Below are 129,134 nucleotides of genomic sequence, written 5' to 3' on the forward strand. Positions count from 1 at the left end.
TAATTATGTTTTTGAGTTATATTCTACCTTGCCACAAACATGTTGCAAGTTTCATGATGGGACACATATATAATTTCTATCATCTAAGTCATACTGTATCCTCAGCACCTAGCAAGTTAACTGATACGAAGTACTCAAACTTTTGTTGAGCCAATAAATAAGTTAATTAACTAAGTCATTACCCTGACCATTGGAATAATTCAATCTGTCATATTAATTTTTAATTTCACGCTAAACACCTGTTTCTTGACTGGCACATTGTTGTGAGTGGCCTCTGATAGCTGGTGAGACAGAAAATGATAGGTAGATGATCGTGGCAATGTCAGCACACTAGAATAACATCACAGACCCTAAAACAAATAAATATTCCATATGATCACCACCCATCATTAGCGTTTTCATTATTTAATTCATCTGTTCAAGCCATATTTATTGAGCATCTGTCTCTAGGCACTGGAGAGGTAGCAGTGGGCAAGACAGAAAAAATCCCTGAGCTTACAGTGCCTACATTTTAATGGAAACAAACAAACCATTAATATGTAAGCAATAAGTGAAAAGATGTGAATAATTGAAGAAAACAAAGCAAACAGACTGATAGGGTGAGGAGTACTAAATGGAGAAGAAGAGGAGAGGATATATCACAGAGAGTGTTTGAGAAGACCGCTCTGAGAAAGTGACAATTTGTCCTAATTCAGGAGAAGTCAGTCATAAATTGGTTTTATCTGAAAAAGCCCACTTTTTCCCTAAGGTCTTAATAAAATGATTAACTGCATGAAGCATACCTGAATGATATACTTTAATTATTCATTCATTTAGTCCCCAGTTTATGTTTTTCAAATAGAACCTGAGAGTAATACATATAAATTAAAAAGTATAAATTAACTTACAAATTAAATTAGGCAAATAATTTCTTTTTTTTTTCAGGATCTTAGCAGGGAATTTGAGAAATCTTCTTGGCATTACTTCAAAATTTGATACAGACACAATGTAAAGTCTATAAACCATAGTAGATTTTAGGAGATAGAGAAAGAGATTTAAACCCCCTCTCACATAAAGCATAGATACTATTATTAGGCTTCTTGACTGATTTTGTGTTGATATTCCCTTGACAACCATATTATTAACCATAGGAAAATATTTTTCCTTAAATGCAGTTGGGAATAAGGATGCTGTCCTGGAATTTGCTTTGTGTTATGGTCATGTGCAAAAGATAGAAGATGAAGGGATAATTTGATTCAGTTTAGTAATTGCTAAAAGTGAGAAATTTTAATACGGAGTATGTAGAATTAATGGTATCAAAGGAACTTCTTAGAATGCCTAACTTACAAAACTGGATGGGGTAGTGTGCACAATATTGGTTTGTCTGATATTTGAACGTCATTGCAATTTTCAGTAAAAAATCCAATATTAGCACTTTTTTTTTTTTAAGAATTTTATTTATCTCTTCATTTGACAGAGAGATAGAGAGAGACCACAAGTAGGCAGAGCAGCAGGCAGGGGGAGACTCAGAAGCAGGCTCTCCGCTGAGCAGGGAGCCCTATGCGGGACTCAAACCCAGGACCCTGGGATCATGACCAGAGCCAAAGGCAGAGGCTTAAGCAACTGAGCCACACAGGCGCCCCTATTAGCATGTTTCAATTCTGTCAGTCTATATTTAGCAGAAATGGTTTTTATAAGAATAGTATCACTTTTTAAAGTTCTTATTTATACTCAAGAAAAACTGCAATTCAAAAATTGTGTCATTGCAACACAAGGAAGAAAGCAGCATTATTTGATGAAGTTAAGAGTTAAGCATAAAACCACATCTCTTACCTTCACAATGAGAAAAAAGCTCCTGGAATGACTTTATGTGGTTATTTATTTCATTGATATCTGTATTTTCGAGAACTAAATTCTTCAGACTGCGTCAAGGAACAAAAGGGCATCTTCCTCTTTTCCTCTTCCGCTTGTCTTAATATTTAGTTACATTCACCCTTTGAATGTCTAAATTAGACATTCTCACAGTCTTCTTGGCATTTCAGTGCTAGATATGAAAATATCAACAGGAGTTATCTGTGTTCTTAGTTTATCTGCTCTCTGTTTTGATATTTGTGAAATCTCTTTTCTCCCATTATTTAAAAATTCATAAAATATAAACATGAATGTATTTAAGTTGTTTCTGTGTTATGCTGTGTATTTTGTTTTGCTCTGTTGTCAGGGATTGGATTGCAGTCAGAAATACGGCTTCTTATCCTGTTTTTATTTTCTGGTGTGTGTGTGTGTGTGTTTTAATGGTAAACATTTTTTTTTTTTCTGCTGCAGACCTCTGCAGGCTTCTGGAACCACAGTAGGGGCACGGAGTGTCCCTTGTTACGTGGCATAGTCGGTACTGTGTATCAGCTAGTGGCACACGCTGCAGAGGCCGGGACCTCCATCCAAATCCTGGATCTCTTTATCTCTGAAAACTTCTAGAAACTACTTAACAACCCTGCACCTTCTTTCACTCATCGATGAGAGGAAGGCCGTAATGTGCTCACTTCAGAATGCCGTTGTGAGGACCCGCATTAATGCACGCAAAGTGCTTTGAAGAGTGCAGGTAGATGGAAGCAGTACACAGAGCGTTAGCTGCTCCCACCTTCACTCCCACTTCCTCCATCTGCGGGAAGACGAGGACGTAGACTGCGTCACCTACTTGTGCTGTTGAGACCCTAGGTACTGTAAGAACAAGTGAAGAAATGAAATTTTAAGAACAGAGAAATCGTGAAGAAAATACTGTAGGGTGTTTGGAAGCACCTGACAGAACACAGTCAGTAAATGTGTTCACTTAACTTTATCTTTTCCTTCATCCATAAGATTCATGGATTACTTTTTTTAATTGAGGTATACTTGTCATTACAGTCGTTTCAGGAGTGTAACATAATGATATAATGCCTGTATATGTTGCAACGTGATCACCGACAATAAGTCTAGATAATATCTGTCATCATACATTGTTAAAGTCTTTTATAACTAAAACAGTATATAGATTAATTTGATTAATTTACTTTTTAATTTAAAAGCACATGCTGAATGGCAAATGGGGGCAGGAAGATTGATCTTTTGTCTGTCTTCCAGAAAGGTCCCGCAGCTCTTATGGATCCGAGATTTTTTTTTTTTTTTTAAGATTTTATTTATTTGACAGACAGAGATCACAAGCAGGCAGAGAGAGAGAGAGAGGAGGAAGCAGGCTCCCTGCTGAGCAGAGAGCCCGATGTGGGGCTCGATTCCAGGATCCTAGGATCATGTCCTGAGCCAAAGACAGAGGCTTTAACCCACTGAGCCACCCGGTGCCCCTGCTGACCCAAGATTTTTTAATATTGAATGTTTGTAACCAGTCACATCTGGGGTGAATGCTAGTTCTGTCGTTTCCTAATTATGTGATCTTGGGCAAGTTACAAAAGTTCTGTGAATCTCAGTTTCCTCATCTGCAAAATGGAGCCACAATGACTGTGTGAAAATTTGTTGTGGAGGTTGAAATAACTGATTTTGGAAAACTTAGCACCCTGTCAAGCAGATAGGGTAGCATTAAATAAATGGCATTAGGTTGTCTAATCTTCCCTAAGTAGAATTACGTTTGATTGACTTTGGCCAGGTTCTTGTTTTGACGTGCCGCTCCTCGTATCTGTGAAGTCAAGTGAGGTAACACGCACAGGAAAACACTGTGGCACAAAAACGCACGATACACGTTATAATTTTGAAATTTGCATTAATAGCTTCTCTACTATGGTTATTATCATGGTTGACCTTAGATCCATCTCGTTTTCCTTTAAATGTTCTCTCACTATTCCTTCTCTTGAATGACTTCAACCATCATCTTTCCAGGCCCTTGGGCACAATTTTCAGGCTTCCCCATCTCCTCCTCCTCTCACTCTTCATAATCAAAATCTTGCAAAATATTCTTCTGTATTCCTCTGAGAAAAATATTTACTTCATTTGTCCTCTTTTATCTACCCTAGTAGGATAATCCCTAGTGAAAGTTTTAGTCACATCATGTCGTTTTCTTTCACATCAATGCTCCTCTGTTTTTGATAAAACTCCTCCACCTAACGTCAGATTCTTAGTCTTCTAGAACCTCCGAGTTCATGACTGAGGACCTCGAGGGCCTCAGATTCTTCTGACCCATGTGCCTTTTCTCTTTCTCTCTACCTCAGCACATACTCACCCTTTCCTTCAATTTCTGTTAATAAATTGAATAATTTTAAGAATCATTGGGATTATTGACCATTCTGTACAGTAACAATGATTTAATATGACTTTTAATTTGTATTATTGAACTAATAATATGTTTGGAAAATTGAGCCATATAAAGATCATCAATTTTTATTTGTTCAAATCTAATAAATTCTTAAAAAATTCTTACTCTTTATATGAGACATAATCATGATACCATCATTTAAATATGCCCTAGAGATTGCCACCTACTATAAATATACGTAGATGTATTTATAAAGATATAATCATCATCATTTTAAGCAGAAAATTATTATATTATTTTAATACACATAAGAAGCCACACATACAAAAGGAGAGATTTTTTCTGGCTACGTATGTGTTTGCTTCGCTCACTGGACGGACAGTGGCTGGGAAAGTACAGCTCAGTCTGTGAGCTCTTCAGAATTGGCAGTGGTTCAGTTTGGATGAAACAAGAAGGGGGAGTGGAGGAAAGGAAAGGTCTCAGGGAAGTTAATCCAGTGGCATTTGTTATCTTTGCTAACCTTAATTTTTCGCTATAACAGATGCATAAACTTATGACATTCTGAGTTGGATAGAATTCAGCTATTTTAGAGGAAAGAAATGATGGTTATTGTCCTCGAGCCAAGATAACAACACACGACTCTGACTCGCCAAGCCTGAGTCCACGAAACTGCCTTATATTTATTTTCTTCATGTTGGCTGTTATCAGGAAGTGATTTCAGTAAAGAGTCTGTAATTCGTTTATTAAGAAAACTCTCAAACTCAGAAAAGATGGTACATATGCTGTATGCAAAAACTACTCATTTCAAAATCTGTATTGCAGACATCCACTGCATTTCATTTGACTGACATTTTTTCTTAATCATTTGGAGAAATAAGGTCATAGTGAAATGGGTGTATTTGCTTCTTAATCTCTTTGCTTTCATTTCTGAAACATCTTACTGATCTAGTACAATACCTAAGAGCAAAGGAGATATATATGTGTGTGTGCGTGTGTGTGTTTATATATGAATTTTTTTAGTCTTATTTATTCGAGAGAGAGAGAGAGCAGGGGGAGGACAGAGGAAGAGAGAGAAGCTGATCCCTCCTGAGCCAGAAGCTCAGTCCGAGGATCCTGAGATCATGACGTGTAACCAGCTGAACCACCCACATGCCCCGATATGTGTATTTTTAAAAACAATTTTTCTTCAGGGTAAATCAAATGACAATATAGAATACAGACCACAGTGCCAGGCATCCTTAAGAACAGAATCCAATATAAAGTTTATATGAATAAACCAAAGGCAAATCTTGACTGAGAGGATTTTGAGAGTTGTAGATCCGAAATTACTCTCCCAAAAGTTGTTGTAACAAACACTAAAACCTCTGAACAACAGGGAAATGTTCTGTTTCCTTTGTCCCTTTATCTCCATTCCAAATACTAAGCAAAATAGCCAAATTTTGAGAGGTAATTAAGTCCTTAACTTATCCTGTTTTATTTTAGAATTCTTTCAACTTTTTTTTTTTTTTTTTTAATTTGGGGCCTCAAAAGTACTCTTAATTATTGCCTTGGAATTATTTCATTTCTGATCTCATTTTCTCCCTCTTTTTCTCCCTCCTGCGCTTTGGGTTCTTAAACTTTTGGATAATTATAGGTCCCTCGGAGGATCTGATGAATATTATAAACTCTGTCTCCATTCAAATAGACTACGAATCCTTTCACGTACGGAAGCTCACCCGTGGCGGCCCGGTAAGGACACTTGCAGTGTCACTCTCCTTCCTCATCCGCACACCTAGATGCACATTAGTAGACGAAGTAATGTCAACTTCATGGTGAAAGGGCAGATGGTCCTGTTCTTTGGAACTGACCTGACATCCATGCTTTTTTGAAGGTGTTCTGTAGTGCGGCTCTGGGCTGCGTTTACATATATATTCATGCTGTCATGAAATACGGCTTTGGGGCAAAGACTAGGATAAAGTCCTTTCCTTTTTCCATATATCTTTTTTCTTTTCTTTTCTCTTCTTCTTTTTTTTTTTTTTAATTTATTTGAGACAGGGAGAGAGAGCATACACTGGGAGAAGGGTCAGAAAGGGGGAGAAGCAGACTCCCTGTGAGACTCCATCCTGGGACCTGAGCCGAAGGCAGACACTTAACTGACTGAGCCACCCAGGCACCCCTCTTTTTCCATATTTCTAATGCAGTTTACTGAATTTGTGAAACTGGCACTTTAAGTTAGACAATCTGGCAGTGTACTACCTAAATAGTATTCTCCCAATCTCTCCTATATACCCTTTAAAACTTCCATATTCACTTATTTATTAGCTATTTTAGCTACTGAATTCTCTAATGTCTTTTTTTTTTTCATTATACATAGCATGCTGAATTCTCATCTACAATTTATTATAGGGATTTTTCATGATGTGTTTTTAGTAACACATAGTTTATTTAGAAACCTCTTGGACATTAGAGACCTAATAATGGAAAACTCTAAGTGCCATGACGCACGTGTGGTGTCTCTGCTTACTCCCTACGAGCTGCATCTCTGCCACACTACAGACTTGGATAAATATTTACTGAATGAATGAGTGAATTTTAAAAAATCATAGTTATAATTATACAGAATATTACAATTGCCATTGAATAGAAGTTGATTACACGAGTCCCTAGTAAACTTCAGTGTCCCCGAATATACCCTTTACCCTTGCAAGGAAGTCAAACAGATGATTGAAATGCCCACAATATCTTGCACAAAATTTCATCACTAAAGCCATAGATGTTATTCTCTCAGGCCAATACATTCCTCTTGGGGGATATTTATTCCTTGTAGCACAATTGTAACATGCTTATAGTCTTGAAGCCAAGTCACATTTATGTTTTGGTTCATTTCAGAGATAGAGTTTGGTGATTCATCAGTTGCAAGGAACACCCCGTGCTCATCACATCACGTGCCCTTCCTGATGCCCGTCACCCAGTTACTCTCCCCGCCGACCTCCCCTCCAGCAACCCTCAGTTTGTTTCCCAGAGTTCAGTGTCTCTTATGGTTTGCCTCCCTCTTCAGTTTCATCTTACTTTATTTTTCCTTCCCAAAGAATATTTTTAAAATTTATTTATTTGGGAGAGAGAGAGTGTGCATGCTCTGGGGGGCGGGGGCAGAAGGAGAAAGGGAATCCCAAGCATACGCCCCACTAATTGCGGAGCTCAACATGGGGCTCCATCTCATGACCCTGATCAGGACCTGAGCTCAAGTCAAGAGGTGGTCACTTAACCAGCTGGGCCACCCAGACGCTCCAAGCCAAATCACATTTTAAAAAATTATGTAAGGATTGACTGTAATTTGTAAAATTGGGAAAAGCTAGAGAAACCATAACCATGAAGGCCTAAAGCCCTGAGACTAAGGAGCCGACCTAGAGCAAGAGACGGATTTGTACTGAGGGAGTCACCCACGCCGGTGAGGTGGCGTACAGATTGTATTCAGGATTGTCATCTTTAGAAATATGAAGGTGTTTTGGGGCATCTTGCTGGCTCAGTGGGACAAATGTCCAACTCTTGATTTCCGCTCAGTTCATGAGCTCAGGGTTGTGAGATCAAGCCCCAAGCCAGGCTCTGTGCTGGGCATGGAGCCTGGTTGAGATTTCCTCTCTCCAGCCCCCGCTCCCTTTGCCCTCCTCCCGCCCACACTCACTTGCTGCTTAAAAAAAAAAAAAAAAAGTGTGTTTAAATAAATGATTTCTTTTAAATAGTTAAAAATTACATTAGAGTTTACCAAAATTTCAAACTAGTGTAAATTATTATTACAATGACTACTATAACCTTAAGCTAAAAGGAGATATGAAATAAATTTAAAAGGATATTTGAATGAAATTTTGGCATGTAAATATGAATGCATAAATTTAGATTATTGTAAATTTATTATATTAGGGATGGAGTCTCAGATGAATAAAACAGTATAGTGAAGAAGACAGATACCAAACTCAGTTACTACACTAGTGTGACCACTGATATAATCACTATGTGAGCTTGAGTCCTTTGGGAGAAGAAAAGAGAACAATGACTTGCCTGAGGGAGTGAGGAAAAGCCATGGATGAGATACATTTGAACTAGAACTCAAAGATGGGTGGAAGTTTGCCAAGAGAAGGAGGTGGGGTAGGGCATTCAGGGCACAATGTTCTGAAAGCATGCCATGTATTCAGAGAACAAGAAGGCCAGCGTGCTTGGCTCCAAACCCCGGAGAAGGGAGGAAAAGCTGAGGAGAGAAATGAGTTGCACCTTGGTTACAAGAGACGTAATGCTCTGAGTGAAAGATTTTCAGCTTTATAGCATAGGTAATGGTAAGGCAAGGTCTCAGGAGGGAAAATGAAATGGTCTAATTTGTTCCAGGTAAAAAATATTAACAGTTGGGAGCAACATGTAGATAATTGCCCAAAGCAAGGAGAGATCAACAGAAGGAAGCCAGATAGGAGAAAGAAAGGACGCTCCGACTGGACAATTTTAAGGAACTGAACTAAGGCAATGGAAGAGGGAAACAGAAATGACATTCCTGCGACATTGGTGAAAACAAATTAACAGGTCCTGGAGATTGATTGAGCATAGATGGCCAGTAAAAGGGAGTTCAAGGACTTTTAAAATTTGAGCTTCAGGAAAGATAGAACGTGACAATGGTCATTAAATCTAGAATGCTGGGAAAGGAATTAACAAGATAAGTGAGTAGCTCTACTTTGGACACATTGGTATGAGATGATCCTGGATTATTAGCTTGATATTTCCAAAGCCAATTTCCCTCCCTCTCTCCCTTCCTTCCCTTCTTTCTTTTTCAACTCCCCCCCCCTTCTCTTTCTGTTTCTTCAATATAAACATGATAGTTGAAGACATAACATTGACTGAGATCACCCGGAGAGAGTATGATTGGAGAAGACAATCAAGGGCACCCAGTACATTAATTGCATTTGAGAGATGGTTAGAAGAAGACAGTAAAGGTGACAGAGAAAAAAAACTGATCATAAAAGTAGGTAGGGAAACAAAAAAAAGTCGTCTTAGAAGATAAAGAGGAGAGTACAGCAAATTCTGCAGAGGCTGAGGAATAACAACATATTGGTGCTTTGATAAGAGCAGTTAAGTGTGAAAAATTTTAATTATTCACTTATTCAATAAGAGCTTCCAAAGGTCTTCCATGTGCTTGGGCTTGGGACACAAATGTCAACAATATATATCACAATGTATGTACATCGCAGTGAAATAAGGAGATTTTTACACTATCAATAATTTTGCCCAAAAGTATTCCATTAAGAGTAGACCGTCATGGTTATTAGGCTTTCCATTGCAGCCTTGTCCCTAACAATAGTAATTCTATCAAAGAGGCATTTCATTATATGGCATCTATCACCAATTGGTGTGTAACCTCTTTTTCGTGAATCAAAGACATGAAGCTGATGGGGATTTCTATCAAAACGGTTACTAAGTACAGTTTACCTGAAATGACAATTCAATAAAAATTCTCCCAGTCATCCCCACCACACACCCATGACCAAGGCCAGCCACACGTCATTATCTAATATTATGGATAAAATGAAGAGCATGTAAGTGAAATTTTTTATTTCTCAATTAGAAACACAAACATTCCCTGCATTTCCAACTATTAACCTTTTTTGGGGGGGCGGGGAGAGAGAGAGAGCGCGCATGCAAGTATGCGCACACATGTGAGCAGCGGGGGAAAGGCCAAGGGGAGAGAGAACCTTAAGCAGACTCCATGCCCACGGCAGAGCCCAGCCGGGGACTTGACCTCATGACACTGAGATTATGACCTGACCCGAAATCCAGAGTCAGAGGCTAGCTGACTGAACCACCCAGGCACCCAGGCACCCCTCATTATTAATCTTTAAAAATGAATGACACATCCAGTTGTGAGCAGTATGAAAGTCTGGACCCAGATATGATCCTTCACTTTTCCACTTATAGCCACAAGGCTCTTGGACAAATGCATTAATTGCTTTCAAATCCATCGTAGGCAAACCAGGAATTACAATACCTGCCTTGTGGAGTTATGAATTAAGAAGAAACAAGCAAATATGAAAGAAATAAGAGTTTGGCAGATGGAATTTTGATAAATAGCAATTATTAATCTAGTAAGGTGTCTAGCAAAATACGTAATACATAGTAGCTAATGTCATGGACACATTGTGTTCATGGACTTTGATGTCATTGACAATCAAAGCATCAGTTAGTAATATAAGTTTCGGAGCTATGTCATCTTTTTGTTTTACTTTTGACATGATAGAGAACAAAATCTAATTAATCAAATGATTGGCTGTTATCATTTACTACTTAATAAGTGTCCTTTCCTTGTACACTTGAATAAGTTAGAGACAATAATAATTCTACTAACATTTTCTTAGCTGCTGCTTCTCTGAACTACAATAAATCTTGGAATGTCTTAGAGATCTTGGATACTTATGAAAGTTTTCATTTATTTTGATAAAAAAGAAACCAAGAAATCTTTTCCTTTTATGGGTTAACATCTGTATTTCAATCATTCTCCTTGCTGCTCTTTGGTCAGTAAAAAAAGAAACTAATAATAATCTTATTTAACAGTGAAATGATCCAGGTCTTATCCTCTAGAAATCTAACTGCCTTTTTACTCGGGATTCTCAAATTCTAAATGCCTGCAGCCATATTTGGCCGACTTACTTAAATGTCCTAAGCCTGTTTGGCTGCTGATTTCCCCATTTATTTAAGAACGTAGCTCCACGGCAAGCCTGGGCAGCTGCCCACCGACCCGGGAGTGTGGTTTGCATGTGTGCGTTTCCTGGTACCTAATGAACGTTAATGCCGGTCCACCATACTTTGTCATGTTGGCTCCCTCCATGCTCAAATATTACCTCTTCTTTTATTATGTAAGCTAAGCTTGACTGGAATGGTTGTATAAGCAAGGAGCGTGTGTGTCCTGACGGGTTCCGGAGAACGGAATGATACCAGAATTCTGAGCTGGACGTCATTTCTGGAACACAGTGTGTCGAGAACACCACGTGTGTTGATGCACAGTCACGTTATCTTTGTTCCTCTCAGCTGTTGTCTGTGCATCTGTCTCTGCCTTCGGCTGGGAAGGTTTGCTGCATGTACAACCGCACGACTCCGGAGCTCCTGTTAGCTGAAGACGCACCGTCACGGGGGCGAGGCTGTCACCGCACGCCCTATCTAATGCTTTTGCCTGAGAAGAAATAGACGTGCGCGAGAGGAAATTAAACACTCCAGCGACAAGTGTTCTGATTTGGATCAGAAATGCAAAGTCGACCTTCAGAGCTTGAACCGATTGCATGCAGATGGGAAGACCCCTTTGCTGTTCATCAGCTCCTATCAGCGTCTACACAATTAGATTCGAAAGTGTCCTGTCTTGGACCAGCTTCTGACAGTGACCTGAGGAGGAATAAAAGAAACAGAATGAGTTGTTTTTCTTTTTACAGTGAATGTTTCGTCACATGCACGGCACACTTAGAGACACTGAGTTTTAAGGATTGTATGTTTGAAAATATCAAAACTAGACACATTTACTCTGGTTTGGTTTCTTGAATACAGCAGCCTGACTAGCAAATTTCCTTCCTTAAGGTAAAAATGTGTGCTTCTTTGACAACGATGTTGATTTTTCTGTTGACTTATATCGTTATCGTAATGAGCGGAGACCATAACGTACATAAGGTACAAATCTTCACACAGTGCATTTGCCGTGCTCTGATGGCAGAAAGTCATCTGATCATTTTCTTTTTTTTTTTTTTTAATTTATTTATTTGAGAGACAGAGAGAGAGCATGAGAGGGGAGGTCAGAGGGAGAAGCAGACTCCCCATAGAGCTGGGAGCCCGATGTGGGACTCGATCCCAGGACTCCGGGATCATGACCTGAGCCGAAGGCAGTTGCTTAACCAACTGAGCCACCCAGGCGTCCCTGAGCATTTCTTTTTAATGTGTGTGCACTTCAAGTTCTTCTGAACTGTCATTTGCCAGCATCTATCTGATTTTTTAAAACAAGTCTAAGCTTTGATTTTAGGAGCTCCCCACTCTTTCTTCCAAGCAACGCTGTTGCAGTCCTTTCCGAAGTGCGGTCCCTGGACGCATTGCCTCAGCTTTACCGGGAACTATTCTAAATGCAAGTTCTCAGCCCCGGACTGGCTGGATCGAAAGCTCTGGGGCGGCCTCTGTGGACAGCGTGTTAACAAGCTCTGCAGGGATTCCGACCCACACTCAGCTTTGAGAAGCCCCACTCTGCTTGTCACTGCTTTGGACGTGTTTCACCGCTTCCCCAATAATGGCGAAGCTTGCGGATCTTCTTATCAGGATATTTTTAAATATCCAAGACAAAATACACAGATTACTAACAAAGTAGGTTATGTTGAAATTCCATTATCCAAATATTAAAAACAAATTTGTGACACAATAATACATGTGCTTCTACTAACACATTGACCTAACAAGATTCATGGGTGCATCTGATAATCATCATAGTTTTAAAATATTACTGATCAAAATGTTATTTCCAGATATCTGCAATAATTACATGTGGTACGACTGTATCTATGATTTATAGCAGGGGACAAAGTCATAGGTGTTGCTAAGACTATGCAGTTTATTCCTATAGCCGTAATTGAAGCAGACACTGCATGTCAGCTAACAGGTAATGAAAAGACAAGTTTTCTGTGCATCTAAATTCATGGGTTCCCCTGAATTCTATCCACAATCCCTCCCCCAAGAGAAAAGAAGCCTTACAAGATGTGTGATTTGCAACCCACCTAACAAATGATAAATGTGATACATTGTAAAACAACCTAGGAGACAGGATGTGAATCAAATGTGTTCTGGAAGCCATAGAATAAATTGTTCTCCCCCGGGGCACCTCATGGTCTGACACCGGTGACAGTGAAAGGCATAGCTGATCTAATAGTTTACTGGAAATTGCCAACAGTGTTACATATTTTCCTGCTTAATCATACAAAATCTTTGTATTCATTACAATTGAAAATTTTTTTCCACAGGCTCTTTGCAGATCTTTACCTGTCATTTTATGTATTAATTGACACCTCCTGCAATTCCTTGGAAACTCTTAGAAACAGTGAATTTGCAACTCTTCATGTTGTCACTGCCAGCCCCCTTTGACGAAATGCGTATTCAAAGGGCACACAAACAAGTCAAGGTCCTGGAGCACAGTTCGGGGCCCCTGACTTCTGCTGAGTTCCACATCTCTGGTCCTGCATTCTGGCCTCGCTGGCGTGGCTACAGAGGGGCAGGGAACCATGAGACCTGGCCTGGTCACCATTTGAGACAGCCGAGCTGTGGTGTCACTTGAATATAAAGAACAGAAAGGGTCCTTTCTGTTCCAGCCACTGATGACAAACGACTCAAACAGGAAATAATCAGAGGAAGAAAGGACAAATCTACTTTCATCAGGAGATAGAAGAGACAATAGACTTCCAGGAAAGCCTCTGCTTTGTAGATGGGCCATTGAACGGAAGACTTTTTGCCAATTCTTTGTTTGAGAAGCTGTTATTTGAAAGTCTCGTCTTTGCCTTCCAGCTCATTTTATTTGACAGATTCTTCCCCCACACCCTGATTTTTAAGGACATTTTAAGGTCTTCTGAAGGGCTTTCTTACGTCTTCTCTTCTACGTTCTTTCTTATTGGTTTGAATAATTTGATCTTGTTTCTAGTATCAATTATTGACACTGATTTCTAGTCTTAGCTTTATAATTTGGAAACTGAGTGACATTAACACAAATTTTCAAAGGCTCGGTTTTATTCATTATCTGAAGATTACATTTTCCCTACTGATTCAAATATAGCTTTTAATAGGTAAAACAAAAAGAAGGAATATTTATTGAGTGGCTGCTGTGTAATATAGAAGAAGCCATATAATACAGAGAAGGGATCAAGATATCCAGTTGGGCAGGTGCAGAAAAGGAAAAGACAGAGAAAGAAGGAAAGAAACATTTGCAGATGTTACAGCTACTCAGGAAGCCAGAGAGAAGTGAGGAGGCAGAGAACAGAGGACGGTATAGGGTGAACCCATGAGCATCTTAATGAGGTAGAAGGGTCTGCAAAAAATCAGTAGTAGCGGGAACCAACCAACATGATTTAGTTATGTCGAGTGCTGAGTTTTCTCCTTCAGCTTTTGCTATGGGTATAGATACATCCATAGGCAGCTGCAGATAGAAAGTTAAGAAAGCTGGAAGACAGGACGAATCCATCTAATATGGAACAGCACAGACTGCATTTTTAAAGGAGAAAAAGGAAGGACACCAGTGTTTTCTGTTAGTTTCTATTTATCATACATAATATCTGCATTTGGAGAGTTGAATAAAAGCAGAGAGGAGAAAAAGTGAAGCTTACGACTTTCCAGGGAACCCAAGGCAACTCCACTTCGCAAGTCAGAGGAAATGTTAGTCCCTTTCAGGATTGGCCTGTTCCTGACAGGACCTGGAGACCTAATATTTGATCAGTAGAGTTTTAGAATAGCAGTCATAAAACCAGCTATTTTCATGGTTATCGCCAAGAATTATTGAATTGTGGGGCGCCTGGGTGGCTCAGTGGGTTAAAGCCTCTGCCTTCGGCTCAGGTCATGGTCTCAGGGTCCTGGGATCGAGCCCCACATCGGGCTCTCTGCTCAGCCGGGAGCCTGCTTCCCTCTCTCTCTCTGCCTGCCTCTCTGCCTACTTGTGATCTCTCTCTCTCTCTGTGAAATAAATAAAATCTTAAAAAAAAAAAAAAGAATTATTGAATTGTGACTAATTGAAAATAGCAGATAAACATGGGGTTGTAAAAGCATGAAATAGGGGCACCTGGGTGGCTCAGTGGGTTAAGCCTCTGCCTTTGGCTCAGGTCATGATCTCAGGGTCCTGGGATTGAGCCCCACATCGGGCTCTCTGCTCAGCGGGGAATGTGCTTCCTCCTCTCTCTCTGCCTGCCTCTCTGCCTACTTGTGATCTCTTGTCTGTCAAATAAATAAATAAAATCTTAAAAAAAAAAAAAAAGCATGAAATAGCTCTCTGTGAAAAACAAAAACAGTCTTAACCATTTAATAAGTACTTTTCGCTGGGGGCCAGGGAAGGGTTAGAGTAGAAGTGACTTAGGAAACATATAATTCATTATCCAGACCAAGAAATGTTTATCTAAGAAAACAGCTCAGGCTCTTCCCTAGTATCTGTGGAGCCTGAAGGAAGAGCATAAGTTGAAGCCCATATATCTGAATTACCTCAAGGATTTAAGGAAACCAGAGAAATATTAAGTAGCTTTCTCTTCTATCTTGACAAACAAATATTCAAAATAACCAAAAATATTAGTTTCAAATTTAGATTTCTCAGGATTCTTAGAGTTTTGTGCAGGGACATGCTGGTATTGGGTGAACCGGCCCCCGGCTGCAGAAAGCCTTTTCTGTCTGTCCTCAGCTTCTCCTTGCACTGGGGGGGCCTCCCATACAGATCTGAGTGCACCCTTCAGCCTGCATATATGAATTTATCCACTTCTCAGTATAAACAATGAATCTACAGCGACTCCTTGAGACTGGGGTGGACATGGAAGAGGCAAGGTCCATCATCAAAGAGAAATACAGCCAAAAGGCTTGTGTAGTTCCTGGGTATGAGCATACGTGGTTGGGGCTGGAAGCCCTGGGGTTGCAAGGTACCCAGGGCATGGTTAGAGGGGAGGATTAAGCTGTAGGTAGACCTGTCTTCTTGGCTCAGATAACTCCTAATCTCTTAGAAAGAGGTCAAACCAGAATAAGGCCAGAGTTGGGGTCACTAAAGTGCCAGGACAAGAGCACAGTCCCTTTCTCATGGATCTGAACCCAGTACTGCAAGTGCCAACCTGAAATGGACACCAGAACGACAAGCAATAAACCTAGATTCTTGAGGAAATTGGAATGTATTGTTAGCTTAAATTTATGGAGCACATGTTGGAGTGTGAACTGCAGTCTGGAAAAGCGTCCTGGGTATGTGGACCTGGATCAGGTGCTTTATAAGAAGAGCACTTTGTATATCATGGGAGAGGAAGAGCATTCTTTCGCAGACTTTGTATGAGTAAGTTACACTGACGGTAGGAGAGAGACAGCTGGACAAGCTTTCTGGACACAAAGTCAGAAGGAGAAAAGTTGACTCTGGCTGCATCTGTTGCAAGAGTGTGAAGAAAGGAAAGGGTTAAGTGACCTAAATGAACTCTAAGAAGAGAGAATCTTGACGTTTGTGAGGAAACTGGATGTCCTCTGAAGAGAGAAGGTCAAGACAGCCATCACCAGCTGGACACAGACTTAGCAACAAGATAACATTTGCATGACTCCTATTTCAGGAAAGGAAGCATTATCTGATTTGCAGGAAGAGTGGACATTCTAGTTTTGTTGTTGTGCTTTGTTTGCTTTACTATGGGGTAATGAGCAGTACACAGAGAACTTCTGAGAAAGCAATGGGTGCTGTGAATTGAATGTTTGTGTCCACCCCACCGGGACAGCATTTGAAGACAGGGTCTCTAAGGAAGTAATTAAGGTTAAACAACGCCATAAAGGTGGGGCCCTGATCCAATGTGATTAGTGTCGTGATACGAAGAGGTCGCAGATTGTTCACTCATTATCTCTCCACTTGCCGAAGAAGTCACATGAGCACAGTGAGATGGCAGCCGTCTACCAGCCCGGAGAAGAGGCTTCAGAACGAAACTTTAGTCTTGGTACTTTGATGGCACCATGAGCTTGGACTTTCCAGCATCCAGAACTGTGAGAAATTAATTTCTGTTTATTAAGCCATTCAGTCTATAGTATCTTTGTTGTGGGGGCTGAGCAGACTACAATATGGAGTGAATAGTAAGACACTGGGGAGTAGGGATACAAATAGGTTTCCAGAAAATTTTGGAAAACAATGGGATGAAATATAACACAGAACCTGAGCTAAGATAAAGAGGTCACAGGAGGGGTGTCTGGCCGGCTTGCAGCTCTTGATGCAGCTGTCGATCCCAGGTTCATGAGTTCAAGCCCCACTTTGGGCATGGAGCCTTCTTGAAAAAAATTTTTAAAAGGTAAAAAAAAAAAAAAAAAAAAAGGTAAAAAAATTTTGAAGGACAAAGTGAAATAAAAATATTTAAGAAACTTCTTAAAATAAAATTACATGATAAAAATATTTGAGCTTTCAGGAAGCCAGAGAAATGCCTTCTAACTGGGGTCTGAGAGTAGAGAATTATAGAATTTGGAAACAACAGAATATCCATTCAACTTTGCTATAAATGTAGGCTCACGGGGGTTACTTGGGGTTTAGGTGCTCTGAGATCTTCCAAGGGTCTGTTTGGAATCCCTGAATCTATCAAATCAGTGAAATAATATGCAAAATCTTCTGTGCTTATATGTGTAACTTGAAACAGACAATTGGCATCCCCACTCCTTTCCCAGGCAAAAATTAATGAGGAGGATGGCCTTTTTCTGCAGACTTCGATGCTCAACAGATGATCATTTCAGCATATTTGCTTTTCTAAAGCCAAGACAGCAGCAATCGCTGTCACATGAGTGCAGGTAAGTCCGTCTCATACACCTGGTACTCCAGGGATGGTGTGTTTCTCAAAAAGAGAAAGTGAGAAAAGAAAAGAATGAATGATTCTCTGGGGATAATTACATTTCACTCCTATTTGGATTAACATTTCTGGCTCTGTCTCCAGCAAAATACTCAAAAGAGTGGTCTACACACTACTTCTCTTACATTCTCTCTGTCCTTTTCCCATGTGCTATTACACTGTTTCAACTGTTGGGTCACAAATATGTCAAACCTTATCTCCTCCCTTGTTTAGTGCTTTCATGACATTTTTTGAAATTTGGAATCATCACGTTTGGTTTCAAAATAATTACGTATAGTTATTTTTACTTGGATCATAGCTACTTCATAGTTTATTTAGGGGCAGACTGACATCTTTATGGTGATCTTCCGATTCAAGAACATGAGATCTTCCCATGACCTCATTGATGTCTTCTGTTGCAATTGTTCATAGTGTTAAAATGTATTTCACTCATTTCTTATTTAATTTGTTCCTATGTATTTTACCTCCTCTTGATGCTGCTATAAAATTGCTCCTTTTTACCTCACTGCAGCTTCTACCTGGTTGTTGTAGTTCTACGTGGGAAATACTGATCTGTGAACATTTACTCTGTGGTTGCTACATTGCTGAACCCTCCTCCTGCTCAGATTAGTGAGTCCACGTCTGTCGCCTGTGTGTGCGCACGTACAAGCATCTGTTGTCTGTGTGCGCGCACACGTACAAGCATCTGTCGTCTGTGTGTGCTCACGTACAAGCATCTGTCGTCTGTGCGCACACGTACAAGCATCTGTCGCCTGTGTGTGCTCACATACAAGCATCTGTCTTCTCCGTATGCGCACACGCACAAGCATCTGTCGTCTGCGCACACGTACAAGCATCTGTCATCTGTGCACACACGTACAAGCATCTGTCGCCTGTGTGTGCTCACGTACAAGCATCTGTCTTCTCCGTATGCGCATACGCACAAGCATCTGTCATCTGTGTGAGCACACATACAAACATCTGTGGCCTGTGTGTGCGCACGTACAAGCATCTGTCGTCTGTATGCGCGTACATGTACAAGCATCTGTCGCTTGTGTGCGCACACGTACAAGCATCTGTCGTCTGTGTGTGTGCACACGTACAAGCATCTGTCGCCTGTGTGTGCACATGTACAAGCATCTGTCGTCTGTGTGCGCGCACGTACAAGCATCTGTCGTCTGTGTGTGCGCACACGTACAAGCATCTGTCGCCTGTGTATGCGCATGTACAAGCATCTGTCGTCTGTGTGCGCACACGTACAAGCATCTGTCGCTTGTGTGCGCACACATACAAGCATCTGTCGCCTGTGTGTGCGCATGTACAAGCATTGTCGTCTGTGTGTGCGCACGTACAAGCATCTGTTGTCTGTGTGCGCGCACACATACAAGCATCTGTCGTCTCTGTGCGTGCACACGTACAAGCAACTGTCGTCTGTGTGTGCGCACGTACAAGCATCTGTCGTCTCTGTGCATGCACACGTACAAGCAACTGTCGTCTGTGTGTGTGCGCACGTACAAGCATCTGTCATCTGTGCGTGCGCACGTACAAGCATCTGTCGTCTCTGTGTGCGCACACGCACAAGCATCTGTCGTCTGTGTGTGTGCGCACGCACAAGCATCTGTCGTCTGTGTGTGTGCGCACGCACAAGCATCTGTCGTCTGTGTGTGCACACGTACAAGCATCTGTCGTCTGTGTGTGCGCCCACATACAAGCATCTGTCGTCTGTGTGTGCGCCCACATACAAGCATCTGTCTTCTCTGTGTGTGCACATGCACAAGCATCTGTCGTCTGCGTGTGTGCACACGTACAAGCATTTATTGCACATGCCGCATATGCATCTCTCAATGTATAGGCAAAATATATGTTAGCGTCATCAAAGTGTCCTTTCTAATGTTTTCTAGTATGTTCTTTGGGGTTATCTCTACCTTTCATTATTTTGAGCTATTTTACAGATTTATTAGTTGCAAAGAACTGATCATGATTCATGTTATTCTTGATCATAGAAATACACATTAGTTATTCAATAGAATGCAACTGTTTGTTGCCCTAAAAAGAGAGCATTTATTTATAAATTCATTTCAGCATTTCTTATATTTTTCTATATGTGTGATATTTTAAATTCTTCCATGAATTGTAGTAACATCTTGTCCCCCATCAATGAATGACCTAAACAAATTCTTTGACATATATTTTATATATGTGTCATCATTATGTTCTTTTTTAAAAAATTATCTTTAGGGACGCCTGGGTGGCTCAGTTGGTTAAGCAGCTGCCTTCGGCTCAGGTCATGATCCCAGCGTCCTGGGATCGAGTCCCACATCCGGCTCCTTGTTCTGTGGGGAGCCTGCTTCTCCCTCTGCCTCTGCCTGCCATTCTGTCTGCCTGTGCTCGCTCGCTCTCCCTCTCTCTCTGACAAATAAATAAAATCTTAAAAAAAAAATTATCTTTAAATACTTCCTTTCTTTCTTTTTCTTTCTGCTATTCAAAACAAAACTATATAATGGAATATAATGGAAAGAGGAGAAAAATCCCTGTATATTTTCCCATGTCTGGCCATCCTTTCCCTTCTTTCAGCCTAGAAAGGAATTTGAATATATTGCAGTTTATTTGGAGTTTTCTAGCTTGAAAAACACAGTCATAATCTTTTTTTCAAATTCATAGTTTTTAAAAATTGGTTTGTGGGAAGTTTTACTTGCTATTGAAGATTATGAAGAGAATAATAGAGATAGAGTTATTGATTTTAAGTAGTATTCCTTTGACTTCTGTAAAGAATTATGATTATAAATTATTCAGCACTTCAGCACACATGAGTGAAAATCAACTTTAACTCATACACTTTTAACATTTTCATACAATCAAAAAATAAAGATATACATTAAGTAGACATAACATGACTTACTTTAATTGATCAGAATATATTGTTTATGACTTACAGATAAAAGAAATGGTGCTTTCTATTAGCCGATTAAAACCAAAAGAAAATTAAAATAAGTTCACATTTAAAAAAATTATAAGCAATAATTACAGCACTACACCTACCACTAATTCTGTGTACACTGGACTACAGCTAAGCAAACGCAAGTTCCAGAATGGACATTTTACAAATAAATGCACTGGAAAATAACTTTGGAAAAGGACAGATTAGAATTCTTTTTAATTAAAATGTAACTTTCACAAGTACAGAAAAATAGCAGATCTACATTTTGAAGGTTAGAAATTCCCCCAATTAGTTTTTAGATACCAAAAAAGTTTCCTTTTAAAAAGTTTGATTTTATCTTTTTTTCATAAGTAAGACATAAAGGAGATCTTAATTAGCACTTCAGCTTTAGAAAAGCCTAGTATTTAAAAATATTACTCATAAAAAAATATGGGTACAAAAATTACACTGAGAAACTATTGGATGATTTCATTTGAAGATTACAGCAGTTGATTCTTGGCCAGAAAGGAAATCTGATCTGAACTTACTATGATAAAAGCACAATGAAAAATACTGGAAAATTACATATAACTTTAATAGAATGCTCGTGGAGAATCTGACATTTTCTGAGCCGTTTATGGTTGACACTTGACAGTTTGGAAGAATGAGGAAATATGTGAACAGTATTGTGCAAAGGATCTGAATCTGTGTCTTTGAATAGTAATAGCTAAAAAGTGAGCTTACTTAAAGGAATTTTTGTATAATTTAGATAATAGCAAGTCCAGAACAGCCTAATTCCTTCTTAAGACAGTTGTTATAAAATCCACAAATTTGAAACTAACAGTAAAACCTTTGCATGTATACAGATAAATTATAAATCTATTGACCAGACCATTTAATATGTTAATTCTTGCTGATTTAGGTGATTTTCCTGGACAATTTCAAATGACTTCTGAACTCACAATCCATTGACAGCTTAGGAAAGAAGCTATGATTACTCAGTCATTAGTTTAATCCATTGTAAACAAATTAACACACTAGGAAAACACGTACACATAGTGAATTCTCCTCAAATGGACTTTTACTAATTGAAGGCATTTTTGTTTTCCAGAAATTTGAGTGGAAAATAACATTAGGGAATATGAATCCCACTTAAATGTCACTTTAATTCATTAGCAAGGTTTTCTTCCATCTTAATCACTCCCTGAACGTTCTGACAAGTCTTCCTCACTTAGAGCTTCGAATCTTTCACTGACTTGTTAGTATCATATTATCACAGCAGCTCTATTAAAGCATCGTAGATGACATATACACATCCATCGTATTCCTCTAGTTGTGTTTTTAAAAAATAGTCTGGAACATTTCCAAAGCCATATATAAGATAAGAGTCAGAAAAGTAATATTTTTACTGGTGTAAAAACCGTAAGAGTGGCGCTTTGACATTGATTACTGTAGGAATCCTTTAAAGCTTCTGGATTAGAATGCAAGTTCATCGTCAAAATAAAAGGAGAAATATGTCAAACATACTTATTATTAAGTTATTAAAGAATCGCCTAAGCTAATGTAATAAAACTTGAGTTTTTTTTAATAAATATTTTATATCGTATCACAGATATTTCTATTCTCTTGGTTCTCAAACTTCTGATGCTGGCATCTGGTTGTCTTTAAAATATTTACCAAATATAGAATTCCAGACTCTGTTTTATTATAAAATCAGCCCAGACACAGTATCAGATATCAACAAGCATACATTGTTACATTATGTATTTGTTTTTTAAACTTATCTAGATTATATGCATGTGATTTAAGACTATAAAATAGAATAACAGAGTATTTACAAGCTTATTTTCACAACACTTTTTTTTTTTTACAAACTTCCAAGAAAATTAGAAATCCTTCACTGATTTCCTTCATGTAAAATAACTGCTAATTTGTCTACACGGTAGAAATGGAAGGGGCAAAGTTTCTATTTACAAATACAGGGAAACTGATTCCCTCCCATTTGTGTAGTAAGATAGGAAAGTAGCTGACAAGTTGTTTGTGACGTCAACCAAGATGTCTCCCTAGTGATAGCAAAGCAGGATTGCACATCCTACGTACTATTCATCGAATCTCAAAATCAGATGCCATCGGCTATAACTGCTACACCAGCCGGTGGATCGCCAACAGCAGTTATGTCCAGTCGCTTCTCTTGGAGAGAAAAGAGTAAGCCAACGGAAATAATTACTTCTCTCCAGTCCATTTGAAAGGGTAACTACAGAAAGGGCTAGAATACTTACTGGGGAGGAAAAAAAATCAACTGCATCAGTGAATATGGGATAAAGACTTTAAAAACAAACAAATGAAAAGCTAGTTTTCCCTTGGAGTCTGGAGGCCTTACCTAGCTCTCATTAGTCAGTAGGAGTAGAAGCATGTCCAATGTGTATATGAACTTTTATAGTCCTACTTATTTGTGAATTCATGCGTGGTATCCTAGAGCTGGTACATCCCAGCCTATAAGAGTTGATTGTACTCATATTTTCCCAGTTTCACATTCAGGAATGTCAGATTTGTGGCCTGAAATCAACCATGGTGGGAATACACCACAGAAACTGGAAAACATTACAAATCAGGGTGGTTTTGTTTTTGTTTTTTCTCCCAAAGAGCTAGCTGTTAAATATGTAACAACACACTACTGAATCAATATGTGGGTTTTCTTAGTGGCATTCGAGACATTCATTGAATAGTGAAGTCTTCTGGTTGTAAAGTCATGGATCCAAGTCCTTTAATTAGGAGTAGCACAAAACAGTTACACAGTACTCCCTCAATCATCAGTCATATAACTTTTCTGGTTTTAAGACAACATTTTCAATATCAGGGATGCTTTTTCCATTTAAGTGTTCACTAGGACAGTCATGACTGTACCCTGTACCATCACTGATAGTTGACACCGTGTAAGACGCGCTTCGGAGAGCATCTGTATGGGAAAAGCTGTTACCAAATTGGATTTTGTATTGATTCCAGTTTCTTTTCAGAATTGCTTGAACCTGTCAACCAAAAAGAAACAGAAAGGACAAGAGCAATCCATTATCTGAAATAAATATATTGTATTTAAAAGCATAATGAAATAATTTATGTAAAACTTAAAAGCATTGATGTTAATGAATAATACTGCTTTATTTTCTTAATTAAAAGAATTAAATTGGTAACATTAGGAAATTTACATTTAGGAAATTCATTGCATTATTCTTTGCTCTTAGATCCCATTAATATTTTGTATGCTTTATCTTTGAAGCTTTAATAATGCAGATGAATGTATTATTGTCAAATAAGTAGTTAATCCAGACCCCCATTTCCAAGGTTGCATGTGTAACATTTAGTTTTATATCAGTATCTTAATAATAGAATGAGAAGACAATTAGTGAAAGTACAAAAGGAAAGAGAAAAGAGATGTAAAAAAAAAGAAGTTAGGGATACAGGGACTATAAATCTTCTTCATCATCATTAAAACCAGCAACTACTTTTTATTGAGTGATTATCATGTGCTAAGTATTGTGTTACATTCTGGAAAAAAAAGGAGTTTTTTTAGGGTTTTTGTCCTCCTGAAGCTACTACCCAGAGGAAAGAAAGTGTTGAACAGGTAATTACAAATGGGACTGGCCTGTGAAAAAGTTTAGGAATGTCACCACTCCCCTTTCTGATGTTTGGATCCCCCTCTAACTGGGTGAATCTGATAATTAATGACTTCCTTCTTCTCTAGGGCTGGAGATCACGTCTGGTAGGCCGTGTGACTCTGGTTTTAATTGAGCACGAGACACTAAGGTGATTTTCTTCACATTGAGTCAGTAAGCAGAAATGAGAATATTCAAATACACCTCCTACTTGGTAACCTGGATATTTCCAGGTATCTGATGACTGAGAAGACCAATGCAGGTCTGTCTGCTCCTACTTTACCAGTATAATAGCCACATCCCTGTGACCTAAGCTAGGTTGGTCCAAAACATGTCTGGTTTTGAATTGTCTTCCCTAAGCTCTCTACAGCTCTTTGATGCTATGATTGCTTCCTCAGAGGCAATCTGAGCATCACTAATAGCAATTTTCTAGTAACCCATGCACTAGAAAGACACTCATGCAATAATTGTCTACCTTGCTACTAGTTATGTAGAATCCCTCAACTTTCCTTTCACTGTATTCATGTGTAAAAAATAGTATTAAACTCTAAAATAGGGCTGGTTTACTTGTCTACATTCTTTTGCCTAATAGATCTAGAAAACTCCAAATTATGAGCCATCTCTTAGTAATAGCTACTCCAGGAGCTCTTCTAGTGAGAGGACTCTGTGGGACACTCAAAAGCCCTTGTAGAGTCCCCTGTACTTCATCACTTAAAATGAACACAAAGTTTTACCGTGTCACTTTGTGTTTTAGCATATAGAAAAATGGGAGACAAAAATACAAAGTCAATGGGTTTCTTTAGTTAGAATTCAGAATTAGTTATTAGAATTTCAGGTATTAATTATGTAATTAGAAATGAAATAAATGTGTCTTAAAAGTTGTATTTTTATGAAATTCAGAACCTCAGGACTTTTAAGCTTATTTATATATAAACTGTATCTGAAGGAAATAATTTACATCCTTATAAATTTTCTTTGAAATAAAAGCATTTATAGGACAACAAATACATTTATGTTGCAAAAAAATTATATACCACTGCTTCCCTCATGGTTTAGTAATGTGTTTCTTAATTCTCCAATTAGCATGTTTAAACAACAGTAAATTTAAAATAATGTCTGCATATGTAACATCTTCGGAATCATAAGCAAATGACAAATGGAATGGCTTTAGAGTATGCTTTTTAAATAAATATTCAAAGGTTTACAACAAAAATTACCTTTGGTCAATTATCTAAATACTTCTGATGGAAATTGCTTTTGATGCTGATTTTCTGCTAAATTCATTTCTCTTCATTTTGTTACTAAATGACGGAGACTGACTGAATGCATTTACTATATGGTTTCCATTTGAAAGGAAATGGAGTGTAACTTTATACAAAATATTCTCCATCAGTGTTGGGAAGCAGCTGATAAGAAGAAATATCTTAGCTGTGAATGTAATAATTATGTTCTTTAAAATGAAATGAATTCAGTGAATTCAATTCCAACAGTCAAAATGACTTTTGAATATCTGACTTCTCTTGAAATCTCTGTTTTGATTGTAGTCATCACCCTATTTCTCCCTTACAACTGAATCATCAGAAAAACCATGGAAGTTCAGTTTCCTGAACTGTGGGGACTTATTTATTGAAGTTAAAAATGAACCTAATTAAAGCACGGGCCTTGTAGGCATTTGTTGGTGTTATTCTCTGTAAGGATTTGTTTTTCATTGGCTCCTCTAACGCAGCGTCATACCTGTCCAACAGAACACTGAAGTGGCCACTCAATACACTTTCAAAGAGAAACTGTAATGGGGAAGGAGAACAAGGAAATTGCCGTTGGAAGGGAAGGTGGCCTGACATTATTAAAGATATGAAAATATTTTTCATTGTTTTACACGCGTGTTATACAAATAGTGAGGCCGACTGTTTTTAGAATGTAACAACTTCATATGCCCATTTGATAAGGAATCAACTCTATACTCCTCATCCTAAGTTAATGAAAAAATAATAACTAGGGCTTCATATAAAAATGCTACCTGGTTCTCATTGTAGAATATGGGTTTGATTATTGTCAGTAAATCTTTTGTTCATTTTTTACACTTTATAAAGTACCTTCCTCAGGTGTCATTAGATTTACCTCTGAGGCCAGGAAGGACCCTTCCAATAATCTCTAGTTGATGCTAACAGTCCACATTTTTGGCTGTGTGGGCTGAAGGTGAGATGAATGTGGCCTGAGCATTTGTCGTGCCACAATTATTTAACTAGTGAGAATTGTAAATAGGAATATTTTGGCTAAAAAAATAAACACAATGTGAGAGTCAAAAAAATAAAAGAAGAAGAAGGAGGAGAAGAAAAGAGGTAGAAATTAAGGTAAATTAAGGTAAAATTTCCTCCCACAGAAAGCAAGGAGGAAACGTAAGCCTGAGCAGATGATTTTTAAGAACTACATGACGTAGTTGGAACCACACAAAATGAATCTGGCAGCTGTGTCTTCATGTTATGAGAGTGGGAAAAACTAAGAGGTGAAGAGACAAAAAAGGAGGGATTATAGAATTTCTTAAGATGAGAAATGAGTCATCCACACGTAGGAACTGTATCCTGAGAGATGAAGAAAAGGGGACGCATATTGGAGATGTTGTAAAAAAAACAAAGGATTTGGCAACAACGAGGCTCAAAAGATTTTGTATTATTGTAATTTTTTACTGCCAAAATTTTCTCAATTTTAGGACACAGCAGAAGATCATAGTCTATGTCTCTTTTGCTTGCACAGAGAGAGTGCAACCAGAGTGTCAGGCATTGGGTTAGATATTCCCTGGGCAACCTTCCCAAATAAAAAGTCCGACCTGAGGTTGACTCCAACATGATTAATGCTCCCATTCGTATTTGTATTCTTGAAAATGGATGATTTGACAGATCTAATAAGGAGTCTGTAAGGTCCTGGTGATCCACTCAGAGTGGGTACGGTGCTAAAAGCTCTAGATTCCTAACGTCCACTGATCTTTGTGAGACTTGCGTAAGGAACTTCCTTCATTTCCTTTTAATAAAAGTAGACCCTGAGGCTCCAAGAGGTTCAGAATATTGCCCAGAGTATTACAGCCAGGAACGCAGGGGCGTCTTCGGGTTCAAATGCATTGATCTGTACCTGTGCTCTTACTCTACACGGCTTCCTACTACAGAACATCTCACTAGTGATTAAGATTCGTACATTTAGAAATTACCCTTCATAAAAATGAAGTCTTTCTGCAAGTGGAGAGCTGTGTTGTTCATATTCTCTGTTGTCCATTTCTTCCTCGTCTATTTTTAACTGTAAAAGCCTACATAGGCAGCAAAGAGGATTGTGTAATCCAGCTCATGGAATCATACATTTACAGAGGAACATACTAAATGCTATTTGTATTTCATTATCGAAACGAATGATTCATCTATTCTTCCTCATTGAATTTTGCATTTGTGCTTCTCATTGACTTCAGAAAAAGTCACTCCTGTCCACTGTATGGCAGAGAATCATAGAAACACGACTTAAAGACATGAAATATAGCCTGCTATGTTTGACAGTTCTAGACTCTGTTATAAATAAATAAATAAATAAATGAAATAAAAATTTCTAAAATCAGTTTAATAAAATCAAACATGAAATTTCATTATATGTTAAGAGAAAGTAATAAATTATTATTGAGCAAAGGAAAGCAATTATTTTATAGTTTTTCATGACATGCACGTGATTTCTTTTTTTTTTTTTAAAGATTTTATTTATTTATTTGACAGACGGAGATCACAAGTAGGCAGAGAGGCAGGCAGAGAGAGAGGAGGAAGCAGGTTCCCTGCTGAGCAGAGAGCCCCATGTGGGGCTCGATCCCAGGACCCTGGGATCATGACCTGAGCCGAAGGCAGAGGCTTCAACACACTGAGCCACCCAGGCGCCCCTGCACGTGATTTCTAACGTTGATTTATTTTTTAGGACTAGTTCTCATAAAGTTACACCTACTGGTTCATATGTTTCCCATCTGAAGCTTTGTGATAAGCTTCACGGTTACCAAGTATTTGAGTCTCACTCAGTTGCTGTCTAGATTTTTAAACTTGGTTGAATTTTCCAATATCCTCCAACAGATTAAAATTTGTCAAATAGATTAAAAACAGATAAAGAGCTAAATCAGTACAGCTCAAACCACTGAGCATGAAAACCACAGCACCAGCTTCTAAAAACCTGAAACTTTCTAATTCGGAAAGCCTTGGATAAAAATCTTGAAATATCCAAGAGCACATTGCCATGTTACAAATTACAGCATTCTGTTCTCATAAGTTTTCTAACTGACTGCATGTCCTCCCTGTATAACTCAGAGTTTAATTTTTTACAATCTTTTTGTAACCACCATAAAACTGTTTTCCGAAACCACATTGTGAGCCAGGCAAAACAAAAAACAGAGAAAGAAGGAAAATGAAAATGAGCCAATTCTATTTCCTCTTAGAGTGTATGTTTTATGAGGTTAAGGACCGTCTAGCACACTGTACCTAGGACAGAGCCAGACTTAATGGGATTTTAGCGCAAAATGTAGGTCAGAGTCTCCATGACAAAATCACTGATGGAATATCTTATTTTAAAGATTTTATTACTTATTTGAGAGAGAGAGAGTGGGAGAGAGCAGGAGAGGAGAAAGGTCAGTGGGAGACTCCATCCTGGGACTCCAGGATCAGGACCCGAGCCAAAGGCAGTCACTTAACCCACTGAGCCACCCGGGCGCCCCTGGTGGACTATTTCAAAGTGAGGCTGGATTTGCCCTGCTTGAACTCCAGTATGACCCAAGCCTTTGGGAAATAGAGTTTCATCCATGAAAAGAGATTTTATATTTTTTTCATGATCAGAATTGAATTTGGAGTAATTATCCCTAGGGAATATAAAATTGTCTTTCTTTTTAAGAAAAAGATAGGTTGCAAATATAAAATGATAAAAGGAATAAAAATGATTACCATACCTCTCCATTAAAGAAACAGAAAATTGTAGAAACCAGAAGACCCTGTAAAAGAAAAATAGAATTTTCTGATTCCAAATGGAAAAGATACATTATTTGTAATCAACTTGCTACATACATAGTCAAAACTAAACCAAAGCTCTATGCAATTTAATACCAAGTTTCACAAGCCGCCTTCCTGATTCAAGAGTACCACACCTGGTAGTGCATAAGGATGTGCATGATGTAGTCGTATATCTCCTCCGCGATCCTCCCTTCAGGCCGCCACGGAATCAGCACAAACTCAATGCCCAGCAGCGGCACCAGGATGAGCGTAGCCCTCACGGCTTTCATGTAGAGACTGGATTCTGCCTGGTGAGTGACTTTTAGCTTGGTAATGAGCACACGTACAATATTCAATAGAAAAAAGAGATTCACCTGAAAGAAATAAAATGGCATATTGGAAACCACTTCATATTTAATATTAAGCATGTTTGAAGGGTTCTTTGATTTTATAAGTCATAGATTATCTTCAGTGTACACAAATATGTTCTACTGCGGAGATATACACCTAATATGTTAATTTGTGTTTCCAGAATTGTGATTTATTGATTTAACAAGCACATCAGTGTTAATGGACTTAGGTTTACAAAAATAGAATTTATGGTGGAATTATTGTGGGACACATTCAGTTAAGGAACACCTGAGTGTTTTTCTCAGTTCATTTTCTGATGCAGTTTTTTCAAATTTTGCAATGATCCAAAAACTAAGTCTTTTGAACATTTTCAGCTGAAACAAAGAATTGTTTACAACAAATGCTAATTTTCAAGTGTCTCCTCTGCATCATTTTCCATATTAGTACTTTCCACATATGTATCATACTGTAATAATCATTTTTGGTTTCTCCTTCCTATGTTTCTTTTTGCGACAGTAACCCTCACAACTACCCAAGATAGCTCCGTAAGCTGCTTTGTCATTCCAAGGAGGCCGAGCACACACCTGCCAGGTCATTTCAAACTAGATCATTCTTGAGTTAACAATTTTGGCCTCCCACGGGGCTTTCTGTGAGTTACGTTCTTTAATTACATTTACTGTGTGTTAAAAACTTTCCTTAAGAGAAATCATTCTCTTTGAAAGGGCGTTAGAAAACGTCAAAGTTAGAAGGTAGGTAACTAAGTTCCTCAGGAAACAGAGTCTGCTTTAATACATCTCATGCTCTCACCGTGAACACCGCTCGCTGTCCCACGTTTATCCAAGTCAATACCTTTCGCGCTGCTCTGTTTTCTCTGTGCCCGTATTTTGAACCTTCCATAAGACTGTGGATATCAACTCCAGAAGAGCCCCTCCAGGCTCTTTCGTTATTATACTGTATCCTATTGCTTTTTGTTCACCCTGACTTCTAGAATCTGTGCTTTAATAATCTAAAACTCTTGAACTACATGCTGTAGGTAATTTATGTCTGCTTACCTCAGTGAATTGGAATAATAATGATAGCACCTCATTTAATATACAAAACAATGAATAAATAGCAAATATTTGCTGATTTAAGGCACGTATTATGAAACTAACTGGGCATTAAAATATTCCACTACTATTCTTGGAGAATCTAATGGAACATATGCTCCCAAATTCACTACAATCCTGATGGAAACACATCTATGAAAAGTAACATGGTTGTAGGCACAGGAATGTCTCTGCTGAAGACAAAAGCAGAATAAGCCACTTCAACAGGTGTAAGAACGAGACATGAAAAAACAACACAGCAGCTGCTCCCCCGCCCACCCTATTGTATCCCTTCCTAAGCACTCGTGGCTGTCTTAAAGTTTTGACGAAATGGAAATTACTACCAGCCCAAGGAAGAAAGTATAATAACGCCCTTTTATCAGCTTATAAATTTAGAATATAAAATATTTTATAATCCTTACGTGCAAAAATCATAAATTATAAAATCAGTAGAAATGTTGCAATTTAGATGCTCATTCTTTGAAAATCTCTAAATGCAAAGTGCTTTTCCAAAATGACAAATCTGATGTTAAAATGTGAAACTAGGAAGTCATCCTCCTTTGTTGTATGCAAATACTTCCATTTATTTTGAATAGGAATGGAAGAAGAATTTTAAATTTCAGAAGAACTATATCTGAATTTCATCTATCCTAGAGCAAAACTAGTTAAGGGGAAGAAAAGAAACCTGTTTTTGCTCCAGTATCGTAAAGATCACGTAACTGGTAGGCACCACAGGACATTTTCATATCATGATACCACACTCAGGTCATGAAAGGAAGCGACATACCCCAGCACAGCGACTGCGGGACGGTTCCTAGAAGCCAGCCCGGACTGGAACAGCCAGCCACCACTTACCCATGCACCGAACTGACTTACAAATCCCTCACTGAACACAAATTAAACGTATCCTCTCTCAACTTCCCTTTGGCAAGAGCTCAAAAGTGCTGCAACCACTTGAATACCGTCCTGCTCAAGAGGAAATATGACAGGGAAGTCTGAGTGGAAAGAAACTGATTGAGCTTGAAATATTTTATTTATAAAAGTTGTACTTAAGCATGTGACCATATAAACAATTGCTAAGGCCCCTCCCAAGACCTTGGAATTGGCCAGAACCAGTGAAGAGCCCAAGAACCTAAACAAAGATGGAACAATTTATCCTGTTAGAAAAATAGGCTCCTGTTCTTTTTTTAAGCCAAGAAAATGGAAAATGTTTTATGCAAAGAATGTGGATTTTCACTTTCTTTCTTACAGAGCGGCTCGGTGGGCTGTATCTCCGTGTGCTGTTCCACTCTCAACTGTGCTGTCTACTCCGCCCTTTCAGAAGCGGCCTGGCGGGGCCTTTCCACGGACAGGGAGAGCGCGATTCCACTTGTCATTTGTCAGGTGCTTTTACTTAGTTCCCTGAACCTCTCTGGTTTGGGCATTCGGATTGCCCCTCTGAAGAGTCGCTCAGGTCTCCTGTAATAACATTTTGCCTCATATTTGTTCTGTAAGCTTCTGGGTGGCCCAAACAGTGTTTCTATTTCTTTGAACAGTCCTCAGAGCAGAATCGTAGTATCATGTAGAAATTACAAGAAACTTTTTAAAGCATTTTTGGGGAGAGTTTATTATATTCTAGGCACTGTGTTGATAAGATAGACCTCACTTAATCCTTACAATGCCCCATGTGGTATCTATTCTTATTATTCCCTAATGACAGAAGAGACAACAAAGGCACTGGGAGGTTAAATACAACAAGGTTAGGAGCACTGAGAGGTTTATACATGCCAGGCTAAGTCCTTTATAGTTATTAACTCCTTGGACTCCTTGTTAAAAATTTGAATTATGTAAGACTGATGAATCACAGACCTGTACCCCTGAAACAAATGATATATTATATGTTAATTTTTTAAAAAGATTAAAAATCACTATTATCATCTTCTTTATTTCACCAATGAGGCACTTGAAATGCAGAGTGATTAGTTTAATTGCCTAAAGTCAAGCCCAGGCCTTCAACCTCCAGAAGTTTCTAATTGAGACATGCTTTTGAGAATGGCTCGAACACGAGCCTACCATAATTGTATGCAAAACTGCAACTAGCAAATATAGTAAAATAACAGAAGAATCTTTGTCTAAAAAGGAATTTGAAAACAAGGATTAGGAAGTTCTGAACTTTAACTGAGAAACGTAACACCTTTATGTGTCTCTGTACAACTGAATATCAGCTGTAATTATAATGTTGGGCATTAATTGCATTCTGGTCTCTAAGGCTTTATGAAAAAAAAACATGTTAATGTGCATGAATTTGTTTCCCCACTGACACAACGTAATACAAGCGTTTCCCTGTAACCATAATTAAAAAGGTCCGATGCGTGTATTCATATTGAGTGATGATCATGATCATAATGAAACAATACCTTCTTTTTCCAAATTAAAGTCTTCTTTTAATTGGACTGTTACTCTTACTAACATAGGTGTGTGGCTTTTCCCATTTGCCGTTCCCTCTCACTAGATCCCTCCTCTGTCCTCCCCTGTTCTGCTCTGTGTCCCGGAGAACTCGGAGGCGCCTCAAAGGACTGCACCCCTGCCCAGGCTTCTTGCTCTCTGACAAGTGCTGTGTTGGCCAAAGGGAAGAACCGAGCAATCAGGGAAGAGAGAAGTCTGAGTCATTCCTCCTCCTCCTTCCCTGCCAGGCTGTGGTCTGAGCAGCAGCTGTGTTTCCCGACTCGGGCCAGACCTCCTGCTGGGCCACACCTCCCAGCACCAGCCCAAACCCCACAACGCTGTTGTGTCCTCTCTTTAGGTCTAGAGCCATTAACAGCTTCCTGCGGCCGTCCCCGGTGCCTGGCCCTTCCTGACGAATTAGCTCCTTTCCTCTTCCTGCCAACACTTCAAATTAACATCTTCATTAAACTCTCTCCAATTAAACACTGCGAGCATGTCATTTACGTCCACCAGGACCCTGAAGGATACCAAGGCCAGGTGGTTCAGGAAATAAAGTGGAAATGCGAGCAATGATGAAACAAGGGACATTTTCGTTACGTACCAGTAGCGCAGCGCAAATCGGACCATGGATAATGTAGAGGAGATGGGTGTCAGAACTGATCCAGCAGCTTGGGGGGAAACAGCAAGATTATGTTGAGATTTTCATTTCACTTAGTTCCAGTAGAAATCAGAAAGAGAGATTATCTTACTTGTCATTGTAGTATAAGCTTCTCGCAACAGCATGTATACAAGCAGGGATCAGTGGAAATCCTGTAAATATCAAACAAAAAGAAAATTAACAGGCGACTTTCTCTGTAGATGCAATTCCTATAATGTGGTCACAAAACACGGATCTCAGAGGACTCCGGGAGCAAAAGTAACTGGTCACTATACACTTAATGAGTAAATATTACCTGTACAGTCAAGCAGTAACTATGGCAAATATCAGGTATTTATATATCCAGGTATGTGTGTCTTATGTGTGTTTTCTTCTAATAGAAGTCATTTTGAATCAGTGCATTTCAGAACCTAAGTCCATAAATGTGCTGTTTAAGCCCCAAGACTTAGAAGAAGTCAGGTGTATTTTCTATGATATGGAATCGGCCAGCATTTGTTTGGTGGATGGTCTGATGTGGGAAGAAGGTCAGACTGACCAAGTGAGAGGGATGGTTTATGTATTAGGTTTTTTCATGTTTTTAGCGTTCTAAATCAGATCTTTCCAACATGAAATGAAGAAATGTTTTTTGTTTTTGTTTTTTAAGATTTTATTTATTTATTTGATAGACAGAGATCCCAAATAGGCAGAGAGGCAGGCAGAGGCAGAGGGGGAAGCAGGCTCCCCGCTGAGCAGAGAGCCCGATGCGGGACTCGATCCCAGGACCCTGAGACCATGACCTGAGCCGAAGGCAGAGGCTTAACCCACTGAGCCAGCCGGGCGCCCCTGAAGAAATGTTTATGAAGATGAGCTATACTAACTGCACTGCGTATGCTGAAGCGTGTGTGCACATCTTTATGTATCTGTGTCTGTTGTCCGGCTGGATAGATACGCAGACGGACATATGAGAGATGAGTGTAATTTCAATTATGTTTCTGGAAACTAGTCCAGCTGAATTCATTTTCAGCATTTCATATTTTGAATTATTCTGGTTGTTTTTAAAAATACACTAGAGGCACAAATCAAGGACAGTCTCTTAATTACAGAGAACAAACCGACGGTTCCCAGAGGAGAGGTCGAGGGGTGGGTAACACAGGTGCGGGACCTAGGAGTGCAGTTGCAGGGTGATGTACGGAGGTGCCGAACCGCTACGTCGTACACTGGAAACTAATAGAATACTGTGTGTTAACTAACTTGAATTAAAATTAAAACTGAAAAAACAGGGGAAAAATACATTAAAAGTGTATCATTTGCATCGCAAATAATATTATGTCAGGAGCTTGTGTGGAAAAATAGAACTTTTGTGCGCCTTTATTCAATTACTGCTCCCTCTGTTCTTAAGATAAAATGACACTTTTTAAAAAAACAAACTTTTTTTGACTGGAATTTCAAAGCTGGCTAAGCTAAATGCCCTCATTTTGCACAAAGGAAAAAGGAGAGTCAAACAGTATGAAGACCGGATCCCTAATTCGTGATTCCAGTTCGATCGTGTTAGCCACTGCATACATAGCCAAGATACACACTGAGAGACTAAATAGAAAAAACCCCAACAACATTGTATTATTGACCTGCGACTGTGAAAACAAATGAGTCAGTGGTTCTTTGTTTAAATATTTCAATTTACAGCAATAAGCAAAGGTTAATCACCTGATGTTGTTTAAGAATGATTAATAATAAGTATATTTTTGTTGCAAAGGAGTTCTGCAACCCCTACGAGCTTTCTTAAAAAGTGAGTCAGCGGACACCCATAATGGCACTTACCCCAGCCCAGAAAATAATACCACATCAAGTGTTGCTTCTCTGCAAACACAGCCACCACAATGAGTGTGTGTAGGTAAATGCCTTCACAGAGCATCCAAAAGTAGTTACAGCCCATTAGGTAAAGATGAATGAACTGAGACACTTTACAACTAACCTGTGAGAAAAAAAAAGAAAACCATCAATATTTAGTTGTTCATGAATTCACATGTAAAGCAATGGTCTAATTTAGGTGAGTTACATAGAAACTCTCTCCTCTATGCGAAATCTTATATACTAACGATTATGATTTGTAAAATGCCAGTCTTCATCCTGATCTGATGGGGCTTCTAAAGTTTTTAAACACTGACTCTAAAGATTTATAATGGTAAACCTCCCAGGAAATGTGTAAATTCCAAATTTATTACAGCTAGTGGACATGTATTTTCCAAATACATCTTTTCATGAAAAATGGTCAATAATTAAAAATCTTCCATATTACTGCTACCAATGCAATTACTTAGTCAATAATAACCTAATGGGCTCATATTTTATGTTATTCATATATGAGGTTGATGATTTCATGTAAGTAAAAAGAAGAAAAATTATGGCTTCCTTCCTCTTTTCCTGAGATATCCACCTTCTCTTCTCTATTCTTTAAGAGACCGGAAGAGGAAGCTTCAAATACAGGGTAAGATAAGCATGAAGGAGAAAGAGATATATCTTGCTTCCTCAGAGAGGAAACTAAACTTAAAACTCTCTCAGAAATACGTGGCCAGGTACTCCCAATGGTTCTAGTCTGGTCAATAAATATTTAGTGGCAATTATCATTATTTGTGAAATAAATATTTTTTTCACTAAAAAGAAAATTGGAAGGGAGATACGCTAGAAAATGAATATTGGGTTCTCACAGAACAGTAATCATGACATGTGCCTATTAGTTAGCTTAAAATATTTTTAGTATGTTATTTTATTTAATCTTGAATTCTGTGTGGCATAATTTATCGTCAAATATTTTACAGATAGAAAACTGAGAAGTTAAGGGATTTGCTAATATTCACACAACATCAATCAAAGCTATACCCTGAACACAAGTCTTGTAACTCCAATTTTGTTTTCATGATTACACACAATGCCTTCTGCCATAGGACATTTATAAAACCCATTCTTCCATTAAACACATTGGCAGAATGCATGACATTAGACTTTAAGTACCTTGATGTCAAATATCACGTTATATTAACAAAGTCTTTCTTCTCAAGGGTAAAAATGAGTTATTCAGCTATATTATATAGAAATAACAGACTTCCGTTTCAGATGTTTATCTAGAAACATTTTTATTTAGAAACAGTTTTTAGGCATGCATATCTAATTGGGCTTCTTACTCCTGATTTCATGTAAAAAATTTGTCTGTAAGCTACTATGATAAAAAGAACTTAAAACGTGCTTCAGAAAAGTGTTTTTATGAAGGGCCTTGTTGATATAAACAAACATAATAAATTTTCCAAGAATATATTAAAAATATGTTACAGTTTGCAATTTGTACATTAAACACAAGATCCTTTTATCTAAATGTGAGCCTTGGAATCTCTTGTCCTGCAGCTTCATGGCAAAACTTCTGATCTCGTTGCCCTAGAGAAAATCGCTCTAAAGCGGTAGGTCATCAGCCCATTTTTTTATGTTGCTAATTCTATCCCAGGGTGTTTCCTCCCCCAGTGACACTGGAGTGGAACATACAACGAGATTAAGCAATCCGGATACACATGTGCAAACAATGCAGGGAATTTTAGGATTTTGGAAATTACCCTAAAACACACGTAAAACACCTAGGAAAGTATTGTTTATTGACCCACTGAGTGAAAATTCCTTCCCTTCCATGATTTCATTAACTAGATAACTTAATCTTTAAAAAAAACTACTTTATGTACTCCATATATAAACACTCTTCCACAAATCCATATCCAAAACTGTAGTATGGATACTGTAAACATAACGAAAGCAGATAATTTTAAGTACTTGAAAATACGCTTGTTATTTATGCAGATACTTTAGATACAGCTCATATATGCATATAGTTTGCATAAAATACACTTATATAAGTAAATTTTAGCTTATGTTTTAAAATATGGCTTCTGTATTATTACAGTCTCTGTACTTATTTTTATGTATCTTTTGATACTCATCCTAAAAATCGTGCTTCCAGAAACAGACCCCAAAATACAGAGAACAAACTATGTAAGGTTAGCAGGGATGGAGGGTAGGGGAGCGGGAGATGGGCAAATTGGGTAAAGGGGAGTGGGAGATCCAGGCTTCCGGTAACGGAGTGAGTAAATCATGGGAATGGAGGGCACAGCACAGAGATTACAGTCAGGATACTGTGCCGGTGATGGATGACGGATGATGGATGAAGAGTAGCTACACCCGTGGTGAGCAAAGTGTCCAGTTGTTGAATCGCTAGGCTGTACACCTGAAACTCATGTAACATTGTGTGTGAACTATGCTTCAATAAAAAAAAAAAAAAAATTTAAAGAAAAACAAATTGTGCTTCCAAAGGGATTATAAGGAAATAATTTATAAATATCTGCTGAGATACCAGGACCTGGTATTAAACCAGGTCCTGGTATTTAAATATTTAAAGAGTCCTTTAAAATTTCATGTTAAGACACTTTAAAATTACATAGGGGATGTACAATTCATTTTCCCCTGGTTTTATTAACTATTTAAAGTCACTTGATCCCAAATATATAATTTAATTAAAATTTTTCTATTTTCATGCCTTGTGTTTTCTAACGACATCTGTAGCTAGTTGTTTTGACTGATTTTTTAAATTATATGGACTATATGTTACATGTTCATAAACCCTTATGGCCCACCAGCAGGAAGACTCTAGCCATAAAATGAGGTGAAGATGTGTATAACATGTATAAATAATTGAAGCAAGAAATGTTTTCCTCCTTTTCATATTCAACCTCTAGAGCTTGGAAAGGTTGAGATGTATTTACCTTTACAGACTAGAGCATAGGTACAGCACTCTCAGGTGCCTGACCTTCAGATGTATATGTGGGTGCTTACCCACATTTACGTATATCAGGACCCCTGCCCGCTACCCCGCCCTCCACCACCTTTCACGTTTCCTTCCCTCTAACCTCTTGAAGCTAAAGGCACAACCTTGTCATACTTACAGGGTTTGTGGCCACTAAAGCCTGGTTGTTGGCCACTGCGGTGAGGTGAATGATGGTTACAACAGAGTTACAAACGAAAGAGAAAAACAGGTTTTTGTGCAAGGTAATCCTTTGGCAACTTAAGCTCCTAAAAGGCAAGAGAAACCAAATATTTTATTTTTACTAATAATCATTCAAAGAAGATACATTCACAATTCATAGTAGGTGCTCAAAATCTGGAAGAATTATTTTATTCTCCCCAGACTGACTCATGATAAAATCTTGATTAGGGAAAACTTATAGTTCCTTAAAAGAGAGACAAACGAGTTGTTTCAGGACAGGTAGACATTCGTAAGAATAGAAAATTGCCCATACAAGTCTTCTACATAAACTTCTTCTGTGAATCTCTCAACATGATTAATATTTTGATTTATTCTGAAAATGTAGAAACCTCAGGCTCAGAAAAGTTAATTGAGCGAAAGATCCTGCCGGTAATCAGTTTGAAAACCTTGGATTTGTCTGTCAGAATCTTACACAGAAAATGCTGTTTTCATTATACCACATAGGTTGTTCTGTTTATAAAGCCTGTTTATGAATGTTTATGTAAGTAAAATGAGGGCGCCTGGGTGGCTCACTGAGTTAAAGCCTCTGCCTTCAGCTCAGGTCATGGTCTCAGGGTCCTGGGATCGAGCCCCGCATCGGGCTCTCTGCTCAGCCGGGGAGCCTGCTTCCTCCTCTCTCTCTGCCTGCTTCTCTGCCTGCTTGTCATCTCTCTCTGTCAAATAAATAAATAAAATATTAAGAAAATAAGTAAAGTGAAATGCTAACTGTAGTTCATTGAAAACAATTTTAATTTTTCGTGTACACTTAAGCTTCCTTTTCTCCTCTATGATAGTGTATATTTCTGTTCCTCTCAGAATTCCCACTTTTCTGATGACTCTCCTCCCACCTCAATCTGGTTTGAATGTTAAGGACTTAAAAAGGAGCTGCTGGCATCTATGCTCTTCTAAAGATGTAGTCATCATAGGTCCACTAGCAAAAAAAAAAAAAAAAAAAAAAAAAAAAATTGCTTTTTACCCTCTTACTCTGTGGTAAATGGATATACTGCATCTTCCCCTTTGAAGGCCAAAACAATGCCATATTATGGGCAAAGTTTTGAAAAAAAAAATGAAATCTTATTGTAAGTAAAATATTTAATATAAAACCCAAACAAATACTTAAGAGGATTCATGGAATCATTTCAGAATACAAAAATAAAGTTTATTTTGAGTGTTTTATAAAATCATCTACCTAATATGGTCAACATAGATAATCTAGCCTGTATAATGCAAACCAAACACTTCTGCTTTAGAAACCTTGGTATCCCCTTTAGCTGTTCATATGGTTGTGTCGAACTGAACCATTGCGAAACAGACGGACTTTGTGTTGTGTAAGTGTGTCCAACTATCTACAATATTAGCCTATGGCTATTGTTTTGGTTTCTTCCATCTTCCTCTAGGTTCTGTGCAACTTAAATGCAGACAGATGCTATCTGACATACGTTTTCTATCAATGTCTAATGGTAAAAATGCTCAGATTTTTCTAGTTACGCATGTTGTTTTTCTCTAAACATATTCATTAACACATGTAAGCTCATCAGTATGAATAAAATCAATTGGTAAATGGAAACCAAAATATGAACTTGGTAATAAACACATTGGTTTGTTTGGATAAAACCCTAAGAATATCCAGGTATTTTTTCAGATGTTAACCTGAAACCAGTTCATCTACTCTAAGTTTTAAAACGCACTTATTTTACTCAAAATATTAAAACAATTGTTTTATACACTTGGAGAATGTTTTACAAAAAGCTCTCTGCTTTCTTTATGAGTTAGAATACCTCTTTCTATCCGAGCATAACCACAGAATGGAAAATGTGGTTTGTGGGTTTGGATTGTTTCCATTTCATATTTTTACATACAATTATTTTAGAATACTGTTTCGGTATGCAGTTTGACAAGCAGAGCGGGAGAGGCAGCTAACGTAAGCGTGTCAGCAGTCCGTCACTCTCTGCGTGTAAGGCCTCCACTCATTTCTGTTCTCTTTCGGACCAGTTAGGCGTGGGTAGCATCCTGTCGAACACATACTTCAAAGAGGGTTTCAAAATAGGCCTGAGACTGCATATGAACTATGTTAACTCCTGACACTATGACTTCAGGAAAGTTATTTGAAAACTCTAATCCTTAGTTTCTGCATCTGTAAAATAGGGATAACAATGGTACTTCATAGGACTGGCCATAAGGTGAAGTGAGATTAACCATGTCTAGTGCTCAGCATAATATCTCAGCCATGTTAAGTGAGCTATTAATTTTTTTAACATAGTTATCGTATGGCTGATTTTTGTCAAGTTCTCTAAGGGTTTTCTCTCAGAAATTATAAAATAGCATCAAGGTTCACCTTTGTAATCTAAAACTGTCCATATTTTACGTAGCACAATGAAACAGTGAATTGCCATCTTTTTGTTACAAAGCAAAAGAATTTAGCACTGGAAAGACAGTTTCCTATGATGAAGGGTGATAGGTAAGCAAACTGACTTGTTTCCCAAGGAATTTCATCCTTTTCAGAGTTGTCTCCACATCAACGCTTTCATTCTCATAGGAGCCCCAGGTTTGAAAGACTGACTTACTTGAGAAGCACAGAGTAAGCACGTCGAGGGGAGGGGCAAAGAGACGAGAGAGGGACCATCCCAAGTGACTCCCCACTGAGCCCAGAGCCCAACGCAGAGCTCCGACGCGCCATCCTGAGGTCATGTCTCGAGCGAAATCAAGAGTAGGACCTTAGCCAACTGTGCCACCGGGTACCTCATACGGGCCGCAAGTATTTATGTGGCTCCATATTCAGACTTCTGCCACAACATGAACAAAATACTCGCCTTTGTTTCCCATTTGGATGTGAGGTAGAAATTTCCAGATTACTTTCACTCAGTACTAATCCTAAGCAAAGCCAATGACAAAAAGGGCAAATACAAGCAACGTAAAAACTGCCCAGGCTACCGCGTCCTGCTTTCTCCTGCGAGTGTAACTGACTGAGTTTCCTAACGATGAGCCGCGTTCCCAGGAACGCACTAACCACGAATCTGGGAGGAAAGCTCGGGCCGGTTGGAACACTGCCAAAAGAGCAGGCCCAAGGCAATCAGTGTGTTAGAAGGAAACACAGTGCAGCCATCTTCTGCCTGCTGAAGGGGACACTGAGTCGACGGGTTCACCTGGTTAGGTGTGACCTAAGGTACATACGAGCTCTACCAACGGCTCCTCCGAGGCTGCCGGTGACCCTCTTGATCAGGTTAGAGAGAGGACAAGAGTGTCAGCCAAGGAGGTCAGTGGAAGTCCTGGAGGGAAGTGGTTGCTCTTGCTCCGTCACACTCCCTCCTCCCCCACCCCTGCCTTTCGCGGCTCCTCCGTTAAGACAGCTGATGGGTTCGGGCTGCAGAAGGAGCAGACGGGCACCTTTCGTGGGGCCAAATGGCTTTCTCATGTGTGAGCTGCCCCACGCGAGAGCAGGGCAGGAAACCAAGGGAAGAAATGGGCTTTCTGAATACCTGTGACTCTCACACTCCCCCAAATTTCAGAGATAAAATTCATAATAATAGCTGCTACCATTTATTGAGCTTTTAGAATACCCCAGACACAGAGGTAAGTACTTCACATTCATGAGGCCATATAATAACCCCTTGAAGCATCATTATCCTTTAGTAAAATGTAAGTATGTTGCTCCAGATTACAACCCTATTAAGTCATCTGCTGGATTTGAATGTTGCATTTAAAGAAAATATAAGGTTTTTGTCTCTTTTAATATTAATTTGATCACTATAACTATTGATGCATAAGTAATATATTGTACACTATTTCTAGATTTTGAGGAAACACTTCTGAATATTATAGATGTCATTCATGTAGCAGTAGGGGATAAATATACAAGTTACATCATGTAATTTCTGATAGTGTTATATGCTTTTTAGTAATTAAAATAGGATTAAGAAATAAAGACTGTAGCCAGAGGGGAGACTCAAGATAGAACTGAAACAGGAGAAGATAGGGGAGAAAAGCATTGCAAGCAGATAAAGAAGTTACTCAAAGTCAAAGTTCAAAAAAAAAAAATTGAGCTTAGAGTTTTTACAGGGCACAAAGAACGATGTGAGTAAAGACATAGGCAAGACTCCACATTGTTTTTCTTTCCCTATTCTAAGATGAAGAAAATTGAAGAGCATAATTTACTAAAAGACTTTTTGATTATAAAGCTCCTACTCATTTGTGTTACATTTTAATGTTCTAGCAGCAAATGTTAGCAGCATACTATCCAGTCACCCCCGGGCTCTGTCTTCCCGAACTATTACACGGACGTGGCACGTCGGAGGACTGACTGTGGTTTCTCCTCTTCTGTAGCCATGTCTGTGCGCACAGTCTAGCAAAATAAACTATGCCCACAAGAGTAGAAAACCCAGTTGCAACATACATGATGACTTTGAGGAGGAATAGTATTTATGTCCTCTAGTTCAAATCATGAAGTTTTAATCCATTCCAGTGACTATCCTTTTAACCTCAAGCAATGGATCATTTGTTTTCTTAAAAGGATTTGTCATTCTGTTCCCATGAAAATGTAGTTATGCTTAAATAGCACTTATGTTTCAATTTGTTCAACAAAATAGATTACACTTATAAAGAAGTTGCATATTTATCAAAAAAGATTAACAGGAATATGTGACTTTTACCATTCAGTTATAGCTTTAAATAATAAATTTGCTTTTTAAAATAAGTCCAAAATCTTTAATTTAGTTATTTACTTTATATTTCCATACTTGGGACTCTTCACCGCAAACCAGTGACAGCAGTTACATTGAAGCGGAAGTGGTTTTTGTTAGAGTAAATCCGTTAGTTCTTCTGCTCTCTCGTCCTATTCAGCTCGGACACTAATGCGGAATTACAGTGCTTTATTACATAATCGCAGCGAGCGTTTCTGAAAAGCTTTCCAACTAAGACTTTTCAGTTCTCACCATGTTTAGTTTGAGGGGGATAGACATTTCAGCACATTGATCAAAATTCATTAATTTGGAAATAGACTGAGTATGATCTAATAAAATGTTCCATGAAAAATTATGGTGAATTAACCAATATTCAATGTTAGGTTGAAGGAAGCCCGGGATGCATAGAGCAGAATGAAAGGTGCTCAGAACGGCACTGCCTCAAAGGACTGACCCGTGCCAACGAGCTGAGAACGCCGAGATGACCTGAGCCGTGTGATTCAGGGCCACGTGCTGACTGTTTCTGAGCTCGGCCATTGTCGAACCTCTGATGGGCAGATTTGCCCGGTTTTCAACAGCTTACGGAAGTGAAAGTTCTAATTTGCCAAAACAAAAACATCAGGATATGGTTTATAGAGTTAAGACTTTTTGTTCTCTATGTTGCTATGCAGGATTTCTTTGACTAGTTAGCTTTGTTTAAAATTGATTTGAAGATTGAACCATGAACAGTTTTCAGGAGGAAAAGTGTCGCTTAAAGAAGAAAACCATAGTTGGTTCTAGTTCGAGGGAAATATGAAGAACTGGAATCGAGATAGGTGCTCACAGTATTGGCTGGGCATGTTCAGACATGATCTGAGAAAAAAAGGTGAGAGTGAGTCACTTGTCCTGAAAAGCAGAAATATAAGCATTAAAGGATTATTTTATTAAGGAAGTTTAGCCTATCAAGTGGATAGATTTTTGTTGAATTTTATTTAAAACTATCTCGACTACCTAAACATGACATCATTGTCTATATAGTTGCAAATATGCAACTTGGTTTTGAAATTACTTGGAATCAGTGTTTAAAAGATGACAACAATTAAGATGTCAAAAATAAAAAGAACCATTGTTTCTCCATACAAGTCAGATGTGGTATGTGCTCTTTTATGTGCGAGAAGATGGAGCCCTTTATCTGGGTTGAAAGTAAGGGTCAGATTTGCTATGCTCTCCAATTTTAAACAGTAATTAAAATATAATTTATAACTAATTCTGGTAAAGTTTATTTTTTTTTATCTGAAGGGTTGTGCTTTGTTTTTCTAACGATCATTATGAGTAAGAGTCATTGCCTCTCAGGGCTTGGCAAATCCCAAAGCTCTGTCTCTCTGTTCCCCTCCCTTTCAGTTCCTTTTCTTTTTATCTCCCACTCTGATTCTTTCCTTTAATTGGCTCTAATATAAAACTGAAGTATATCTGGTAAATAGTGCTTTGAGCTCTCTGTTTCTAATTTAAAGCATGGATGAGTAGGAGACTTTTCTCTGTCTAAATAAACATAACAAACAGCACCCTAAATCAACTGTTTTGTTTGGTTCTTGGTTTTTATTAGGATGGGTCAGTAACCCTGGATTAACAGACCCACAAAAAATGTCACCTCTACCAAAGATGAAGCAAGAGTGACTGCATTCTGGGGAATTGGGGCAAGCAGCAGAAAAGAGATACTGGTAGCTTTTCAGTACACAGTGATTTCATGTGAAACGTCAACTCCTACAGGATGTTTCCAGGTTGGTGGGAAGAAAGCTAAAATTTCTAGTGCTCTTGACTGTTTGAACATGCTTTATTAACCCTTCAATTCAGCATCTTCCGAGGCAATCTGTGTCTTCCTTTGGTCCAGCTACAGGGTATCCTATATCATTTTACACAGATCCTCCTCCTGATTGGAATTTTAAGGAGTCGTGCTCTAATTCCTTTCTTTGTTGATGGAGACAACAAAGGCCAAACTCAAGGGCCTTGTCCAAGGTCATAGATAAGTCATGGAAAAGTCAGTCTTAGAAATACACTTCCAAGTCGCTTCATGTCTTCCGTTCCTCAAAAATGTCTTAAGAGCCTACTGTGAGCAAAGCCGTAGGCTAAGCCCTGGAATGTGTTTAAAAAAAAGGAAGCAGAGATGATTTGTGCTGTCACGGGACTAACTTTGTGATGTTCTTTCCGGTTCTTTCCATTACTTGCTGGTCAGTGGACGGTAGTTTTCAGTAGACGGCAGCTTCGACTGTTGTGGTAGACGGTTTTGAGGAGTATATAGTAGAAGTGTCTTAAAGTCAAAGGTTACAAATTCATCACTATGGTTTCAAGTACTGAACAAGCCAGATGGTATCTTGTGGGAATAAAGAGCTTTATTATTTTTGACTAGTTTAATGAGGCATAATTTTCTGATATAATTATATTAATAACTTTAATAAAATTTTTCATTCACTGTTTATTCTCCTATGTGAAAATTATAACAATTTCTTTATAAATTGTGTTTTTTAATTTTGTTTTTTAAAGTGCCCACTGGTGGGGCACCTGGGTGGCTCAGTGGGTTAAGCCGCTGCCTTCAGCTCAGGTCATGATCTCGGGGTCCTGGGATCGAGTCCCGCATCGGGCTCTCTGCTCAGCAGGGAGCCTGCTTCCCTCTCTCTCTCTCTCTGCCTGCCTCTCCGTCTACTTGTGATCTCTGTCTGTCAAATAAATAAATAAAATCTTAAAGTGCCCACTGGTATAGTGCACCTAGCAGGGCTGAATGTTTATATAAAAATATTTTAATGGACTAATAAGGAAGAGTGATAACTATACCAATAATAGACATTTCCAAATTAGACATTCCACTTAACACTGAATATTTACTATGTTAGTCTTTATGCCGAATCTATGACATAAATACTGATAAATACAAAATAAGATGTGAGGGGCGCCTAGGTGGCTCAGTCATTAAGTGTCTGCCTTTGGCTCAGGTCATGATCTCAGGGTCCTGGGATCGAGCCCCGCATGGGGATCTCTGTTCAGCGGGGAGCCTGCTTCCCCTTTCCTCTCTGCCAACTTGTGATCTCTGTCTGTCAAATAAATAAATAAAAATCTTAAAAAAAAAAAGAAGTTAAAAAAAAAGAGTAAGATGTGAAATTCAAGATTACAGAAATGAAAGAACTTGCCGCACAGCAGGTGAATGACAGAGGTGGTATCTGTCAGGTACGTGTCCAGAAGGAACACTCTTAACACTCTGTAGTCAGGATGTCCAGACATATAAAAAGTATTTCAATTGTTATACGTAGGTCTTCACTTGAAGAGGGTTTTTCATGTTTTATATAAAGCCTGAGCATGTATAATAAAAATTAATTTGTAGTTTTACTTCTTTCTGTCCAAGTGTTCCATTTATAAAAGATAATTAAAGTCAAATAAAATTACTTACAAGCAGAAAAAAACAGAGATTGGGAGGAAGTATGGATAACTTAGTTAACTACTTAAAACACAAAGAAAATGGACTAGGTAATCTCTTCATTCTATATTTCTCAAGACTATAGTTTGTCTTTGAATAAGGAGTGAATTCTTTTTCCTGAGGTTAGAAATAGTTAAAACTTGTAATTTTTCCCCAAGATTTGTGAGATAGTGTTAAACAACTCTTATTATTTCTATTTTATGCTTTTAGGATAGAGGCTATCTTTATATTCAGTCATAGTTGTAAGAGCTTTCATATTTAAAAATCTTAGCTAATATTAGTTACATTTAAATTCATTCTCTCAGTGTGTTTGTATGGTATGGTATGGTGTGGTAGGTATGTAATTTTCATGAACTAAAAATCTGAGCTCTACGAGTATTGCATAAATTTAACAGCAATTAATTAATTATTTAGTTCTAAGAGCCAAGAGTGTCATATTTTCAAATTTAGACAGTTTGTATTTTTATTTTTTTAAGATTTATTTATTTATTTGACACAGAGAGAGAGACACTGCAAGCAGGCAGAGCAGCAGGCAAAGGAGGAGGGAGAAGCAGACTCCCCACTGAGTAGGGAGCCCGATGAGGGCTTGGTCCCAGGACCCCGGGATCATGACCTGGGCCAAAGGCAGCTGCTTAACCCACTGAGCCACCCTAGACAGTTTGTATTTTTAAATTGTAAAGATTCTGTCTTCATGAATGAGAAAAGAAATGAACTATATCTTTTTGAAACTGTTTATTTTATTATACTAAATAAGAATTTGAAATTTTAATTTCATTTTGGGTTTACAGAGTCACTATTAGCTGATTTTCATTGCCCTATTTTACCAATAAGTGTGCCAGCATCAGCAACATTGCTTCACTTTGTCAGTGGGCATGAGTTATAGCTCTACGGACCAGAGCGCTTCATCTAACAATTAATCCTCTGGGTGCCTGGGTGCCTAGTTTGGTTAAGCATCTGCCTTCAGCTGAGGTCATGATCCCAGAGTCCTGCCGGCTCCCTGCTCAGCGGGGAGCCTGCTTCTCCCTCTCCCTCTGCCCCTCCCCCTGCTCGTGCTCTCTCTCTCTCTCTCTCTCAAATAAATAATTGAAATCTTTTTTAAAAATTTTAAATATATAAAAAAATAAACAAAAATTATTACCTTGAAAAATGGTTACTTTTCTGTTTTTTAGAACAGACATTTTTAATTTATTATACAATCATAAAGTTTTCTTATTCCAAAGAGAGTGTTCATTAAAAAATCTTGTTTAAGGAGAAAATATATTGAAGAGTGAAGTCATGAAGTTGTATTAAGCTATATATAAGCAACTGATATGATGTAACAAATTTGTTTTGAGTAAGAACCTTTTGATAACTTGTTGCAAAATATGGTACAGTAAATTAAATTCCTTAAGAAATGTTTTCTATATTTTAGGATAAAAATTCTTTTCAACTGACTTTGATACATTTTTACATAATTTACTAAGAAAACATGTCAAATATAAAAGTGTACACAGATGCTTAATTAGCTTTATTCAGAGGGGAGTTTTTTAAAGTCATTTTCTAATGGTGCCTAGATAATGTTATAAATCAAAAGTGCCATTAAAAAGTATCATGGGAATTCCTCAAAGTAACTGATCTTGAAGACTTTTAAAAAGGCACAGGTTTCCAAAAACAGCAATTCTGATGCAATCTCCAGACCCGTGATTTTGAAGTCTTGAGAGACCATGGCTGGTCGGTTCATATATTATTCAATATACTCTAATATCTGATTGGCTGTGGGCCAAAGGCTGGTGTTCTGGTTACATTTGTATCTACCATCCAGCTGCCTGGTAATTGACGTGCTACTGCTCCAGCTGATTCTGAAGCTGCCAGTGTTGCAAGACGCCGCTGAAGAGGAAAAGTGTAGAAGAAGGAGGAGGACGTAGAGGAGGAAGACAATGACAGGGTCATGCAGATGCACTGGGATACAGCTACTCACTCGTCACACTGCATTCTGTAATCATCGGTGGCGATCAAAATTACGAAAACCGTGTTAATGCATAAAATATTGTATTCACATTTTGGAATTTCTTTCCCATCAATTTAAAACATAACTTGTTGATTGGTTAAATTAAGAAATGGGAGCTGACTCTCCCAAAAAAGGATGTAAATTTCAAATAAAATTCAAAATGCAAGCTAACTATACGAATGATGACGTCCCAAACAAGGAAAAGTAATCTAACCATAACATACTTAGATCATCAGATTTAATAATATATTTTAAATCCCATTGCCATTATTTGCACAAAATACCAGTTTCTGTAATGGACCGTGTATACTAACACAGAAATTGACCTAGAAGTTGAAAACTCAATTAAGAAGTCCTATAATATGCTATGGTGAGTGCTGTGAAGTGTGTAAACCTGGCGATTCGCAGACCTGTACCCCTGGGGATAAAAATATATGTTTATAAAAAATAAAATTAAAAAAAAAAGAAGTCCTATAATATTTGACAGTTACTAAAACTAATACAGATAGATTTACATACAAAATTTACATAATTTTGGCTCTCTTCTCACTACCTGACTTTATTCTTTTTTTTTTTTTTAAAGATTTTACTTATTTATTTGACAGAGAGAGAGATCACAAGTAGACAGAGAGGCAGGCAGAGAGAGAGAGAGAGAGAGGGAAGCAGGTTCCCCGCCGAGCAGAGAGCCCGATGCGGGACTCGATCCCAGGATCCTGAGATCATGACCTGAGCCGAAGGCAGCGGCTTAACACACTGAGCCACCCAGGCGCCCAACCTGACTTTATTCTTATCTGTCCACTAATTTTGTACAGTTAGACTTCAGATTTCATCAGTCTCTGCTCTATATATTTCACAAAGCCAAGTTCAATATATTTCAAATCATTTTAAACATTCAATTTATTTTAAATGTTATAAGTTCGCCTATATTTCATACATTTTATCAGAACATGATGGAAACATGCACATGGCACTGCATTCACCAATGACAACTGGTCAACTTGAAAGTGTTTTACATGTACTTACTTGAAATAAAAGAATATACCAAGCGAGATAAGCAGTGAGGCGATGGACAGTCCGTGTCCGATTATCGTCAGGTAGAACAGGTTCAGCGCGGTCTGTAAGTCGTACGAACAACAACACAAGTAAGGGCCGTGTCAGTACTATAACCTCCCTGTGTAACACTGAACTCAATAGAGTAACCTGTGTTTTTGAGAATATGTGCTCTGAGAGCCTTGCCCTCTAGCTTGTATTAGACATTTGAATACGTCTGGAATGAAGAATAGCTACGCAAATTTATCGAGTGACATCAAAATTTACAAATTGTGTGCCCTTTTTATTTAAGAAATTAGATGTCATAGGAGAGGAAGGAATAATTTTATTGATCTAGGGTTGTGTAATATAAGAAACTAGCATTTTATGTTTTGAAAGATATGGGCAATTTTCCACTCTATCACTTGTGCACATTGAATCAAATGCTCTGTAGTTATTTTTTTGTGTTTTGTTTAGATAGAGCTTTCTTTATTACTGGGTTTTTCTCTTTCCTTTGACTATTTGAGACTCCAAGACAAATCTCAATAGAGTAATTACAGGAGCCTCTGATATGAATGTACAAATATGTACTTTCACATGATTTTGACTTTTCCTCTGATTTTTTAATTTTTCTATATTCCATCTATTTGTAACTTATTATTGTATTGTGCATTTTTATAATTCTCTTTAAACCCTTCTCTGAGTTAACAAAGAATACACGATTTATAGCTATGCTGATAGCGGACAGTTATCAAATGCTCAGTCTATGCTGTAGTTTTTTAAGGTTTTTCCTTGTATTAAGTCAATCCATACCGAAACCTTGAGGGTGAGTTTACTGTTATCTTCATTGCATACTCCAGGGAGCAGAGGCTGAGAAAGGTCATAGTTCGCCTGAGGTCCTCGGGCTGGTCAAGGGCCGGAGCAGGAAGTCCGATTTCAGGACCGGGCCTCAGTCACTGACCAGCTCGTCTGTGTCCCCCACGAGCACATACGTGCAGGCACCTCTGCCAGAGCTTCATCGTGACAGACTGTGACTAGCCCTGACTTTGCGTGCGGTGCTGAGAGTGGGAACGTGGGAAGGCCCTGGAACCGGTCAGCAGGACAGCCTGCCATCGAGGGACAGAGAGGGCCGTTCAGGCCCTGCTGGGCTCCCTTGTCCACTCGAGCACAATTCCTGAACTTAACTCTCAAAATTCCCACCACTGAAACGGTCCCTTTTCTTATGCTTCCAAAGTATGCTTTCTTGGGGAAATTTGAAACTCTACTAGTGACACACGGACGTGTAGACACCCTGTCACCTAACGGGGTTACTTCCTCCGCATCATGACAGAATGAACGATTATTTCCACAAAGACTTTTCTCCATTGTTTTTCTCAAAGTATATTATGAACATCGAATGGAACGCAAAGTAAATTTCCTCCAATCTGTACCAGCAACTAACTTTTTAAACAGTGTGGACCGCGTGTCGGTTAATGCGCATTCTGTACCTTCACTTTCTCGTGTGTGTTCACGTTGCACTGGGTGTAATTGGTCCATGTCCGGTTGCTCAATGGGTGTCTAAACCAGTTTCCATCTTGGTCACAGATCTTTGTAACTTTTTCTTTATAATTAAAAAGAAAAGAAGTAGAGAGTAATTTAATTAACTTGGGGTTTATTTAATTTTCTTTAATTAATGTAAGCGAATCTGTATATAAATTTCTGCTTTTACCTGATGGGTCAAAGTCCTGAAAGTAATCGGGGCAGTGCTGTATAGACTCGGTTCCGGCGGCGACATCGTTCCAGCACAACCACCCGTCCCAGGTTCTGTTGCAGTAAATGCCTGAAGGGGGGAGGAAACATCAGCGGTTGCTAGAGCTTCTAGTTGCACCTGAAGACATCAAAATCTTACTGGTGGGTTAATACCGATGTGAAATACAGACCACTGACTGAACATGAAGATGACATATACAATCTGTAGCTATTACTTAAATTTTTCACTAAGTAACTATTGGAAAAAACTGCTAAATTCAACTCAGAAATATCTGAGTATATTTAAAAGTTTAACTTACATTCCAATTCTCAAAGGCAGCTCTTCACTCAATAAATCGAGTGGTCTTTGCTAGTTGTCCTTAACCATAAAGGTAGTAGTTACTTAGTGTCCCTACACTTAAATTTTTTTTAAAAAAATGGGAAATTGGAAAATGTGTTATCTTAGAAACTGTGTTCCTAGGGCAAGGTGTTAGTGTTTTCTAGGAAAAAAAAAAAAATGAATACTCCAACATTTCCCATTTCACTACATTGACCCTAACCTTTCCACCAAATTTTAGCTCTTACTTGCCTTCCTTTACTTTTCAAATGGAGTGGACTGTCTAACATTCTCACAATTTTCTTTTACCACCCTGTTACACGAAAAAATGTTTTGTTTTGTTTTTTTAAGGCATAAAGAGATGACTAGCGTTCCAAATTTATAACAGTCTATAATCAAAGAAAATAATTTTCCACCTCGTCAGGCAAGCACTCATAAATAGAAGCCTGAATGTTGTATGAGATGTTTATTATTTTTAACAGATTTGTGCCACAATCTCAGAAAAATTCTCTTGGCCTGAAAGTATAAATAATTCTGATTAAAACAAAACTCAGATTGTCTCCTTTTTTTCTCCTGTGATTTTTCAAACACTTATTCACATAGTCTGCATTCATATATTACTAAATAAAATACATTTGGGGGCCTATCAGAGAAGAACTCCCTGATAGAAAGCATCTCAAATAAGTCTTATCACTGATCCAAAAGATTCTACTTAATTAATGACAACACTGGCAGTATGACAGATTTCAAGGCCCAGAAACTTTCAAACTGTGTTGTATGGCATTTGAGCGAGACAGGAGTAGGTATTCCATTAAAAGAGTTTCTATGGTCAAAAAACTTGGTAAGCACAAAGTGAACATAACGACAGTTCTTCATTGCAAGACTTTCTAGAGTATTTAAAATTACAAAGTGTGTTACGAAGCTCCAACAGAAGGATTGATTACTGTTATTCTAAAATTATTGTATCACAAAATTGTCTCATAAAGATATCCCTGTTGTTCAACAATTAGATTTGAAGCTGCTTTAACATATATCTACATGATCTGGAAGGGGTCCATTCAATCATTTTGAACTTACAACACTTAGATTTTAATTGAATAAAGTGAGAAGCAAGAGGGATTAACACAGAATTTGTATACAGTTCATGTACTTGATAATTTAACCCCTATTGATATAATACCAGATATTTTGTCATTGTCTATATATTTCAAAGATATTTTTAACTGGATAAATTTCTCATAATAGGGCACCTGGGTGGCTCAGCTGGGTTAAACCTCTGCCTTCAGCTCAGGTCATGATCCCAGGATCCTGGGATCGAGCCCCACATCGGGCTCTCTGCTCAGCGGAGAGCCTGCTTCACCCACCCCTTTCTCTCTCTGCCTGTCTGTGATCTCTGTCAAATAAATAAATAAAATCTTTGAAAAAAAAAAATGTTTGGATAGATATATCTAAATAGTTCTCCAAAGATAAACTACATTGTTCATTAAGATTCTTCATCAAGAAGAATTGTTCATTAAGACTGTAAAAGTTGCCCAGTGTGGGAAAATCACCTTTTTCCTCACAAACAAGTTCATTTTGTCAATTACAAATATCAATAATAAACTACTTTTAACATTTTGTTTATATAAGAAACATTACATATTATACCATCAAATATTTTCCCCCAAATTTTAAGATCTTTGTTTCCACTGATAATTTAGAAATAGTGAAAGTCTTTACATTTTTGGTATGTTTCGTTGTGAGTTTTGCATTTTATATTTGGAAGATATATCCTGTTTTTATGGTTGCCAGATAAAATAGAGTGCCTGGTTTTAGTTTTGATATTTTAGTTTGTTTTTGTTAAATCTGGCAACTCTCTCTGTGCCACTCATCTGTGTATCTTAAGAAGCTAAGCAAACATCTGGCATTTTGCCGTCCCTCAGTAATGTTACAAAAATATCTAAAGAATATCTTAATAAAAACAGAAGCACTTAGAATTTATTAGCATTGCTACAAATATATTATGCAAAGCACATGTTATAAAAAAAGTTATAATTTTGTTGTGCCAACTCCTATCAAGCAGCTTGTGAAAAAAACAAATACAAATTACATAAACTGAAGATCGATGGCCACTGATTTAATTCAAGATGTACATTTGATATTTTAAATATCTCTGTACCATAAAAACTGTTACTAAAAATATTTCTGTTACACATATTTCTTAGTAGAATTTTTTAAAAGAAGCAAGATAAATTACGTCATAAAATGTTCATGTATTATTGAGAATGCACATATGCCAGGAAAGCTAACAACTAATCCATTTCTAGTAAGGGACCTAAAGAACCCACAAATGATGTCATGGAGTAGTTTTCCTTTAAGAATACATCAAGTACATTTAAAATTAAAAATTTTATCATGTTTACCTTCTGTTTGTTGAATCGGGTCTTGCATAATTTTTTGGTAACATTCGTACTGAGCTGTCATGATTTTATTTCTAGTATAGACACCGAACTGACTTAAGCCATCAGTGTTCTCTTCTGATTCTGCTATGTCAAGAATCTAAGGGATTAAAAAAAGACAAAAAACTTCAGAATTGTGAGAATGCCCATCAGAGGCAGTCTGTCCCATGGAAAACCGTCACTGCAGTGATGCGCTCCACGGTCATCTGGCTCTGGGGGGGACTCCCTGATCGCAAGTGTTTGCCAGTTTTCATGGTTTAAATATCCCCGCCGTGGTTAGTTCCAAGTGCCCCAAAGTGCTGCTAATGGCGGCTGTGGAAGTGTGGTCCACGCACGGCTGTCCGGAGCCTGCGGGAGCCGGCCCTGGGATGTGCTCTCGGGAATACGGACGGAGCTGTGGTCCAAGTCCTTCGTGCGTGTTCTCCGGCTCTGCAAACACAGGCAAGATCTTTAAGGCCCCCGAGCCCCTGAGCTTCCTTATTGTCCAGTGGAGTAAATCAGTACCAGGATAACAGAGGGCAGTGTCTGATGTGTAGCAAATATTCAAAATTTTCATTCTTATCATCCTTTTTTGACAATCACAATATTGAGAATATTCATCTATGGTGTGGGCAAACGGAATTTCATTGTCTGCAGATCAGCAAGTGTTTTTGGACAAAGCATAGATTTATGATATTCCGACTCAGAAGCACTATTTTAAGCTTCACTTCAGTCTTAGTATCTATATGACTTGTTTCTGTTTTATAATATGAAGCCTCTATAACCTGTCCTTGACCTTATTTCTTCTTTACTTTTCCATTATTTCTACCAATTTCCATAAGCAGTAATTTTCTACTTTTATTTTGTCACCTTTTTCTTTTATTCTATTTAAATTCAACTAGCCAACATATAGTACATCTTTAGTTTTTGATGTAGTGTTCATTGATTCATTAGTTGCATATAACACCCAGAGCTCATCATATCACGTGCCCCCCCCCTTAATGACCATCGCTCAGTTACACTGTCCCTCCACCCACCTCCCCTCCAGTAACCCTCAGTTTGTTTCCTGGACTCTTGTGGTTTGTCTTCCTCTGTGATTCTTCCCATTCAGTTACCCCTCTCTTCCCCTATGATCCTTTACCCTATTCTTTACATTCCACATAATAATAAAACCATATGATAATTTTCTGTCTCTGATTGACTTATTTCATTTAGCATAATACCCACGAGGTCCATCCACATTGATGTAAATAGTGGGTATTCATCCTTTTTGATGGCTGGGCAATATTTCATTGGATGCATGAACCATTTCTTCTTTATCCATTCATCTGTTGAAGGGCATCTTGGCTCCGTCCACAGTTTGGCGACCGTGTCCCTTGCTGCTATGAACATTGGGGTACAGATGGCCCTTCTTTTCACTCCATCTGTATCTTTGGGGTAAATACCCAGTAGTGCAATGGCAGGGTCATAGGGAAGCTCTATTTTTAATTTCTTGAGGAATCTCCACACTGTTCTCCAAACTGGCTGCACCAACGTGCATTCCCACCAACAGTGCAAGAGGGCTCCCCTTTCTCCGCATCCCCTCCAACACATGTTGTTTCCTGTCCTGTTCATTTTAGCCGTTCTGACTGTATAAGGTGGTATCTCGTTGTGGGTTTGATTTGTATTTTCCTTGTCCCCTTACTCTTGATTCTATGTTCCCTAGCCCAAATTTGTATTTAATAAAGTCTAAATAGAAATATTCTCCCAGCGTGTGGCACCACTTAATTTCACTATTGCCTGCCCACTATTTAACATGCGCACTCTCTGTGTCTGGTTCTGTGATTAGTTTAATTTCCTAATAAAGATTTATGCAGCAGTTAGCTGCACAAGCAATGAACATAAATTTACAGCATTAAGAAAATTAATATTTTTCTCCTGTTCTCAGGAAGTTTATGGAATTGCATAAAATCAGTATTTTTATTCTTAAAAACTCAGATTTGCACACTGTCTGAATTCAAGAAAAATGGTCACAATCCTTAAATTACCGTAATCAGACTGGTAATCTGCTCCAGATCCCCTGCAGGCAAGCCAAGTGGGCAGGCGCCGCACCCGCACCCGCACCCGCGGCGGAGGCAGCCGCGTCCCGCTCCTGGAATTCCGGTCTGTTTGCCCAAGACAGCACCGGAGGCGGCAGGGTCTGGACGCCCCCGGGACTGGAGGGGTTTTCAAATTCAAATGCTGACAGGGATGTAGTCTTGCTTTTTTCCGGTTTTCTATATTTTCCTTGAGTCTCTCGGTGTGCATGTTCTTATGCGGTTGCTTGAAAACACGGCGGGAGGAGTCTGCGGCCCCGAGTCACGGGCGACCGCATCCTGCCCCGGGCGACCGCATCCTGCCCCGGCCGCCCCGCGCGGGACCGACGGATGTAAACGAAACGCTCGTAACTGAAGACGCACCGTGTGTCGGAAGGACCGTGACCCTCCCGACGGCCGCTCGGTCGCGGGCCTGCCCGTCTAGCCCGTCCCGGCAGATGCCCGCGGGGCGCGCAGGGGCGCAGCCGCGCCGACACCCCGCCGCGAGCGCGCCTCAAGGCCCGTGGGGACCCGCACCGCGTCCCGCTTGAATGAAGCGACGGGAATCGAATTAGAAGCGGTGCGGGTCCCGCGGGCGCGAACGAGCCCGCGGGCGAAGAGCAGCAAAGCACCGGGTTGGAACCTGCTTCGGAACTAGATCTAACCGCGGCGCCGGGGCCCCGCGCTGCGCCGCCGCCTTCGGCTCAGGCCACGGTGTCGGGGTCCCGGACCGGCCGCGTCGGGCTCTGCTCGCGGTGAAGCCTGCCCCTCCCTGTCTGCCCGCTTGGGTCTCTGTCCGTCAGAGAAATGAGTAAAATCTTAAAGAAAGAAAGAAACAGATCAAATAGATCTAACTCGGAATCGACAGGTCTGGCTGAAAACCTTTGACCTACGACGTACGACTACACCCGGAGCCGCCTCTCTCTCCTACCGCCCTTCGCCACCTCCCCGCGCCTCCCACCCTGCCGCCGCGCCGTCCCGCGGTGGCCCCCCGGGCTTAAACCTGAACTTGCGTACAGGAACGAAACACAATATTGCTTTGTGGATCAAAATGTACTTGACTTGTGCATCAAATAACTGCATGTCATTCCGCTGTTATTAACCTTATTAATTAAAGGTAAAAGGGAAGTTAAAACAAATCATCGTAAATAGGGATTTACATCAGAGGAATCTATACCTACCATAAAAAAAGGCAAGACTAGCAGTAAATACGGGATACGCGTTTTCTCCATCACTGAAGCCAAAATGAAGTATGTTATACAATGTAAGTCAAACTGCAACTAAGATGAAAGAAATGTAATTAATCAGATTTGTAAAATACAGGTGGTACTCAACGATAAATTTTTTAAAACTATATAGTAATTTTGCTTTAAGGATTTGATTGATAGTTTTATATATTACAGATGTTAAGAGCATTGGGTGCTTGGGTGGCTCAGTCAGTTAAGCATCTGCTTTTGGGTTAGGTCATGATCCCAGGGTCTTCAGATCCTGCCCTCATCGGGCTCCCTCTGCCCCTCCCCCATTTATGCGTGCGTGCTCTCTCGCGCTCTCTCTCTTTCTCAAAGGAATAAACAAAAAGCATTATGGCTTAAAATACTGAAGGGCCTAAATACATTTTAGTTTCACAAACAGAAAAGCTTCTTACATACATATTTTTAAGTAATTAGAAAGCGTCTTGCTTTCTTTGCCTTTACCAAAATTGGAATAAAATGATTAAAGTATCAAAATAAAGAGCTTCACAAGAATATAGAAACACAAAATTTGATAACATATCTTACTATAAAGCTCACCTTGATTTTCTATAAATAATTAACCTCATTTTTAATTTTCCAACTCTTCCATAATTTAAGGAGAAAATTGTTAATCAGGCCAATTCCTTGAGAATTAACAACAATGTGTCATAAAAATGGCCTTATAACTTAATAGAAATCCATCTTTAATCAAGAAATAAAAGATTTCCCTATCTATGTTATTCCCCATCTATGTTATTAAAATAAAGTTACAGGAAATGGGCAATACTACATAAAGTATTTCTGTTAAATATTTCTGACAGTAGATACAATTCTGAAGTAATGAAAATGGCCTCTAAAACAATACCCCTAACTTATTAATTCTTAGAAACAAACGTTGCTGGCTTGCTTACTCACGATAAGGTCCGTGAGCAACCTACTTTGACAGTAGTTTTATAAGTTATCACGATGTAGTCATAATATAATATTTATTTAACTGAATGTGTAAGCAGTATTTTTCAAGGCAAGGGAGATTTAAGAAATCCAATCAATAGATATTTGCCAGAAAACCATGAACTTACACTTTATTGTTAAGAAACTTGTCATGATTTTTATTATAGGGCCAATGTTAGATTACGACTTATAAAAATCATTTCCATAATAGTATGTCCATAAAATAATTTCCAAAAATAATATTTATTATTTTCATTATCACTTGCACCAAGAGCACATCAGTTTCTAGAGCATAGACTCTATGTCATTGTTTACCCTCACCAAGGACTCACCTAGACAAAGCTTTTCTTCTTAATTGTAGCAATCTTCCAAATAATGTTTTCTCTTCTATCAGCTATGCTGGGTTTTTATTATTAGTTGATCTTAAAAAAAAAAAATCAGGAGGCATTGTATTAGTTTTAATATTAAAAAACATATTGTAACAGAAGGAAAACAATGAATCAAAGTTTTTGTAATTTAGTAATGAATGCGTTGATATTTTAGTTTTTATTACATTTTACCCTGAGAAAATCTAATTTTCTGATACTTACATACACAGTTGTCTCCAGACTCAAATTACATTTTCCCTCGGATCATATTGGACACTGTCCTAAAGAATCCCTTAAATCCAAGGGTCATGACCTGAAATATTGATTGATGTAATAATTTAATGTTATTTCAAGGCAACAATAAAATTTCCATGGTAAATTGAAATTTTCAAAGAAAATACCACTATTAAAATATTTTTATTAAGCTATTCCAATTTTTAAAAACCTCTTTTGCTTACAATACATTTGAATTTTTTCACAAATATTTGTTGTTTTCCATTATACAGAGAAAGTTAAATTAATTTCCATTCATCCAAGATAGCTAAGATCCTGAAATTTTAAGTTAAACTAATTTTCCTTTGAATGACTTTCTTTAATAACGTCTTAGGATGTGTTAATAGTCTTGGTGACATATACCCATTTCTTTTGCTGGTATGGTTTCTCAGGAGCCATAGCTGATCACTCCAAGTATCTTTGGTGACTGGCAGTTAATTTCCATTTGCTATACAAATAAATGAGTAAATGAATAAAAAAAGCAAACCAAAAAACTACTTTAGGATCTTTAAACTTAGAATCGAGAAAAATAATCATAAATTTAAATAAGTGCCATTACTTCTATTAGAAGGCTTTGATAATGTTGGAATCTACAAATTAGGGGAAATAACAATAAAAATTAGGGGGAAAAAAGGTCTTATATTAGCATTTTTACTTTCTTAAAAAGCAATGTGCTGAAAATTTTATTTTTCAAGATCTGTGACTGTTTGGGCATTGAATAAACAGTAGTTTGCTCTACTGACTTTGGAAGTCTTCATGAAGGTGAAGCCAAACTTAAGGCATTGGTAGTTCACATTCCTTTGTATATGGATGTATGTGATCCAGAAATACACCAATAAGAATGTAAAGAAGTATTATTCTATTTGGAAGTTTTTTAGTTTTTTATGAAACAATGCTTTGATGATTTACACATGAGTCAGGATTAAACTAACTATAATACAGACCTACGCTCAAAAAAGTGCTTCAGAACCATGTTTGGAGTTTTGCCAAACCCTGTATATTTGAAAAAACATTTCACCCGACACCTGTAGGTATGTGCATTGCTTATCTAATCAGAGGTTTCAAAACAGAGTTCCAAAAAGTATGTCAGTAAAAAACCTCCCTGTGTTTACTAGATTATTCTGGCCCGCAATTTAAGAAGATTTTATTCATTTCATGAAATATTTACCAATGTAGCTATTCTGCTTTCATAGCTTCCTTCTTTACCCCATTCCTTCATGATCTGGAGAATGTATTACCTGTAACAAGGTTGGTTTTTGCCGTGTGTGCACGTGCAGCACCCCGAGTCGGGGCCGTCTGCAGCCCCGGTGTCATCAAGGATGCAGCAGCAAGTTTAGAGGGCCGTCCCCAGACCCATGGTGGCACCTGCGCTCCTTGACATCCAAAGATGACCCTTTCACGTGGTCATCCAGCTCCTGTGAGTCACCCTCTGACAAAGGACCTACCAGCTTTCCTTGTGGCAGACCCACGTGGTGAGGGGCAGTGACAGAGCCATCACCACGTTCGCCAAAGGTTCTCAAGGTCAGTAATGGAGGGCTCGTGCCTGGGCGTGCAGCTAACACCACTGAAGACACACCTGAAGGCCGGTTTAGACCGCATGTCCGGCCGGCAGAAGCGATGGCCCCGCCGTTCCCAGAGTGTGTGTGACTGTACCTAACTGTGTCCTCACTTTAACTTTGTGGTTCTTTGCTTGCTACCTCTACTATGTTCCTTCAGCAAGGGCTTCTCTCTTCTCTATTTAGCTTATTCTGAATTTATCTTTGCTCAAATATATTTGATGCTAACTGACTAAAGCTGGTAGGCAAATCATGGTAAATGTCTTGTTAAATAATCTACTGACAACCGAGTCGCGTGTTGTCTCGTGAGACGCAGTAGTTCCCATTCAGTTCTAAAGAGAGATGAAGGAGGCCATGAAGGGTCATGTTAAATGACTAAATCTGCCAGTGGGTTTTTCCAAGTGTCCTCAGATTTGTTTAGTAGGAAAAGGGCTTGTTCAAAACTAAGAAAGCTCTAATTTAAACTCTTAAGTGAATTTGTAATCATAATGGTACTCACCGTCCTTACTGGCATTTTCTCTAACTGCTAGCCTCATGGAACCTATCAGTACTGTTATATTTTCACTTCTCAAAATTAAAGTGGAAGATTTGGTTCTATTACTAGAAACAAAATAATTTTCTTTACTGTACACATGGAATAAAATAGTAGTTTATTTCTAAATTGTCTTCATTTTTTGGCCAAAGAATCACCAACATAAAGTAAAAATGATTTATTTCATCATAGAACTTTGAAGATGAAGAATATTGTAAAACCTCAAAGAACTTTTGAAATATAGCTTCCTAGGCACTCAGGATTTATGTAATCTCATTCTGGTTTCATTTCCTAAGATTACCATTGAACTGTACTACAAGACACTTTTCATGGATCTACATTTCCAAGTCCAAAACTTTCAACCAATCTTTTTTGCTTGCTTCGGTGTAAAGCATGTTTTATTCTGCATAAAAAATTACAAATCAGTGTGACTTAATCAGTACTAAGTTATCAGAACACAAAAACTTAAATCCTATAAATGCATAGCGGTACATTGCAAACCTGCTTCTTATTTTCTAAAAATTTTATTATTCCTGTACACACTTTTTACTAATGTGCTTTTCTTTGTAACAGTTCTTAGTTTTAGTTGAGTTACCTAACCCTGATACTAAAAGTGTATGTTTGCTCCAAGATTAAGGAAAACAAAACCAAACAACTTCCACCCCTCCATTTCCAAAATATCTTGTATTTTGGGGACCTCTGCCATGTTTTCTTCTCCCCTTACTTATCCAGTCACTACAAAGTGGGGTCCACAGGGGCACGTATCTCATGTACCTCATTTGAGGATTTTCTATTTAGTGCACGCCTTTCCCCTATAGCATATTCAACACATACATTTCTTTTTTTTTTTAATTTGAATTCAATTAATTAACATATAGTGTAGCACTCAGTGACCCCATCCCATCCCATAATCCTCAGTTGGTTTCCTATGATCAAGAGTCTCTTATGGTTTGTCTCGTGCTACCTTTCTGAAATCAAAATAGGGAATAAGCCCTCCTCCAACCCAGTCTTCCACACCTGGAAGGCAAATGGAATCTTCTGTCATTGTACACTGTGTGAGAGATTGTGCCACTGAGTAAAAATGTCAAAGTATAAGATCTGGGTTACCTTCTATTTTCTCCTCATTGCCTTTGTTTTTTTGTTTTGGGCAAAACCTAAGTGTTTCTGCTAGAATTATCCTTGCAAATTACTGTCTTTACTTTCAATGAAATCTTTAAGAAATATATACAGTACAAGGTTTTCAGTCACTACCCCCATTCTGGCCTATAATGTCCTTAACATTTTCAATACATGAAGCAGTAAGAAAATTAAAATATAAGGACCACTTCCTAAATATCTGTTACTGATGTAAGAAACTCAAACATAAGGTTTTTTTTAAAAAAAATAGTCTCACTCGGGGCTTCCATAGTTTCCAGAACTGAGTCACTGGCGGAGCATAAAGCTCTGTAGGGTTTTGTTTGTTTGTTTGTTTGTTTGTCTGCTCCTCAGACTGTGGGCTAGTGGGTGAATGTCGCTGACCACGTTAGAAGTTGTAGGCTGCACAGCAGTCCCTCTGAATCAGAATCTTTGGGGGAAGAACTGGGAATCTGCATTTTTAGGAAGACTTTAAGGAAATTCTTGGCCTGAAATTTTGGGGAGCACACCATGAATACAACAACCTCATTGGACCATGCTAAAACCTGGACACATTCATATTCCTCGGTCTCTAGGTACTACCAGACTATTCTATTTTTTTCAAAGATTTATTTACTTTTTTTTTTTGAGAGAGAGGTGGGAAGGGGCAGAGGGAGAGGGAGAGAGACTCCTTAAGCAGATTCCCCGGTGAGTGCAAAGCCAAACACCGGGCTGGATCCCAGGACCCTGAGATCATGACCTGACCTTTGCTTAATGGACTGAGCCAGCCAGGTGCCCCTGCCAGACTATTTTAAAGATAATTACTAAGGGGTCACCTGGCTGGCCCAGTTGGAGGAGCATGTGACTCTTGATCTAGAAGTCATGAGTTTAAAGCCCCCGTTGAAAATAGAGCTTACTACAGGAAAAGACAAACAAACCAACAAACAAAACCCTATCAAATATAACTCAAGCAAAAGAGTCTGTTATGTTCCCAGGAACAATAAATGTCTCAGAACTCCCACAGCAAATGATTCAAAAATCTATTTTAAATCTGTTTTGAAATATATCCTTTAGGGCACCTGGGTGCCTCAGTCGGTTAGGCGACCGCCTTTGGCTCAGGTCATGATCCCAGAGTCCTGTAATCGAGCCCCACATCGGGCTCTCTGCTCTGTGGGGGGCCTGCTTCTCCCTCTGTCTGCCGCTTCCCCCGCTTGTGCTCTCTCTCTGACAAATAAATAAATAAAACTTAAAAAAAAGTAAATTAATAGAATGTATCCTTTAACGTTGTAATTCCTTTTTTGTGTGTTTATTTATGCCACTAGATTGTGAGCACAGTGCATTGTGTTGACCTCTATAACTCCAAACCTTAGGCATAAAGAGAATAAATCAAAAGTGTGTTTGAATGAATTATGTACACAATGAATTTAATGAAGTTGAAGAAACTGGTGTTCGGGCGTGCTCATATCGATTGCGGTCTAGGGAGAACATTTTCTTCAAGTTTCTAAGGTGATTCTAGTATGGAGCTGGAGTTCAGAATCAGTGGTGCAGACAGAAGGATTCTGTGGTGGCCGGAATAATCAGTCCCAAGTATTTCCATGCCCTAATCCCCAGAACCTGCCATCTCAAGGTTATGGACCGTAAAACAGGAAGATTATCCTAGATTACCATGAAGCACCTGGTAGCCTAGACTAATCACCGGAGCCCTTCAAAGCAGAAGAGGAAGGCTGAACAGTCAGCCACGGAGATGCAATGGAAGAAAAGGAAGGAGAAGACCTATGGCACAGTTGGCGGCTTTGCTGGAGAGCCCGCGCACAGAGACTGGAAAGAACCCTCTAGGAGATGAAGGTGGTCCTCAGATTCACAGCCGGCCAGGAAATCGGGACCCCAGCTCTACAACCTCAAGGAATTAAATTCTGCCAACAACCTGCATGAATCAGAAAGTACATTTTCTCCCAGAGCCTCCAGAAGAGAATTCCTTGATTTGGGCCTTGTAAGATTTGCAGCAGGAAAACTAGCCAAGCCCACAGGACCCCTGACCTATGGAGCTGTGATGCCATAAATGTGTGGCATTTATTATAATACATCGGTGTCAACTTGTTACAGCCAAACGGAACATCTTTACTTGATCAGAAATTACATTCTCCCGTCACATGTAAGTGGCGACTTTCTGCTTCGCAACTGGCTAGTCATCCCTCCTAACTTTAGAATACATTTCTCATGGTGCAAAGATCACATCTTCCAAGTGCTCCTGAATTGTTAGGTGATTTTAAGAAAATCATTTCAACTCTTTTCTCCTTGGCTTAGCCAACTAGAAAATCAGTACTTAATCTTCAGCGTCCTGTGCATGCTTCCTGAGAGACAGGTGCTGGAGTCAGAGAGACACCACTTCTGGCAGGGGAAGGGGTACACAGACAGTGGCTCCATCAATGTTGCCAAGAATCTTTATCATCATTCATCTTGCCAGGTTGTTCTAAGTGTTAAATCATATGGTAGATGTGAAGAACTTATAATAAACCCCCAGTAAGCTGTTGTTATTATCTTTATCATTCTGTAATTTCAATTAGTCATAGCAACGTTAATCTCATACTTCCTATCTCATCCATATCTTAGTGACTTGGCCAAGGGCACACAGATGCTTAGGGCCAATCCCAAGCTAAGAATGTAGATTCTCCAACTCTAAATCTAAAGCCCTTTGACCAAATTATATTGACTCAGATAATTGAGTCATTTTTGGACAATTAAGATTTAGAAAGTAGTGCAGGGTACGTTTCTGTTTCACTTATTTAGTTATTTTGTCTAAGCACATTTCATTTCACTTTCATTTATCAAGCACTTTTTTATGGGTTCTCATGCAATTTCTTTTGATTCTTTTTCTTAGTAAAGTTGGGATATTTTACTTTTTTTAAACTCACATGAGTAAACAGCTTCACAACTCAGATTTGCCATTCTGGTAAGGTACCAAGATAAAATCACATGCATTTTAATTTAAGAAATACTTCTGGAAATTCAATTAATCATCTTACTGCATTTTTTGAGCATCTACTTTCACCTACTTGTGTAGGAAGATGGAAGTGAATATAAGTTAAGATTCCTCAACAAAAATATTTATCAAGTTAGAGAATGGTGATCTTATATTTAAGGACTCATTCATAAGGTTCTAAAGAGAGATGATTTCACCAACCTTTAAGACAGGAAGTTAGTCCCAGGCCTCAGCCAGTATAAGCCATTCGGTGAGCTTGAGCAAGTAACATACCTTCCCAGATATCTCATTTGTAAAGTGAAAGAGTAGAATAAGATTATTTAAGCCTTGGGTAAGGGTTCAAAATTTATGTAAAAGGCAGGAGGAACAGTTTTGTTCAAACTAACCCAAATCCAAAATATCCTCGAAACCAAGCCTTTCTGACACTGTTTTTTTCTGGCTCAGGACTTTCCCTAGGTCTCCTCCTTCTAACTGTCCAAAGGACTTTGAGTTTGAATCTAAGACATTGGAACATAGACCCATGATTTTTTCTTTTGCTACATGAGAATTCAGGAAAAGGCATCTAGGCCAAAAGGATCACATTTTGATTTCAGCTCTTCATATAATGCCTCTTTTTAGAGCTGTTCTTACTTTTGAAAGGCTGTTTGGGATAAGTCTAGCTCTCTCCTCTCCACTGCAGAAAACTGAAATTAAAAAAGCAAACATACTTCTTCATAAGCCTCCTTGCCAGACTTCTTCAGAGTGGGGTCTGACTGATTCATCTAAGCCAACGTACACTTACTGTCATCAACATTACAACAGCCTAAATGCTCCTGGGACTGGAAGCCAACTCTTTACGAATTTGGGATACATTGGGGTTTGCCTTTACATATGTTTTAAAGGCAAACATACATATGTTTTGCCTTTAACAAGAAATGACATCGATTAAAAAAAATAATTAAATTATACAGCTCCAAAAATTACAGGACATGTTAAGGAATGATTCAACAATGGATAAACTCAACAAGGTAACCAATGAAATAGCAAGAAAGATTATTACATTTAATTCATCAAAATCTCATGAATGACTTAGTATATAAAAACACATCTAATAGTCAATTTTAAAAAGTCAATAAAAACCTCCAAAAACTATTTTATTTTGAAGAGACATCTGAGTTTAACTACAACTATTAAATTCCATGTGCTAAGAAAATATAAATATTGCCTACTGACCAATGACACAATTTCCCTTTTCCAGGAAGATAATAAAATAAATAAAGTAACATCCACCCGATGCTTAATAATTAGCCTAATAGAAGGACAACTGTGATAAGTAGAGGCAGGAGTTCTGATTTGAAAACCCAACCCAAGCTCACACTTCCAAGTTAAACAACTTCTGTAAGAATAGTTTTCTCACTAGCAAAACAGCTCCCACACCAGAGGCTATTGTGAAAATAAAATGAGATAAAGTACACCGACCTTTTAGAACTTAGTAAAGTTAGATATTACTGTTATTACTATTATTATTATTATATCACATTAAAATTTTTAGAAACATAACCAAGGTTATACATGTTTTTGAGTTATTTGCCACAATTTCTATAGCATCATAAATGGGAATTTACCCTATATTTCAAGGGCTGGTCTTATGCATTGTGAGTTTATCTTCTTTAGATATAATATGCTCATTTTTTATTCAGTCATTTAAGTCAGTTATGAAAATATCAAATAAAGTGAATGGTAGCAAGAATATTCCCAAATATGAAGTCCATCTAGTTAACATAACTGCGCATTTCCCAATACTGAACGTACATAAACTAAAGATCTAGCAAATTGTCTGCATTTTAATCAAATATTCACATCTTAAAGAATATAACATGCTAATCCAATTAAACACAAGCAATAAAATCTCCCAAATTTGAGATTAATTTTAGGTTGACTATAATAGCATTTGCTAATACTGTATTGGAACAAAAAAAAATATATTGACTCTATGCTTACTTGCTTATCTAACGAACATTCCAGGTTGAATAGCTGAATAGCCATTAAAGACAGACAAAATTGTGATTAAATTTGGGACTTCATTTTACACTCTGAAGTATGTACTCTTGGGAATAATTTTCCCATTGTAGGCATGATTAGCCATTTTCCGGTGATTTTGGTCACCTTCTTTTTATTTGAAAGAGGCAAGTGGCCAAATCTCAGCCCAATTAGTAAAAGGTGGGAGGGAGACTGAAAAAAGGCTTTGTACTTGATGGAAACACTCTCCCTCCAGGAGATCTAATATGGAAAGAATTACTACTCAAAGAGCACAGAAACAAAACATATCTTTCCAGCTCTTTGCACTATGAGCTTTACACCTATTTCCCTTTCACAAAGTCAGGAGTCAAATTCTATGTGAAAACATGTTTTCTTCCAAGGGCAATAAAATCAGAAAACATATAATTCTCCTGGAATTTTAATTTAACAGAATAGCTCACCATCAACACTGTGTTTCTGTTATTTGGGGCTTTCAGTTTTTCTTAAAAAATCAAACTTATACAGTACCTCCTAGCGTATCTCAGCATCTGGGAAGCACAAGAACTCTGATGATACTGTTGACCCGGCACAATTCCTTGTTTCCTGATAAAACGAACCCTTCTTTCCAGCAGAGAATCCATCCCTCTGGTTCAAGTGAGCCTCTCTTCCTGGTCCCAGAGGTAGGAAGTCACTGAAATCTGGTCAGAGTAGCATAATCCTCTGGTTTTGGTTTGTTTGGGCGTGGAAGCACGGTCAAGCCACATCATTAGTATTCTCTCTAGGACTTTTCTATTAGTGTTATCAGGGAAGACATCTTTTTTCTGGGAGTTGCAAAGCAAGGAGGAGAAGGTAACCTTCTCTTGTAAACATTACACTAAGTAAAAGAAACCAATCTCAGAAAACACATACTGTATGATTTGTTTTATGCGAAATGTCCAGCAAGGGCAAATCTATAGACAGAGCCCAGATTCGTGGTTGCGCGGGTCTGAGGGAAAGTGGTGATGGGGACTGCTTGCTAATGAGCACAGGGACCCTTTCTGGGGCGATACGAGTGTCCTAAAATCAAGTCATGCTGATAGTTGCATCGTCCTGTGAGTGCACTGAAATCACTGAACTCTACACTTTAAGTTGGTGGGTTATATGGCACATGATCTGTATGTTAATAAAGCTGTTTTTAAAAAAGTAAATGCAAGAAAAAGTATGTGTATGTGAGGGAAGATCTGTGCTGAGCAGAACATCTAGTTTCCTCTCTCTTCTTTGTCAAGAGATAATGTTCACACCATGAAACAAAGCACAATGAGCAAAAACCTGCCTAATCTACAGAGCATCACATGGACGTAAACTCTGCCTTCAACGGGTGCATTAACTCTATTTTACATGTTTGGAACTATCTTATTTATAAGGAAAAGTACATTTTCCTTGAAATTTGCTTTCAGAAACTACTTCCCAGCTCATACACAAAAAATATTATATTTCTTTTGAGATAAAAATTTTAGCTTATAAAAATTAACCATCATACATAATTGAGGCAAAAGCTATTGTGATAAACTTAGAAAATATTCCTTAGGTTTAAAGAATTTATAATTGTTTATTTCTTTTCTCCTGTCAGTAACTTCTTTTATTTACATTTCTACAGTCTTATTTTATTTTTCTTACAGGGGTGGGAAACTGACAATTTATATAAAAAAAATTGTCGATATTTGATTCCACTTGTGACATATTTCATTCGTGTTATTACAAACACTAACAAAGAAACAACAAATGGGAGTATTAGCAAGAAAAATTAAGGAACTTTAGTTTGTTCTTAGAAATTAACCCAAGTTAAAAAACTCGCACCCCAACTATTTCCCTTCTGTGAAGTTGTTACTCAATGAAAGGGAAGTGAGGGAAGGATGGAGAAAAGAGGGAGGAGTGAAGGGAGAGATCTGTGGGTATGTCTCAGGTAAATACACACGTTGTTTAAAATTAACCACATTTCCCATTATTTTTGTAAAGGAGCAAACAGTGTTGAATAAGCTTTCACTTATTTATCTGAGAGAGAGCGAGGGAGCTTCCCGGGATCGAGGCAGGGGCCGAGGGAGAGGGAGAGGCAGACCCCACCTGATCAGGGAGCCGGACAGGGGCCTCGGTCCCAGGATGCCAGGATCAGGATCTGAGCCGAGGTCAGACACTTAACCAGCTGAGCCCCTGGGTGCCCTGGAGATCCCAGAGTTTGTTTCTTTACAGGATCTCTATTTCTTTCAACATGAAACATTCCATCTTCGTGTTTTTGAATACATTCGTTCACTTGTTCAGTCATCCAAATAGCCATTTGGAACCCAAGATATTCCAAAAGCAATGTTAACTGCTGGGGACCCAGAAATGATGCAGTTTTGGCTCTGAGAGTTGGTTAAAACCTTGTAAGAGAAGAAAGGCATGTACAAATATGGATAATGGAGTGTCCTAGGTAATCAATAAATATTTTTTTATTTTTTTTAAAGATTTTATTTATTTATTTGACAGACAGAGATCACAAGTAGGCAGAGAGGCAGGCAGAGAGAGAGGAGGAAGCAGGCTCCCCACTGAGCAGAGAGCCCGATGCGGGGCTCGATCCCAGGACCCTGAGACCATGACCTGAGCCGAAGGCAGAGGCTTTAACCCACTGAGCCACCCAGGCACCCCAATAAATATTTTTAGTGTTTGATCAGATGAGTGATGCATTTTACATGGGAGTGGTTTATGCGTGTGTCTCACACCCATGTGGAAAGAGCAAGAGACACATAGAGAACAGGACACTCCAGTGGAGGTTTTAAAAATCAGTACTTGATGCTCCAGGTGCTTGCGAGACACAGGTACAGAGAGATGAGGCTTTTCAGGGAGGCAGGGAAGCAAATTAGAGATGGCATTTTCTATCACATTGAGGAGTTTTTGTTTAATGTTCTAGGCTAGAGATTTCCATCTAGAAAAATCTAGATTTGATGTGCTGGTTTTCAAGATTTCATCTTGAAAAAATCCGCTTTGATGTGTTGTGGCTGTGATTAGCACGACTGCGATTAGCAGCAATAAGCCTGAGTCTGGCCTCAGTGAGAGGCTCTGACCCATCAGTGACGTCTGCCACACGCACCATCCTAAGGAACAACAAGTATCCCAAAGACCTGTTAATGCTGCTACAAAAAAAAAGTAATAATAATAGTAGTAGAGCGCTATGATGAGTTTTTCATCTGAGAAAGCAGGAGGATTGGGCACCTGGGTGGCTCAGTGGGTTAAGCCGCTGCCTTCGGTTCAAGTCATGATCTCAGGGTCCTGGGATCGAGTCCCGAATCGGGCTCCCTGCTCAGGGGGGAGCCTGCTTCTCCCTCTACTGCTCCCCTGCTTTTGCTTTCTCTCTCTCTCCATCAAATAAATAAATAAAATCTTAAAAATAAAGAAAAGAAGGAAGCAGGAGGGTTCATTCAAAGATGGCAACAAGGGTAGTTGTAGAGAGAGAAATTAGAATGCTGTAGTGACTCGTAAGTAAGTGAAGAGAGAAAATAATCATGAAGCCTAGAACCAAGAGTAACGATGATGGGGACAGAAAGGGATATTTAACAGAGACACGGAGAATATTCAACTGTACGAGAATTTCAGGAGTGTAAGAAACCTAAGCAGATTCCCCAAATTCTACCGTGAATATCTGCGTAAGGTCCAACCACTAATACAGGGATCAGAGCAGAGGAAGAGGTGAGGGTTAGGAAAGTATCTGAGTACAGACCCGACATTTTGAAGAAGAAAGTGCCTGGGAGTTTGTGCAGACGGTTCTGGAAATCCATGAAGGGAGGGCATTGAGATGGAAAGTTCACACCCATCAGCACAGAGTAGAATAGCAAACGGCGGGACTGTCCAGAAGGACTGTCACATGGGAAGGGAGCGCACGGTGCATCCTGAGCTGAGTGTGTGAGTGGAACGAGAGCAGTTTCCAAACACCCGTGTGCAAGGAGCTCAGCGTACGAACACGTGCTGATAGAGGACGGGTGCAGAGTTTTAGGGACAAGGAACTAGGAAACAAAGGCATGGGTCCAGAACGAGCGGGGACTGTGTGAGGGCAGGTGCCAGCCTGTGGGACTCGAGATTCTCTGGGGAATTAAGGGTGGAAACCGGCCGAGTCATTGGGACCTTTGCTGGGCGCAGAGTCGCACGATGTGCTCCATGCCATCCGTCATCTTGTACATACCAAGCACGGCTGATTTTTAATTATTTACTCCTGTGACTAAGTCTGGGTTGTGGTTTAGAAATCGATTTTCCAGCGCAAAAGCAGTGGCACAGGAGGGCGCTCGCTGTCGAACTGAGCTGAGCGAGCACCGCGGCTTGGGAAGAGCATCCCTGGGAGGAGAGAGGCAAGTCCGCTTCAGGGAGTCGAACCTTTACGGGGCTATTATCAGCGCAACTGTATGTTTTTTCCTGTTTCACAAACATGTTCCCAAAAGACTTTTAAAATAGCTTTCTTTCCTGCTCAAATGTTGCGTCAGGAACTTTTTCTGAATCTCAGCCTTCACTGGGCCAGGATGTGTTAAAGAGAAAAATGCCTTGTCACGCTTGACACGGTGCAGGAGGCCTTCCCTGCCAGAGTGAATCGCTTTCTCAACCTGACCGCCCTCCCCACTGCATCTGAAGACGACGCAGTTCATGAAAATGCAAAATACGGAAGAAACGAGGTGATTTCCCAAAAGACTCAAGCGTAGAATCTGTCCACTACACTAGGATTTTTTCCTATTAAAGAGAAAAAAAAAATCACTGTACAGAATTGATGTTTTTTCTTTAATAAAAGTTAAGATAACCTAAATGGAATGGTTCCCTAGGTACCTAATAGGTACCTAATACGTTGATCTTTTCTTTTCTTTTCTTTTTTTTTTTTTGGAGGGAAAGAAAATCTCCAGCACGTCCTGAGGTCTGACATGGTCACTTCAAATGAATCTTCATGCCCTGCTGGGGCGGGCTTGCAACTTGGGTGGTGGGACTACGTGTGCTTGCCTCCCTCGTGAGCAGGGTTTCCCCACCAGCAGTCTTTCTGAGCAGTAGTAACCCTGGTCATCTCGGGGGGGAAAAGAAGGTGATGACCAAAGTCAGTACAAGATAAAAAAACAGCTCAAGGGCCTTCTTGATAGAGACAATGGGAGGAAAACTCCCACGTTGCCCTTGTCGGCCTCACTGAGCAGTGTGCTGCTTCTGGCAGTACATAACAACAATTAAAAAACAAACAAACAAACAAATAAACAACAGTAGGGACTTGAATGGGGGGCTGGTGGGAAAAGACAGGAAAGCGGTAGAAAGTGAGATGTAGGGCAGAGGGCACAGGTTTTCACACCTCTGGTTGTGGATACGAGCTGCTGTATCTACGAACTAGGACTGTAGGCAGAAATTAAACCTGCAAACTCTCCCTGGGTTTCTTAGATTTTATGCATTTATTTGAGAGAAAGAGTGACTGGTAGAGTACAAACAGGGGAAGTACAACCAGGGACAGAGGGAGAAGCGGTCTCCCCACTGAGTAGGGAGCCTGACTTGGAGCTCCATCCCAGGACCCCAAGATCGTGACCTGAGTCAAAGGCAGACGCTTAACTGACGGAGGCCCCCAGGCACCCTTCTCCCTGGGTGTCTTTAGCTCTCAGATGGGCATGACACAATGTCTCTTAGCAACACACTCACACAATCCCCTATCCCGTTCGGGGACCTGACAAGTACTTAAGAAGGATCTCTCTCCCCTGTGCAGAGCGGGGAATGCCTGGGTTTGCTTTAATTGGTCCCAGTGACAGGATTTGTAATTTTAAGTAAAATTATATGTCAACTCAGTCTTTGCAGAAGGACTTTATCCGCCATCCTAGGCATGGTATCACCACATTCAAGGGAGTGTGGACAAGGCACTGCTTCCAAAAGCACTTACCTTCTGATCAAAACTGTCTTGCTCGGGCACGTAACACTGCTGACCCTAGCTCTGTCAGGAGGTGTCTTTTCCTACATATATTAGGACCTTCCTCTAAAAATGGTAATAAATACCTGTGGTTAAACCTCTCAGATCATTTCTTTAGATCCCCAGGACAACAATATTAAAGAAGTGAAGTCTTTCATGCATTTTCACAAACCCATCCCCTGAGAAGACTTGTTTTGCATTATCAACTGCTGGTTTTTATTTGCTTAACCGATTCCTGGATGAAGAAACCAGTGAAACTGAAGCTATTGGAGGCATCGCCTTGAGAGAGCAGGGTGACTAGCTGGAGATAAGATGGTGCGAGTGCAAAATGTAAACGGTTCAAGGAGAAAGCAGGCAAAGCCTGCCGTGGCTCCTGATTAAGCTTATTTCTTCGTTCAAAATAATCAGAACATAATAACACACAAAACATTTAATAATTTGTTATTAATTAATGCAATACAATTTACTGTCTTGTGTTTTAAAACATAATGTTGTCTTCTAATGTAAAATAGTGGCAATATGGAGCTGTGGTGCCGTCGGGACTCTGCACCGCCCACACCATCCCCAGGGAAGAAAAAGTTCGTGTGTCCGTGTGTGGTGAAGAAAGAATAAAAACAACAGAATGCTTTTCAAGCTAAAAAATACTTTCTTGTTCTGTAAAATTGCATAATTTTGATTTCGGTCTTACTACTTTATGAAAATTACTTGTAAGAAAACATGTGCTTTTAAAAATTGGGAATATATTCTTTAACTAGTAGAGATGTACAGAATATTCAATTTACAAATGAAACTGAAATTTTCTGCTACGTGTCTCCATCATGAAGAAAATCTTAGGAGGATGCTGTCTGTCTGTAAGAGAGACCAATTAAAGCAAACCCAGGCGTTCCCGCTCTGTGCAGGGGAGAGAGATACTTAAGTACTTACCAGTTGGTAAGAAAAAGGAGAAAAAAGGAGGACGTATAGGGGAGCCTAATATTGTTGTTTGATTGGTCGGTTGGTTGGTTTCTATGGATTTTTAACTAACCATTGTTTGTAATGCAACGGTTAGTACTTAAAATAAGCGACAACATAAGTCGCTGAGAAAAAATGCAGGTGGTTTGGTCCCCACTGCAGAGAGAATGTGTGTGTGTGTGTGTGTGTGTGTGTGTGTGTGTGTGTGTGTCTGTGTGTGTGAGTGTGAGCGTGTGAGTGTGAGAGACAGAGACAGAGAGAGAGACAGAGAGAAGGAGCTAAAACTAGACGACAGGATCTTTTTTCCTGCTCATTTCATACTCAGGGAAGGAACGACGGAATCAACATCCTTAAAAGCACATGTTAACTCATCAACTGGAAAATCTTCTAGTCTGATGTAAGAAGAGTAGAATTTTGGGGAAAAAACAGTTTTATATAATGATGCTAACGGTGCTTTATGAAGGACGTCATTGCTGTCTCTTCAGGACCTAACTCTAACTTGACCGTCCTTAAGAACTCTGAGCTTATCCCCACGTGACGCTTCCACCACACACGGCTTCGTGGCCCTTTTTTTGCTCCTCTAATGGCATGTTTTAACACTAGACCTGGCGAGTCCTGATCTTTGACCTTCCCCACTGATCTGAGGGCTACCTGAGGGCATTGCCTTCCTGATCCTTAGGTCTCCAGGGCATTGCCTGGTGTGTAGCATCCTTTGGTAAGTGTTTTAATTAAAAAGTAAATACTTCCCATTACCAAATATGTGTCCATAGTTAAAAAAATTAACATTGCTCTAATGATTTACAAAACCTTGGGGCACCTGGGTGGCTCGGGTGGTAGAGCATCTGCCTTGGGCTCTGGTCGAGATCTCAGTCATGAGATCACCATCCTGGGTCCAGCTGGGGTCCCTGCTCGGTGGGGAGCCTGCTTCACCCTCTACCTGTTACTCCCCTACTTGTGTGCATGGTCTCTCCCTCTCTCTCTCTGTCAAATAAATAAATAAAATCTTTAAAAAATTATTTACAAAATCTGATCACAGTAAAAATTCATGTGTATTTAGGAAGAATAAAAGAAAAGTTAAGATGATTTGTCCAATCATTTTTTTTGTTGTTTTTTTAGTTTTTTTTTTTTTTTTTTCATAATCTCTACACCCAATGTGGAGGTCAAACCCACAACCTGGAGATCAAGAGTCTTGCACTCTTCTGACTGAGCAAGCCTGGGGCCCCGTCCCCCCCCCATTTATAAAATAAAAACAAACACTATTAAACTAGTCAGAAAAGTGTTCTCTTATAATTCTGAAAAAAAATTTTTTAAAATCAATAGGTGAATATATCACGGCAATCAAAATGAAGAAGTTAGCAACAGTTTCAAATGAACTATTACTTCTAATTCTTAAGTAGTGCATATGCGAAAGTTTAGTAGTATGTTTTTGCCTGTTAACCCTAGAAATTTGTGACATTGACTTTTATATTCTAAGAGAAAAAAATATCCAAATTTAAAAATAAAAGAATGAGAAGTCTTTGGGCATAAGATAAGGACTGCAGTACAGTGAGATATAAATATACGTTGATTGATATTCAAGCTTTCCTTGGCAACAAGCATATATTTAGGTAAAATATAGCTTCAAAAAATTCAAATAGCATCTGGTTGAACATGACTGAACCCAAGGTTCAGAATTTTAACCCAGCCTGGGGACCACAGGGGCAAGGGAGTGAGGGCTGGTTCTAGCAACAGTTGTGACCTATGTCCTGTGCGTGATACATTGAGATTATTAATACTCTAAACTCAACTTGTTTTCTTGGCTTCTGTTACTTAACAAGCTGTACGTAATTTGAGCAAACCCATTTATCTTTTTTTTTTTTGTACAATAAGGGAATTGGACTAGATTCTTAAGTTTCTTTTTTGTTCTTTAATTCTATTGTTCTGAGCGGAAAACACTGTTACTACATTCAAGATATATATATATATTAATGCAAATACATTAAGTATTGTTAGGGCCTATTCAGCCAGAGCAGCCCCACCCCGGCTGAACCACCGTTTTGCTGTAAAGCTTAAATTGACCCTGGCCCACCCCCCACCTCCCACCCCCCCAACCCCCCCACCCCGGGAACTTATTTAAAAGCAAGTCCGGGAAACCAGTCCCAGGTAACAAAGTCCAAATACAAGGGTGGGCCAATCCTAACCAAGGTGTGATAGGCTAAATCAAATGTCTACTAGGGTAAATTGTAATTCAATTGGTCACCTAGCATCACTGTGGAGTTTCCTGTGTGTTACAATCTCATTGGCCACCTGTGTGTGGCAAGGCCCAACCACATGGCCTTTGCTCTATAAAAGTTAGTCTGGAAAGCATGGAGGGGTCGCCCTCTCTGTAGGGGTGGCCCCGACCGGTCCGTTTGACAGTCAGTCTGATTCCTGACGTTTGGCGCGGAATAAAGCTCTGCTTGACCTTCGCTTTGTATCAGTCTCGGTCCTTTAATCACAGACCCGTTATTGGGGTACTCAATTTTGGGGGGACCCAACAGTATCAAAGGCCATACTGTGGGGGGGACTTTTCCCTACTAATTTATTTCAGATATACAGCACAGAATAGTACAGTTTGCAAAATAATGCCATTTTGAAATTTATTGATACACTTTTTTTGGATTTTGTTTTTAGCTATAGGGAGTTGGTTTTCCCCCTTTCTCCTCAAGGCCTTAATTAATAAATGAGTTGTCAACACTCCTAAGAAACACTATTTAGAAATAGGGAATCTAGAAATAAACCCCAGAGATACCTGATCCAACGCTCATAAAATTCCATCACGTACTGTGTACCCTCCTTTGGAAAAGTTAGGACAATACAGAAGCCCAAAGTCTTGCTGCAGAAATAGGGACATGAATTCACTATAATCTTGCACTGGAGTACTTTGATTTGTATAAATGAAAATTTAAAAACTCTCTTCTGCACCTAGTTTTATTCTTTTGCTCTTGTGATAATCCAGAACAACGTTTGGATTTTATTGTAATTCATCTACAGATTCTCCCATCTCAGAAAAGTGACCAATGAAATTTTAGTAATAGAAATTAAGTATTTTAATCACTGTAGAGTGGGTGAAGTGATTATACTCCAGGATAGCTAAAGAATAAAGAGAGCTAGACCAAGAGAAAAAAAAAGATTAAAAGTGCCTTGTTTTCTTTAACATTTTTATTCTAATCTCTCATTGTCTCTCATTGTCATGCTCTATACAGTTTGTCATTAACACGTTTCATGCAGGTATATACTTTGGGTTTTCCTAAATTCTCTCCTAAAAATTAAGTAGCAATTACATTTTAAAGTGAGTACAAATAAATTAATTCATATCATATAAAGTGTTTACAATTACTCTTGGTGAAAGGCCTATCCTTCTCCCCTCTTTTTCTTCCTTCCCCTTGGTTCTGCCCCAGGCCTGTAACAGTCAATGTGAGCTCTTTGGAAAGGAATGTTTTACATGTGAATGCCTTTAATTGACTCGGTTTACCAAACAATGATGGGTAATAGCCCTCAAATTCCTGGGAAAATGTTTTAAACGTCCAAGTTTTTTCCCCTTCCACTGGATCAGCTTTTCAAACTCACTTGTTCTGATTTGGGAATTAATCTTAGTCAAAATCAGGATTTTCCTCTGGACCAATAACGAAGATACTATTGTGATCTAAGCGACTGTGAGAGGGAAGGAGAGGGAGGGATGGATAGAGAGAGAGAAAAGCCGAGAGGTTATTCCAGAAGGGAAGTAACAGGGGCCAAAAAAAAAAAAAAAAAGTAACAAAAGACGGAGAAAAGCTTCAATATCAAATAGGCATAATACTTACATATCAGAATTCCAAATTTCAGAGCTTGAAACAATCGCTCTGTTTTCCTTGACAACTATCATACGTGATTATTGTCAGTTAAATCTAAGTCTTGGAAGGTAATTGCTCCATCTGATGACTGCTCTACCTGTATTTGTTAAATTTTTACAAGTTAAATAAATTCTGTCTGCCCCCTTCCCAGGAGAGGACAGCAGGAGGATGCTCTAGGACTGCATTATTATTTAACGCACTGGTATTCACACACCAAAAGGACAAAAGCAGGTTTGGGGAAGACTTTCAAGCAAATAAGAAATTATTCTTCCTTCAGCAATTCTGATACAAAACTACACAAAGTAATTGTCATTGGCCTTACCGCGAAATAATCTTTTTTATTAAAGGCATAACTTGTGTGCCGAGACCCACAAAAAACTTTGATTTGTATCTCCGTGGATGTAAAGTACCACAGAGGACCATCCAGACTCTGCTTTGTTCACTTTATATCTTGGGAGAAGTGAGAAAGATTATTTTCTCAGAGTTAGTCATTGATTAAGTTTGTATTTTGTTGAACTCTGATACAAACTGATACTATGTATCTATCCGACTTAGGCAACTTCTTTTACCCCATAACCTTGATCTCTACAAAACATAGGGATAATGAGCTTATGCCCTATTTCGAGTTGGCGCGTCATACGAACAAAACGCATGTAGTGAGTTAACACTGTATGACACATTAGTTAGCACTTAATAAATGTTAGTTATTATTATGGATAATTTTAATGCAAAATTAATATTATCATTGTTGGGTCGGCGGCTGGGGGAGTGCAGGAGGAACAATAAAATGCCGCTGGGCGCCCTCCTCCAGGCCGCCCTCCTCCTTTCCCCACGACTCTCCCGCCAGAAGGACGGATGCCGAGGACGAGGCACCATTAAGTAACCCGATACCTGTGCAGGAAACGGAACATCAGGACTCCCCCTGCCCTCCAGCCACCAAACACTTTACCATATATAGTTGTGAACCCACACCCCAATACCTTACTTCTATGGCTGTGAACCTCTGCCCTGTCTGAACCCAAATAAAAGACCCACCCGACCCCCTCCTGGGCACGACTTCCCCGACTCCCCTCTCCGGAGTCACAGATGCTCGCCCAAGAGCCCTTTAATAAACCTTGCCTTGGCCTGCCTCGCCTGGTGTCGTGTGTATCTCGCCTGTAAAACCTTACACTCATTGGTTGTCACCCAGAAGGAGGAACGGAAAGCTAAATTGGGACATCAGTAAGCAAATATTTTATTTATACAAAAACTTCACTTTTGGGAGAAACTTTTTTTTTTCTAGCAAGTTTTATTAGAGTGTGGGAATGGGTAAGTTGTATAATTGCAGTTGCCTAAGAGAGCCAATTAGCGTATTTTATCCAACGAGGTTTTTTAAGTCCTCAGTATTTGTCAACAATATTTCATTTATAAATATAAAAGTTACTTTAAATAATAAAGTTATAAGTAGATGACCACATTTTAAATTCACTGCACACATATGAATGTCATAATGGACTCATTTAAATCCACTTTTTTAAAGAAAGGCCATAATTATTAGCTGCAAAATCTGTAGGGGGTTGAAAACATGATCTTTCTTTTATCATAATAGAAAAAAATCATACCTAAAATCAAAGTACGTATGTGAATCCTGGCTAAAAATAGCAACTGACTGCACTCTATGACGTCTGCTCTCTTTAAGCCCACCACACATGGAATGCTCAAAAGTTGAAGAAAAACCCATGGAAACACTGACATTTAAGACAGAACATTCCAGGACTATGGAGGCATTTCTAATTAACATGCAACAGGATTCAGAAGTGATCAGCGCCTACCCAACTGACAAAAAGTTGACAAACACATCATCCCCAGATTCCTGTCTTTTCTGAGGCTCATAGGATTAAGAGTTGTGCCTATCAAGAAATTAATAAGTATTGGTGGTTTATTTTTTTTAAGGTAGCGAGAGAAATGAGTCTAATCTTTTTGCACACACCTCCTGTCCCCGCACCCCTCGTGCCCCACCCTACTTCCATTTATTCTGGAATTCCACACTCTGGAAAATAAGGTACATTTTGTTTGTTGATTGAATCGGTTAGGAGCAGAACCTGGAACTGTCTCAGTCATCTCTGTGGTTAAGAGTTGATCTAAGAAACCAAGCCCCGTAGGGAAGGAAAGAGGGAGCAAGACCCCTAGCAGAGATATACTGAAGCTCCCGGAGAAGAGGTGTTTGTGCATTCTGCTGGTCAAAGTGTACAAGCTCTAGGATAGGGGATATACATAGGGTATGAGACAATTCCGCATTAGAAAAGTCTAAAACACTGTTTAGATAAATGCTTCCTTAGTGTTGGGAAATTGGCTAAAATCAGTAATTATATGCTTGCCTTTGAATTTCTGGCCAGAAAAGAGGTTTTTGGGAACCCCTAGAGACCAGTGAACATAGCCAAGGTCATCTCTCAAAATGTGGAGGTCGGCAAGCAGGTCTGTTTTCAGGCTGTATTCAGCAAACAAAATAAAATGAATTTGTTCTATAAAGAGGCATGCTTGAAAAATATTGAAGAATTAGGGAAGGAATTGAAGAATTAGGGAAAGAGAAATCTTTTTTGAAGAATCTGAGGAAGAATATAGATCCAAAAAGTATGTTTACTAAATATAGAAAATTTTTCACAAACCATTGTGGCATTTAATAGTGTTTCTGGGAGGAAACTTGTAGTATCTCTGATATCAACTTGGCATTAAGTCATAAAAGTGTTTTTAGTTATATATAGTTCATGAAATATTTGGCTGAAAAATTCTTTTTGAAGGATTGATATGTAAGAAGTTCTCACACAACAATTTAAATTGAGGAGTTACTGGTATATAGAAGACGTGATGATTATTTTCTACTTAGGGATTCAACTCCATTATTATCTGGGATAACGTTAAATTTTTAAAGTAATTATTACTTATTTACATCTACTCCTTTGAAATAATTCTTAGAAATTGTTGGCAATAGGGACTAAATTCTTTCTTCCAAAAACTTGCATCTTGAAGCCTTGAAGCCCCACAATGTGACTGTATTTGGAGACAGTTCCTTAAGGAGGTAATTAAGATGAAATGAGGTCATAAGTGTGGAACTGAGAGAAACATCAGGGATGCACACACAGAGAAAAGGCCCTGTGAGGACACAGTCAGAAGGTGGCTATCTGCAAGCCAGAAAGGGAGACCTAAAGAGAAACCGAACCAGCCAACACCTTGATCTCGAACTTCCAGCATCCAGAACTGTGAGAAAATTAATTTAATTGTTTAAGTCTCCCAGTCTGTGATTTTTTTTATAGCAGCTCTAGCAGAATAATACAGTTAGGTTTTAGTCAGTTCTCAGAACTTGAATCTAAAGCGAAACTTAGAGAAAAATTTCCAAGAACTTTATAAACGGTATGAGTATAAATTATCTCATTTTAAATACTTTCTTACTGATGAATAGGCCATTTCATTTACTCAAAATTTAGAACAAAGAAATATATTTCAATTTGCAAAAGAACAATTTGTGTTAACTAAAGAAAATACTATACGTGAGGTTAAATTAAAATGCATTAAAAAGGCCTTCCAGGGGTGCCTGGGTGGCTCAGTCATTAAGCGTTTGCCTTTGGCTCAGGTCATGATCCCGGGGTCCTGGGATCGAGTCCCACGTACGGTTCCCTTCTTATCAGGGAGCCTGCTCCTTCCTCTCCCACTCCCCCTGCTTGTGTTCCCTCTCTCTCGCTGTCTCTCTCTCTCTGTCAAATAAATAAATAAAATCTTTAAGGAAAAAAAAAAAGGCCTTCCTTAGATTATTTTAACTAGTGGCATAAATCTATCTCGAAAAGATCTATGGTATCTGCCTGAAGGCATTGGAAAGATGAATAGCATAATATTAAGCCATTAAATGTAGCAGTTTAAAAAATGCTATGACTAATAGCTCAGTTCTGGAGTCACATGCTCACCTTTTTGGAAGCAGAGACTAGCTCAAATACCAGCTTACCCTCTGTTTGCTCTACTAATCATCAAACCTTCAGTTGTGATTCCAAAATCTATAAAATGTAATAGATGCTAACATTCCTAAGAGAGCTTTCAGAATGAGACCATTGAAAATAATTTTCATGGAGTGGTTGAAGTTAATCAAATCTGATATTTCATGTTTTTAAAAGATCCTATCTTTCCAAGATAGGGAATATAAGATACAAATCTGTCTTTTGTATCAAGAATCAGCTTGATTAAAAGAATCATTGATTTTTTTTTTTTTAAAGATTTTATTTACTTGAGAGAGAGGCAAGAGAGATTGAGAGAATGAGTCTCAGAAGGGACAGAAGCCGTAGTGGACCACCCGCAGGGAGCCTACCCTGGGGCTCTAGCCCAGGACCCTGGATCATGACCTGAGCTGAAGGCAGACACTTAACGGACTGAGCCACCCAGGCTTCCTAAAAGAAGCATTTATTTATTCATTCATTTATTTATTTACTTTTAAAGATTTTTTTAAAATTTATTTATTTGACAGACAGAGATCACAAGTAGGTAGAAAGGCAGGCGAGGGTGCGGGGGAAGCAGGCTCCCTTCTGAGCAGAGAGCCCAATGCAGGGCTCAATCCCAGGACCCTGGGATCACAACCTGAGCAGAAGTCAGAGGCTTTAACCCACTGAGCCACCCAGGTGCCCCAAGAATCACTTAAATAGCTAGTTCTGGATGAGACCAAAGTTCTTTCATGACATTATAACTTAGTGTTCATAATGCATATCTTGGAAAAATCTATTTATTGAACTACTATTTTTTTCCAAAGTGTAACAGTAACATTACAATGAACTGGATAAAAGTATAGCTCAAATAGGCTAATACTTATAATTATTTTTCTTCTTCTTTTGATAATTTTTTTAAAAGGAAAGAAGTGGGCCAGCAGGGAGAGGCAGCCGTCTCTGTGGTGAAGGGCGTGCTGATGCTTTTGCCAAATTTCACATATTTGCCCACAGCTACAAAGAGCTCAGCCGGCCAAAAAACTCTACTGAAAGAATACATTGAAACTGACTACAAATTCTTGTCAACTACTTCCAGGAGGAAAATAAATCATTAAGGGCTTCGTATGACTGAATTAGGAGTCCAGACTCAACAGGAGATAATATGAATTTACTTTCCAAGAGTATATATGTTTAAGTGGTATCTTCAGGAAAAGAAAAATAATTTTGAAATGTTCATGAAAGGGATATAAGACAGTAGAGTGTGGGGGAATGCTAGTGTTCAGACAAGGAATGAAAGAAAATTCCTAATATCTAGTCCTAAATTATTTACACATAAATATATCAATCATACATGTTTAGGAGTTTATCTTTAAGTAGACATATCAAATATTGAATGCTTGCAGGGGTTTTGAGAAATAATTGAGTTAAGGTTTTCAAAGCCATTGGAGAGTTTTCTCTAAATGCATCAATGTTGACTTTTGAATGCTACTTACAGGAATTTACATGTTGGCTCTTAGCTAGAACTATCTAAGCCATGAATAGATTAATCCTAGGAGTTACGTAGAGCAGTAGCAATACCTCCCATGTGGAAGTAGCTATCCTCATTTTTGCCTATTTGAAAATAACTTTATTAGGAAATATCACCCACTTTCTTTATTGCCATGTGACTCACATGAAACCACAAGATACTTTGAATCAAGCAGCTAATACCATATAGTTCACTTACTATTTCCATAAATCCAAACACTTTGAAACCTACTCTTGGTTGCATACAATCGAAATATCTTAATTATCAATAGACTAATAAAGAACCAATACTTAAAATGCTCTTTTTCATGTAACTGAAACCTTAAATCTTAAATTGTTAGACCCCAGAAGCCTATGGATATCAAGTCATATCAGGTCATTTCTGATTTTGTCTGCCCCTTGGAATATATGACCTCCAGCATCCTGCAAAGTCTTAAGTGTCTCTTGAAATCTTTAAAGAGATGCGTCGCAAGCCAGTCTCTTTTTCATGGAACCAACCAACACCATTCTTCCTCCAGCATTCTACTGCCTTGTCTAGACCCTCTGCCCTTGGAATCGCTGTCCGTGACCTTAGTCTTGCCATGTCTTATTACTTCAACCGGACAATGGTATCACAAAAACTATACCCTAATCCTCTCAAAGTCTTCAAATCTAGCAGTGCCAGAGTCCTGTGTTCTATGCAGAATGGTAGAAAATGGCTTCTTTAAAAAAAAAAAAAAAAAAAGACTTCTAAGTTTACCCTCTGATGTATTGTCACCTGAGCTCTAAAACAGCACAATTCCTGACCAAAATTTTACTAATTTTCTTATGAAACTGTTCCCTCCATCTTCAGGTCCTTGGAATCTCCAAATCAGTTCAAACGTCCAGTGAAGTATAGGTTCGTGCCACACCATGAATTTTTATGTCCTCCTCATCTTAAGTTAGGCCTCAGCAAAACAAACAGAACAGCCTCCTGTTTCCTTCTTCAGCAACATTCAAAGTCCTCTGTGTTCTTCAAGCATATACATGCTGGTGGAGGGTCATAGGAAGAGGACAACAGGAGGTAGTAGGAAGACCAGGCATCTCATCCTGGTTCCTCTAATTAATAAAAGGAAGTCATTGAGGTAGTATTCAATAATCTATTATCAAAATATAAAAAAATAGATACACTATCTAAATATTTAAATACTATCTAAAATAAATTACTATAAACCAAGGTTTAATTTGATGTTATTTATAACAGTTACAATCTGGATTATGGGATAATTTACATGGTAATAGCTACCATTTATTGTTTACTGTGTGCTAAGCATTGTCAGGCACACTAGGCATACTATCATACTCAGTTCTGAGGGTAACAAATTATTACATTCTTTCTCTTATTTTTTCCAGATAAGGAAATTAAAGCTCAAAGTTATCTCACTAGTGAAGTCAGCAAGGTAAGATTCCAACCTGAGACTCCCTGACTCCTAAACATACATTCTTAACCAGAACTACTTCTGGACCCTGTTATATTTCACTTTCCCCAATAGTCACTGGTTATCTAGATACTTATCAGTACTATTTTGAAGTTTATATGGGGCACATGCTACCCCCCGCCCCGTAGAACCATCACTAAAAGATCCGTGTTTACGGAGCACTTGCTTACTATGTTTCCACCAGTGTGGTAGCTCCTCCTGAGAGAGGATATGGATATAAGTAATCCTTACTGCTCTTTTACATTCAACTTGGTTTCTTTGCTTATGGTAAGAGTATTAGCGTATACGTCAAGAAAAAAATGGACCATATTAAATAATACTACGCAACTTCTGCCTTAAAATTGTTCATTTTAGCAATCACATACAGTTTTAAATCTTTCTGACTCCCAAAAATATCTTTTTTTCAGAATTAGTAAAACAGTATGTAACATGATTTTTGGAAAATGACGTAGTAAGGAAGCCTTCAGATAAGCCATACAAGAGTGACCAGTTAACAGTTGAAGAGAATTAATCATAGAAGACACTTTCAACTTTTTAAAATTTTATCTTGATACTAGTGAAACACAGTAAGTACCCATATTTTTACATACAATTCTAGTGAAACACAGACTGTTGGAATGATTTAAAACAGAACACCGTCAGACAAAACTGAATCAATGCTGTTCATAGAAATTAAAGTTAAAAGAACCTAATGGTTTCATTAATAACAATAATAATAGTAATAAAAGCTTTTATTTGATGAGACCCAGTTAGATGCATGTTGTCTTTATTATTTTGTTTAAATGTCATCATTTCACAATATAAACAAGATCGAGTAGGTACAAAACCTTTGCTTTTTAGATGAGGACACTCAGGACAGTGGACGTGAAGTGTCCTGACCACATTAATGCAAATGGTCAGGCAGAGACAAGACTAGAAACATGTTCCCTACCTCAAATCCCTGTTTGTTATCTTATGCTGCCTCAGGGAAATCATCCCAAATATACAAAATCCTGTGAACTATCTAACAGCAGTTTTGAGATAAAATGTGAACAACCAGTTATATCCACAAACGGTCATGTGTTCTTTATCACTGAGATTTCAGTAGAAAATATGTATTTACCTATGGGTTCAGACAGATTTAAAAATCAGTGATGTAAAAGAGTTACATTTAATGAACAGAGTCCGTGCTTTGTCTTTATTTTTGTCTACTTCACCAATGTTTGAAGTCAGCTTGATGTCCCTACTAAGTCTGGCTTTATCTTCTGTAATAAAATAAATTTTATCTCAAACCTTTTTCAATATAAAAACTTAATGCCTCCTGAGTGTCTTCAGGCCTTGGTGCTAAGTCGGTTGCTACATAAAGAGAGAAAAATATAAGAAAATGCCAGTTGAGAGACCTGGAAGAGACCCTGTGGCCACAGTCTCTATGCACATGTGTGTGCTTTCTGTTAACTAGGTAGTATTTTCATGTCAGGTTATGGAGAGTAATTTCAAAACCTTGATAGGTCAATTTTTTTTCAACAGAGATACAATCACAGTGCTTATTTGAGCAGAGTTTGCACTAAACTGCATGAGAGATCTTGAGGCAACTATCCTGAAGTTTAAGATACATCAGCACATGATGTGAGCCCAGTTAGAAAATAACTGGACAAATTCAGTGGACACCGAACTGGACAGGAACCCAAAACAGGGTGATTTCTTGAAGTTCAGACTGAACAGGATGTGACTGGGGACGTCGTGAAAAAGATTTATCAACTTTAACAACAGCGATAGCCTAAGGATAACAAGGTCCTTAACCAGAGATGCTTGAAGTTCCAAGTTCATCATGTCATGTAAGAGAACATCCAGAACAAGGAGAAAGGTTAAGTTCATGTGAAGAACGGAGTGTTGCTTATAGATAAGTTCTAAAGGGCATAATTACGTATTTGTACACATTATGTGGAATAGTCAATACAAGTATATTGAGGAGAAACAGATATTAATTTTTGTTGTGACACCAGGTTACTATTTTCTTTCTTTTAACCATTTTATTATTTGCCTATTTCTCTGTTTTTCATTTCAGAAATGTAGAGGGTTGAATCAAAAATCTGTACGGAGGGTGTCTGGGTGGCTCAGTTGGTTAAGCGGCTGCCTTCAGCTCGGGTCATGATCCTGGAGTCCCAGGATCCTGTTCCATGTTGGGTTCCTTGCTCAGCAGGGAGTCTGCTTCTCACTCTGACCCTCCCTCCTCATGTTCTGTCTCTCATTTTCTCTTTCTTTCTCAAATTAAAAAAAAAAATCTGTAAGAATATTTCTGGCCCTACAAAGCTATAAAGCTATTATATTAGAATATTGAATATAAGGCTTTTTAAAGCTCTGTGCCAAGAAATGGCATCAAAGACTTCCAAGTTAAAGAACTGTAATAGAGAGAATAGAAATTACAATTCACATTATAATATTTAGGTAGGTAAGGCTTATCAGAGAAAACTTGACTATTCCCTGTTCACTACAAAATTTTGCAAAGATTAATATGACCTTCAAAGACAGTAATAGAAAATAATAATAGAGTGTAATAGAAGAATTTTTCTTTCTTTTTTTTTAAGATTTATGTATTTATTCAGAGAGAGAGCGTGTGCATGTCTGCAAGCAGGGGAAGGGCAGAGGCACCCCCAGAGAGGGAGAGAATCCTCAAGCAGACTCCCCGCTGAGTGGAGAGCCCCACACGGGGCTCCATTCCAGGACCCTGAGATCATGATATAAGCCCAAATCCAGAGTTGGATGCTTAATTGACTGAGTCACCCAGAAGTCACCCTAGAAGAATTTTCTGGCTACAAAGATATATAGAACTTTCCAAACCATTTTATATTATAAAATGTAAACCAAAAGAATAGTCTTAGCTTTTTAACTTAATATATCTGTATGAACACACTTTTTTCTCTTCGTTTTTATTGAATGAATTTTTTTTTCTCAGAACGCATTTTAAGTTCAGCTAATGTCCTCCGAAGTTACACATATGTATGCATGTTTGTATATAAATTTCCACCAAATATTCTAGCAAATGTAATACAGAATCTGAGATGTTATAGAAGTAGTGAATAGTATTCTTCCCTTGTTAAGAAAACACAAAACTTATCTTAATAGGATACTGTGGAGGAATATTTTTATGATCTGGATACAACCATAAATTCTAAGGTCCAAGGTGATTCAGAAAATTTACACTTTTGATGGGGAAAAAATGTGATTCAGAAAATTTACACTTATGATGGGAAAAGTATTTCGTGATTTTATATGTGTTTGTGTGTTAGTGTTTCCAGTGTGGTGGCAGCCTGTGTGTCAGACCCCCGTCTGGATCCTTCATTGAATGTCCAAAGACTTCAGAAAAAATTGAGAGTAAATAGGGAATAATAAACTTTTTCTGGAAATAAGTAGCTAAGATTAGCACAACTTTAAAGTGGAATCCCAAAAGATTTAAAGTTGGAGTTTATTACTAATTATGCAGTAAATGTGAAAAACAAGTTTACTCTATTTTGAAGATAATAAAAAATAATAAATTCAGCATGGCATAATTTTTTCCTTATAGATAGGGGCTATTCTGCTTAAAGCTTCGTTAACAGTAGCCAACTTTTATTTTTATAATATGAATATGTCCTGGGGCACCTGGGTGGCTCAGTGGGTTAAGCCTCTCCCTTTGGCTCAGGTTATGATCTCAGGGTCCTGGGATCGAGCCCCACATCGGGCTCTCTGCTCAGCGGGGAGCCTGCTTCCTCCTCTCTCTCTGCCTGCCTCTCTGCCTGCTTGTGATCTCTCTTTGTCAAATAAATAAATAAAATCTTTTTAAAAATATATGAATATGCCCAACGAGGTAATTCTTTACAATGGGAACTGATAGTTATTGGTTACTTAAATTTCTCTTACATTTTGGTGGCACGTAGACAAAACATTTGACAGAAGTGTTGAATTTTCATCTGGTGGTTTTGGGGTCATATAAAACAGCCTAAAACAAAAGTGTCTAAAGGCTGGCTTGAATTAACTAATTGTCACCAGGTCTATTTGCCAGGGTTACTGAATCACAGCTTTAGTTCCATTCAAATCCAGAGTCTGTTTCTCACAGCAGCAAACTTTAGACTCAGCATATTAAAAGCTACAACCGTTTGTGTGGGTTTTCCTTTGTCTTGTATCTGCAGTGTCTGAGAGGGCAAGGAGCTTTGAGCCACAGCAGGAATTTCCTGTAAATTACAATAAATGTTTTCCTCATCGTCCACATCCTTTTTTAATTCCTAAGTCCTAGGCATTTTTCCACTCCTTTAGGTAGAAATTTCCTCACTTTTACAGAAGCTGTACATGTAAGTTACATGTACATGTAAATTTCGGCTTTTTAATATCTCATAGACATATAAATAATACGTCATTAAATAAATTAGCAGGACGCGATGCATTAATGGAGCTAGCCACAAAGTTGAAGACTTGCCCAACTGGCACTTTTATTTTTAAATTTTTAAATATTTTATTTATTTATTTGAGAGAGAGAGTGAGAGCATGAGTGGGGGAGAGGCAGAGGCAGAGGGAGAAGCAGGCTCGCTGCTCACCGGGAGCCCGATGTGGGGCTAATCCCAGGAGCCCAATCATGAGTTCATGCTGAACCAACTGAGCCCCCAGGCGCCCCCCAGTCCAGCATTTAAAAGTGTGATGTGACCGATGGAATAACATAAACGGAAAATGAAATAATCTCAGAAACAGGTTAGATTGGGAAGTTTAGGAAGAGCAGGCCAGGGCCTCATCACAGTCCTGATGGGTGTAAAGGAAGAGGCAAAATCAAAGTGATGGTGTCCCTTGTCACCTCGGGCTGAGCTCTGCATATTTTGGAGAGAGGAAAGGTTTGGCAAAATCGATATATTCCATAAAAAGATAAAGAATTTGCTTGAAAAGAAGCTTAAGGAAGTCCTGGGAGATGGGATGGAAGACAGATGAAGCAATAATAAAATATTGAAGCAGAACAAACAATGTTTTCTGTGGGGGTGGGGAGGTGCTTTCTTTTCATGTGGGGTTTTCCTGCATAGGGGAAGTCCGCATCGCATCCACGATTAGAATCCGTCTGGAATCTGATAGACTGGCTGACATTTGGCCTGAAGTACCCGATTCTTAACCATAAGCACGGGTCCATCCCACTGAACAAGGTTTTCAAATGTAAAAATTTCTTCACTGTAGGTCTTCCTGTTCAGCTGATTGCTAATTTTAGGAGTCAGTGCATTTTGGTAAACATTCGGGACTTTCGCCACATCTAACGGAAACCTCTTACGTTTTTGCAGATGTGTAATGTTCCTCATTATCAAACATGAAACTTCATTATCAAAAAATAAAAGTAAGCTATCTGTCAATGATCATAAATTACAAATATAAGCTATTCACAATAGAATTATAAGCCCAGGTTCAAAAGAACTTTCTTAACCTCCTCATAATTTGCTATCCTTCATAACAAAAGAGAAGCCTTTTTGGTACGTTCCGATCCATTGCTTGTAAAGCCTTATATTTACTCGTTTACGGGAAGACCAGCAGCTCGCTTCCCTGTGATAGATGTAGTATCTAGTCACATTATTCCAGATCCAATCCATCTTACTGTAGGTAAGCCAGAAAGATAAAGAAAGGATAAAGAAGATAAAGAAGGTAGGTCACTGAGTAGTAGGACATTCTAAGAAGGGCAGTGTTTGTTCCCTTCCCTTCCTTTAAAGTGCCTGCACAGCTGCCAGGCCAGCCTCTTCTAATCTTTTCATAGGAGAGTTTTCAACCAAGTCTTCCCTGCTCAAAATCTTCTATGCAACAAAATATGAACCTTGGTGAAATTTTATTAAAAAAAATTTCCCGGTGCGCCTGGGTGGCTCAGTGGGTTAAGCCTCTGCCTTCGGCTCAGGTCATGATCTCAGGGTCCTGGGATCGAGCCCCGCATCGGGCTCTCTGCTCAACGGGGAGCCTGCTTCCTCCTCTCTCTCTCTCTCTCTGCCTGCCTGTCCACCTACTTGAGATTGAAGTAAATAATATCTTTAAAAAAAAAATTTCCCGTCCAAATGACTGTCAGTGAAAGTTTTTAAAAATCATACTTGATTGTATTACTATTACAACTATAATTATTTTATAAGCATAAAATAATTTTTCATAAATAGACACTGTATTAGTAGATGAAAAACTAAAATGTATGAAGATGCTTAATTATCTCCCCAGTCGTGTATAAGTGTAATGCCGTCAAGATAATGAATGATTCTAAAGTTTAACTGAACCAACAAAAGACAAATGGACCTTAGAATCCAAATAATTTTTTTTGAAGATTTTATTTATTTATTTGAAAGAGGGAGAGAACAAGAGACTGCAGAGCAGGGGGAGCAGCAGAGGGAGAAGGAGAAGCAGGCTCTGTACTGAGCGGGGAGCCAGATACGGAGCTGGATCCCAAGACCCTGGGATCCTGACCTGAGCCAAAGGCAGACGCCTAACGGACTGAGACATCCAGGCCTCCCTCCAAAATAACTTTGTTAACAGAATTTAGTAAGTTCGATAATTTAGTTAAATTTAAAATCAGTAATAGAAAAGATTATTTAATGAAAAGTGTTGATAAACCTACCCATCAATTTGGAGGAAAAGTTTATATCTGAGATTCAATTTCAGTGGGATTAAGACTTAAATGTGAAAGTGGACTGTCAAGTTATTACAAATGTAGAAACTAATATTGTTGCAATATTGGGACACAAAAGAATTTTTAGTCAGATTATTAAACATAGTGATAACTACAAACTAGACCCTTCTGTTGCCAATGTTCAGTCGAGCCAGAGATAGTCTCCTTATTTTTTTCTCTTTCCCACCTCTTTTTTTTTTTTTAAGATTTTATTTATTTATTTGACAGATCACAAGTAGGCAGAGAGGCAGGCAGAGAGAGAGGAGGAAGCAGTCTTCCCGCTGAGCAGAGAGCCCGATGTGGGGCTCGATCCCAGGACCCTGAGATCATGACCTGAGCTGAAGGCAGAGGCTTAACCCACTGAGCCACCCAGGCGCCCCTCTTTCCCGCCTCTCAACCATCAGTTCTATTTCAGAGTCTAACTGATGAAAGTAGTGCAAAAATGTTCAACGTTAGAATCGAGCTATGACAAATCATTTTATTTGTTACAGAAAACTTCAGATAGTATTTAATCTTGTTCCTGTCTTTAATTCAGCATAGTTATGTTCAGAGGTTCTAGAATCTCAGCGCTGAATGGACCTGAGAAGTCTTGTAGAGAAACTTGCTCATTTTACAGATTTGGAAAGTAGGAGTTTAGGAGACTTTTTGCCTCCTAAGCCACAGCTGTGGTAGATGAGCTAAGAGTACGAGTTTCCTAAGTTTCATTTCTGTGCTTCTTTCATTAGGTTGAAATTAAACCATAGATGAGTCAAACTAATATGATAGCAAACTTCAACCCTGGTTCTCATTTGTATTTTTTTATCTCCCCAGAGACAATTTTTCAACATCTTTCCTGCTGGAATTGAAACACACATTCACTTTAACTGTACTTGTTTAAAATAAAATTTTAAATACTGCAGAAGAGGCAATACTACCCCCCCACAAAATCTTACAAAACTCCTTAAGTCAGAGATCAATCTAATGAAGAGAAAAGAGTTTAAAGTTGTACCTTTCATTTTCAAGCCACTTCCAATTCATGTCCTTTATAGTATTCCAAAAGATGTTAAAATTTATTAAGTTAGAAAGACTCTTAGAAAAAATATTGTATAATCCTCTTAAATTTCACATGAAGATGACTGGTACCGTTTATCTTGACAGAGAAACTGGAGGTCAAAATCAGTCTTTGCCTAGTAAGTGAATTTTCTTCCATTTTATGCTCTTTCCTACATGTCTTCATTAAGCAAATTTGGGGCTTATAAAAATTGATCTGGCTCCATTTCACATAAAAAAGCTCAGGAGGAGAAATTCAGCTGTCAGATATAAGTAGGCATTTCAAGCATCCAGACCTCCATACAGGACAGTGAGTCATGTGAAACGCACCGTGCAAAGGAAGCTGACACACCAAAGAGGAGAACAACAATGATGAGTTCCCAAAGACATGCTGTGGGAAAAGGTAGTGATGGAGGGTCTATTTCTGGGCCCAGCGGGATGACTTGGGAATTTAAAAATCAGAAGAAGGGATCATGTCACTGAGCTTTGAATTGAAGATGAAATTATTTAGGAGGCTTTTTCCATTAACGCTATTACAGCTTATCAGGACGGTACATGATTGAATTGCTTAAATACTTTGCCGTCTAAAAATAAGTTAGGACAGGAAAACTGCTTCAATTCTGTCAGGGAGGCGGCTGTGAGGTGTAATCATAATTGCATAATTAGTATGTTATTGACATGGAAGTAAAATGCTAAATGTGAATTAAAAGACGTGTCTGTCTGCAGCAGGAATCTCTTTGGAAGCACCCGCGCCCGGCGCTCGTAATTAATGCCCAGGACTGAAATGGAAACTGTTGGGCCAGGGAGTTCTAAAAATAGTCTCCAGAATGGCTTAAATCTTTAAAACAGCTTACCCCCCATTTTCCTGTTCTCTTATTGACAAGTGATATCCTCTTACGTTCCAATTATGGGAAAGTTTTACAAGCATTTGTAGGAATAGAACGGCGACTATGTGATTCAGAAAAGAAAGAACTCTACAGAGGAATGTCATTTAGTTCAAATGAGCAACCTAGTTCTATTATTTAATTACATTAAACAATTTGTTTTCTATGTACGTCTATATAGAAATATATATATATAGTAACAATAAGGTTAGCTACAGACATTACATATGTGCATATATGAACATACATGTATGTTTGTGTGTGTGTGTGTGGTATTTGTGGCAAATATTACCAAATTACTAACATTGCTAAATCTGATAGGACCCATTTAAATTAATTTAATACTCCTAGTTCTCTGGCCAAGGTAACAAGAATTTAGGGGCTAAATTCATAACCTAAGGCCCAGGAAATGACTTCATAAGGTTGCTGGGCATGTGTAAGTCCATCTCCACCAAGAGTTTGTTGGATTATCTTTCAAAGTTTCCTTTTGGGGGGAGTTATTTGGCATTAAGTTATAAGTCAGTCTGTGATGTCTTCCTTACTATGGTTAACATGTTCATATTATTGTCAGTTCCACTCGAAATCCCACATGTTCCTCTCTTTAGGTCCTGAATGTTCTTTTGTAATGTAGATAATACCTGAAAGTAGGGCCATCCAAAGTTTGGACAGGTGCCAGCACAAACGGTTGCTGTATCATCGTAGAGCCCTGGAGGACAAGAGAACATTCCTGTGAATTTGGTAATATTATTAGTGAATAAAATTATTAGTGAATAGTGATTTTACAGAATTTAACTTAAAGTTATGCATTAGTGTGGGCTCTTTTGTTCAAACCATAAACGCCTGTATTTTAAATGTTGAATTTTAATGGGAAGTTGGGAGGAGATGTGTCAGGCACTTTTAGGTTGCCATCACGCTAACCTGGAGGTAATCAAGAACTTTGTTCTTGGCACATTATTTTTAATGATGAAGATTTCAAGGGACACCAACATGAAGGATGGTCCCTGTTGTTCAAGATCTTAGCAGTAGGAAGAGGTGTTCCTGAAACGTTCAGGGGAAAGTTTGCTCCTAGAAGAAAGGAAGAATCTGTCAGTGGTTCTGAGAATGGGATGACACAGCCGGTTCAGAGTACAAAAGGAAGGTCAGTGTGGTCAGGGTGGGGTGAGTGGGGGGCAAAGAGTGTCGCAGACCTTGTCAAAGAGGAAGGCAGAGCCTAGATCATTTAGCAGTTTAGCATTTAACTTTCTTTAAACATAGGACATTACCAAAAGTGAGATTCCCCACCACTGAATGAGGACTTACTGTATGTAAATGGGGTTTATATGCCTCTTTTTGGACTCAAACTAATGTTGTAGGCAAGATATGGCTGTACTAGGATTTAATCCTGCTTTGCATTTACATGGTATTTGGACTTACTGAACTTCAAAAATGTCGTTTGTGTTCACAAGTCACTTATCTCCATTAGTTCCTATTGTGATCTGAGAGGTTTTTATTGGACCTACTTTTGTGGATCATCAATTTGCTGCTACTTCTAGCCACAACCTTGGAATCGTCACTAAGGATTTCTATGAAGTCAATAGAGATATTTACATGAAAACTCAAAAGCTAAGAGGGATCTTTGCAATCAAATTTTTGTGACTCAAAAAACATTTTTGGATTACTTTGTAAAGCAGTATACCTTCATGTGTTTTTAGTAACTTACTATGTATTATTATAAATTGGTATATGTTACCATCAGGATCGTGATCCAATCTTATTAAGGAGATATGTATTTTTATGCCAACAAACACTGCACACTTTTAGAATCTGGATTTTCTACAAGCTATTTTGGAAAGAATAAAAACTCTTGTCCCGTCTCAGGCTTTATTGGCATATATATGGAATTCAGAAGGTTCAAAGTGGAAGTTTATTTTGAGTATTTTCCCAGCTTGCTAGAAAATAGCACATGAAATAGAAAGGACCGTGAAGTGTTACTGGTTTTCTTCTGCAGGGCTCTAGAGATTTTGTTTTCACTCTGGCTGAAGATGCTGGGAGGAGTCTTTCCACCCCTTTGGTGACATGGGATAAATAAAAACCAAATATGTCAGTAGTTTCTTCTGGCTATCTGAAATTTTACTGATGAGGTAACTTCGATTAGTAAACGCACTGTACTTTTTTTAAAGATTTATTTATTTATTTGAAAGAGAGAGAGCAGGGGAAGGGGCGGGGGGAGAGGGAAGAATCGCACGCAGACCCCCACGGAACGCAGAGCCCTTCCCAGGGTTCAATTCCACAACCTTGAGAACATGACCTGAGCCAAAGCCAACAACTGGGCTCTTAGCCGACTGAGCCACCCAGGCACGCCAGTGTGTCGTACGTTTTAACAAAATAAGGCCTATGCCGGCATGGTCTGACTTCCACTTTCCTCAGAAAAATATCTGTGTCTGTAGTACCAAAGGTTAATTGACATCCCAGGAGAAAAGATGCAAAGAAAACATAAAGCGTCTAGATCGATAGACCTGGAGAAAACTCAAAAGAAGCTGATTTTGTTCCAGTAGTGCCATTGCCTAAAGTGATCAGACAATGAAATCAAAATCAGCTAAACCCTGAAAACAGAGCAAAGAAATACGGCAGATAAGGATAGCAGGTAAACCCTCATAATGTGACGTCCACGCGACGCACAGCTGGTGAGGTAAAAGGATGCAAATGGAAGTGAATTTGGTAATTTGAAAAAATATATTGGTTAGATTCAGCCGATGTGTCTAAGGACAAGCAAGAGGTTTCCAAAATGAGAGATTATGTGAAAGGCACAAACTCCAATGTCTTCTATAATGTTTTTATGTAAGAGAAACAGTTTTTACCACAGTAGACACCATCTCTTTCAAGAGCTTTGTAAGCTCCATAAATGATTTTAACTATTTGAAGGATTATAAAAAGCTTATAACACATGTCGTTGTCCGTTTGTCCCAAGTCACAGAACGTTCAACACCAAGTGTGACCGTAATGTGAACTCTGGGTTTTGGGTGATTCCGCGCCGTGTCAGCTGCAGGGTCCTCAGGTGCGGCAAGTGTGCGGGTCTGGTGGCGGAGGCTGCCGGGGCAGAAGCCGTGAATGAAGGCTGACAGGGCTGTATGGGTGACGTTTGTCCTTCCGTTCAGTGATGCGGTGAACTTATAACTGCTTCAAAAATAAAGTGTATTTAAAAAAGGCGCACATGCATCTGAATGGACTTGTTCATTGTCTTCCTCTATTGTTAAAAGAGGTTTTGATGCGTATCCGACGGGGTGTTTGAATCAAGGAAAGGGGACGTTAGAGATGGGACTGAAGGCCTTGCCAGTTTGTGTCTTGCCGCGCGGAGAAACGCTATTTATACGTTTCCAGTTTTAAAGGTCATTTTAAAATCGCTTTACAGAATTTAAAAGTACTTTTAAGAGTTTTAAAAGTCACAAAGTACCTTGTATACATTAAGCGCGCGTGTCTTCTCCTGGACCCCGGACTGCACCGCGACAGTCGGTCCGCGACCCCTGACCGCACCGCGACAGTCCGTCCCCGACCCCGGACCGCACCGCGACAGTCGGTCCCCGACCCCGGACCCCACCGCGACAGTCGGTCCCGGACCCCAGACCGCACCGGGGCAGTCGGTCCCCGACCCCGGACCGCACCGCGACAGTCGGTCCCGGACCCCGGACCGCACCGCGACAGTCGGTCCCGGACCCCAGACCGCACCGGGGCAGTCGGTCCCCGACCCCGGACAGCAACGGGACAGTCGGTCCCCGACCCCGGACCGCACCGCGACAGTCGGTCCCCGACCCCGGACCCCACCGCGACAGTCGGTCCCGGACCCCAGACCGCACCGGGGCAGTCGGTCCCCGACCCCGGACCGCACCGCGACAGTCGGTCCCGGACCCCGGACCGCACCGCGACAGTCGGTCCCCGACCCCGGACCGCACCGCGACAGTCGGTCCCGGACCCCAGATCGCACCGGGGCAGTCGGTCCCCGACCCCTGACCGCACCGCGACAGTCGGTCCGCGACAGTCGGTCCCCGACCCCGGACCGCACCGGGGCAGTCGGTCCTGGACCCTGGACCGCACCGCGACAGTCGGTCCCCGACCCTGGACCGCACCGCGACAGTCGGTCCGCGACAGTCGGTCCCGGACCCCAGACCGCACCGCGACAGTCGGTCCCCGACCCCAGACCGCACCGCGACAGTCGTTCCCCGACCCCGGACCGCACCGTGACAGTCGGTCCCCGACCCCGGACCGCACCGCGACAGTCGGTCCCCGACCACTGACCGCACCGCGACAGTCGTTCCCCGACCCCGGACCGCACCGCGACAGTCGGTCCCCGACCTCCGGACCGCACCGCGACAGTCGGTCCCCGACCTCCGGACCGCACCGCGACAGTCGGTCCCCGACCACTGACCGCACGGCGACAGTCGGTCCCCGACCCCGGACCGCACCGCGACAGTAGGTCCCGGACCCCGGACCGCACCTCGACAGTCGGTCCCTGACCCCGGACCGCACCGGGACAGTCGGTCCCCGGGGAATGCACCCGCAAGTCACAAAACTATTAATTTTCAAAGTCAAAATTAGAAGAATTTTGTCTTGCTATTTATATGTAGTTCATATGAACTAATGTTTGTTATTTTATTTAGAAAGAGAATCACTTGGATTAAACATGTGTCTTGTTCATGCTTTTATTTTGTCATTGTAAACTTAAACCTAACTGTGTTTTTATGACTTAATTCTCACCATATCCAGAGTTCAATAGAAAGAAAACTATTTTCAGGGCACACAGAGATCATTTAAGCGTTCCTCCTTCTGTATGCTCAGCAAACTCAGCCTGATTTGGTATATTTAGAATGACGCGAGGGATTTGTATTTTACCAAACAGTTCTGCTGCTACAGATGTGCTATGATTAAAACGAAGTCTTAAAAATAAGTAATTAATTAAAAATTAATTAGTAAAGTATCTTACTAATGTCTAATATTAGTATCTGGGCTAATATTAATGTCTGGCTGCCTTTTGAGAAAGTGTCCCAGACAGACTAGACTTGCCAGTAGTCAGACCCCACGAACCCTTAAAGCACAGTTATTATCTTGACCAATAGGGCCCAATCCTTAGAACAGGATTATCATCCAGGAGGTGGTGTTTGCCTCTCACAACTTCGTCATAAACACTCCGCACCTCAGAAGGAATAACTTCTAGGCTTACCCCTCAACCCAGTTTCCCAAACCAAAGGGCAGATGCAGTCTTCCTATCTGAGCTGTTAGGCCAAGCAGCTGGGAGGCATTTGACTAACTTTTGTCCATGGCCCTGTGTGCTGAGTGTCTCCACATCTTAATTTATGCAGTTCAGTGCTGGGTTTTTACTTTCTAATGTTTCTGGCAAAAAAAATCTATCTTAGTGAATCTGTTGATCTTCTTTTATTGCCTCCCCTTTTATCTTCTCTGTTTTCCTCTCTATTTTGTTCACTCCCTTTTCTTGATCTAAGTTCTTTTACTTTCAAAACCCATTTCTGACTCTGATTTTATGTCAGTCTGTTTACTCAGTGAGCAATAATTACTAAGCTAATTACGTTCTTACAGTCATTTATATATCTGTTCTCTAGATGAAAATTTTCTGAATCTTCTATTTTCTCTGTTTTCTAGATTGGCCCTTCCCTCCCTAACTTGTTCCTTTCATGTCTTGTTTTATCAACTTCTGGGTGAATCTTCAAACCCTTCATCTTGCCATTTACCAAAGATACTGTCACCAGACCCGGAACAACATGCAGAGCTCAGATTTATTCCAGGATGGGATGCATGTCAACACAGACAGCACATTTGTTCCATTAGAGACGTCCAAGGTGAGGACAGCTAGAAAGAGGATTAGTTAGAATAGTGCTAATTAGAGAATTGTTAATAACATTTGTTTGGGCAACATCATGAACCACAAAGTCGATATGGTGTCCTATTTTATGCTGTAGGTTAGCTAGCTCTGTCTCTGGTGTTACTGTCAATCTCCTGGAGGAGAGATTCCTAACACAGTCAAGGTGATTTAGCAGATAGAAAAGCTGAAAAATTACTAATATATATGCATATATATGTGTGTGTGTGTGTGTGTGTGTGTGTGTGTGCATATTAGGATATATCTTTGATTCCACGGCGCAGTGCAGAGCCAGTTGTAATACTTAGTGAAACTATTTTAAATTGACAGCAATTTTGTACATCAGGCAATTATTCAAACCTCAGAACAGCCTTTTTCATCCTGCAAGTAACACTGTTAGAAAAGCCTCTCAAGAATGCATGGTGTCTCTGCTGAATCTTGATGAGAGAGAACACATATTCTGGCACTGCCTTTTACTGAATCAGACTTCTGGAGTATCTGTTTGTCATTGTAAGGACTGATACTAGCTTGAGAAAGTATAAAGTGTCTGCTCACTGTCAGATATTAGTAATTTTTGCATCTTATTTTTTAATTGGTTACTTATCTCTAAGACTTTATTTTAACTTATTTTAAATATTTTATTTTTAAGTAATCTCTACACCCGATGTGGGACTTGAACTCACAACCCTGAGACCAAGAGTCGCAAGCTCTTCTGACTGAGCCAGCCAGGCTCCCCTGTACAATAATTTAACATGAAGTATTTGAATTGAAACTTCTATTGGGGTCTTTACTGGTTTAAAGCTCATTTTTGAGTGCTTTTTCCACCAATTTACCAAGCTCATCTAGATTAAAAATTGTCAGTTGGCTGTTGGTCTCAGCTTTATTTTATTATTATTAATTCTGTCTATTTTAAGCCACTTAGGACAAAGAAAATGTGTTGTCGAATGTCGGGTTGCTATACATAAACATACCAAAAATAAATTGAATGTAGACTAATCCGTAAAACAAATACAGTTTTTGTGAGGGCATTGTTATCATTTATGTTTCGCAATCAGAAATTTAACTACATTATTTGATAATGACCATACCCAGTAAAGTCAGGAAGTTCAAGAAGAGTTACAGAATAGGAAAGGATGGGGATAAGAAGCTATTTGACAATTTGCTTTTATGTTTTGAGCAATTCTTCATTTAGGACAGAGTTGTTTAATCCAGACTTGTTTTGTTGCTTGTGGTTTAAAATTCAGCCTGTGTGTTATTAGATAATGTGTTGAAATAAACAGCAAAATAACTCCAACATATTTTATATACATATTTTCTCTGAATACTATGAGCATAATTTGAGAAGCAGTCTTTTTCTCAAAGGAAAGTTATTGTTTCCATAAATGACATGTGTATCTGGGCTCAGAAGAAAAAAAACCAATTATGATATTTCTAGGTAAATGAATGATTAACACTTTGATTTATTTTTTTAAGATTTTATTAATTTACTTGACAGAGAGAGAGAGGAAACACAAGCAGGGAGAGTGGAAGAGGGAGAAGCAGGCCTCTTGTTGAGCAGAGAGCCCGATATAGGGCTCCATCCCAGGACCCTGAGACTCTGACCTGAGCTAAAGGCAGCCACTTAACAACTGAGCCACCCAGGCGCCCCTAGTGCTCTGTATTAAAAGAAAATAAAGTCAGCTATATGAATCTCAACACATAGAAAAATCCAAATTTTAAAAGACAAGTATTGTCATAAGTTGTAAGATGAGTCAGTTCAGAAGATTTATTTTGTGAAAATCCATCATGAAGATTTCAGATAAATCATGACTTTATTTAATGACAAATACATGTTTCAGTTTATAAAAAAGCCCTCTGATTTTACATTTGGAAAATTTCCAAAACTATACAAGGATGAAAGGGCATTTATAGTTGGTTTTCTTTTTAGAATTACCTTAAATATTTATAAATCAATACTTAGAAACTTTATAAAGTATAGATTTTCAAACACATAACTCATGACTTCTCAAACAGGTATATAGCTTTTTGTGAATTAAACAAACTTGTATTCTACATATATTTTTTTTAAAAACTGATTTATTTATTTATTTATTTTCATTTCACTGCTTAGTTTTTTTCTCCTTCTCTAGACTTTTTACTGTTATTGTCCAGGAAGGCCATAAGTAACGGAGTAAGACTTTTGTTGGGCGGCAACAGTAGGCAGGGCTGCCAGTTTCAACAAGAAGTTCTGCCAAGTTCAGCCATTGTTTGGCCATTTGGGGAAATGCTTCAACATTTTTTGTTAAAATACCGAGCAACCTTCTCATTTACCCTAGTTTGAAGGTCACTCCTTGGAATTCAGTGAAACCTGAACACTGTGTTACAGAAAGCATCTTTACTAATTTATTTCCCTTCACAGAAGCAGTGGAGGGATAAATATGAGGTTGACCTAAGAATAATAAATGATAATTATTTCTGAATATTTCTCTCTGGCACTGGGTCATGTTTCTAACACCTCCACAATCTGTATTTTGTATGTATTGTACACTGCACACAAAACTACATAGAGTCAACTATCTAGTTTTCTGATACAAAGACACATATTCATTCATTTAATCATTTATTAAGCAATATTTAAGGACCTCCCGAGTGCAGTCGCTTATAGAGATGCTTAAGATATATTAATGAAAAAAAAGCAGGCAGAAGTACTTGTAGAGTTTATGTGTTAAAGATATGGACAGAAAATAACTACGTAGAATATACGTAAATGATAGTCGACGGTTTGTTGCAATGTGATTGATGTTATGGGAAGAAGCCAGGACCAATTAAAATAGATGACGATGGGCTAAAGGGTTTTGGTGGTGCAGGCGTAGCTGACTTTAAGCACTCGTGTCTAGGTTAGGTCCCAAAGAAAACTTTGTATCTGAGCAAAGACTCCGGGGAGGGGTGGGGAGCTGACACGCGGGTTTCCGAAAGAGCATTCAGTGCTCTTCGAGAGGAACCCACTGACAGTTTTGAACCTTAGTTCAGATAGTGTGCTTACCTTTCTTTAGTTTTATGCCAGTTGATATGGGAAGGACTAACAAGAAGTAAATTTGTGCGGAGGTGAAGGAAACAGAAATGCTGACGTCCAGAATCCAGGAACTATAGACCCGGAAATAAAGATGAACATTTTTTTCATATTCAGGGGCCGTAAGGGTGGGTATGCGATGGAGAGGAAGGGAGACATGGTAAGTTTGAAAAATTACTCAGTTAATTCATTCCAATTAGTATTCTGTCACTAATTTCTATTATAACCTTATATCAATAAATATTGTGCACAATGACCTTTGTTGTTTACTATAAATTTAATTTAATTATAAAGAGTTATCCAAGTTAGAATTGATAAAAAAGCTAGAAAAGCTCATACATTGTATTTACACTCTGTGTCCCTCCCTGTTTATAAAATTATGCAGTTATATCTGGAAGTAAAAAACATAAGCCAGAATGTAGAACGATCCTTTAAGTCTATATGACTCTGAGTAATTTAGGAGTGGAATGTTGTCTAAATATAGAAATCTACCTTTTTTTTTAAGCAGATGCTATTTATTTATTAATTATTATTATTTTTTTAATTTTTAATTTTTTTTATTTTTTAAAAGATTTTATTTATTTATTTGACAGATCACAAGCAGGCAGAGAGGCAGGCAGAGAGAGAGGGGGAAGCAGTCTCCCTGCTGAGCAGAGAGAGAGCCCAATGTAGGGCTCGATCCCAGGACCCTGGGATCATGACCTGAGCCGAAGGCAGAGGCTTCACCCACGGAGCCACCCAGGCGCCCCGCAGATGCTATTTAAAAATCTACATCCTAGTTACACTTAATGAAACCTTCTGAGGACATATGGATCTAGAATCTCGTATTTCTGTTAGGAATCCATTAGCTAGACTTTCGTAACTTGTTCAGGACTCCAGCTTCAGAAACCATATGTAACATGAATAGTTTTGAACATGTGGTCCTTTGTGGTACAGATAGAACTAGATAGAACTAGGTAGAACCAGAACTGATGTGGTTGAGAGCTCACAACCTTAAATACATAGTCGTTACGATGTTGAGCATTTGGTGAGTAATCAGGTTTCACAGGGTTAACCTGAAAAATCACACAATTAGTGAATTTTTAAAGCATGTTTGAGTTATACAATGACTCAAACATAAACTCTTTGTTAATTTTGGCGTATTTATCTTGAAGGAAGGGGGCTGGACTCTGATTCATTAAATATGGACATATATTAATTTTATGATGAAAAAGATTCAGTGTTTTCTAATAATTTTGAACTGATAACATGGAACACAGCACAGGAAATCCTTTTGGAAAGTCTATAATTAAGGAAGTTAACTCATGTGAGGAATTCGATTAATTAAAATATTAAACAATATTTAGGAAAGTCATTTTATGGGATTCACCCAGGTCAGTTTGTTCTAGACCTTAATACTTGCTCATATCTCATCTGAAGGCCTTCCTGTTCAAAGTAACGAAATCAAGCATTCTTCAAAGCTTTATTCTTAAAATATCTTTCTTTCACCACATTATTTCTGTCTTAAAAATGAACATTTCTGATACCCAGCCATGATGTTTGCCATTGATTTAGATGCAAGGAAATAGTTCTGTTAAAGGTATGAAAAGTCAAAGTTATAATAGAAGCAGTTGAAAGTAAGATATTTCAGAATATCGTAACCAAAGCACATACAATTGTGAACTAGGTAGTGTCCGTTCGACTGTTCTTTATTTCAGGGTTGGGGTTTTTTTTTTTTTTTAAACGTTTCTTCTATAATCCAAGGTTTCCCAGATATAATCATATGTACAGAAAGTATCTGATTTATCAAGTTTTGTCATTTCGGAAAACATCCTACTTCAAGCATTCAGTCCTGCCCTTGCGACCAGTGAGAAGTCGCGTGGCAGTCGTCGGCGTGGAGGAGGAGGTCGTGCTGTAGTCGACCGCGGAGGCGCTGATGCTGTCAGGAGCAGGCCTGTCCCACTCCCCTCTGGCAGCTAGCTTGGGGCCGGCTGGCTAAGCTGAGGGCCATTCTGTGTACCCACACCCCTCAGTAGGAATTAGTCATGTGACTTAAAATACAGCTGTTTCCTACAGGACTAAACTCTGGTGTGAACAGAAAGTTCCCCAAAAAAGATATGCAATGTGAACAGGCTTTAGTTTTATAAAGAGAGAACAATTCTGGAAGGTCTTATGTGAATCACAAAGCAGAAAAGCAAGCTACCTTTCTTTTGGGGTGTAGAAACCTTATACCTTTTCAGCCTCCCTCATTAATAATGTAAGTATTTTAAGTATTTCTTCTACCTCTACTTAGGACCAATTCGGACTCCACCCCTCTCCAAAACAACCAACCAAACAAACAAAGCCACTGAGTAACGGAAAACAGATACCCTGCTCCGCTCACAGTCAGGTAGCGCCTCGTTATTAAGATGTTCATCATTTTCAGTTTAACTAATGAATTCACTGCAGTTCTAATTGTCGTTCCAGCAGGAATTTTTAAAGAATTTCCAAAATCCAAAGACTTAAATAATTTGGGGAAAAAAGAGCAAGTATGGACAAACGCCCCTAACTAGTTGTAACGGTTACTTGTGTGAGTTAACCTGGCCAGGCGACGGTGCCGGCTTGATCAAACACTGGTCTGGGCATTGCTGTCAAGGTATTTCGCAGATGTGATCGGCATCTGACATCCGCTGGCTTTGAGCAAAGGAGATTACCTGGATAATGCGTTTGCATCACATCCAGTCAGCTGAAGGCTTTAGGAGCAGCACTGAGGTTTTCTGAGAAAGAATTCTTCAAAATTTTTGTTTTCCAAGCTCCTCTTAACTACCAGAGGCTAGAGAGCAACCACCGGGCATTTGGTTTGGAGGAAGGCGAGGGAGAAGCAGGTATAGATGGAGGAAGTCAGTGAAAGAAAGTGCGGAAGGAAAGATGGGAAATTACCAGTTGCAGATCCCACCTACCACACGCAGGCATCCCTCGTTTTCTTGGGCCTCTCAGCTATTGCATTTTTTACAAATTGAAAGTTTTGGTAACCCTGAATTTAACAAGCTTCTCAGCACCATTTGTCTAACAGAATTTGGTAACTTCTGTCTTTGTGTCACATTTTGGTAATTCTCTCCATATTTCAAACTTTTTCATTATTTTTATATTGTTCTGGTGACCTTGGATCGGTGTTCTTTTGTACTGTAGTAACTGTTTTGGGCACCACTGACCATGCCAGTAGAAGATGGCAAAGTTAATAAACGTCGTGTGCATTCTGACCGCCCACCCATCTCTGACCCTTTCGGTAGGCGTCCCTATTTCCTAAGACACAACCACATTGAAATCACCCTACAATAGCCCCTATGTGTTGAAGTTGAAAGGAAGAGTCACATATCTCCCACTTAAAGTCAAAAGTGGAAATGATTAAGCTAAGTGAGGAAGATATGTTGAAAGCTGAGGTAGGTCAAAAGCAACTTTCTTGCACAGTGAGCCAAGCTGTGAATGCAAATTAAAAGGAAATTAAAAGTGCTACACCAGGGAACACACTGAAGAGTCTTGTTGATGATCTAGAGAAAGCTTCAGTGGTCTGGATAGATCAAACCAACCCCAACATTCCCTAAAGCCAAAGGCCTAATCGAGAGCAAGACCCTGACTCTCTTCAGTTCGGGGAAGGCAGAGAGAGTTGAGGAGGCTGAGTAGGAAGTTGAAGCTCGGGTTGGTTCATGAGGTTCAAGGAAAGAAGGCGTCTCAGTGACATAAGTGCATCCACAAGCGCTGGTGCAGAAGCCGCAGCAAAGTACCCAGATCCAGCCAAGATAATCCTGAAGGTGGCTAAGGTGGCTACAGCAAACAACACACCTTCAGTGTAGATGGAACAGCCTCCAGTAGGAAGATGTCCTCTAGGCCTTATGTGGCGAGGGAGGAGAAGTCAGTGCCTGGCTTCAAAGCGTCAAAGGACAGGCGGACTCTCCTGTCGGGGGCGAACGCCGCCGGTGACTTGAGGTTGAAGCCAGTGCTCATTGACCCTTTGAAAATCCTAGAGCCCAAAGGGTTGTGCTAGATCGACTCTGCCTGTGATCTACAAAATAGAACCACAACAGACAGTCTACTGTCTTACAGCACAGTCTACTGACTATTTTAAGCCTACTGTGAAGAACCACTGCTCAGAAAAAAAATTATTCCTTTCAAAAGATTACTGATCATTGAAGATGCATCTAGTCACCCAGGAGATCTGATGTACAATGAGATTAACATTGATTAATATCGATCTCATGCCTGCTAAGACATCCATTCTGCAGCCCATGGATGAAGGAGTGGTTTCAACCTTCAAGTCTTATTATTTAAGAAATACATTTTATAAGGTTAAAACTTCTATACATAGCGATTCCTCTGACAGATCTAGGCAAAATAAACTGAAAACCTTTTGGAAAGAATTCACCATTTCAGATGCCATTAAAAACATACATGATTCGTGGGAGAAGGTCCAAATATCAGCAATCACAGGAGTTTGGGAGAAGCTGATTCCAACCCTCAAGGCTGACTTTGAGGGCTTCAAGATTTCAGTGGAGCAAATTCCAGCAGATGTGGTAGAAACAGCAAGAGAACTAGAATTTGAAGGAGAGACTGAGGATGGACTGCACTGTAGGGATCACAGGACAAAACTTGAACAGATGAGCAGGTGCTTTTTGTGGGGGAGCAGAGATGGTGATTTGAAATAGAATCTATTCTTGGGGAAGATGTTGTGAAGACTGTTTAAACGACAACAAAGGATTTAGAAAAGTCCACAAAGTTTGTTGATAAAGCCGCCGCAGGGTTCAAGAGGACTGACTCGAATTTTGAAAGTTTGTGGTACAATGCTACTGAACAGCATCTCATGCTACAGAGAGCTCACTCACGAAATGTGTCCATGGATGCAGCAAACTTCGTTATTAACTAATTTTAAGAAATTGCCACAGCCACCCCAACCTTCAGCAACCCCCACCCTGATCAGTCAGCAGCCGCCATCATCAAGGCAAGACCCTCCACCAGCAAGAAGACTACAACTCACTCAAAGCTACATGATGATGGTTAGCGTATTTTAGCAGTAAAGTATTTTTTTAATTAAGGTAGATGTGTTGTTTTTTAAACATAATGCTATTGTACTGTACTATTTACTTAACTTTCATAGGTACTGGGAAACCAAAAAATTCACTAACTGGCGTTACTTTATTAAAATGCCACTTCGTTGAGATGATCTAGAACCAAACCCTCAGTATATCTGAGGTCCGCCTGTGCTTTAACCTAGGGTTCTGGGACCAGCATCCATTCATCTGGGTGACTAGATACCAGCCGCCAGCTGGAAAGGGAAGCTGAGTGGTTAAGAGCCTGAAGTTTGGATTGCCAGGACCTCTACCTGCACAGCTACGTGGTTTGGACATGGTACTTAGATGCTCTGTGCCTTGGTGTTGGAGTTTCTTATCTGCACAACAGCAATTCCTGAGGCTGTGGGGAAGGTTAAGTGAGTTTTTACATGAGTAATGAGTAATGTGCACGGCAGAAGACAAATCCGCAAAGAAATGAGCTAAATATCTCAGCAGGGCACGCCACCCTCAACGAGAGGTTCTCCTGGACTAGTGCGGTCTGGAAACACTCATCCACGCTAACTTGGGGAGGGAGAACTGCCACAGGGAAGGCAGACTCTCCTGTTTGAGGAAAAAAAAAAGATTATTTGTCCCACAGGAATATGAAGATATGTGCACTCGTCTAATGATGTCAAGGACCAGAGGCTTAAGTTGACAATAAATATGTATATTTACCCAAATAAACCTGACAAGTTCAAAGATATTTTAGTGAGTTAATGGGACTTTGATGAGACTGTGTCTAATGGATTTAAACCGCAGCAGCCTCCTGGCCAGCTGGGACATGACTGCTGTCTGAGGTGCTCCCCATTCCAGAAGTTGTTTCAAACGGGGATCGCACCCACAGTTACAAGCACAATCGCGTGAGTTACAGTTTTTGCCTCAGCTAAAAATTATATTGCCGTGTTTTGAAAAAGATTTAAAATAAAAAGGTTTTATTGAAAATAACTTTTTGAAGAAGACATATGTAGACTGATTAGTAAAATATGTAAACGTGTTAGTCTAATACTAGGTTTCTATCATTTAAGTAAAATAAATCTGCTCTCTTGCCTCTCATTTGAAAACAACTAAAGACAACTACCGAGTTAGGCAGAAAGCACCCACACGTGCACATTCTGTTTGACGACATTCCTTTTGCATAGTTTTATCCTCCTTATTTTCAGTTATAACACGCTTTATTCTTCTCCAGTACTTACCGAGTTCCAACTTTCCCTTCAAATTATCCTTGGAAAGAAGGCAGAATTGAGGTTTATGCACAAAATATCTAGACAACAATTGACATCATGTCAATGAACATGGATTTGATTAACACTCGTTTGCGGAACTTACGACTTTGATATTCGGACATAAGACAAACTTAGCTTAGCTTTGATTGACAAAACCCAGCCTGTGTGCTCATGAATATGCTAATGAGCCCCCATGTGACTAAGCTGTAGGAGGGAGGGGCTCTGGTCACCTGGTCGCCATTCATGTCTCAGTCTCATTCAATAAACCAAATGACGTGCTCAGGTGTCCCTGCGGTTTCATGAGAAACACACTTGGACTTAGGTTAGCCTAAACACAAATAGGAAATAAAGGCAGATTTATACAAAAGCTTATGCCATATTACCATTTTTTAATTAAAAAATACATTCCATGGTAAGGGGATAAGATTTCTCTGAAAATTGGGCTCCATCCAATCCTCAATGAAGTTAATGTTAATATTATAAGTAGGTTGGTTATTTATTTATTTACTTATTTATGTTTATGTTGGGTTGAGCAGAGTTGAGATTTTTTACCTTTAGTTGGTAGTAAGGCAAAAAAACTCATACATTTAATTAAAAGCACAAAGGAATAAAAAGATAAAAGTTGTTTTACATTTAAAAAATAAATTCAGTATTTTGATCACTTTTCTAAACATAATATATTAGTGTGTTAGTTTTGTAGAATATCATCTCTTTGAAGTAAACAAACTAAAGGGAAATAGGAAGAAACTTGTTCTAGGAAAATATTTGTGATTTATCATCCGATAATTAATATCAGTAAACGCAAAAACGTAAGCTCTAACTCAGTTCACAGCCAGTGATTCTCTCTCTCTCTTTTTTTTTTTTAATTCATTTGACAGAGAGAGAGATCACAAGTAGGCAGACAGGCAGGCAGAGAGAGAGCAGAGAAGACTCCTTGCTGAGCAGAGAGTCCGATGCGGGGCTCGATCCCAGGACCCTGAGATCATGACCTGAGCTGAAGGCAGAGGCTTAACCCACTGAGCCACCCAGGCTCCCCCAGTGATTCTCTTTTATTTTTAAATAGTAAGACTTTTATTGTGTGCTTAAAAATTACATTAATTTCTTCGTTTTTTGGTAAAATAGTCTATTAAATTAAGAACAAAAAAAACTTGATTTCAAGATTATACAAATACTGGAAAATGGAAAAATTATTGATTTAATGCACAATATAAAATAATTAGACATAAAAATAATCTAGATTTATTGAGGACTTTTCTGTTTAAATTGGAATGGCAAGGTAATGTATAAAGATGTATTTCCTATCATTTAAATGGTTTGCTGACTTAATTTCTCTAATCATATGTTCTTTTACCCTAAATAACACTAACGCAGCATTTACATCCCAGATTTTACGATTAAAGGTATGCCACCTAGTACTGCTTCAATTTTATGCTAATTAAGACTCTATATCTTCAAAATTATAAACCAAATTATAGGTACGTAAACCAAAATTAAGGTGTGAAAACTATCTGGACGCTTCGAGTTGTGTAACTGCTATTGATGAAGGGATTTGGGCAGGAATTCCTAAGGGAATTCTATGAGAATGAATGGGAAAATGATTGAAGTATCTGGTCAGTGTGTAGCCCTGATCTTCTGTTTCTCATAAATTTTTATTTTCCTTCTAATTTCATCAGAACATTTTCTTTTTTTCTTTTTTTTTTTTAAGATTTTATTTATTTATCTGACAGAGATCACAAGCAGGCAGAGAGGCAGGCAGAGAGAGAGGAGGAAGCAGGCTTCCCACTGAGCAGAGAACCCCACGTGGGACTCGATTCTGGGATCCTGGGATCATGACCGGAGCCGAACGGAGGCAGAGGCTTAACCCACTGAGCCACCCAGGCGCCCCAGAACATTTTCTTATATTAAATGAGAAGATTTCTTAAAATAATGTAATAGTGCTGCATGGTAGAAGTACTTTGATAGAAAAAGAGAGCTTTCCTAAGAAATTATAAATGTTTATAGTTCATGCATGGACTTCAAACCCAGATACAGACAAATGTTTTAAATAGTTATGTACTGACTTTCCATCTTAAGAGTGTTCTCTGATGGTCTAATTGAGTCAGGAACTCAGAGGTGCTACAAACTTGACACTGCGTGTCTCTCATCAACACCACTGCAATGATACAACTTACGTTCCTGGGTTAATGCCATATCTGAATCCTAAGCAAAGATAAGATAGAGAATAAAGCCAATGATTTCAAATAATGTCCTTTGAATATATATATATTTTTTTAAGTTTATACCATAATCATGATATCTTTATAAATAGTATTATCTTTTCAGGTTGTGTTGACAGTCATACACAGAGTATGAAATCAGTTTTATTTTGTGAATGTATATTTTGATCCTTTAAAAAATGTTGTGTTAATTTTTGTATAAATATCTCTAAGACAATTCTTAAAAATTAAGTTACTCTCAAATTTTAATCATGGAGCTAAAAATAGTCACAAAAATGATGTACGTTAAAAATATATAATAATACTATTAACTGAAGTTTGATTAGTTTTATGTGTTTATCAAATAATTTATCCACATTAACATAAAGCATATAAGGTCATTGTTCTTTGTCTTAATATTATTTTGAATTTCTTACTGAAATAAATTTGTTATGCATAAAATAATGGTAAAATACACACAATGATTGTGAAGGTTTTCCTAAATATGCTAGAGGTTTGGTTCCATTTAAACTTACGTTCGGCATCACCAGGAGTAAAGTATACACACCTTGGTCATTCATTTAACACAATTTTTAAAATTACAGAGCCAATTTTAATTTCTTTTTGCTTTCCTGTTTTTCCAGTCTTTGTTTTTCAGAGTGAGTGAATAGTTTTGTATATTCTAGAAGTTTACATATTTTAACTAACAAAACAATTTGGAACATGCTAAGATACATTAGGAAAAAAAGACCTTGTAGTTATAACCTCAACACATTTCTTAAAGATAACTGAATATTGCAGGTAAAACATACCTCAGTTCACATTATTTTTATGATTTCTGAATCTTATGTTTCATACTTAGAACTGGCCTGAGACTCTGCATAGCATCTAGAAAAAGAAGTTAGTTCTTCACGGCTGAAAGCATGCAAGGACCCTCTGATATTCTCTTATCATTAAAGAAAACAAACTAGAATATGATAATATGAGTTTTTACTTAAACTTTCAATTATTTTCTCAAGTAACAAGTCTTTGCCTAATGACCTTTGAAATTCAGTGCCTAGTGGTTTTCAACAGTATTTTCTGAAAATAAAAGATGATAAGTCATACTATTAGTGCAGTTTTAAGATTTTAATTAAATTATTGAAAAAATTATGGGGAGTTCCTTATTATAAAACATGATATTAGTGTAATACCTCCTTCTAAGAAAATAATCTGAATTAAAAATAAAGCTATTTTCATTTTTGTTTCTAATCCATGGCATTGGGTTGGGCATTTAATGTGTTCTTTTCATTTCCTTCCCCAATTATCTAATGGCTATTTACAAAGTCACCTTCTAAAAACAGGTTTTCCATTTCTACACATGTGTCAGGGAATTCGATATAACTAATGACTGAAAGGAAATAGGAAATCAGCCATAATATTTTTAAGAATCACAAAAATAAGACTTAATTGAAGTTTCCATTATTTAGAGAAATTGTGGAAAACTGAGTGGAAAATTCTGAGGGATTTCCTCAGAATGAGTTTGTAGTCCACTCTCAAGGTGCCAGATTATGAGCACGTAAGTAGGGATTTCCGCACCGGAAGACCTTCGCAGAGTACGCCTACTCAGGTAAGAAAGAATGTACATGTGCACTCTGTTATTTATTGTTTGTAAAATATATGCAGGTAATGTCAGTCGAGATAATTCGAACCCAAATCTGATGCCTCATTTTTATATAAATCAATTATATCAGTCAGTATCATTAGGACCCGAATCTGACACCTCATTTTCCTTAGCAACAGATTTGTGATGTCTCCACACCAGCGCTTAAGCACACAAGTTTCCTCGCAGCCCAGCGCGGTCTGTGCCGGTGAAGGAAGCGTTAACAGAGGTTTCATCTCAGTGTTACTGTAACTGTTTTCTGGATGTTCTTTTTTTCGATACACACTTTAATTTCTCTGTTTAGTGATCTGGCATACATATCTGGGAACACTTTGTCACGTTCCTTTATTCACAGTTATCTCTCCCCCAAAAGCTTGCAGAGGAAACCAGAGTCGTGGGAGGAACACACTGCTAGCTAAAGAGTTGTGAAATTACAGCGACCGCACAATAACGTTTTCTCAATCCTAGCTGGGGTTTTCTTTTCTCTCTCTCTCCTAGCCCACCCCATGATCCAACACCACGGAAGCGATGCAGGGCCAGCCAGAGAGACATTGAGCCACATCTGGCGACAACGAACAGTGAACATCCCACCAGCTCGCTGGTCAGAGGGAGGTGTGCAAATGAAGGTGAAGGCACATGGGAGACACGTAATAAATCCAAAGTGATTACTTTTCCCTTAATTCTCCATTTTGTTCCACGACAGAGTGACTGAGACCCCGGGGCCCTGCCAGTAGTTCGTCTCCCCCCTTTCTCAGAGTTCTGACTGTATAAAAAGTGTGAAGACCCTTCCTGAGGGGAAAATGTTTTCCAGCTGTCAGAATTGAAGCTCAGCTAATAGCAGAGCAAATTTTAAAAGGCATTGCTCCCTGATTAAGTGGTTTGTTTGAAGTATGCCTTTTAATCCATTTAGATTTTTATTAGTTGCTGAATTTATCTTCCAGGATCTCACCGCACATAATAACGTCTGCAGTGTGGGCTTTGTGTACACTTCGGAGTAACAGACGTCGCTTCCTGGGTGCGGGAAATTAGTGTGAGCAGGTTGCAGGGTTACTTCGGTCCCTGAATTCTGCGGGAGAAGCGCTGCCCAGCTGGGTGAGACCCCCTCGATGCACGCGTTCGCTCTGAATCACGCACTTACCAGCCCAGCCTCCGAAGACACTCGGGGAGGAATGTTCTCAGGATGGAGTTTGATCTTCTGAGACTCCGCAGGAGGGGTGTGCCCGGCGAGGTGGCGAGCGTGGGAGCCTCCGGTGCAGTCCTGCAGGCTGAGGTCGGGCAGCGGAGCCCGGGGCTGCTCAGCCAGGAGGGGACCCTGTGCGGGGAGAGGCTGCTCTGCCGGCCGCAGCCTTGTCACACTGCCTGTGCTCAGCAGCAGGGAAACTTCGGAGCTTCCTGTGACATCACCCTGACCCCGCCTGCAGCTCGTGTTGGGTTACTTTCTTTCTCCAGAGCTCACCCCGGGAAGCAGCCGTCCTCGCCCACCCCCAGCGCAGGCAGCACAGTGCAGAGGCCACCACGTGCTGTCCCAGACGTCGCCGGCCCCGGCTTTCACCTGGACGGAGCACGTCAGGACGTGCCACACACACTGCCTGCGGCTGGAGGGGTGTGCATGCAGCGTCCTGCTCCGGCACTGAAAGGACTTGGGGGCTGTGAGTGTGAGAGTGTGTGTGTGTGTGTGTGGAATGTGACTTTGCAAGGCATTGAGCAACTGTTGTCAACATCTTTCTTCGTGATAAACACAAAAATAATACCCGCATCCATCAGAATCTGCTCCGTGATCCAACGCCCACTGAGCTTGCATAACCAGGGCTGTTACCCGGTCAGGTTTTCACAATTAAATGATGAAGCTCCTCTAGGCTTTTTGACTTTTTTACTTTGTCCACGACATGACTACCTGCGTATGTGTCATAAAACCACCGTGTGTGTGTGTTGTGTGTGCATATACGTAGGATCGTTTGTCATTATATGTAGGTTTCATTATCGTATCACCTGTGAAATAAAGAAATTTGTATTACATTTATCCCTCAAAATAAACCTTGCCAAAAATACAGATAACTTACAAGCATAATGATTATGTAAAACAGGTAACATATTCTAATTCTTTAGAAAAAGTTTTCCCTCCAAACATAAGTTTATTCCAAATGTGTTTAATAATCATTGGACATTATCTGGGAAGAACGCTTTAAATTTGAAATGCAGTTATCTTTTCATAGTACGGTAAGTGTGTGAGATTCAACAATAATCATAATTGCTGAACCCTGAACAGCACTGGGCATCGATATCTTCCTCTGTAAACTAGAAGAGATGAATCAAATAATATGCAAAATTGCTTATATCTCTTAGAATTTCAATCAACAAATTATGTAACATTTAGAAATAGATAAGATACTGTGATAATTATTCAATTCTTAGTAAATTTAAGGTCAGAGGCACTGAAAAATTAGTAAATTACTGCAAAATTCAGAAACAAAATGAGATGCTTACACTTTTTGTTAATTAATAAAGGAGGACAAGGCAACATAAATTAAAGGGACACCATGTTCTGAAGCAGTTCCCTCTCGTTGACATTGTTATTACCTGGATCCACTGAAGAAACTCATTACACATCTTTGATTTTAAAGATCCATAGGATCAAGGTGAATAAAAATAAATACCTATAAAAATAGGATATATACTAATCTCTGTCAGTTATAGTTAAAAGATTTGCAAGAAACTGAGTGTCATATCTTTGGTTACTGAGAGAGAAAAATAACCAGAGGAGTTAAATTGCCGAGTTACAGAACGTTGTATTTTCAGGGACAGTTTGGTGAGCTTCGCCCTGGGAGGCTGCTAAAATGTGCTTCATTTCGAGGTGTTTCCTTTGGCTCATCAGAGGAAAAGCCAAGCTGCAGGTTACGTCTGGCTCCGCAAACAAGGGTTCTTCAGCCGGAACACGGCTGTAGATGACCCCAAGTGCAAGCGTGACTGACTCCTTCCACGGAGGAAGGCTCTGCTCGGGGAACTACTAAGCAGGAAGTGCGAAGCGCTGGGATTGGACCCACAGGCATGACATTCCAGTCCTGGTCCTGACACTCTCCAGTGTGACCTTTGACAAAACTTGTTAGGCCTTGGTGTTCCCGTCTGAAAACTCACAGTGGGGGGGCGCCTGGGTGGCTCAGTGGGTTAAGCCTCTGCCTTCGGCTCAGGTCATGATCCCAGGGTCCTGGGATCGAGCCCCGCATCGGGCTCTCTGCTCAGCAGGGAGCCTGCTTCCCTTCCTCTCTCTCTGCCTGCCTCTCTGCCTGCTTGTGATCTCTCTCTGTCAAATAAATAAATAAAATCTTAAAAATAAAATAAAATAAAATAAATTAAAAAAAAGAAAAAAAAACTCACAGTGGAATCGAGTACTGGATTTTAATCCCTGAATGACCACTGTCCACGTCTTCTCATCGCCCACACCTTGATAATGATATTGGACTCCTGGAAAGAGATGAATACAGCTTTTGAAGTTTAATTATGAAAAACTAAGACTTTTCCCAGTAAGTTCACAAAAGCATTAATACGTTTTTTCAAAGATTCATTTATTCATTTGTCCAACACTAGTGAAGTCTGGTGAGTGAAACGTCTGTGCTGCAAGTGCGTCTTCGGACTCTCACACCAGTGCTCTTGTCCTTTACTGAACAACAAGTCGTATCCTGAAGGCTAACGGATGCTACCACATCCCTACTTAAGTGACTGGTCAGGCGTGTGGTCCGAGTTCATGAAGACTCGTGGCTAATTCTTACCGGCATCATCTCTAAGCCTTGCTCAGAGATAACGGGCACCCCGCATCCCACTCACCGGACCCTTGAGAGTTGCCATTTTGTAAATTCCAGACGAGATAAATGGCATGAGGACCTCCAAGGAGCCCCTCTGTGTCTGCAGGGACAGGACCAAAGATGGATAATGCAGATTTCTCAAGGGCACACTGAAATATGATGACAAATATTTAAGAAAATGCCGTAGAACAAAAAAACGTATTTCAGTAATCAATGAGGGATTCTTAGGCAATGTGGCACTGTCAATAAATGAATTCAGCATGATCTATTTCCTATACATATAACATATCTTTCCCACATGGATCGAAGACACTGGTGAGCATGTACTCATCAGTCACCAGGCGTGTTTTTGAGTCACATGCTGTAATAGTTGTGTCGGGGAGTTCCGGAGAACAGGATGCGTCCCCCTGTGTAGTCGTTCACGGCACATGGTGACGGCCCGCGAGGGTTCAAGCACCAGATTCTCTGCGGTTAGCAAGGGACCTGCAGAGTCTAGATGCAGCCGTGCCGAGCGCTCAGTGGGGTCTTCTACAGACTGAGGGATAATGTGCGACTGAAGAATGACACGCGTGATGATAGATGGTCGTGGTTGTCCCTGTGAGAGTCCTGCCTGGGGGACCGCACCTACCCTTGTGGTCCTGCATAAGGCTCGCAGGTGCTACAGTCCCACAATAGTGAATACCGATTGCCATGTGAAGTGCACTTTTTAAAAGATTTTATTTATTTATTTGAAAGAAAAAGAGCAAGAGAGAGTCTGAGAAGGGGGAGAGTGAGAGGGAAAAGCAGACTCTCCGCTGAGCAGGAACCCCATGCAGAACTGGATCCTGGGACGCCAGGATCATGACCTGAGCTGAAGGCAGTCGCCCAACCCACTGAGCCACCCAGGCGCCCCTGAAATGCAGTGTGACTCATAGGAGGAAGCGAACTCAGAATCTCTGGATTACCTCTGATATTATTTTACTAAGTTAGTGAAATGGGCCAAAAATGTGTCTTGACAAATTTAGTTCTCTACAGACTGCCCTGACCACTTACTTTGAGTTTCTGTAGTTACAGTCTCCAGGGATGGTTTGGCCACAAAAATAAACAAAGCAAAACCAAATACTTTTACATAAAGAATATTAAGGACAGACTTACCTCTGAGGAGAAAGTAAGAAAGATCTTTACAAACGCTTCCTATGATGATGTTGTGGGTTAAAATATTTCAGGTGTTATGATGTATGTTAATAATTCCTCTGGGTCCACAATTGGCTGAAAGTTGTTACACCCAGAGATAATTTACGCACTCAACAAAACTACATATGCCATGCTTTACTAAAAACGCACCAATAATTTGAGGAGAAACACGTGATTTTTATAATCTTGGCATCAAAAAATTCTATGAAGGTAATAAGTTGACCTGACCTTTTATTTATTATTTTATCTAGCAATTGCTTAGTATATTTAAAGTTATTTCATTACGAAATGAACTATATTCAGTAAAAGGACCAGATCAAATGAATGGCTGGGCCATTTAGAGAGAATTTGCTGTTTTCTGTTATTAAAATCAAAAAGCTGATCTTTGATTGTACATGTAATTTATCATCTTGAAGGAAATTATGTAATTTTTGAAATACCTACTATGACTACAAATTTGAAAAGAGCAGAAAACTTTAAATTTGAAATGAGTAACATTACATCCATATTAGGTAAATAAAACGATTGTACTAATCTACAGCTAGTATTTCTTTCAGTATTTTATAATGCATTTCCCCAAGAGAGTCGAACAACATATCAAAAACAATTAGCTAAGAATCTGCCTATTCTTTTCATTATTCTCGTTAAGTTCTGATGGATTTGCATCTTCCAAGAAAATCAGTTTGTTTTACAGATATTCATGATTGTTTGAGCCTCTCCTCCTCCCAAAGGAATAACCCTGGCTAGGAAAAAGGGCTAACAGTGGCAAATGAGATACATGATGGGCGAATTCAGAATGAAAGCTTCAGTACAACAAGGTTATTAACGCTCAGCGAAATGAGGGTACTACATGAGCTCACGGAGAGTGCACATTGTTAACTTGGGGATCATATGCCCCAGTTTGCGAGGGCAGTCCCAGTTTATATTTCCACACTCAAAATGTCATGATTTGAATGGGAAAAATATATATGGTCACCCTAGCCACGCTATCCATACTGCACTGACCAGTGGTAACATAAATATTGACAGTGATTTATGCCTTTGGGAAACCTGAGTCTGTTTCCCAGAAGAGTTTAAAATAGTTCCTCCTATTTCTAGGATAGTTTTAGTTGGCCTTGGAAAAGATGCCCTTTTTGTCCGTGGATATGCATTTATTGTGAATTTCTGCTGAATTTCTTATTCGAGAATGTCAATCTTGATTACTAGAATAAATGGTTTATTTGAGTTTATGCATGTTGATGTAAGTAGCATATGTTTAAATGCCCATGTCTTAAGTTCTAAAGATGCCGAACGGCATGAATGTTTTCCCACCAAAAACTTCTTTGTTCAGCTTTCATGTTGGTACAGCTTGTAAAGTTAATAATTATTCATATTTTTTTCTCGTCAATAATTTACTCATATTTAACATCACTCTATTACTGATGTTAACATCAGTGAAAGTTTTTAAACAGAAGGGAATGTGGAACTATATGTAGTGTATATATTTTTAAAAATACAGTATATTTGCGTAAGAATTCTCAACAGTTTGGAGAGAAGCTGCAGATCCCTTGAATCCTTAGCGTTGAGGAAGTAGGTACCCACAGTCCCCTGCTGCCATCTAGTGTTGAGTATTTTCAAATTACCGAAAGTTGCTCAACCTGAATAATGAAAATCTTTCTCTGATAAAAAAAAAAAAAAAAGAAAGAAAATCCCAATAACTAGGGAAGATTACGAAGAAAATATTCTGATCCACATGTTAACTGGAGTTACAATGGGCACGTACTTGCTCTAGCCTATACAATTGAAGTATCAACTTATATATAATGGAAAAAATACATCATAAAATATTTAGATAAAGGCAAACCAATAATTAAATGTTAAAAACATAATATAAGTTAAAAATATAAACTAAAAAGACTTACTATCTTTTGTCTTCCAATAAATATATATATTACATACATACATATATTTAAGTATTTGAAGCGATCTAAAGCTAGACAACTCTGACGTCCACGGCTAGGCTGGAGTGGACTAACTCCTGTGTGTCTGACCAGGAATACAAATCAGATCTTCAAAAGCTTGGGGCACCTGGGTGGCTCAGTGGGTTAAGCAACTGCCTTTGGCTCAGGTCATGATCCCAGGGTCCTGGATCAAACCCCATGTCAGGCTCCTTACTCAACAGGGAGCCCCCTTCTCCCTCTCCCTCTGCTTGCTATACCTCCTGTTTGTGCTCTCTCTCTCTCTCTGTCAAATAAATAAATAAAATAATAATAATAATAAACTAACCTAAATCTTCACAAGCTTACAGCAGAGTTTTCTCTGACGTCTGTCAAATCAGTCCCTCACTATATCCAAACTTAAAAAATATATATTCCATCACTATGTGTTAGAAAAAAAAACAGTCATTAATTGGCTATACTCCTGTTCTGGCTAAATATAGCTGACATTTGAGAGAGACAGTATTTGGGGGCATAATTATTACCTCCAAGATTTCTCTCTATAAACATTTGTATCATAAGAAAACAAGGTCTCTTGACAACAGCCATTAAACACGTATTAACTGATCACCTATCATGTGCCAAACATTGGACAGATATTAGAAGTACAAAGTGGTCCTTCATACATTGTCATGTACAAGAGACATGGTCCTTGATCTCAAGGAATTTATTTTCTATCCCCAGGTAGACATTTAGAAATATACATTTATTTTTGCTTATATTGGTTAAATAACCCAGATTGCTAAAAGCAGTGTGTCCAAAGACTGGAACAAATCAGGCTAAGTAGATAGGAAGGTAGGATGGAGGGAGAACATATTTCCTTGTAAAAAAGCATTTTCTCTGAAGATAAGAATTATTCTGGAACCTAGAAGGGAAAAAGTAGGAGACATTCCCTAGATTAGAAAGAAGGATTCGGTTGCCAACAACTTACTGAAAGAGTGCTCGGTAGACTTGAGGCAAAAGCATGAAGGGAATGAAGCAGGTTTGGAAAAAGGATGAGGTGAGCAAACATGTTGTCTCAAGTAAAATCTGGATTTGACCCATGCAGTCAATTGCTCCATCAGGGTAGAGCTCTGGAAAAGCATTTGCATGACAGAGTTGGCCTCCCAGATGCAAAGGAACCTGTCTCTACCGGCTCCTCGTTAGTCACTGTAGAAGCCACTCTGGGTGTGGGGAGCATAATTTCTAGAGAAGGAACTACCATCAGTCACCATCAGCTTCGGACGATTTGGAGAAGGATGCGCCGAGGGCTACCAGGAACCGATTCTCCCAGCAACTGCAGGACGAGACCCTGGCTCAGGAGAAGACGAATGGGAGGGGCCACCAAAGTAGAGTTTGCTGGAAATCCGTCACAGGCCAACAAAACCCATCCAAGGGTTGCACCTAGGTTATCTGTAGAGGCTGGAGGCCAGTCAGTGAGAAGAGAGTGTGGCGTGAGTGTATCAGGACCAGGAGGTAAGTGTAGGACCTCGTAGATTATGGTAAGGAATTTGCATTTACTCTACATGTGATGGGTCCTACAATCCAAATCAAGTTTTATGCTTTGTTTTGGTGTGGTTGGGTCTGGCCGGGGTGATGGGGCTGGTCTGAGGAGGTAAGTACCAAAGCTTTTCCTGTGAAATGTTTGCATGTCTTTCTGCAGTTATTAATGAAGATAATGGTCACAACGTTAGCCATGGCTCCTTACGTATGGGACCCTTAAAATTCCCTTCTCATGGTATGCGTGGGTATTCAGAAAATAAAAATACTACAATTGAAGGAAATTCTTCTTTTATTAATTGTAAAACATAAAAACAAGTTCAATAACGATTTGTAGTGATTAGTATATCTTTAAGTACTTAACCTCTGGTCGTGCTGCTGGGACTTGTTCTGTTTTAGGAGAAGTTGAGGAAGTAAAGTAACGTTGATAACCGACATTTTTTCAGATATCTGCTCTATGCTTTAGATACTTAAAGCATAAAGTGAGGATTTTAGTCTCACTCTTCAGATGAGGGAATGGAATCCTAGTAAGTTTATACAACTAGAAATTGGTAGAACTGGAACTTGAAACCCAAGTGGTTTAGTCTTTAAACCTGTCCTTCTTTACATTGTTGGCAAAATATTTAATCTGACAAGCTACTGAAGATACTTTTGGAAGAGAACTGTATGGAATATAAGTCAAGTGATGTTGATTACTGAGGCTTCAGTGAGATAATTCCACATAGGAAAAAAAATGAGTATTAGCAAGATAGGAAGATAGCACAGTGTTTAGCAAGTTTACATTAAAGCTTCCCCACTAGCTTGACTATTTTTCTATTTAAAATATTTATATTTTGGTTTCTATCCAGATCATGCATTTTTCAATGTTATTCATATATGAATGCTAGTATAAGTTTTTGAATATTTAAGAGGATGACATAAGGAATAAAGATGGTCATTTCTGAAACTCAAGATTTCTTAGAAACAAGACATTTAAACTTCGTAAGGTAAATTTTATCTCTGTAAAAGGTATATTTTACAGAGAAATAAAAACATTCACTGATTTTTTTAATCCCCCTTTTACCCTTGTTATGGAACTTTCCATATTAAAAATATTTTTAGCACCCCTTAGGCAATTTTCTCAAAAACAAATTATGAAAAGTTTTTAAAATTCTCAAATACATAATTTTTACATTTTTCTCAGTTAATCTTAAAACCACTTATGTCAATTCCATTTCTTTTATTACTTTAGCAAACAAATTTCACCTAAAATTTCCTGCTTTAACTTTTACTGCCTGACTTGAGTAACTGTTAGAGCTCAGAGACTATATTCTGAAGCCTTAAAATATGAAATATTTAACAAACTGTAGTATGACTAGTTAGCCATTTTAGTAAAGGCTTATGACGTAGCAAACAGGACACGGAGTACCTTACAGGCGCTCTACTTACTCCATCATTTCACAATAGAGGCCATTAGGGATACAAAGGCTTAAAAAGCTCGAATCTAGGTTGATTTGAACCCAGATTCTATGCTGTTCATTATTTGATTTGTTTTTTCTTCCACAGCCTTTAAAATAGTACGCATTTGTGTGAGTAAAAGTTCTATTTTACTACTGAAAGTCTGAGATACACCACGCTTTAAAGATTTTCCTCCCCGGGGGCGCCTGGGTGGCTCAGGGGGTTAAGCCTCTGCCTTCGGCTCAGGTCGTGATCTCAGGGTCTTGGGATCGAGCCCCACATTGGGCTTTCTGCTCAGCAGGGGGCCTGCTTCCCCCCCCTCCCCCCTGCCTGCCTCTCTGCCTGTTTGTGATCTCTCTCTCTCTCTCCGTCAAATAAATAAAATTAAAAATCTTAAAAAAAAAAAAAAAAGATTTTCCTCCCCGATCGATTGTATATGTATGTAATTTGTGAGTAAAAGAGTAAAAGAGTAAAAGAGTAAAAAGTTTCCTATCATACTTAACATTACAGTTTGAAGACTTTTTCATTGAATAATGTCAGATATTTTGAGTAAAAACATGGTAATTGTTTATTTCTTCTCTGGAGTAGCGATTGCTTGGCGAGGTGGCTCATTTAGGTAGCTCACAGATGTTCACATTTAGAAACTCTGGAAATGTCCCTAGAGTGATTTGCAAGTTTTGTTGAACATTTGTTGAGAGTAGGGAGTATGTTTAAAAAAATAGACTATTGCAAAGTAAAAGTTCTTGCTTTCTGACTCCAAAACCGATGAAGAAGGCAGTGATAGCATTTTCCTCTGGCTTCTAACTTGAGAGCATCTGCAGCTCAAATTACAAGCTCTGCAAAAATACAGAGTAAATATACATTAAAACCCTCCAAATAGGTTCATAATTGATTTAGCTGATGTTATCTCATAATGAGAAGAGCAAATCATCAGTAATGCTGACAGGAATGGGTTAATTTGGGCTACAGTTAGATATAACTAAAACTTGTTATACTAAATTTTATATTGAAATACAAGATTGGGGTGCTAGAGATAATTTATTTTCATTGAATTTTGCTAGTTCCTTTATGAATGATTTTAAAAAGACGAGGTGCCTGAGTGGCTCAGTCAGTTAAGCAGCTGATTTTTGGTTTTGGTTCGGGTCATGATCTCATGGGCCCTAAGACGGAGCCCCCCCTGGAGCCCGGCCGGCAGTCCGCTTGGAGAGTCTCTCCCTCTGCCCTCCCCCAGCTCGTGCACCGGCTCCCTCTCTCTCTATTTCTCTGTCTAAAATAAGTTCTTAAAAAGAATGATTTAAGAGAGATTAAATGATTTTATGTTTAAAAACTTTAACTTTAAAAACTTAAAAAACTTTAACTTATTTTAAACATAACTTGTTTAACTTATGTTAAAACTTTCATCATCATAAAATGCCTTGATGACCTCATATGAATCAGAAGCACATGAATTACTTTCTCCAGAATGTGTATAATCTTGAGAGGAAAAACAGTTAATGGTTCAGAAATGTTTTTAAATCATAAGCAAAACCAAAATATTAAGGTCTTCAGAATCCCCCAGAGTGAGTGGAACCCCCGCTAAGTAATAAACTGGAAGCTTCTCATAAAATCTTCTGATGTCTGGGAATCAACAAGGCACTGAAGAAGAAAATACGATTTGGACGTGGTCCATTTGGATAAGGCAAGCTGCATCAACATAGGCCTGTTTTGAGGGAAAATAGCCGAACATTGAAAATGACCACCGTATGCTAGAGGAGATGTCATTACCGAGGGAACAGCCTGGCCAGTGAGGATTTGGGGCGGTTTTCTTGATCACAGAGCATCTTTTCACTTTCCTGCTTACTATGTATTGGCGTTGAATGCTTTTAAGTAGAGAACATTACCGTAAAACCCTAAAATGCCAACATTGGGAGAATCCTTACAGGCAGTCCAGCTCAGTCGTTCGTTTCAAGTATGAGTAAATGTGAGGCTAAAGAAACTAGATGACAAATTCACCACCAAGTAGGGTCAGTATTGGTACAAAAAATAGTGTCTTAGGTCACACTCAGGAACTTTTCCCCAAAGCCTCTGGTGGAAGGTGAAAGCATTAAACGAGTCTATTTTAATTAACTTTTATTTTTCCAGAAAAGTACTCCAGGCATCTCTTTGAAAGATCTGTCAGCACTGCAGCCTTTTTCTACCAGTGCATAGCTAGCGTCCTCCCTCAGAACTTCATATCCGACTTCATTCTGGCCATTGAGAGGAACAATTCCACGTTCTTTCAGTTTCTCCATGACGATTCCCCCACACTCTTCTCTGTCCTTTAGGAATCTTCTCTTCATTGCTAGTATTTGACATTTCCTGTGCGTGGAGGCGGGATGCTGGGGGGTTTTCATTGTTGGTTATGGTGCATCATCTCCATAAAGGAAACCTACCCTGTTTCCGTCTTTAAGATCTCTCTCCCCTCTCTTTTAGCTGCTCTATTTTTCTGGACTTTCTATTGCTTCAAGATTAGGCTCCTGAATTGATTTCCTAGTTTTCTCAGTTTTTACAATCCAATTTTTTTTTAAAGATTTTATTGATTTGACAGACAGAGATCACAAGTAGGCAGAGAGGCAGGTGGTGGTGGGGAGCAGGCTCCCTGCCCAGCAGAGAGCCCGATGTGGGGCTCGATCTCAGGACCCTGGGATCATGACCTGAGCTGAAGGCAGAGGCTTTAACCCACTGAGCCACCCAGGCGCCCCGTACAATCCAATTTTTGAAAAGGATTTTATTTATTTATTTGACAGAGAGGGAGCACGAGCAGAGGGAGGGGCAGAGGGAGAGGGAGAAGCTGACTCCCTGCTGAGCAAGGACCTGCTGTGGGGCTCCATCCCAGGACCCTAGGATTGTGATCTGAGCCGAAGGCAGACGTTTAACCCACTGAGACTCAGGCGCCCCTTTTACTCTCCAATTTCCATTCATATGCCTCTTTCTCTTTATAATAGAGATTTTCTTCTCCATTTCTTAACTCGAAAATGCTTATGTATTGGGGTTCCTGGGTGGCTCAGTTGGTTAGGTGACTGACTCTTGATTTCAGCTCAGGTCATGATCTCAGGGTTGTGAGATCCAACCCAGCATCAGGCTCCACTCTCAGCACAGAGTCTGCTTGGGGTTCTCTCCCTCTGCCTCTCCCTCTCCCCATTACCCCACCCCAACCTCCCACCACCCTCTGCTTGGGGGCTCACTCGCTCGCTCTCTCAGAAAAAAAAAATGATTATGTATTTTACATTTTCTTCGTTCACAATCTCAAAGGATCTTGTGTCCTTTTTTTTGCAGACACGAAGGGCTACAATAAATAGAATATTTAGCTCTTTCTATGTCCCTCAACATTTGAATTTAGAGAAAATTTCAATTTTCTCTAAAGGATTTAAAAATTTTTTTTGGTATACATCTTTCATGGGATTTACTGCTACGAACATTTGGGTTTTTGTTCTGTTGTAGCTAGTACGTATTTTCCGTTTTTCTGCTCTTGATTTCATGTGTTGAACTTGCATGTAGCAATCTTGCCACACTTGTATTATTTCTGTTTTTTATTTTCCTAGATTTTCACTTATTTTTTTAAAGATTTTATTTATTTATTTGACAGAGACACACACAGTGAGAGAAGGAACACAAGCAGGAGGAGTGGGAGAGGGGGATGCAGGCTTCCGCGGAGCAGGGAGCTCGACGTAGGCCTGGATCCCAGCGCCCTGGGATCATGACCTGAGCTGAGGGCAAACGCGTAATGACTGAGCCACCCGGGTGCCCCTGGATTTTCACTTATGCTAAGCATATTGTATGAAAATGACTTTGATATATTTATGCTTAATTTCTGTTTCTTTTTGTTTTGGTATAAAATTAAGACTACCTGGATATGTTGAATCGTGATGTTAATGGAGAACACATTGGTCCTGTTCCTGAGTTTCATGGGATGTTTCTGAGATTTTATCACTACACATCATGTTGCATGTTTTTGGTAGATATGCTTCCTTAGATAAAGAAGATCTTTATTTTGCTCAAAGTTTTAAATCCTGAAACAAGTGTTGAATTTGACCAAATAAACTTTCTTTATCTATTAAATGATTATTTGGGGTTTTTTTCTGTTAATACTTTTTATTATACTAAATAATGACCAAACGTGAACCATCTTTATATTCTTAACAGTCATTGGTGTTACTGATTTTTTTTTCTTTTGCCTCAGATTCTAATATGGCTGTTACTGCTCTTGTTAATAAGTTCATTAATAAGTTCTTGTTAATGAGTTCAAAATTTTCTTCAAGAATTGCTTAATTTTTAAAAAATGCTGCATTGCAATATTATTGATCTTGGTTATTGACTTTTTTTGTGTCTTCTCAAATTTTGTGCCTGAGGCTTCACTCTGGGCCCAACCCTGCGGTCAGATCACAAATTTCAGGTAGCGTTTATGCCAGTAGGATGTTCGGAGTGGACTTGTGACTCATACCCGGTTAATCAGAAAGTCACATTTCCCTAAGCATGATATTTGGGTCAAGGCTGGCCATTAGATATTTGGGTCAAAAAGAGAGCAGCCAGGATTTTTTTTTTTAATAAGAAAAATTCCTTAGAGTTTTTGTGTCCACAGCAAAATTGAAGGAAAGATACAGAGCTTTCCCATATATGTCCTACCATGACACATGCATGGCCTCCCCCATTGTAGCGAATCCCCCAGCAGAGCAGTACATTTGTGCCAGTGGATGAACCTCCACTGACCTGTGATAGTCACCCAAAGCCCATAGCTTACATTGACTCATTCCTGTTGTACAATCCATGGGTTTGGAGATATAATGACCTGTAATGACCAATTTCCGTCATTACGGCAACACACAGAGGATTTTACTGGTTTGAAAATCCTGTGCTCTGCCGATTCCTTCTCTCTTCCCTACCCCTCAGAAGCAGGATCTTTTTACCATTTCCAGTTTCCCTTTCCCACACCACCACATATTGGGGCTCCGAAAGCACGTAGACTTCCCAGTTTGGCTTCTTTCACTTAATAATATTCATTAAAATTCTTCCATGTCTTCTCACAGTTTTGTAGCGCTTTTCTTTTTGACACTGAATAATATTCTGTTGTCGGGACATAACAACGTTCATCCGTTCCTCTGCTGAAGGACCTCTTGGTTGCTTCCAGGTTATGGCCATTATGGATTAAGTTGCCGCAAATATCTGTGTAGGCTTTTGTGTGGACAAACATTTTTATCTTATTTGGGTAAATACAAGGAGCTTGATTGCTAAATGGTATAGTAAGAGTGTGTTTACTTTTGTTTTAACTGCCAAGTTGGTTTCCAAAGTGGCTAACCATTCTGCGTTCATGCCAGTAACAAGTAGGGTTGCGCCTGCTCCATCCATGCATTTGCTGGAATTCGGTCATGTCCATGTACCTGGTTTTAGCCATTCCAGTGGATGTGAAGTAGTAGCTCATGGTTGTCGTTTGTATTTCACTGACGACCTATGATGCAGAGTGTCTTTTCATACGCTTATGTCATTTGTAGCTCTTCTTTGGTGAGGTGTCTGCTAAGGTCTTTGACCATTTTTTTTTTTTTTAAATAGCATTGTTATTCTTTAGTTTTAAATGTTCTTTATATATTTTGGTTAACAGTCCTTTATCAAATGTGTCTTTTGAAATTTTTCTCCCAGTTCATGGCTTGTTTTCTAATATCTTTTATTATCCTTTGCAGAGAGCAAAGAATTTTAGTTTTAATGAAGTCTGGCTGGCCAGTGATTTCTTTCATGGATCATGCCTGAGGCCAAGACTTCAGTTCTTTGAGGTAAGAGAGTATAAACTTTTCTAAAAAAATTTATCTGAGAGGATGTGAACCTTAAATCCTAAAAGTCATCTTGTAACCCTATAAGATTAAAAAATAAAGGCAAAAAATGCTGGGCTGAAGAATCAGGAATAAAGATAGACTGAGCACCTGAGTCCATCTATACTGAAGTAAAATAACTTTGGCCTTTCTAATTTTGTGATCAAATATATCCCCATTTTGTTTCAAACCTTGGGGATCCGAATTTTTGGATGAGGAAATCCTATTCATTGTCCTAATGCTCTATTTTATTACATTGGATGACCAAATGTGTTCACATCTCTCCTTCTCTCTCTTTGGTGAAATGAATTACCACGTATCACTACTCCCTTAAAAAGTGCTCTGCATAATTCTAGCCAAGACACCAGCTACGTGGTTGTAATTCAGAGATTGGCCCCAGGGGACTGATGTTCTGTGGGGTGGAGTACAAGAAAAGTAATTCAGGTGTGTTCACGCTCAAGTTCTTGAGAAAGAACTGAAAGTCAAAAGTTGTAAGCTAAATTCAAATAATAATTTCATAAAAAGGAGACAAACAGGAACATTTTATAAAATACTCAAGATTTCTCCTAAATAGTTGATTAATGTCATTGTCTTCCTCCTTCTGGCATGGAAATGGGCCATGACACCTTTATTAGCCAAGATTGGAAGTCACTTATAAAATCTGTATATGTATATTAAATAAACATGTATATTAAATAAAATATGTATATTAATGATATATATTTAAATAT

The 129,134-nt window shown here is 39.0% G+C and overlaps 1 protein-coding gene across 4 annotated transcripts; it reads right to left on the bottom strand.

Annotated features, from left to right (window-relative positions):
* Positions 1–20,628: 20,628 nt before the first annotated feature.
* Positions 20,629–114,071, bottom strand: CALCRL (calcitonin receptor like receptor). Of its 4 annotated transcripts, none has more exons than XM_047720908.1 (16): positions 113,864–114,071; positions 94,350–94,417; positions 59,306–59,396; positions 59,048–59,137; positions 57,714–57,806; positions 54,464–54,599; positions 51,705–51,815; positions 51,484–51,596; positions 49,991–50,082; positions 38,783–38,909; positions 35,625–35,778; positions 33,919–33,979; positions 33,771–33,837; positions 29,462–29,680; positions 29,267–29,308; positions 20,629–23,691 (listed from the first exon to the last, which is right to left on the bottom strand). In XM_047720908.1, exons 5-16 carry the CDS (start codon positions 57,762–57,764, stop codon positions 23,476–23,478), a joined length of 1,389 nt encoding a protein of 462 aa, XP_047576864.1. In that variant the 5' UTR covers positions 57,765–57,806; positions 59,048–59,137; positions 59,306–59,396; positions 94,350–94,417; positions 113,864–114,071; the 3' UTR covers positions 20,629–23,475. The 4 variants fall into 4 exon arrangements, with proteins under 4 accessions (XP_047576864.1, XP_047576865.1, XP_047576866.1 ...); XM_047720909.1 differs by having other exon boundaries at positions 57,714–57,812; XM_047720910.1 differs by lacking the exon at positions 113,864–114,071 and adding an exon at positions 99,449–99,521.
* Between the last annotated feature and the right edge of the window lie 15,063 nt (positions 114,072–129,134).

The sequence above is a fragment of the Lutra lutra genome, chromosome 3 (genome assembly GCF_902655055.1).
Source record: "Lutra lutra chromosome 3, mLutLut1.2, whole genome shotgun sequence".
Taxonomy (NCBI): Eukaryota; Metazoa; Chordata; class Mammalia; order Carnivora; family Mustelidae; genus Lutra; species Lutra lutra.

What these genes read in the sequence shown, in the direction of transcription:
- CALCRL (XM_047720911.1), bottom strand. Translation starts at nt 57,764, where the DNA reads ATGGAGAAAACGCGTATCCCGTATTTACTGCTAGTCTTGCCTTTTTTT. An exon ending in TCAGGACTTTGACCCATCAG is followed by an intron (nt 51,597 to 51,704) that starts GTAAAAGCAGAA and finishes TTAATTATAAAG; the next exon opens with AAAAAGTTACAAAGATCTGT. An exon ending in ACACACACGAGAAAGTGAAG is followed by an intron (nt 50,083 to 51,483) that starts GTACAGAATGCG and finishes TACGACTTACAG; the next exon opens with ACCGCGCTGAACCTGTTCTA.